At 37.7% G+C, this 140,057-nt stretch overlaps 18 protein-coding genes and 1 pseudogene across 23 annotated transcripts; 11 read left to right on the top strand and 8 right to left on the bottom strand.

Moving 5' to 3' along the window:
* Window positions 1–2,287: 2,287 nt before the first annotated feature.
* LOC121775983 (glycine cleavage system H protein 2, mitochondrial-like) lies at window positions 2,288–4,498 on the bottom strand. Its single transcript, XM_042173100.1, has 3 exons — window positions 4,361–4,498; window positions 3,401–3,660; window positions 2,288–2,561 (listed from the first exon to the last, which is right to left on the bottom strand). The coding sequence occupies exons 1-3, from the start codon at window positions 4,434–4,436 to the stop codon at window positions 2,433–2,435; spliced, it is 465 nt and encodes a 154-aa protein (XP_042029034.1). The 5' UTR covers window positions 4,437–4,498; the 3' UTR covers window positions 2,288–2,432.
* A 1,594-nt stretch (window positions 4,499–6,092) lies between these two features.
* LOC121777798 (pentatricopeptide repeat-containing protein At2g35130) lies at window positions 6,093–9,336 on the bottom strand. 2 transcript variants are annotated; one of them, XM_042175151.1, is made up of 9 exons: window positions 9,201–9,287; window positions 9,007–9,084; window positions 8,652–8,839; window positions 8,343–8,575; window positions 7,760–8,009; window positions 7,534–7,679; window positions 7,269–7,474; window positions 6,933–7,057; window positions 6,093–6,786 (listed from the first exon to the last, which is right to left on the bottom strand). In XM_042175151.1, the coding sequence occupies exons 2-9, from the start codon at window positions 9,030–9,032 to the stop codon at window positions 6,152–6,154; spliced, it is 1,809 nt and encodes a 602-aa protein (XP_042031085.1). In that variant the 5' UTR covers window positions 9,033–9,084; window positions 9,201–9,287; the 3' UTR covers window positions 6,093–6,151. The 2 variants fall into 2 exon arrangements, with proteins under 2 accessions (XP_042031085.1, XP_042031086.1); XM_042175152.1 differs by lacking the exon at window positions 9,007–9,084 and having other exon boundaries at window positions 9,201–9,336.
* Window positions 9,337–25,224: 15,888 nt separating this feature from the next.
* On the top strand, window positions 25,225–29,231 carry LOC121777429 (uncharacterized protein At4g19900-like). Its single transcript, XM_042174683.1, has 6 exons — window positions 25,225–25,384; window positions 26,066–27,310; window positions 27,525–27,674; window positions 28,016–28,150; window positions 28,303–28,497; window positions 28,848–29,231. Exons 2-6 carry the CDS (start codon window positions 26,103–26,105, stop codon window positions 29,032–29,034), a joined length of 1,875 nt encoding a protein of 624 aa, XP_042030617.1. The 5' UTR covers window positions 25,225–25,384; window positions 26,066–26,102; the 3' UTR covers window positions 29,035–29,231.
* A 451-nt stretch (window positions 29,232–29,682) lies between these two features.
* Window positions 29,683–30,931, bottom strand: LOC121775967 (protein EXORDIUM-like 7). The gene has a single exon (XM_042173082.1). It carries the CDS (start codon window positions 30,890–30,892, stop codon window positions 29,879–29,881), a length of 1,014 nt encoding a protein of 337 aa, XP_042029016.1. The 5' UTR covers window positions 30,893–30,931; the 3' UTR covers window positions 29,683–29,878.
* A 6,150-nt stretch (window positions 30,932–37,081) lies between these two features.
* Window positions 37,082–38,888, bottom strand: LOC121777323 (protein PHLOEM PROTEIN 2-LIKE A9-like). The gene is made up of 3 exons (XM_042174543.1): window positions 37,903–38,888; window positions 37,710–37,795; window positions 37,082–37,601 (listed from the first exon to the last, which is right to left on the bottom strand). The coding sequence occupies exons 1-3, from the start codon at window positions 37,957–37,959 to the stop codon at window positions 37,232–37,234; spliced, it is 513 nt and encodes a 170-aa protein (XP_042030477.1). The 5' UTR covers window positions 37,960–38,888; the 3' UTR covers window positions 37,082–37,231.
* Window positions 38,889–39,198: 310 nt separating this feature from the next.
* LOC121776117 (ribonuclease H2 subunit C-like) lies at window positions 39,199–40,482 on the bottom strand. Its single transcript, XM_042173260.1, has 4 exons — window positions 40,216–40,482; window positions 40,036–40,128; window positions 39,537–39,706; window positions 39,199–39,434 (listed from the first exon to the last, which is right to left on the bottom strand). Exons 1-4 carry the CDS (start codon window positions 40,382–40,384, stop codon window positions 39,384–39,386), a joined length of 483 nt encoding a protein of 160 aa, XP_042029194.1. The 5' UTR covers window positions 40,385–40,482; the 3' UTR covers window positions 39,199–39,383.
* A 1,096-nt stretch (window positions 40,483–41,578) lies between these two features.
* Window positions 41,579–45,112, bottom strand: LOC121777213 (zinc finger protein ZPR1-like). The gene is made up of 15 exons (XM_042174403.1): window positions 44,890–45,112; window positions 44,307–44,351; window positions 44,036–44,076; window positions 43,860–43,941; window positions 43,725–43,769; window positions 43,577–43,633; window positions 43,391–43,450; window positions 43,183–43,310; window positions 42,822–43,080; window positions 42,677–42,743; window positions 42,535–42,605; window positions 42,373–42,462; window positions 42,187–42,295; window positions 41,913–42,110; window positions 41,579–41,820 (listed from the first exon to the last, which is right to left on the bottom strand). Exons 1-15 carry the CDS (start codon window positions 45,007–45,009, stop codon window positions 41,693–41,695), a joined length of 1,500 nt encoding a protein of 499 aa, XP_042030337.1. The 5' UTR covers window positions 45,010–45,112; the 3' UTR covers window positions 41,579–41,692.
* A 1,189-nt stretch (window positions 45,113–46,301) lies between these two features.
* LOC121777675 (vesicle-associated membrane protein 721-like) lies at window positions 46,302–48,475 on the top strand. The gene is made up of 5 exons (XM_042175014.1): window positions 46,302–46,661; window positions 47,168–47,309; window positions 47,386–47,506; window positions 47,826–47,888; window positions 48,124–48,475. The coding sequence occupies exons 1-5, from the start codon at window positions 46,457–46,459 to the stop codon at window positions 48,265–48,267; spliced, it is 675 nt and encodes a 224-aa protein (XP_042030948.1). The 5' UTR covers window positions 46,302–46,456; the 3' UTR covers window positions 48,268–48,475.
* Window positions 48,476–59,527: 11,052 nt separating this feature from the next.
* Window positions 59,528–60,867, top strand: LOC121777992 (BOI-related E3 ubiquitin-protein ligase 1-like). Its single transcript, XM_042175347.1, has 3 exons — window positions 59,528–59,730; window positions 59,829–60,120; window positions 60,208–60,867. The coding sequence occupies exons 1-3, from the start codon at window positions 59,675–59,677 to the stop codon at window positions 60,742–60,744; spliced, it is 885 nt and encodes a 294-aa protein (XP_042031281.1). The 5' UTR covers window positions 59,528–59,674; the 3' UTR covers window positions 60,745–60,867.
* Window positions 60,868–71,973: 11,106 nt separating this feature from the next.
* On the top strand, window positions 71,974–75,057 carry LOC121777454 (probable E3 ubiquitin-protein ligase ARI11). 2 transcript variants are annotated; one of them, XM_042174720.1, is made up of 4 exons: window positions 71,974–72,250; window positions 72,501–73,196; window positions 73,333–74,066; window positions 74,469–75,057. In XM_042174720.1, exons 2-4 carry the CDS (start codon window positions 72,798–72,800, stop codon window positions 74,848–74,850), a joined length of 1,515 nt encoding a protein of 504 aa, XP_042030654.1. In that variant the 5' UTR covers window positions 71,974–72,250; window positions 72,501–72,797; the 3' UTR covers window positions 74,851–75,057. The 2 variants fall into 2 exon arrangements, with proteins under 2 accessions (XP_042030654.1, XP_042030653.1); XM_042174719.1 differs by having other exon boundaries at window positions 71,974–73,196.
* Window positions 75,058–84,231: 9,174 nt separating this feature from the next.
* On the top strand, window positions 84,232–87,622 carry LOC121777459 (BTB/POZ domain and ankyrin repeat-containing protein NPR1-like). Its single transcript, XM_042174724.1, has 5 exons — window positions 84,232–84,566; window positions 84,662–85,615; window positions 86,072–86,825; window positions 86,896–87,093; window positions 87,207–87,622. The coding sequence occupies exons 2-5, from the start codon at window positions 85,061–85,063 to the stop codon at window positions 87,461–87,463; spliced, it is 1,764 nt and encodes a 587-aa protein (XP_042030658.1). The 5' UTR covers window positions 84,232–84,566; window positions 84,662–85,060; the 3' UTR covers window positions 87,464–87,622.
* Window positions 87,623–91,553: 3,931 nt separating this feature from the next.
* Window positions 91,554–92,399, bottom strand: LOC121777856 (TATA-binding protein-associated factor 2N-like). The gene has a single exon (XM_042175204.1). It carries the CDS (start codon window positions 92,397–92,399, stop codon window positions 91,554–91,556), a length of 846 nt encoding a protein of 281 aa, XP_042031138.1.
* A 1,500-nt stretch (window positions 92,400–93,899) lies between these two features.
* LOC121775717 (bifunctional sesquiterpene synthase 1-like) lies at window positions 93,900–96,852 on the top strand. The gene is made up of 7 exons (XM_042172743.1): window positions 93,900–94,047; window positions 94,462–94,726; window positions 94,977–95,361; window positions 95,466–95,684; window positions 95,912–96,050; window positions 96,163–96,411; window positions 96,471–96,852. Exons 1-7 carry the CDS (start codon window positions 93,934–93,936, stop codon window positions 96,759–96,761), a joined length of 1,662 nt encoding a protein of 553 aa, XP_042028677.1. The 5' UTR covers window positions 93,900–93,933; the 3' UTR covers window positions 96,762–96,852.
* Window positions 96,853–99,207: 2,355 nt separating this feature from the next.
* Window positions 99,208–111,274, top strand: LOC121775718 (bifunctional sesquiterpene synthase 1-like). Its single transcript, XM_042172744.1, has 8 exons — window positions 99,208–99,348; window positions 100,004–100,118; window positions 107,772–107,921; window positions 109,302–109,686; window positions 109,791–110,009; window positions 110,237–110,375; window positions 110,488–110,736; window positions 110,797–111,274. The coding sequence occupies exons 1-8, from the start codon at window positions 99,235–99,237 to the stop codon at window positions 111,085–111,087; spliced, it is 1,662 nt and encodes a 553-aa protein (XP_042028678.1). The 5' UTR covers window positions 99,208–99,234; the 3' UTR covers window positions 111,088–111,274.
* Window positions 111,275–113,954: 2,680 nt separating this feature from the next.
* On the top strand, window positions 113,955–114,071 carry LOC121778016 (annotated as a pseudogene).
* Window positions 114,072–117,362: 3,291 nt separating this feature from the next.
* Window positions 117,363–121,415, top strand: LOC121775696 (TLC domain-containing protein 4-B-like). 4 transcript variants are annotated; one of them, XM_042172716.1, is made up of 9 exons: window positions 117,363–117,669; window positions 118,581–118,730; window positions 118,974–119,062; window positions 119,279–119,420; window positions 120,110–120,184; window positions 120,278–120,399; window positions 120,470–120,545; window positions 120,617–120,676; window positions 120,990–121,415. In XM_042172716.1, exons 2-9 carry the CDS (start codon window positions 118,593–118,595, stop codon window positions 121,116–121,118), a joined length of 831 nt encoding a protein of 276 aa, XP_042028650.1. In that variant the 5' UTR covers window positions 117,363–117,669; window positions 118,581–118,592; the 3' UTR covers window positions 121,119–121,415. The 4 variants fall into 4 exon arrangements, with proteins under 4 accessions (XP_042028650.1, XP_042028649.1, XP_042028652.1 ...); XM_042172715.1 differs by having other exon boundaries at window positions 118,504–118,730; XM_042172718.1 differs by lacking the exon at window positions 117,363–117,669 and adding an exon at window positions 117,677–118,282.
* A 181-nt stretch (window positions 121,416–121,596) lies between these two features.
* Window positions 121,597–125,307, bottom strand: LOC121775698 (ras-related protein RABF2b-like). The gene is made up of 7 exons (XM_042172719.1): window positions 125,129–125,307; window positions 122,971–123,048; window positions 122,717–122,884; window positions 122,590–122,638; window positions 122,388–122,461; window positions 121,963–122,056; window positions 121,597–121,816 (listed from the first exon to the last, which is right to left on the bottom strand). Exons 1-7 carry the CDS (start codon window positions 125,165–125,167, stop codon window positions 121,716–121,718), a joined length of 603 nt encoding a protein of 200 aa, XP_042028653.1. The 5' UTR covers window positions 125,168–125,307; the 3' UTR covers window positions 121,597–121,715.
* Window positions 125,308–134,358: 9,051 nt separating this feature from the next.
* Window positions 134,359–136,561, top strand: LOC121777456 (U-box domain-containing protein 30-like). The gene has a single exon (XM_042174722.1). The coding sequence runs from the start codon at window positions 134,922–134,924 to the stop codon at window positions 136,251–136,253; it is 1,332 nt and encodes a 443-aa protein (XP_042030656.1). The 5' UTR covers window positions 134,359–134,921; the 3' UTR covers window positions 136,254–136,561.
* A 414-nt stretch (window positions 136,562–136,975) lies between these two features.
* On the top strand, window positions 136,976–137,557 carry LOC121777855 (pectinesterase inhibitor-like). Its single transcript, XM_042175203.1, has one exon. The coding sequence runs from the start codon at window positions 136,976–136,978 to the stop codon at window positions 137,555–137,557; it is 582 nt and encodes a 193-aa protein (XP_042031137.1).
* Window positions 137,558–140,057: the final 2,500 nt, after the last annotated feature.

Raw genomic sequence — 140,057 nt, 5'->3', positions numbered from 1 at the left:
TCACTAATAACACAATATACGGAATTTAATTTACGAGACATATACGGGAAACATTAATAATACTATTTTAATTTTTAAAAAAGTACAATAAATTAAAAAAAATTACAAAAATTTTTAAAAAGTACATTAATAAAAAAAATTACATTCAAAATCGCAAAAAGTACATTACTTAAAAAAAATCACTCGCCGGCTCCCTCGCCTCCGTCGTCGCCGTCGCCACCGCCACCGCCGCCTCCGTCGCCACTGTCGCCACCGCCTCCGCTGCCACCGCCGCTGCCGCCTCCACGCAGATCGTCATTCATGCTCTCGAGCAATGTGAAGAGAAATCTCATCTCCTGGGGTCCGTCGCCGTTCACCATTCGGCTAACGTCTTCACCATCATCTGGCGCGTTTGTTGACGCGCGAAGTACTTGAGATCCTCTGTAGACTGGCGGTCAAAGGGGGATGCCGACTGGACCTCCTGGGAACCCCCGGCGACCCCCCTCGCCTCCCGTTGCGCCCGCTTTTGCCCAGCGGGGCGAGGTCGGCGGCCGAACGAACGAGGGTTGGGGAGCACCTGGTCCGTCTCGGGGAGGTCGTGGGAACCACCGCTGCTGCCGCTGAAATCCCTGGTATAGTTCAATCGTTGCTTCTTCGGCCAGCCAGCGTCGACACCTACTCGGAATTTCTCGGAGTCGTTCAGCACAAGATAGCAGTTCCAGTAGGTGAAGTCCTTATACAACCCGGGCTGGGGGAAGGCTTTCTCCGCTATCCTCCTGCAGTCGTCCTCCGTTAGGCCACTACTCTGCATGCGGAGGGCGTTGGCGTACAAACCCGAAAATCGGGAGACGGCAGCCCTGATTCGGTTCCACGCCTTCCGGCAATCCTCCCCGTTGTGTGGCCTCCCTTCCGGGCAAAATAGCTGGTAGGCCGCTGCTACCTTGCCCCACACGTTGACGATCCTCTGGTTATTAGAAACAAGAGGATCGTCGCAAACACTCACCCACGCCTTTGACAGCGCAACGTTCTCCTCGTTCGTCCACCTTCTCCGTACCGTGGGGTCATCCCTACCCGGCTGCGACGACTCCCCGGCCTTCTTTCCCCTGCCCTTCTTCTTTGGGGCGCCACTACCCTGCACTGCTCCCCCCGTTTGAACGGGAGTTTTCGGAACTCCGAGACTATCAAACCCCAAATCCGACAACGCAAAATCATCAAAACCGCTCGGCGTGAACTGCGCATCCGTTGGGGTCGATGTGTGCGACGAAGCAGTCAAAAAATCAAAACTGGGGCGATAGACGTCCCCCGCGTCACCTGCGTCGCCGGTAAGCCCCCCGGCGTCCCCTGCGTCGCCGAACCTCCCCCGGGTATCATCTACATATTGGGTGCCCAACCCCGCATCGCCGGGAACCCCCCCCCCCGGCGGACTCCCTCCGGTCGGCATCCCGGGTAGCATCTGCTGCCACGGGTACATGTTGTAGTACCCGAGCATCTGATTTCATCCGCCTCCAACGGGGATTGGGGGAGTTTGAGAACCGCTCGTCCCTGAACTAGGCTCGTTGTTCAGATCCATTTCTCGGTGTTGATCTTGTACAGAAATTAAGATAGAGAGAGTACTCGTTAATACAAGTGGTGCGAATGAAAATGAAGTGCAAATCGCGTATATATAGTGTTTCGAAAATTAAAAATAAAAAATAAAAAATCCGCTGGGCGATCCGGGAGCTGCAATGGAGCCGAGCGGATCGCCCAGCGCATAGCCCAGCGGATTTTGACCGCCTAGCGCTAGGCGAAATTGATTTCCGGAAAACCGCTCGGCGGTTTTCGGCTACTCCAATGGTTCGCCCAGCGACCGCCTAGCGCCGGCGTTCGGCTAGGCGGTGCGCTAGGCGCCATTGTGGATGCTCTTAAGGAATTATACCAATTAAATTGCTTGTTTGTGTTTAAAAAATCATTCATGAATACGAGTACTATTAAACTATTCAAGAAAAATGAAAAAAACTAACAGAGTATATTATAAAATAGTACTCCTACATTTATTATGTAAAAAAGAAATAACCATTTTTGGATAAGATATACAGTCTATCTAGTACTACAATTAAGTTGTATTTCCATTTTTATTTCTCCTTTTGATTAGTAAACAAAATTTTGATAGATTCACATAAGTTCTTAAATTTTGACCACTCTATCGTCAATAAACACACAATGACAGAAATCGGAAATCATTTTTTCCATAGAAGGAAATAGATAGCTTTTTTTCAATCCATCAAATAGTCTTTAATTATATCCAAATATAAATGCAACACAACACAACAAAAGGAGAATAATTGCAGCCATTTATCACTATCATCTTAATGTTCGAAAACAATATCAAACAAGGAAACTGAGAGAGAATAAAATTTAAACTGCAAAATCCAAAATCCCTTGAAAGAAAGTTATTATTGTGGTAATGAAATTTCTCAGTGGCTAGCATCTTCTTCTTCACAGAACTTGGTGTAGCGGTCGGGGTCCATTAAACAGGGGAGGTCGCTGTCATCCTCCAGCTCTACCTTTATGATCCATCCATCTTCGTAAGGGCTCGTATTTACCTGCACGAAGGTAAGAGGCCAAGATGCTTACGTAAGTGCGATAGTTGGTGTAGGCAAATAATGTGTGGAGCACATCTAAACACAAAATGTGGCATTCTTGATGAATGATGCAAAGAATTATGCATATATGCAGCTCTCAACATGCAACGGAAATATAAACTACCATGTTACTTCCGAAGAAAGAAATATGTGGATGATGCAGCAGCAACAACAACAGAAAAAAGGACACAATACATGGCTGTCAATATACATATAATTGTCATGTCATTTCTTTTTTCATTTTATGGAATGAAGATTAGTGTGATATTTACCAGTGGTTTCTACATGCTATGCATTAGCACAATACACTTGGATTTAACCATGAAATTGCAATTATTGTTGGTTATCTTCATGGAAATATACAGGTAGACAAATTATTGTTGGTCCTCTTTGTCACAGATGGAAAGTAAAAAAGATGAATTTCCACTTGCTTGGAGCTACTCCAAAGTTCTAAATAAATAGCCCATTTACATACAAGGCTAGTTCTGATTGAGAGGAATCAAATTGCAAATTCAACTTCAGGGTCTCACATTCTTTTCTTGCTAGCTATATGAGTTACTTCTCTTTTCAGATCTCATTTTCTGTAATAATAGGATAGAATCATATAGGGAAAAGTTGTAACCACAAAACCTCACCACATCTAGAAAAATCGCGTTTGATGGAACCTAACTAGATACCGCAGAAACAAAAGAACAATACTTCCAGGATAATTGGGGGAGTGGGAGCAATCTATGAATAATAGCAATCATGTTAACCTAGCAATGTGAAAATCAAGCTAAGTCAGTCTCAGAAAGGCTCACCAAACCAGGAGAATCAATGAGCTTTGTGTTAACTTCGACCACTTTCCCTGAAACAGGCGAGTTCACATCGCTGGTAGCTTTGACACTTTCAACAGCACCGAAACTTGCACCTCGCTCTACCTTACTCCCCTCCTCTGGTAGTTCGACGTATACAACTTCACCCAGGTGGTCTTGAGCATGATCAGTAATACCTACGGTAACCGACTTACCTTCCACTCTCACCCATTCATGAGAGTCGGCATACTTTAGATCCTTGAGCACTGCATTAATTGAAAGAAAAAGCATTTACACAATTCACAATTTCACATATCGAATATACACGCCATGGAATGTCACACTAATCACTAAACAGCTAAAAAATCACCATAGATTGCAATGAAATCTGTACTACATTTCTCCACATTCCAATAAATCTAATTATCCCTACCACCTCCAATTAATTTAGAGATATCAAACAAAGCATATCAAATTATATACTGTATTCCATATAATGTCACACCAACACTAAAAAACTGAATAATTCACCGTAATTTGCAATGAAATTTCTAAGGTGGGTGATAGCTGCGCTTGACGATTAAGAAAAAAATTCATAAACATTAATCCACATTTCGATTGAGCCACACTGCAACTCTAATTAGCCCTACCACCTCAAAATATATCACAAATATCAAACAATCATATCAAATGATTTAGAACACAAAGAGATAAACGCAGATCGTTTCGAAATCGGAGGAAATTCCAGATAGCATAACATTTCGCAACACAAATAAACATCAATCAATAAAAGCAGCAGCGATCTCATAGCAACATAACGCCAGATAAAATATTGGAACATCAGATCCTTCATAGCACAACAGATCACAGTGTTTCCATCAAATACAGAAAACGCGCGACGTTAAAATGGTGAAAAAGGAAAAATCAAAATATACATCGATGCACATTAAACACAGACACACTCACCGGTAGCAAAGCCTCTGAAAGGAACATTGATCCGTAGGTAAGAAGCAGCTCTGGTTGCCCACAAACTAGTCGCCATTTTCAAACACAAACACCTGAATCCACCGCTTCGCAGTTCTGAGTGTGTGTATGTTGAATATTTCGTTTAAATTACTCCCTCCGTCCCCAATTAAGAGTTACTCTTTGACCGTGCACGAGTTTTAAGGAAGTGTTTGAATGTGTGGTGTAATTAGAGGTGGGTAGGTGGTATACCTTACCGAAACCACCATACCGTAAATTCGGTATACGAAAAAATCATACATTTATCTTACCAAAATTTTCGGTATATCGAACTTCGGTATACCTTATTTTCAGTATGGAGAATTTTCATACCAATACCGTACCTCATTTTCGATATGCCGTACCAAAGTTCGGTATACCCTACTTTTGCGGTATACCTTACTTTGAATATCAATGAAAATTGAATATTTGAGTTTTTAGAATACTATTTATATTTTATAGTAATTTAAATAATATACATGGTATTAAATACTAATAATATATAAAATACTTTATATATTATTATATTCATATTTTACGGTATATACATTAAATTACGATATATACCGAATTTCGGTATGCCGCGGTATATAAAAATTCATACCTTTACCTAATCGAAATATTTCAGTAAGGTATCATACCGTACCGAAAATCACGGTATACCGAAAATTCGGTATTTTCGGTATTTTTTTGGTACGATAAGACCGGTATTTCGACATTTCAGTATTTTTCCCCAGCCCTAGGTGTAATAAATGGAGTTAGGTAGTGGAATGTGGGACCTCTTTAATTTTTAGGGTATTTTTTATGTCCAAATATAGTAAGTAGAAAGAGTGACTCTTAATCGGGACGGACCGAAATGGAAAAGAGTGACTCTTAATCGAGGACGGAGGGAGCATGATTTTTAGGAAAACGGCTCTCTTAAAGTGGCGAGGGTAAGTCGAGTTGTTTATGTACAATTAATAATTAATTAAAATATTAATAGTAAAATTACTACTTCATGAAACTCACTTTATTAATGTGATAAATTTTCTAATAAATAAATATGTAAAATTAGAAAAATATAACTACATTTGGACAGATGTAATTATTATTTTGGAAAAAAATGCATGTTTTCTCATTGTAGTAAGTAATCGTCAATAATTAAATAAATTACCGTTCTAACAAAAATAAATAAGGAACACTAATAATGATATGTTGGTGCTTGATGTGTCATCAAACCAAATAAAAAAGGTTGGTCAATTAGTGAGTATTGAGTGCTATCCAATTATGTCCTAAATAGTACTCATAGTTTACTCATTCACAGAAACATATTAAATTTATTTTTCTTATTGTATTTCGTTAGTGTAATATAGATATAATAACGTAACATAAAATACAAGATTGTTTAACCTCTGCCAATATACTAACATCTATTTTCCAAGAATAGGATGAATAAATAAAATAATACTATTAAAATACAAAATATTTTTTAAATTATTAAAATTCAGCGTAAGCGCACTGCACACTAATAAATTGATTCAAAATAAGTACTAACAAATTGCACAATAATAAGTTGTTTCGAAATAACAATGGTATCTAGATGAAAGGTTTTTCATTCGTCAACAACACATTAGTTTAATTACAATTCTAGAAATCGAATTGAGTTCTAACCAGTTTCAATTTCCGACCGTATGAGCTCAATCTCAACCAACAAAACTAGGCCAAAATCGGTTTCAGTGTTCGATCAAATTAAAGGTGATAACCAATGTAAAAATATCATATAACTCGATCCATCACTTCAGATGGTTCGGTTCGATAGTCGACCGAACCGGCCGTATGCTCCCCCCTATACCTATGAATGGTTCTAATCACATTTGTAACTTGCTCAACTTGCTCATCACTAGAGCAAGCAGAGAGCAACACTCTAGCAGTCCCACTATCTGGATAACAACCACTATCAATCATATCTTCAAATATCTCAATGCACCTAATATATTGTTTTTTCCTAGAGTATGCTCCAATCCTAGACGTCCACGTCACCGCATCCGCAGTCAAATTCTTCGCCGCGATCGACGCAAACACCTCTTCCATCCTCTCCACGAACCCCGCGCGCCCGTATGCATTTATCGCGATGTTGTACGTGCTTATGTCGGGCTTGCACCCGCCCCCGCCCTCCATCGCGGCCAGCACCTCCTCCATTTTCTCAAGATGCCCTAGCCGGCCGTACAAGTTCATCATGGCGTTCAGGACGAACGTATCCGGCTTGAGCCCCGACTCCTGCATCCGCCTCACAATCTCCTCGCACCTTGAGAAGTCGCCCGCCCTCGAGTAGGCCGAGATCAACAGCATGTGTGATTTCATCGTCGGCTCTATCCCGAGGCGATGCATCTCATCAAAGACCGCTTGTGCACCTAATTAAAAAAAATATAAAAAACAAATCAATAAAAAAATCAGTTTACCTCAATTTTGGCAAAAAAAATCAAACCAAAAACCGAATACTCAAACCTATTTAAAATGTTGAAGTAATACACCGACATAACGGATTTAAAAAGAGTACCCTTATGGAGACCGGCTCGACCATACGCATCCAACATTATGTTATACGAAGCCCTATCTGGCTCGCACCCCATTTGTTGCATGAGTGAAAAGATTTCCGCTGCGCCATAAGGGAAACCTGCACGGCTGTCGACATCCACCTCTTAGATGGGATACGCACACGCCAAGAAGGTAGGGGGCTTAAGCCCCCTCTACAATAAAAAAATAAAATCAGCCCTTATCGAACCGATGCCTAGACAATTATAAAAAACTCTAAAGCCCCTCCCAATATTTTTTCTGCGTCCACCACTGGATACGTACTTATACGACGAGCAGACTCTCAGACGCGACAATTTACCTGTAGGCTTCCATGAGAGCATTGTAAGCATAGACATCAGGCTCAAGCCCTGCCTCTTGCATCTGCTCAAAAATCTCCTCTGCTTTCTCACACAAACCATCTCTTGCACAAGCATTCACCAAAGCAGTGTATGTGCAAATATTAGGCTTACATTTGTTAGCTCTCATCTCTTGAAACACCTCTAATGCCATATAAGATTTATTATCCTACAAAAAAAAATTGTCACCAAATTTTTATATTACTAATAAAAAAAATAAAACTATACCTTCCCATATAAGTTGATCAGCAAGGTGTAAGTCTCAACATTTGGTACACAATTTTCTCTCTTCATCTTTTGGTATACAGCAAGAGCATGCTGAGATTTTCTTGCTTTCATTAGCCCATCAATATATGCATTATAAACAATTGTGCCTAAAAAATCAAGTTCGTTAATGCGCCTAAAGCCAAAGGTATCAGGTTCGAATCAACACGAACATTGGATATATACATACTGGGAGGAAAGCCGTTCCTTCGCATCTCAGCAAACACGGCCTCAGCGTGCTCCATCTTCCCGCACTTGCAATACGCCTTGACAAGAAGCGCGTATGTGTCCTGTGTAGGGATGCAACGTGCTTCAACGAGGTCCAAGTAGATGGTTTCGGCCTTCTTGAAGTGTAGCTTCTGACCGTAAGCCTCTATGAGCAGATTGTAGCAGATAATATCGGGCTTGAACGTGCTCCGTTGCGACATCCATTCGCACAACTGATAAAAAAAAGTTGCAAATATGACCCGAAATTGATAGGATCAACTGACATTAGTCATTAGTTTGATATTGTCCACTTTGGACAAGTCGCACAGATTGTTTTGGTTCCTCAAACTAATTAGGATCGAACAACAATTATATTGCTTCTAACTTCCCTTATTCGCTGATGCGGAATGGATTTGCAACCCAACAGAAATCAACGTGTTCTACCTCGAAAAAACACCATAACACGAGAAAAACGATGCCAAACTCCCCATTCCCGGTCTCAAACGCCACACAAACGGCAAAACAAAAACCATAACGCTGAGTGCAACGAGTGCTAGAGCACGTACCACTATGATCGGGTCCCATTTCTTGTTCAAACGAAGGCGAACCGCGATACTGATCAAGTCATCCCAAGTAGTATTAGTAGGAGGCAGAGTGTCCAAAGAATACCAGATTCTGCTAACATCCCCTTCCTTCTGCACGAAGTTGAGTATCTCTAGCGCGATAGGGCTCAAGACGGGGAAGACCCCGTCTACAAATCCCGAGCCATACTTCCATCCCTGCCCTCTCAACGAGCCGCCTACACCCGCAGTGCAAAGACTCAGCAACATGTTAGAGATGAAAAAGAGCACAAACTATGTAGTTTTAGCTGTGACCTTTTTGTCTTGAGACCTTTTTATGGTTGAAATGTCTCAATTTTCCACCTTTGTTGATGTAGAGGCTGTCTTTTTTCCACTTCTCGGTAGATTGGTCAGTGTTGGCACATTTTGGCCTCAAGTTGAATCCACATTCACAATGCCTTTGCTCATAGATAATGTAGTTTGAATAGTATTTCACGGACAACCTTAATATGCCGAGAAAAACGCTCAAGTCAAAAAATGGCGAGCTAATAGTACTGAAGCATATCAAAATATAAAAAGAAAAAAAACAACAACAAAGCAACCATTCTATCTAAAATCGGAATAAGAAGTTACGATATTAAACTCAAAATAATTAACGGGTGCCGCCTACCCAGACATAGTAAGCGGGCCACACATGTATTATGGAAATTTGCACTTCTAAGAAGCGAAGAAGCTAACTGAACTTGCACTGTTCATCAATGGCAGATAACACACAAACGCATATAATATACATTAAATAATAATAAAATTTGTGTCCAAAACTGTTGATTTTCAACAAAACATTACGTTAAATAAAAAACTTACATGAATACGCAAAAATATGAAGACACAGCTCGAATTTGAATGGAATAAATTGCATATATGAGTATTCTGTATACATTAAAAAAGAATAATACGTATATGGATAGATATATGTTTTATAATGCATGTGTAAGAGATAATATGTGTGCGGTGCGGTTACCTTAAATTATCCGTAGCAGAAGAAGACAATTTATGTATGTGTGTGTGTTTTCCCATTTCTAAAATATCACATTTCACCTAAAAATAAAATGGAGGCAAGTTAGAGACCTCATAAAGCTGGAAGAAATTTTTTTAATCAATTTATAGTCTGTCTTTCAATTTTAAAAGTCATTAGAACAAACTATGAAAATATAGTAATTTGTTTGTAGTTATTGGATAGTGAATTTTTAATGAAACTGTCTGGGAAATCATACGTATAGTTCACCGTTAGTGATTTAAACGATGTTGTCTTTTTTATAAATAATAACAATGATATTTGTATTATCTTTTTAAATAACAATATTTTAATCATTTATTTATAAAAATAAAGTTATATATATAAAGTATGTTTTAAAAAATTATGGACATATTAGTGGAGTATTTATTTTACTGAAAATATAAAAAGTTCATGAATATCATGATCTGAAAACGGGACCCACTTCTCTATTCCCATCTTCACCACCTATTGCAGATGTCACGGTTCATAAACCGGCGGTTTCAGTTTCAAAAATTGTCGATCTGGAACCGAACCGCGAGGGTGTTTCACGGTTCCGGTTACGGTTTCGGTTCCGGTTCGGAATCGTCGGTTTTCAGACGGTTTTTTTACGATTTTTCACAGTTCCGAACCGCCGATTTCCGGCTAGATTTCACGGTTTTTCACGGTTCCGGCACTGTTTCGGTTCGTAAAATTTGGAACCGGAACCGGCCCACGGTTCAAAATATGGCGGTTCCGGTTCAAGAAAAAAGTCAGGGTTTTGGTTCGGATGAAATCCCTAAAGAGACTCGAGCTTTGGATTTCAAACGTCGTAGTGAAAGAAAGTTGGTTGGGATTTCTGGTTCAGCCTCTCATAGTAATCCCACGGGTGCTAAAGAAGAGGTCAAAAGTTCCACTAATTCAACTTCTAGATGCAAAAAGCTGGTTAGACCTGCTTTCAGTAAAATTGATCCTGCTAGTGATGATGCTACATGCGGTAATGAAACATTACAGCCTCAAGCTTCAATCCTTGAGAAGGATGATAGCGAAACAGCCACCAGCTTACTTGAGCCCGAGAGTCCCATTAATGGTACAATGTCTAGCAATTTGCGGGCTCCACACACTCGTCAAGAGGGGGACTGTAATAAAGAACCCCCATGTCCCAAGGAGCAAAATGACGCAGTAGCTCAAGTCTTGTCATCAGCAGGCGTTGAGCATGGAAACGATGACCACCATGTTGGTAGTTCAGAGGTTCCAACGGAAACATCTCAACAGTTGATGTCTGACTTTCAAACTTCTGTTGATGGAATTTCAGCCAAAGATACTGATGATACTAACATCACCAGGCGGGATCTTCCGGAACCATCTTTTGAAGGGTTCCGACCTTGGTGCTGGTTCCAGGAAGGAACTTACTGAGGAGAAACATCTGAACAAAATAAAAATCATACTAACTACTATGAAAGATATGTAGGCTCCTTCTTCTCAGTGAAGCCACCAGCACATGGTTTTTGTTCGTTACGTACTTACATCATCTGTACAGACTTATAGCACGTTAAAAAGCTTTTGGCAGCTCTGTATACCAGCATCAGTATTGATGTCTCTGTGAAGGTCTCGAAAGCCAATCTAGCACGACAGCTGATCGGTCAGGCTTCTACGATGCCACTCTCACCTTGCCTTGGAAGATGGTTTTTCTCTTTCCTTCTTCTCTTTTACTTTTTTCTTTTGAATGATTTTGGTGATATGAAGTGGGATTGATTATCTGCTTGTTGTCTCATTCCCTCAACATAATCATCTTGTCACTCATTTCATATACTAATGCACAAATCAGTATTCCTCATCTGCTTCATATTTTTCAAACCAAGTTTTTCATATCATATCTCATTTAATGTTGATGTTATCTGTTAACATATTATTGTTTCAGTGTCCATTGATCATTTGTGTGTGAGGTGTATCTAAACACATCACTAATCAAAAAAAAAAGTTGATTGTAAATCAAGATGGTAGATTTCTAATGATGGTATCAAACAATCACCTAATGGCCCAACATATGTGTGTTTTTACGTCCTATGTTAATCGGTTCGTGTTGATATCCTAGGATTTGGTACGGGCTTGTCTTGTGTACACGGACTTAGAAACGTGTATGCATTGGGCCACTAAGTGATATTTACCCTAAATTTAACCGGAAAAAAATGCAGTACGCACACGCACTACGCGAGAGAGAGGGAGAGGGGCGTGAAAGAGAAGCATGGAATCTCCCATTACTTTCTATGTTATCGTTTCAATCCCATTGAAAACAGAGTTGTCAATATATACTATTTGCCTGGATAACATTCTGCTAGCATTAGAATATTTCAATTCCACAGCACCTAGATAACATCACACCATCCTATTATCTTATCTTGTTTTTCGTCAACTACTTCATTGGTCCCGTTATTTTTCACTTTACGCACAAAACATAATTTTCTTAATCCGTGAAGTGATATGTCGATTTGCTTCAACCGAGAAGTGCCGGTTATGGTTCTCGAAAACCAGCGGTTCTAGTCCGGAACCGGTTCTGGATTTAACCTGTCATCCCTACTTCTATTTCGTAAATCTGCCTATGGATATAGATAAGTCATGTGCTTTTTTGAAGCTTTCACAAACGATATCATATTTTGATATATTAACCCTATCAACTTTGAATTTCCACCAATTAATTCAACTCAAATATGATCAATTAATTCGTGTGTAATATACAACATTCGTACTTCAGTCAAAAGCATAAAATTAAGAAAAGAAAGAGCATTCTTTGTTAATGGAATCAAGGACATCAATACTCGTTTTAAACAATAAAATGTGAAATTACTTTCAAACAAGCCACGTGATTCCATGCATCCATCGACAACTAGACGATGACTTTCCACGATTAAAAGAATGTGATTCCATTGCAAGATCCTCCAAATAGTCAACGGCACAAACGCATCTCAACTTACTATAAATAGGACATGCTTCGGCTCTCATCGAAATCGTGTCGAAAAACAATGGAAGCTTTAGTTTTGAGAAGAGGAGAGAAACAATGGAAGCTTTAGTTTTGAGAAGAGGAGAGGTCTAGCATGAAAGATGCAGAGGCTCATTGGACAGCCAGGAATGGCTTGCCCATAGAAGCCTTCGCCACGACATTGGATAGAAATTATATGTCGTGTCAAGGCTTCTCGGGCAAGTTTATTCCTGGTTAACTAATGACCTCTGATTGCTCATGCTCGATCTTCTTCTTCGATGATGTCACATTGTCTGAGTATTCCGATGGCGCGACAAGAAAGAGGTCTAGCATGATGGATTGAAGGCCGTTGGGTTAGCCAGGGATGACTTGCCTATGGGTTTCTTGCACATACTTCCAATTGCTTTTGGATGTTTGGTTTGGCTCATATGCAAGTTGGTCCCGGTTATCTGATGGCCTCTTATCATTCATGCTTGATCTACTTCTTTTCATAAATACATACGAGAGCAGTTCGCTTGTCATGTTTATTTATGACTGGAGGTTATGCATATTCTTATCTCTTGCACGATTGTCTCTTTCTCAAAAGCTCAGATTGTGGCAATGTATCTTGGCTCGTCTCCATAGTACCAAGATTACATTGTATGTCACGACTATGCATCTCATGTCCATCCTTCTGATTGATCATTTCTAGACAAATCTCATTTTAGTTTATCTCATATATCTCACTATCATATTGTCTAACAAACCGAATATCCATTACATACTTGCAATGGATGGGTTTTCATGGGAATTATCTTTAGTATATGTGAATACTATATAATGTAGTTTAAATAATGTATTTGCACATATATTATGATATTAACTAATGCGTTTATAGTTGTAGGATTCACACAACTCACCACACTTAATGCGTATTTAGAATGAGACCTTTATTGCACTTACACACCACCAACTTTTTGATTAAATTTTGGGTCAACATTTTTTTTAGATGATGTGAGTACTATATAGATGCAACACATCCGTCAACATATATCTATATGTCATACTTGATGGGGTACGAACTAAACCCTAATGGCAAGCCCAATAACAGTGACGGCCCATCAGCCCAGAGCCCAAGAAAGAGTATCTGTTCGGCACCAAAGAGTTCGGCACGACCAAAGAGTTCGGACTCAGCCTACAGCTCGGTAAAAGCCGACCAGTCAAGCTCTCCTCTCAGATCGGCAAGAGCTGATCGGTAAAGTCCAGCAGTTCGGTCTCAGCATTCGACCGAACTAGGAGTTAGTGGACTCATGAAAGGCCTCCACGACCTCCACTATACCCACGATCTATTTAGTGGTACGAAGCAGTTATTGAGCAGTTATTGCTCACCCACGATCTTGTTAGTGGGGCTGCAAACCACGATCCTAGTTCAAGGTATAAATAGAACTTAGATCAGATAGAAGAAGGTTAAGCTCTCTAGAGATAAAATATCATATAGCAAGTCTGTGTTGTAAGCTGTAATCCCAGATCAAGCAATATGATGGGGTACGAACTAAACCCTAATGGCAAGCCCAATAACAGTGACGGCCCATCAGCCCAGAGCCCAAGAAAGAGTATCTGTTCGGCACCAAAGAGTTCGGCACGACCAAAGAGTTCGGACTCAGCCTACAGCTCGGTAAAAGCCGACCAGTCAAGCTCTCCTCTCAGATCGGCAAGAGCTGATCGGTAAAGTCCAGCAGTTCGGTCTCAGCATTCGACCGAACTAGGAGTTAGTGGACTCATGAAAGGCCTCCACGACCTCCACTATACCCACGATCTATTTAGTGGTACGAAGCAGTTATTGAGCAGTTATTGCTCACCCACGATCTTGTTAGTGGGGCTGCAAACCACGATCCTAGTTCAAGGTATAAATAGAACTTAGATCAGATAGAAAAAGGTTAAGCTCTCTAGAGATAAAATATCATATAGCAAGTCTGTGTTGTAAGCTGTAATCCCAGATCAAACAATACAATCTTGCCCTCCCTTCTTCCCGTGGACGTAGATTTACTTCAGTAAATCGAACCACGTAAATTCATTGCGTCGTAGTCTTTATTCTCTACCAGCATTTACTAACATCAAAAATTCGCGGATTCATCACTGGCGCCGTCTGTGGGAAACAGAGAACAAAATTTGTGATAAAGCGAATTTTTGATCCATTTTTTCCACCCAAAAAATGCATACCAGATCGCAGAGTACCCGTATTCCTGCCCGTGAGAACCAGGAGGAAGCCAATCCATCCCATAGGTCTGGAAAACAGCCTAGGGATAAATCCACCACCAGTTCTCATGGCGAAGGAACAAGCCGCTCCAAAAATCGTCCCACTGAGTCTTCCCAGCAGCCCGATTTGAATGAGGCTGTCAAGCAGTTTTTGGCGGCGAAGCAGGAGGAATTCTTAACCTTCCTGCAAAAAAGCCAAAAGCAGCCGGAGACGAAAACGACGGATTCTCCTTCTCCCTCCGCACAAGAAAGTCACTACCGCAGTAGTGTCGCATCTCCCAGGAGAAAGAATCCCCGTCCCCAACATGTTCCAGTTCCTCCTCGGTACCGGAATCACAGGAGAACTCAATCTCCTCCATACCGACGAGATATCGGATTCGCCGTGTACGGAGCACTGAAGACTCCGTTCTCGGACGACATCACCCGAACTCCCCTACCACAGAACTACCGAACTCCGTCGATGACTTACGACGGGCTCGTGGACCCTCACGATTTCTTGGGGCGCTATCAATATAACATGGCGAACCAGGGTCTCAACGAGGTCCACATGTGCAAGCTGTTTCCCGAGCTGCTCATCGGGAACGCGAGAAGGTGGTTCGATAGCCTCCCCCAGGGCAGCATCAGATCTTACCGAGATCTAATGGATGCCTTCCACAGGAGGTTCTTTCAGAAAGCGGAAGCCCGAATCACTTCGGCTCAGCTGCTTTCCATTCGTCAAGGTCGCGACGAAAAAATCAGCGACTTTATGACAAGATTCCACAAGGAATGCCTGCAAGTAGACGATCTCAACGATCTGCTTGTCATCTCGGCATTCCAAAATGGAATCCTGCCCGGAGCTCTCTACAGGAAGCTCGTTGAGTGCGGTCCGCAGACAGCTCAGGAAATGTGGGACATTGCGGACCAGTACTCCCGGGCCGATGAGGCAGACCGTCGCAAACGGTCGTTAGACAGCTCATCGACCCGAGGAGACAGAAGGAAGCCCGATCATAGCGATCAGGGGCATCCTCGCCGGACTCCATTTGAAAGAATTCAAAGGGCTCCGGTGCAAGACAGATTGGGACCCCGTCTCAATCCCGAGAAGCCGCCCGCTCAGTTCGTACCGCTGAACAAGCCGAGAGCGGAAATTTTCGAACTGCACTCTGACCTATTCGAAAAGCCAAAGCGGATGACGAAATCAGCCGCACGCCGACCACAGGATAGCTACTGCTCCTACCATCAAGACCACGGTCACGATACTGAGGAGTGCAGAAACTTGGCTGCAGGTATCGATGTTCTTGTGAAGGCAGGGACATTGAAAAAATACCAAAGCAAGCAGCCAAAGAAGAATAAGAAGCAGAGTGGTGCGAACTGCGCTCCTCAGGATCCGAAAAGGCAGCCGGATCCCGAAGACGACGACGAGCCGCAATATGATGGAGTAATCCAGACTATTGACGCTCTCCCTGCCGGGAAGACCAAGTCGTCCCTAAAGTCAGAGCGCAGAGGCTCCAATCGAAAGGAGCCAACGCATAAAAGGCTGAAGCAGGACGAAGTGATTACGTTCTCGGATGCTGATCCCGTCCCGGCCATCTCTCCTCACCAAGACGCCATTGTCATCCAAGCCGGAGTGGCAAACAAACTGATCCACAGGGTGTTTGTGGATACAGGAGCGTCGGTTAGCATTCTTTTTAAAGAGTGCTTTGACAAACTAGAAGTGGACCCAGCTCGGCTCAGTCCGGCTCCGCTTCCCCTGAAGAGCTTCGCCCAGGAGGACACCCGCCCTGAAGGTATTATCAGCCTTCCGATCACGGTGGGGAAAGCGCCTACTAGCTCCAGTACGATGATTGAGTTTTTCGTGGTGAAAGCTCGGTCCCCGTACAACATCATCCTGGGAAGAGACTGGCTCAACACAGTTCGGGCCGTTTGCTCCACTTATCACCTCACCATCAAGATCCCTACTAAAGGAGGGATAGCGGTCATCCGAGGTGACCAAAAGAGAGCAAAGGAATGTCTGCAAATTGCGCTTAGAAGTGCCGAGCAGTCAGATCGGCACCACCAAGCATAGCAATCACAGCAGCCGGAGTCAGAGGCGATGACCGAAGTCATACCGGAGCCGAACTCGATGACAGTTCAGCTGTACGAAGACGATCCATCCAGAACGGTTAAGATCGGCTTCGCGGGAACGCCCCTACTTCGGGAAAAAACCATCCAGCTCCTCAAGGAGTATAAAGACGTCTTTGCATGGTCTCCGTTGGACATGACCGGAGTGCCCCCCGAGGTAATCACTCATCGGTTAAATATTGATCCTTCAGTCCGGCCGATAAAACAGAAGCAAAGACTCTTTGCGGCAGAACGAAGTCAAGTCATCCATGACGAAGTCCGTCAATTATTGAAGGCGGATGTGTTATTCGAAGTGAAGTATCCTTCGTGGGTGGCCAATCCTGTCATGATCAAGAAAAAGGAAGGAGGATGGCGGATGTGCATAGATTTCACCGATCTAAATAAGCACTGTCCCAAAGATTGCTATCCCCTTCCGAACATAGATAAAAAAGTAGAAGCTTTGATAGGCTTTGAAATTTTTTGTTTTCTTGATCTGTACAAAGGATACCATCAAGTTTTAATGGATGAGATTGACGCTTCAAAAACGGCCTTCATTACTGATTTCGGCATTTTCGCTTATAAAAAGATGCCATTCGGTTTAAAGAATGCCGGAGCCACTTATCAAAGGATGGTAGACAAGCTTTTTCGGCACCTGATTGGAAAGGAGGTCGAAGTGTATGTTGACGATATAGTCGTCAAAAGCAAAAGCACTTCGGAGTACGAGCACAACCTCAAGTCCACTCTCAACGTGCTCAAGAAAGCCAACCTCAAACTTAATCCCCAAAAGTGTACCTTTTTGGTAGATTCGGGAAAGTTTCTGGGTTGTTGGGTTTCAAAGGACGGACTCAAGGCAAACCCCTCAAAAGTTCAAGTTGTTCAAAACATGGCGATGCCGAAGTCCATACATGACGTGCAAAGGCTAACCGGATGTCTAGCCGCACTGAATCGATTCCTTTCTCAAGCAGCCGAAAAGCAACTGCCGTTCTTCACGGTGTTGAAAAAGGCACCAAAGTTCGAGTGGGGAGCCGAGCAGAAAAAGGCCTTTGACGAGCTCAAAAGTTATCTAGCCAAGCTTCCTATTCTCTCTGCTCCAACCGAAGCCGAAGTAATATTCTTATACTTAGCGGCATCGGATCAAACCATCAGCGCGGTGCTTGTACGAGAAGAAGGCCTAAAGCAGCTTCCCATCTACTTTACAAGCCGAGCATTAAGAGGTCCAGAAACCAGGTATCAACCTCTGGAAAAGATTGCTCTAGCATTAGTAAATGCAGCAAGGAGACTGCGGCCATACTTCTATGCTCACAAGGTATGCGTCTTAACTGATCTGCCACTTCGGCAAGTGTTGACCAAACCAGAAGCATCAGGCAGAATCGCCAAGTGGGCTATAGAGTTGGGAGAGCACACAATTGAATATCTACCTCGGAAAGCCATCAAGGGACAAGCCTTGGCAGATTTTCTTGCGGAAGCAAAGTTCAATCAAGCAATTCCTGTTATTGCCGAACAGAAGAATTCTGCCAATGCCGAACTAGCACAGCCCTTGGAATCCGAAGTAGAGCCGCCGGACTGCTGGAGCGGATTCGTAGATGGAGCTTCAAACAAGATGGGAAGTGGAGCTGGTATTTTACTTGTCGCTCCCGACGGACACGAGGTAGCCTACTCACTTCGGTTCCTATTCCCCACTACTAATAATGAAGCCGAGTACGAAGCCCTCCTGGCCGGACTCCAGTTAGCGCAAAGTCTGCTCGTCAAATCTCTCAAAGTCCATTGTGATTCACAAGTCATAGTAAATCACATGTTGGGTACAAGTGAAGCCCGTGACGAGAGAATGAAGAAGTATTTGGACAAAGCGCAAAGCATCAGCCGAAGTTTCTCCTATTTTCGGATAATCCGCATTCCCAGAGCGGAAAATAGCCGAGCAGATACCTTAAGTAAGTTGGCCTCAGATCCGAGCTCAAAGGCGGAAGAATTAATGCACCGAAGCATTGATGAAGCCGAGGTACACTCAGTATCCAGCTCCCCGAACTGGATGACGCCGATCTTGCAGTATCTGGATCAAGGACAATTGCCCGAGGATAAGAGAGAAGCTCGGAAGATCACGTGCCGAGCACTTCGGTACGAACTTCATGAAGGAGTCCTCTTTAGAAAGTCTTACCTTCAGCCGTTATTGCGGTGCGTAGGACCAGAAGAGACGGAGTACATCCTCAGAGAAGTTCATGAAGGATCGTGCGGTAGCCACATCGGAGCCAGAGCTTTAGCTAAAAAAGTACTGAGATGGGGATATTATTGGCCAACCATGGTACAAGAGGCAGTGCAGCTCGTCAAGAAGTGTACGAAGTGCCAAATTCATGCAAATGTCCCAAGGATGCCGCAGACCGATCTATACACTATGCAAAGCCCTTGGCCTTTCATGCAATGGGGCATAGACATAGTGGGACCACTTCCTCAAGCTCCTCGGCAAATGAAATTCCTTATCGTTGCCGTGGACTACTTCACGAAGTGGGTGGAGGCTGAGCCATTAGCTACGATAACGAGCTCAAAGGCATTGGACTTCGTCTGGAAGAACATAGTGTGCCGATTTGGCATACCCCACATCCTCATCTCGGATAATGGGACTCAGTTCACCGACAAGACGTTCAAGAATTGGTGCCAAGAGCTGAACATTCAACAGCGGTTCACTTCGGTCTCCCATCCCCAAGCAAACGGACAAACGGAAGTAACGAACCGGATTCTGGTGAAAGGGTTAAAAGCTCGGTTAGAACAAGCCAAAGGACAATGGGTAGAAAATCTCCCTCAAGTCCTATGGTCCTACCGAACTACACCCAAAACCTCCAACGGTGAAACTCCGTATAGTCTGGTGTACGGCACTGAAGCCGTAATTCCGGTGGAGATCGGCGTACCCAGTCCCCGAACTCTAAATTTCTCCTCAGAAATGAATGACGACGGACTGAGAGCAGAACTAGATCTCGCCGAAGAAAGAAGAGAATTGGCGTGCATAAAAGCAGCCAAGTATAAGGAGCAAGTAGCCCGGTATTATAACCAAAGGGTGAAAAAGCTTCAATTTCAAGTGGGAGATCTCGTCTTGAGAAACAACGAAGTAAGCCGAGCAGAAAAGCTGGGCAAACTCGAACCCACATGGGAGGGTCCATATCGGGTGTCAGAAGTCCTCGGCAAAGGGTCTTATAAATTGACTCACATGTCAGGAGAACAAGTACCCCGAACATGGCACGTCTCCAACCTCAAGAAGTTCCACTTGTAAGAGACAAAAGTCCGGTCAGTCCGTCTCGTGTCTAGTTCGGTCATAGGGGTATATGTTTTTATTTGTTTGTTTCTTACTTGTACCTTTTACTTGTCGTTTTTTAAAAAAAAAAGTTTAAAGTTTTTTTCCTTCATCTTTTTCATTTTTTCTCTATGTGTTTTGTCTCTATGTGCTTGTCGTCTCTTACAAATGGTACCAAGGTATATCGTTCTTTAAAGACTGATCCCCTTTTTAGATCGATTATTAAAGACTATTGTGAGTCCAAGCTTCTAAGGAGGATATAAGACCACAATTCAGCTTAACAAGCAGTCCGTCTGAAACGAACTGCAATAAGCCAACGATTGTGAGTCCAAGCTTCCAAGGAGGATACAAGACCGCAATTCAGCTTAACAAGCACTTCGTCTGAAACGAACTGCAATAAGCCAACGATTGTGAGTCCAAGCTTCTCAGGAAGATACAAGACCACAATTCAGCTTAAGAATCAAGCACTTCGTCTGAAACGAACTGCAATAAGGGAAAGTCCGATCCACGCGATAAACCTCGCCGAATTAGGACGACCAAGTTCGGTCAAAGAAGTTTACCTCATAAGACCGAGGACGACCATGTCTAGTCAAAGAGGTTTACTGCATAAGACCACTTCGGTTAACTGGGAAAGTCCGATCCACGCGATAAAACTCGCCGAATTAGGACAAGGGAAAGTTCGATCCCGGCGACAAAAATCGCCAAATTAGAACACAAACCAAGTCCGGTCAAAGAAGTTTCCTTCATAAGATCAAAGACGAGTCCGGTCAAAGAAGCTTACTTCAAAGTCCAAATACGAGTCCGATCAAAGAAGCTCACTTCATAAGACCGATGACGAGCACGATGAAATTATTTCGCAGAGCTGTAAGTAAGCAGTGATAAAAGCGAAAGGAAAAAATTTCATTTATTAAATCTCGTTCGGCAGACAATTCAGCTCCCCTACGAGAAGGCATTACGCCATTACAAAGGACTATTCTACTGTCCTCGGTTGCTAAAGTTAAGCCACCTATCTGCAAAATCCTCTGGAAGCCGAGTTCGGTTGTTCCGAGCAGATGAAGAATAAGCAGGTCGACGAGATGCTATCCTCGACCCAACACCTCTTCCGCGAGCCCCAGAAGCTCTAACCCCTCGGCGATGAAGAGTCTCTGCAATAAGCATCTGTTGATCTTGCTCGCTCATAGTCACAACTCCTCGGCGAATTTCAGTCCGTCCCTGTCTTGACGATTCCGGTTGCTCCTGAGCCCGTTCTCGTCTTGACGTTTCCGGCTGTTCCGGAGTTCGTTGTTGACTTGGAGTAGGATTTTGAACAAGGGAACCAGAGGCAAGCCGAGCTCTCCAGCGCATTGTTCCTCCGGAGTACATGATATTCCTCCCACAGTTCGTCAACTCGACTCTGAACATCTGATATGGTCACTCCCCCGCGCACACGGATGTAATCCTCGTACGCAGTCCTCTCAGCAATGGTCGTATTCAGCTCGGCCTCCAGATCCTTCTTATCGGACTCTAAGTCCTTATTATCGGCCTCCAGCTTCACTAAACGAGCCAAAAGCTCGTCATTCTTCGTCTGATCGGCTATAACTCTTTTCTCAGCTTCGTCTAAAGCCGAAGAGTACAGCCGTTTCCAGTGAAGTATCTCCATCTCCTTGAGTACAAAGCAGCTATATTAGTTCGGCAGCTGTACCGAGCAGATAGTAAAATACAACAGGAATAAAGGCGAGTACGAAAAGCTATACGAAGACAAGTGTAGAGAATTTTTCATTCACAAGGAAAATCTTTTTACACTAGGAGGGCTTCAAGGCCATTTTACAAGGAAGAAACTAGACTAAGAGAAGGGAGACGAAATCATACTCCGCCAGCTTCGTCTCCGGCTCCTCGGCCTGGTTCAGCTTCTTTCTCCTGAGCTACCTCAGCCTCGGCCTCGCATCCTGCCGGCCTCGCCTCCGCCTCCTGATCGGCTTCCTTCTCCGGATGCCCGGCCCGCTCGACTTCGGCCTCCCGCTCCAGCGGCTCGGCCTCACCCTCTCCGTTGTAAGTCGAAGCGGGTGAAACGGGTCCCACGGAGGCAAAGATAGCCTCCAGGTTCTCGTCCCGATCAGCTCGACAACTCCGGACTCGGTCTGCAGAAAGCAGGACCGAGGATGAAGCGAGCTCCTCAAGGAGCGGCAGATTCTGAAGCCGAGCTGCTATCTCTCGGCTGTACAGAGGCAGCACGACGTCGGCCCCCTGCTCGCCCTTATCGGTAATTAGCCTTACCAGACTACCGACAAAGGCCGAGAACTGGCTGCTCAAAAAGAGTTTCTCCGTGTAAACACGGAGAGCCTCCCCCTGGGCAGCCACGGCGGCAGCCTCCTTCTGAGCCTCCCGGTGCTTCGTCTGCTCTTGCAGGATGATGAGCTGGTTTTTGGCTGACCGGGCTTCATCCTGAGCCGAGATCCTAGCAGCTCGGGCCCTCTCAAATTTGGCCTCAGCCTGTTCGGCCAGACTACGAGCAAGATGCAACTTCTTCTGCATCTCCTCGTAGTCGTGGGATGCTTTGGAGAGCTCCACGGAGACGAGCTTGGCTCTCTGAAGATGAACAAGGAAAAAACTCAACACAATGGCCATCAAAAAATGTGGAAAAGAAGCCAAGTCAGAAAGCTTACCTCCACAAAATTCGTCGGCCATTGAAAAGGCTCAGGGACGTGTTCCGGGATGTCTGCAACCACCTCGGAGATGACCAGGTCTTTCCCCGGCACTCTTGGGGACTCATGAAATTTCCCCTTCCCTTTAGCCGAACACTGCTCCGGCTCTTTCGGATCCGAAGAAGAGGTTTTTTGCCTCTTCGGATTCTTCTCGGCTTCAGACGCCGAGCGAGGGGCTCTCTGCCTCTCCGGCTCCACAAGCTCGGAGGACTTTCGGATAGCCTTATTCAACATGTACACTGCCAAAAAGCAAGAAAGCCAGGTTAGTTTTCTTCGTTAAAGCAGTAGAGCATAAAGATAAAGAGAAATCCTCACCCTCGGCCTCTTCGTCCGAAGACGAGATGTCGAACACGACGTCGCCCTTGACGAGCTCAGACTCCGTGTATTGTTTCCTAACTATGGGAATCTTGTTGAGCTCGCCATCGAGCTCGTCCAACGGTTCAGGCCGAGGATGACGGATAACGGACTTCGGCCCTCTCCAGGGAAAACTAGGAGCCGCGGTCCTATCATAGTAGAAGAAGCGGTTTTGCCACTTCGGCCACTTCGTTTTACAAAGGGCCCTAAAGGGCTGTACAGGGATCAAGTAAAACCAAGACCCCTTCCTCTTAAATTGAAAGAATTTAAGGATCGCCTTCAAAGACAAATCCCTTCCTAACCTACGGAGTTCGGCAGCGAAGGCCGACAAGTGCCTCCAAGAGTTCGGAGTCACCTGGCCTAAAGGAAGCTGAAAAAAATCTAGTAAATCTATAAAGGCAGAAGGGAGGGGGAAACGAAGCCCGCATTCTAAGCAGGCCTCGTACACGGTGGCGTAACCCTCCGGCGGGGAGTCAGCCCTATGATCACCGTCAGGTACCACCGCCTTCCCCCCAGGAAAAAAGTATTTTTCGGGTAGGGATATCACAGTATCCTTACTCAAAATACTATGGAAATACTCTACGGTCTTCTCCCCGGACTCTTTCCGGCCAGAAGACCCCTTACCGCCTCTCCTACCGCTACCCGACTCCGAAGAGGAAGAAGAAGACATTTTTCTTACTTTTTGAAGGTGAAGAAAGTCTGAGGAAGCTCTTGAAAGCGGAAGAAAATTTCTCGAGAAAGAGAGAGTATAGAAGACGCAACAGCAAAAGTGTTCAAATGAGGAAGAAAGAGCATATTTATCAGATTCGGGAAAGATTTCGAAATCGTTGCGCTGTTTCGAATCCCACCTTTTCAGGATTCAACGGCCGGATTTTACTGTCGCATTTAATGCAGGCACGCGCAAGGCACGTCCCCTGACGTCAGCCTCCCCCTTACCGTTATCCAGAATGCCGAAGTGACTCACCTCGCCGAAGTGATTCACTTCGCTTTTCGGGGGGGGGTAGTGATGGGGTACGAACTAAACCCTAATGGCAAGCCCAATAACAGTGACGGCCCATCAGCCCAGAGCCCAAGAAAGAGTATCTGTTCGGCACCAAAGAGTTCGGCACGACCAAAGAGTTCGGACTCAGCCTACAGCTCGGTAAAAGCCGACCAGTCAAGCTCTCATCTCAGATCGGCAAGAGCTGATCGGTAAAGTCCAGCAGTTCGGTCTCAGCATTCGACCGAACTAGGAGTTAGTGGACTCATGAAAGGCCTCCACGACCTCCACTATACCCACGATCTATTTAGTGGTACGAAGCAGTTATTGAGCAGTTATTGCTCACCCACGATCTTGTTAGTGGGGCTGCAAACCACGATCCTAGTTCAAGGTATAAATAGAACTTAGATCAGATAGAAAAAGGTTAAGCTCTCTAGAGATAAAATATCATATAGCAAGTCTGTGTTGTAAGCTGTAATCCCAGATCAAGCAATACAATCTTGCCCTCCCTTCTTCCCGTGGACGTAGATTTACTTCAGTAAATCGAACCACGTAAATTCATTGCGTCGTAGTCTTTATTCTCTACCAGCATTTACTAACATCAAAAATTCGCGGATTCATCAATACTGTAATAGACAATCCAAAAAACAAAACTCAAGAATTCGAACATAGTGAAAAACTATTATCGTATGTATTTAAAGGTAAAGGCAGTCTCTACTAACAGTGGATTACAGATGAAGAACAAAATTGAACCTCAATCATGAAGGGTTGGGGCAAAGCTACTGCACCGTAGAACCAACAACAACTCCAAATGTCAAATTTAATGAAATTTTTCCACGCTCATAGTCGATGATGTAGTCAATCAACCTGTAAGGTCCACCTGAATGTCTTATCCTATACTATTGCATTTATACAAATCATCTGTCCTAGTACTATATTTTTTCCAGTCTCATCATGTTTCAATATACATATATAATATCATGCATTACCAAATAGTCGAATAATTACATTTATCATGCCAATAATTACATTTATATATTATGCATTACCAAATAGTCCAATAATACATATATATTAAACTTCATTAGTCGAATAAATCATTACAAAATAATTATTGAATATTTATATTCACTTGGCATAATTACATTTATCATGCCAATAATCACCAAAAAAAATTAATTAATCTGAACTCATTGTGCAAATAATAAAACAGGCAGCCCAAATTAATACTAATATACGCTTAATTCTTTACCCAAATTGCAATTTTAGTAAAAGGCCTTATGTTAAAGCCCAGCCCATCTCTCTCTCTATCTCTCCCCCCTTCATTTCCGATCTCTCTCTGATTTCTTCATCTCAAATTCCGGCGAGCTCCTTACCGGATCCCCATTTACGCCACGGATCAGCTCAGAATATCAACCAAAAACACAAAGCTGAAGGTCACTTGTTTTCTAATTTGTTTTACAAGTATATGTTTCTATTCCAGTTTCATTTTCACGATCCATTTCACATGAAATTTACCGGATGGAAAATTGAAATGCACAATTCATATACTGTTTCACATAATTGGAAGAGATGATTTAGGTCATGTGTAGTGTTCTGTAGAAAACTACCACATCTGATGATGTGTCTGCACTATCAAACTGTATATATTTTATATTTGTGTTGGATTTGTTATGATCAATTGGTTTTGATGTGAAATTAGGTTATGCTTTCTATCGGTTTTCTGCTTCTACGGTTTAGGCTGGCTTTGTTTGTGGAAAATAACACAAATAGGATATGTTATTCACTTTGAATTGTGAAAATCTGATAAGGCAAAATCATTGCTTGTATTAAGAACAGGATTGGATAACATTCTACTAGAATTAGAATATTTCTATTCCATCAATGCAGATAATGTAACTTGGAAAAATTTCTGATGAAATACCAAAAATATAGTGAAAAAATGAAAGTTACAGGATGCGAGCACAGAAGCTCTATTCAGCTCTCTCCTAAATCCGCTAGTTGATATCAACAGTCATGAACTTTTGTGAAAATGTATTTTTCCTATTAATTGCTATGGTAATGGCAGTGCAAATTTCAAGTCGGTGAATAATCTTTTACCTTTGGCCTTTTGACAGGTAAACATCATCTTACTGCCGGCGCTGCCTGCGTCACATGCTTCGCCAACTCCGCACGCGGCGGAGGCCCCGCTACGGCGCTCACATCTGCGCCCTGATTGCGGCGGTGCTCCTCCTCCTCTCGGTGTCTCTCCTGTACAGCCGTCTGTCCTTCTTCAGTTCGCAACCCCAACATCCCCTCCATCACTCACGTGACAACTCCTTCAACCCTCTCCTCGACGATCTCGACTCCGAAGCCCTGACCACCACCAATCCCAACGATGATCGCATTGACGAGCTCGATGACGTCATTTTGGAACAGGGCGGCAGCAACAGTATCGAGGAAAACCTTGCCGACAAAGAGGATGATGACTCAACCGTGCAGAATCAGGGCGCTGACGGTAAGTCTAGTTACTTTTTTGACCATGTGAACGGCGTCGTTCGGAGATCATTCAATCGGCGTTCTATTGATGAATGGGAAGACTACGTTCCATTCAATTTGAAGCATAAGTCTGACTTAGGCTTTGGCATTTATGAGTCTAAACTTGTATTTGGATCGGACGACGTTTTGGTGGACGATAAGTTGAGAACAAAATTGAGTGAAGTGAGGAAAATTGAGGATGCATTGCTGTTAAAGGGGTCTGTTTTGAGGGAAGGGTGGGGAGATTGGTTCGAAAAGAAGGGTGATTTTTTGAGGAGGGACAGGATGTTCAAGTCGAACATTGAGATTCTGAATCCTTTGAATAATCCAATGTTGCAGGATCCTGATGGAATAGGTATAACTGGATTAACTAGAGGAGATAAGATATTCTTGAAGGGTCTAATAAATGAATTTAAGAAAACTCCGTTCTTGGCTAAGAAGCCATTGGTTGTTTCTGAAACACAAGACGTCGTTGTAGGCGAAAGAGGCGCTGAACATGATAAGGAGGTCAGCAGAGTGGAGAGAAGAGCTTTGACCAATGACAATATTCGCATGGTGAGGAAGAATGAGGGTTTAGAGAGAGAATACTATGCAGATGGCAAGAGGTGGGGTTATTATCCAGGTTTGGATAAAAGGCTGTCGTTTGGGAATTTTATGGATGCATTCTTCAGAAGAGGGAGATGCAATATGAGAGCATTCATGGTGTGGAATTCGCCTCCATGGATGTTTGGTGTTCGGCAGCAGAGGGGTCTGGAGAGTCTTCTACATCATCACCCAGAAGCGTGCGTGGTGGTGTTCTCTGAAACAATAGAGCTCAATTTCTTTAGTGGATTTGTGAAAGATGGGTAAATTCCTTATATTTTCAAGCTTTCTTTTTAATTATATATGTTTTGCATGTGCTTCGTGTTTATATGTTTAGATGCATGCGTTCGGCATACAACATAAAGGATTTTTATCCATGGCATGATTATGTTAACCACATTCTTACTGGTCAAGTGCAGTTTCATCTTTTTTTTCCTCTGCTGTGTAATTTAAAGTTTCTTTTTAAAATCTTTGAAGATATAAAGTGGCTGTTGTGATGCCAAATCTCGACGAGCTGCTGAAAGACACACCAACACACATATTTGCATCAGTTTGGCATGAGTGGAAGAAGACAAAATATTACCCACTTCACTACAGTGAACTCATCAGGCTAGCCTCCATCTACAAGTAAGCAGTTGAATTGGGTTTAAGTTGTCTCTCTGTCTCTCTATTACGTCTGCGTGTATTTTAGCTATGGATTATGGAACTGACTTTCTTAACTGAGAGTATCAGATTGTTGTATATGCTAAAGTCACTACTTCAGTTGAAATGCGAGGATGAAGAATTAGTTTAAATTTTTGCTTCAATGAAGAAATGCTGCTTTAATTAAATATGCATATGAAAAGGATAAGAGATCTTAAATTTGTGTACTATGATGTCTTGATTAATGGGAGATGAAGGGAAGTGTTTCCCTGATTAGTCATGATGTGCCAGTATACTTATATCTTGTTTTTCTTTATGAACTTTAGGTATGGTGGAATCTATCTTGATTCAGACATTGTAGTATTGAAATCTCTCTCTGAACTCAATAACACTGTTGGATATGAAGACGAGCTTGGTGATAAAACTTTGAATGGTGCGGTGATGGTGTTCAGAAAGCACAGGTAATATAGAAATTTCATTTCTGCTTCCATGTTTTGTAAGTCCTCCACTCACTCTTTATGTATCTCAGTCTCAAGTACCATTCTGCAGCATTATCTATTTCTACTTTGTGCTTCGAATAAAGCAGTAGTTGACATTCTTAATTTCCATGCAGTCCTTTTATTTTATCGTGCTTGGAGGAGTTTTACGCATCATATGATGACGCCCAGCTGCGATGGAATGGAGCTGATCTTCTAACAAGAGTGGCCAAGCAATTTATGAGCAGCAATGACGTTGCTGATGTGAACGTTGAACTTCGGTTGCAACCATCTTCTGTCTTCTTCCCCTTCAACCATAATACAATCTCTAGGTATATACATTATCACTGCTTTCTAACTTCATCTAATTTGTTAATAACCAGAGAGGAAAATAATCATTTTGCCAAACTTGCCTGGATCTGTTCGCTATAGATTATTTACTACTGAAGTCAGCATCAATTCTTATGACCTTTTTCCGATACGAGTCTTTTTGTTGGATTCAGCTCTGCATAAGTTTCGACTATCTCGTTTCCTTGCATTTTCATTGAAGAGTCAATGTACTAAATTTTGGGTCTTTGTTTCTTAAAAGCGCTGTCCGCTAGGCTTATGGTCCAATTCTTTTACATTTTCCTTCAGTCGCTCAGACGACATGTTCTTGATATCGTGCAACTTTTTTTCTCAGATACTTTACTGCTCCGCAAACAGAGATCGAAAAGCAAGACCAAGATCATCTCTACAACAAAGTTATGCAGCAATCAGTCACCATTCATCTATGGAACAGCGCGACATCTGCTCTGATCCCGGAGCCAGAGAGCCTCGTTTTCAAACTGCTTAACCAGTATTGTATCCATTGCACTGATGCATTATGATGATCTAGTGAAGCAGATCATGTCTCTTTTGCCTATTGATGTCTCTATAATGTGTATATATTTAAGAACCTAAAACAATTTTGGAATGTATTGATTAGCATTGCGGCAAAAGATTAAAAAAAATCGGAGTTTTTATTGTTCGGATTTATATTTACATGTAATGATGGTAAATAAAAAAAAAATTATCCTTCCTATTATTTTCCTTTAGTGAGATTAATGTTTATTCTTTTCTTAGCCATATTTTTCCTCTTAAGACGCCCTACTCTTGCACCCTTCACGTCCTTCTAAGAAAATAAGACAAATTGTTTCAAAAATCACTAATTTTGATCAAATTTTGGTGTGTCTCATAATTTGAAAATCAGTTAGATAAAACATAAAATTTGGATTTTTCTCAATTATCTCTTGGCTAAAATTTATGGTTATTTACATGTAATATATTATTTTTTTCGACCAAATGACATCTTTTTACCTGAATAGACAACATTGTTTAACTTATCTGATGACGTCCATATATGATTGTTTTAAAAGATATAATTTCACTAACACAAATTAATCATAGAACAATTGAGAATAACTTCATTCTTCGTAATCTTTCTGGCAAATTTTCAAAATGGCAAAATAGACAAATATTCATAATGTTTGTGACAATTTTCCAAAAAATATGGGTCCATAGTCTACAACTCTAAAACAAGTACACTTAGATCATCAATCAACAAAAACACACAACACCAACAAAATCACCAATGTTCATCAATCTTAATTATAACCAGAAGTTGTACTAGTACAAAAAAATCACCACTTTGTCATCAAAATTAATCATTACCAGAAGTTGTACAAAACTAATTTAATCCAATGCATTAGGCCCAAAGCACCTCCCCCTCACAGGGTCCCACACCCACTGCACAAGGTACTTCCTCACTTTCACCCCATTCAAATTGAACCCATTCCCCTTTGAGTCCTTGCCCACAGCTCCAGCGTAGCCTCCACCAGCACCACTCCCATACACCCCCAAACAAAAGTCCCCTATCTCGTTCGGCGCGAGTGGGTCGTCCCCCGCATACCACGCGTTGATCAGCGGATTGGTCGCCACCTCAGCAAGCTCGTGCGCGATCACACTAATCATCCCGTCCGTCCCGGGATCCCCGTTGGGCGGGCCCATGACCCCGCTCCCCGTCGGTGGCGGCGGCCCGCCCCCGGGCCACGCGAACGGGTAGGCACACATCCCGGGGCACTGGGCTCCGCTGTTGCCTATCCACGCGTACGGCACCGTGGCCCCCGCCACCGACGCGTATGTGAAGTAGTGGAACCCGCAGACCGCCCTGCAGAAATCTTGTACCTGGACATCAGGAGACGTCAGCACTAGGTACAGGCCGTTACTGTAGTTGAGGGGGAGTGCGGGTCTGCCACTCGATGATGATATGACAGCATTCTTGATGATGGACTGCATGGATAGCCGCGTCAAGCTTTTTCCATGGGAGTAGGCGCGGTCGCTGAACTGGCCTGACAAGGCCACGTTTCGCGTCACGTTGGAGCCAGTCTGGTCGGTGTAGAGGGTGACGGTGCGCCACCAGTCGGCCACCGAGGGAGACGGGGCCGGCGAAGAAATACTAGATATGAAATCCCTTATGGTGGATTGATGGTTGGGATCCCATTTCCCATACCATATTATGTAGATATTGATAGGGGATGTTAGAACTGGCCCCAAGTGATATTTGAGGTCTATGAGGTTTGATGATCCCTCATGATTCTTTTGTTGGTTGAAGGAATAAATTGGATGGTTTTGGCCACTTGAAATTTCAAGAAAATGGAATAGTGAGGTGTACAACACTAGGGCTAGGAGAATTTGGTTTTTCATCATTTTTTCTGTTGTTGAGATTGAGGCTTAGACTATGCTACAAATATCTCATATATATAGGGAGAGAGAGACATTTCTTGTGGTGGGTAATGGGAGCATGTTCAACATAAATCATGTTTCATCATTGCCTACTTTTAATTAATGGCCATGTTACACTTTTTCTTCTTTCATTATTCATTTCTCCACATTTGAAATAAGGCTAAAATAGAAAGTTGAAAATTTATTTATTGGAGAGTTTACGGAGTTGTGATTTATTGAGATTTTGGTTTTTAATGCACTATTCGAAGGGTATTTTATTACAATAACGGCAAATTGCTATTACTATCGTAAATTTTAATCCAATTCTAGCCAATTTCACAACGGTCAAAAATAGCCAATTGGAGTATATCATTATTTTGACAATATTTCAATTGCCCCATTAATTTAGATTTGGAGGGAAATTGTGTATGTTTTGAAACCCAAAATACTTTTGTGAATGATATATAAAGTACATATTTGCAAAAAAAACATGGATTTCGGCATAATTTCATACGCCAGTGGGACAATTGATAATATTGTCAAAATTATGATACAATTAGTTATTTTTTAAAGTTGCGAGATTGTTCAAAATTGTACCAAACTTATGATCGACAATTTTCCCTTCAATACAATTTCTTTTATCAAATTAGTAGAGGCGTATGCTTTATTATTTTTTGGTGATTATTTTGTTAAATTTTCAATTTTATAATAATATTTGACAAATTATTAAAATAGAACAAATAGTATTTGCACATTAATCGGAGTTATTATTTTTATATTCAAAAGTCCATATAAAAATGACAATATATATAGTTTTACTTATTATTGTCCGTCGATTAAACCCCAATTATTTATTCTCCGCCAAATTTTGTTGAACAGGACCACGTATATTAATTATGTGTATGACTTTATGTGTTCTTTTCATTGAAACATAGTAGTAAAAACTAGTGGGGATTACTTTGTCATAATTCATAAAGCTTAAATATTTTTGTCAGAATGAGTATTTTTCAAGATAGGGATAGATGAGACGCAAATTTTAAATTATATTTTTGTAAGGTAAATAATGAAATAATTAATAATTACTACTAGTATCAGTTTGATAACTAAAAGCATCAAAGTTAGACACCTTGTAGATAGTATTTTATAGGTAAGTGTAGACAAATTAGACAGACTGTAAATTTCTACAATATTAATATTTTTGTTTTTTATAAGTAAATGTACATAAATTAGACATAGTGTAAGTTTCCTCAATATTATTAATACTTTTGTATTTTAGTCTTTTGATAGGTAAGTGTACACAATTTAGACAGGGTGTAAATTCTCACAATATTTAGAGAGTGTAAATTCCCACAATATTATTAATATTTTTGTTTTTTAGGTTTTTTGATAGGTGAGTGTACATAAATTAGACAGAGTGTAAATTCCCATAATATTTAGACAGATTGTAAATTCTCGCAATATTATTAATACTTTTCTTTTTTCAGTTTTTTATTGGTAAATTTACATAAATAAAATGTAAATTCCCACAATATTATTTAATACTTTTGTTTTTAAAGTTTTTGATAGGCAAGTATACATAAATTAGACAGAGTGTAAATTCCCACAATATTAATTGTACATTTGTTTTTTAATGCGGTTGGCAGATCATCAATAAAGTATTTAGTTACCAACGGTAAATACCTAACAATTGTCAAATTTACCATGACTAAATTAATTGCATGTTTATGTGTTTAGTATAGTGGTAGTATAAAATGTCTGAAATTATAAATTTAAGATTTTAAAACTATTTGTTCAATTATTTAAAAAGATAAAATAAAATAAATAAATCTAATACATAGATTTGATTTATTATTCTAAATAAATTATGTTGGTTTGTTTCCATAAATTCTTACCTACCTTCGTCAGAACATGTAGAAAAAAGTTAAATTTCATCATTCATTTTATGCTTTAAGATTTGTCTAATCAGAGACACGATTTTAGGCAAAACAACTGAGTAAAGTCTATGAGAATTTGTCTAATCAGAGACACGATTTAAGGCAGAAACAGAAAATTATAAAAGCGTTAAAAAGTTACTATTGCTACTACTACTTTATTCCATGAATCTTCCCCATTTTCAGGAAATATGATTTTTTATATTACTAGATACCAAATAAATAATAAATACATATAGGAAAATCTAATTATGTCCTTGTTTATTATTTATACTATTTTTTTATAATATTATCATTTCTAATTACATAATTTGCGGCAGAAAAAAGTGCAAATAATTGAAAATGCTCAAAGTTAGGAAAAGTAAATGCTCAATTATATGTGAGATTTATCATACAAAGAAAAAGGATAAAAACCGAAGATAATTCAATATTTTAAAGGATCGCACACCGTATTTTGCGTCAATAATTTACTTATTTATTTTTTGGGACCAAATTATTTAGTGTAGCTTTTTTTAGAAATAATTTAGTTTAACTTTTGGGTTGATTGGTCATCGGAAAACTACTTCATTTTGATTCCATTATCTGACGCATGTTTTTTATAAAATTATACTTCCTCCGTCCCCGATTAAGAGTCACATTTTGACCGGGCATAAGTTTTAAGAAATGTAAATAAAGGTTGGTTGAAAAAGTTAGTGGAATGTGAGACTCACTTTTTTATATTAGTTTTATAATAAAATGTGAGTGAAGTGAGTTACTGGAATGTGTGACCTACTTACCATTTATGGTAAAAATAAAGTGTGACTCTTAATTGGGGACAGACCGAAATGGAAAAGTGTGACTCTTAATCGGGGACGGAGGGATATATGTCCATCAGCAATTTTTCAATTGTTTTTCATTTTTAATTGTTTTATTGAGGTATCCATTTTTGGTAAAATAAATTGACTGCATAGTAGAAACAATTAATACTCCTACAGTCCTACTAAGTAAAATTTTGTTAATTAATCTTTTATATATGGGCTTTTGATTTTAATTCGTGTGGGGCCTTAGTGAATTATGGTTCGATTTTTTAATCGGATAGGGCCATAAATTGCACACATACATATTAGCAAATTGCAATTACACAAAAAAAATGGAGAATAAGAAATTATATTTCTGAAACTGCAAAATATGCTAACAAAAAAATAATCATAATATAGCCGTGGATTTTAATACTATAATTATATGAATTAGATAACATAGTTTAATTCATAGGCGGAGGCGGTGACGTTCACGCAAGACTTGTGTAAAGTACTTATGTAGGTCTCAAACATGCAGAAATTTCAATTATAATCAAATAAATTGAAAAAGTTACTATCTACTTAGGAATTGGAAATATCCATTTTTTTAACTGTTCATGGTCGCCAAATTATATATACTAAGAAAGTAGAGAATTTTACCCTTATAATAGTATGTTGTAATTAAATACTATCAAATTAAGATATTAATCAAAGATGGGTAAAATAAAAGAGTAGTGCTAAATGGCCATAATGTGGCTGACCATAAAAATAAAATATTGTTACCTTTAATGCTTATTTACTTGGATTTAGTTCATCTTAAAAGTAACAATTATCTAAGACTAATTTACCCTTTGTCCCGAAATAATACACATAAAAGACTAAGTCGTCAAATCATCTTAGAACTTTGAATATGTAGCTCATTTTCGTTTCTTATGTTAGATATCCACTCAGTTTTTTTAAACTTTAATTTATTATTTTATATTTTATAATTTAATTGTTTAATATCTATAACTACTTTTAAATCAGAATATATGAATATCTTTATGATTTTATTAATTTATTAATTGTTTGGTATGTATACTGATCAAAATATCCTATTATGGCCCGCCATAATGTGGCCACATAGCATTTCCCAAAATAAAAGGGGAAAATTTTCATAATTTTATTCTTAAGGGCAATGTATTGCGAATGAAGTTGTTTTACCTTGGGATTGACAGTAGCAAAAGACCGAATATAATGAAATTTTGCGTAAGCCAATAGCAAATTACTATACAAAATTTAAAGTAATTTAAGCACTTCCATATTAATTAAGCATTTAATCTGCAGCAGCAGAACAGCTAGCTACCACACAACATCATAAAGTGCACATGCTCATTTAATAACTTGCATCATTACATAATTTTTTTTTCTTATTTATTGAACCAGTAATTACAGATACTATTATTCTTGCACACTTATGGCACAACGTGACAATACTTCAACATCAATATTTAAAAATATTAAACAAGATTAAACATAAAAATATCCCATCTCCACCAGCTTATATATAGTCCAAATCCAACAAAACAAAAATTCTAGCTCCATCACCAATCAAAATTCAAAACGTAGCAAAATCACAGCAATTAATGGAAATATACACAGCTTTTTTTTACTTGATAACATGCATGAACATGGGCCCCAACATGGAGACACCATGGGTTTCGATTTGATTATTAATTACCATATTTAGTTTTCAAAAGCTAATTAAACCCTAATTAGTGACATTAAAGGCCACGACTTTTGATAAATTAGTCTGAAAATGGAAGTGGTTAAAGAAGATTGTCATAGACAAATCAAAACTAACAAATCAACAACAACCACATTGCATATGCATGGGTTTGAATAGTTTAATGCTTTAATCAACTTTGATTAATGTGAGTTCGACTTATCCAAGATGGATCGGAGAGACAGATTTTGACTTGTTAGCTGAAATTTTTGTCATGATTAGTGACATGATTAAGTAATTTCCTGTCACATAAATCTGGTATCAGCCTCGTTAATTTAAGTAGTAGTAGAAAATACTAACGTTTTTTATACTACATTTTTTTATTTCTTAGGTATATTTATTTTATATTAAGAAATTAAAATTAAAATTAATAACGATAGAAAGGTTTCAAGTTATAAGATTTTTTCAATAGTAATTCTTATAATGATTTTGAAATACATGAAGTCATTTGTACTAAAACAAATACCTCATGTATGTTTGAATTTAGTACTAGCTATAACTTAATTTTGTGTGCAAGCATTAAATACTTCCTTCTCATTAATAAGGACTAACCTTTTGGTCACGAGTATTTAGCAGAGTTAAATTTTTTTGTAAAAGTGTGTAAATGTAGTAAATACTCCCGTTGAACAAGGTGCTTTTATTAGGCACGAAAATATGCAAGTAAGGTTTAATCAGTTTAGTGCAAAAAAGAATAAAACAAATAGAAAAAAATTAAAAAAGACTAAAATAATTGATCTTTATCACAAAATTAAATGAGCCATATAACGTGGAGTATCCCAAATATTGGTCAAGTGACAGAGTAATCGTACTCACTCCTCATTCTACTTCAATTTTTCTTTCTATATATCTCCTGCGTTATCAATTCCGTATTAAAACTCATATCATCTCCAAAATCTCGATTTATAGGCTAGTGAGAGAGTATATTGTAAGGCATGAAGTCAGGTAGGTGCAAAATCATGCACCCAAGAAGAGTTCACAAAATAAAGACATCAAGCACACTAATAAAAGACATAAAGCTGCGTTGACAAAACTAAATGAACCAAAAGCATAGCATAAACATTCACACCACCTAAACCTAATCAAGCAACAAAAAAACCTAGACAAAAGGGGGGGAAAGGTGAGTGTTATTTATCCAAATATGCCAATTTGCAAGGCTTCTTTGCATATGCTTAGCTACTAGTTATGACTTATGGGGGCACTACCAAATTTCTAAACAAGTCTAATATTTTCAATCATAAAAAACAAGTAGAAAAATGATTAGACACAAAAAGATGAAAATCAAGCAATGCATGTCTCCACAATCACACAATGAACAGAAATGCACATGATAAATACCGATCAGCAATGTATTCCATGAGTTTGTCGCCGCCAAAGTATTGAATTGTGAAGTCAGTTAACTGTCCCCGGCTACGGCCAACAGCACGGTGGCACATTGCGGTGTACTTGGCAGCACAATCGATCTGCTTAGTGCTGGAGAAATCGATGACTCGCCACATGGCTGGATCCTTGCAAATCCCGACGAATTATGTTCTCGTATCTATCGCAACGAGTCATAGTGATAACTTATGTATCATGAACATGACATACTTATATTGTATACTACTACAAATGTACAAAAACCATATTCCAACCTGATACAAATTTTATTCTATACTATGAGTGATTATCTTTATTAAAAGAGAGGGTATGGTAGAAAACATGATTTAACCAAATGATCAACATTTTTATTAGACATTAGAAAACTACATAGAATCATCAATTTCTATATGAAGACACAAACATCCTCAAATTAAATGAAATAAATCTAGTAGTACAAAAGATATAACCATATATAAAAAAAAAATTATTCAAATCAAATTTCCTTGACATACGCATGGTGAATCTTGAGACCTCCCTTCCACTTCCCACTCCAAACCTCGTACAATCCGAAGCTGAGCTTCTCATTGTCCGAAGCTCCGATTTGATCATTAGATTTCATCAATTTCCCCTTAATCTCAAACTGGCCTTTTTTATCAGGGTTAATCTGAACTTTAGTCCATGTAATATTGTCTTCATTCCCTCCCTTAATCATGATGTAAATCGGATAATTCCCCCATCCAAATGCATCTGCATTCAACGACACAATAAACCCTACTTCGTAGCTCTTCGTCGTTGTCGTCCCTTCCACGCCTCCGGTCACCTCTAGCCAGCTCACTTGATTCAGCTCTGCCGCCGCCGAATCACTAAAAATAATAATAATTGGTAAAAAATATTGATTTTAGCAAAATTCTCGTGAAATATTATGAATTCGTTATAAAAATAATAATAATAATTTGATGAATTAAACTCACTTGTTTTTCTGTACTTTCCAATAGCGGTCGTCGTTGCCCCGTACAATGTTGAGGTTTCTAGGTGAAATCTTCATTCCATGTTCCTCCTGCACACATCACAACGATGAAACACCGACTTAGTTTGTAAGACATCTTAAAAAAAACTCTTTTAAGTGTGTTTATAACGTGTATGTGATAGTATAGTAGTATGTACCTTGGTGAATTTTAATGAGGAATTTCCAGAATGATGTGCGGTAGTGTTGGAGGCCATTTCTATATTTGTGATGGTGAAGAAACAATGTGTGTTTATGAGTTGAGGAGTTGTAAAATTTGATGGTTGTGTCCCTCATATTTATACATATAGGTGAACTAGGAAAAAATAGAGTAATTTGATTTTTATTTTTCTGAATTAAAGTTAGTGGAATAGGAATAAATACTTGTGACAGATTGGGAAAGCGTGTGATGAATGCAGCGAATAAAATGTGCGCCTAATTTGATAATAATATTAATATTACTCATAGTTAAAGTGGCCTCCAACTTCGACTACACTTTATAATTGCAACGAAATAAAGAATAAAGCTATTCAAATATCATACACATTTTAATAAAAGGTAATATTCCAACCCAATTATGTCATTTTTTTTCTGGGCAATGATCTTTCTAATATATTCAAAAGCATCAGAAATAATTACTTCACAGCATATATAACTAATAAGTAGTGTATTAGTGGTGAACAACCATACAAATGGATTCGGGTCAGCCCTCCGCGGCCGACATGGATTCCCCGGCTCAGGGACATGATAACGACACCTCACCGAACAAGATCCTCTGTTCCAAAATAATACTCCCTCCGTCCCATTGTTGGAATATGAGACGGAATTTGAATTTCGAACAAAGGATCTCATCGTTTCAATCCCCACCCCCAACACACACCCTAACACATTCATCTCCTTCACACACACACACAAAGGAGTTCAGAAAGTAAGAGTGCAATCTGCACATATTGATTCAAGTAATTGCATTAAACCATCAAAGTATTTCCCAAGAACTAAACAAGATAAACAATTTAAGATACTCTTGAAAATAAGTGAGAATAAATAAACATAGTGCAGCAATAAGCTTGATGCATCTATGCTAAAGTGTAAAGAGCCAGCCACCATTTCTTAAGAGCTATGAACCGTGGGCTTCAACTACTTTTAACTAAACTTTTCGCGCCCACCTGTCTTACTTGTGGAACGCAGAATTTAAATACTACTAATTCAATCTACAGCAAAGAAAGAAAACAAGAGAATCAATGAAAGAAGAAGAATATCCCTAAGCCATATTTAACAGCAAGAAATTATAGATGTAGAATCATATTGTAATGCATAGACAATTCAAAGCACATTCTTTCCTTTAAGAGCTATGAGCCGTGGACTTCAACTACTTTTAACTAAACTTTTTGCAGATGTAGGCCCGCTTGTCTTAATCGTGGAATGCAGAACTTAAATACTATTCAATCTAAAGAAAAGAAAAGAAAAAGAGAATCAATGAATGAAGAATAATATTCCTAGCCATATTTAACAGCAAGAAATGATCGATGGAGAATCATATTTTGCATATTGGAAGGCATAGACAAGTTCAAAGCACATTCCTGCCTAGTCAAGTTGTGTCATATTTAGCTGAGAAATGGTCATTGTAAAATCAAACCGGCTCCTAATCAATGCACGCAGATTCCAGATCTTCAGCAGTTACAGTTTGATGCAGCTGCAGTTCGCAAAGAGACACTTTTAACAATGGAAACCAAGACTTACAATTCTTTCAATAAGTCAAAGAACTGAGGTTAAAAATAATCAAACCGTAACATACAGCATTGGCAGCGGCAAACCAATGAAAAGCGCGCAAAAATGCATCATCTTTTGAAGGGATTGCTTCGTGATTCCAGGCCGTGATGTCATCAAAAGTCGCAGCTGTCTCCCAGCAGTGCGAGTTCGCATCATTATTCCCTTGATCATGACCTTTCTTTCCTATAATGAAACCTAGAAAGAGTGATACAGTTATAGCTGAATCCAATTGAGCTTTTGAAGTTAAATGTGATAAAAAAAAAAGTTTCAAGATAGTTGAATCCAATTGAGCTTTTTGCCATACTACAGATTTCATATCACTGGAAAATCGGTTCAAAAGCAGATAATGTTGATTCGAAGAACAAAGGCCAAAATTAAGAAATCATTGCTAGTACATACAGAATAAAGATCACATTAACAAACTGAGGGTTGAAATTAAGTTATCTTTCAAACATTTCTTCGCAAAATCAAACCAAATAAAAATGCCGGAAATCTGAGGTTAACAAAAAGGCAATCACGATTACCAGAATAGCCACGCGGAAGAGCAACAGTGGTTCCGTTCAATTTCCTCCCTCTGAAGTGAGCTTCCTCCACTTTTAGCCCATCCACCTCCATTTCTACAAAAATTGAAGCATTCGAGAGTTTTAGATAGTGCATAAATCATTTGTACGCCATAGACGAGCTGTACATCCATCGAATTATACCAGTGGGTTTGGGCTTGAAGTAGTGAGAAACAGGGGTGGGTCCATCGTGCTTGATGCAGCACGGAAGCTGATGCACTTTCCCCGTCAGGTCCGCCGCTGCGCCACTTCTGCTCAGGTAGACGGCCACCGGAGCTTCCGAATCCGATGGTCCTTCGTCTTTTCCGTCCATCGAAGAGCAGTGAACAAGGATCGACAGCAAAATCTCCAACCTTTCGTTAAAAAAACCCTAATTTAAGCCCCTTTTGTTTCCCGCGCTTTTCAGTTGCCTATTTCAATATACTCCCGTCATACATTCATACATTTAATATCATCAAATGTACAAGCATCGTAAATACCATAAAAAATGTCTCCTTTTTTAAATTTGTCCCATTAAAAATATCACATTTCTATTTTTTTTTAAATTCTCTCTTACACTAATATAAATATCACTACTCTATTTTTCTCTATAAATACGCAGTTTTTACTAGGGCTAGAGAAAAATACCGAAATGCCGAAATACCGGCCTTATCGTACCGAAAATACTAAATTTTCGGTATACCGTGATTTTCGGTACGGTATGATACCTTACTGAAATATTTCGGTAAGGTAAATGTATGAATTTTTATATATCGCGGCATACCGAAATTCGATATATACCGTAATTTAAGGTATATACAGTAAAATATGAATATAATAATATAAAGTATTTATATATTTTTAAATTATAAAATTTATTGTGAAATATAATATATGAATAAAATATACTAGTATTTAATACCCCGTATATTATTTAAATTACTATAAAATATAAATAGTATTCTAAAAACTCAAATATTCAATTTTTATTGATATTGAAAGTAAGGTATACCGCAAAAGTATGACATACCGAACTTTGGTACGGCATACCGAAAATGAGGTACGATATCGGTATGAAAATTCTTCATATTGAAAATAAAGTATACCGAAAATTTTGGTAAAATAAAGGTATGATTTTTTCACATACCGAATTACGGTATGGTGGTTTCGGTAAGGTATACCGTACCTACTCACCCCTAGTTTTTACCCAGCCAAATCTAATTGAAGATGGAAGAAATTCAGTAAAGATGATTAACAAATATGACTATTATTCTATTAATCATTCGATCCTAAATAAACAAGAAAAAAATTCAATAAAAAACACGAAAAAGTTCATTTGGCTTTGACATTTAGTCATAATATTTACTTACAAATGACCTCATTTACAACAAATACTCGAAATTATATCCAATATATAAGCCACATATGATTCAATTTCACCGAAGTCATCAAATTGTGGAAAATTTCAAACACCATCAAAATGCATAGTGATTTTTACAATAAGTTCTAAGTTGGTGAAAAAGATCCATAATTCAACCATAGTATGTATAATATCAATGTCCAGTAACATACTACAACTTACAAAAAAACATACTACTACTACTATAAATAACAAAAATTTGGGTCACACAACAATGAACAATCATGCATCCTTAGCTTTCTCATTTGGTTCAACATTAGCAGAATCATAAGCAGCGTCGGCGGCCGACGTATCCATGTCGTTAAGACCGAGTTCCTCGTTCTGCTCCCACGACCTCTCGTATTCCTCGACTGAGCCCAAGCACCACGTTCAAGTGGCAGGATCAGACGGACATTACAAGGACGAAAAATCCAACGAAAATCGAGATAGGGGACGAACTTACATGATAACTGGGCGTCGTCCTTCATTTCATCGGTCACGGGTGCAACGAAAGAATTGGATAGCGCATCGTCGAGAATCAAAGTCCAAGGCTCTTCTATCCTTTTAAGCTGCTCGATTTTCGCCTGGAATTCTTTCCACTTGCTCCGCTTGTCATCACTGATGCTATCACCAAAAGTGAACCCGTGCACTCGTTCGAGGCCTGCAATTGCGGGTCGATGATTCAGATAAGCGTTCAAGCTAAAGACGAGATGATGTTAAATATACAAGAAACTTACTTTCACCAATCTTGGAAATCAAGCCTTCGACAGTCGTGACAAGTCCGCCTAATGTGCCACTCGACAGTTCCAGCTCGAGTTCTGGTATTACCACAGAGGCCGTATCCGACTAAAACGATCGAGGGTATAATTAGCAACAAGGTAACATGAAATGGACTTTGATGGAATAAAAAACGGCGTACACACCTTTATGACGTCGCGGCTAAGATCTCTGACGTTCTTCACACGAACGACTATCTTTTTCCCTTTTTCGGGAATAGCACCACCGGGCTTCACCTGCAAAGTAGATGATTGAATCATCGGTACGAAGGTATGAGGGAACAGGAGGAAATAAGAGGCTGAACGAACCTCTGAGTTACGGTAACCACAGCTGTCACAAGTGGAAGCCATAACAATCACTTCTTGGAAGTAAGGGATGTCTGTTTACGGTTAAAGCTAACAACTTTGATACGACAAAACGGAAAATGTGATGCGACAATAGAAAGGATACTTGTCACGAACATACGACACACGCAGCTCGCGGCACAAGCGCCGCAAGTCGATGGAAAAGTCATGACCTGTCATGAGAAAAGTGTTGTGATTATTACTCGAAAACATGGTGTAACGTATAAACTCGGATTTGATGGCGAATGTACCTCTTCCGGAGCTGAATATCGAAACAGAGAATCTGCAATTTCTGCACTGTTACCCTGTGCAATAGCTCGGCGGCCAGCTCTCGCTCCAACCAAGCCTTGTGGCTCATCTTGTGCTAGAGTTACATTGTTCGAGCCATCTAGGTTTTCAACACCAGGTTCTCGTTGTGCCATGTCTGCAACGTAGCCTAAGGCCGCTTGTTGTTCAGGTGTTCGCTCATAGAACTTGATAGTCAGTGATGGATCCGACGATGGAGCGCACCTATTTCATATTGCAACGTGATCATAAGAAACATATATGACCACACATAACGACGCTCAAGATTAATCCGGAGGAATATTTTAGAAGTAGAGGATCGCTTACGGATTCTCAATGAAGCTGTTTCCAGCAGGATCATCGAGAATGAAGGTAAAATGCGACTCGCCAGATGCACAAGCTCTCAGTTTCACCAAGAACTTGTCGATTGCCTCAGCCGTCTCGGGATCTACTCTCTGAAACAAAGGGAATTTTTTATTATTAGGGCAATGGCAATGACAACGGCTGCTAGCAAGCAGACACAAGCGAACTTTACCTTCCGCTCTTCCTGAAGAGTCTCCAACCCCTCGATAGCTCTGGCCAGTATCCCTTCTACCTAACCGTGCATCAGAGAATATTAGTACCACTAAATAAGCAAAGACGACGCAGGTTCACTTTAAAATACGAGAGAACCAAGAGTGAAGTTACCCATTCCGGTGTAAAAGAGGTACAGAAAACATACCGTTGACAAAGAACCACGTTGAGCCTCCGGAGGGATCTCAAACTCCAATTCGGGAATCTGCAGAATCGACACAAGAATGAGATAAAACGGAAAAGCCTCTGCATTTCGACGAACTAATAAACAACAAAGTTGTAAACCAGCAAAGTACCTTGATTGTGGCAGTCTCGGATTTCACCACTTGACGACTGAACATCTGCGTATAATGATATCAAAACGAGCAACTTTCATTGTTCAAGGTCGAAAATTCGGGGTTAATATCAAAGCTAAAGCAAACATCAAACACCTTTTTATCGCCTGATGGAACATCCAGTACATAGTGGCAGCCTTTAGGTTGGATTTCACCGGCAAATTGCACGTAATTATTCCTTGAGAAAGAAGGCACAAAAGGGAATACGAATCAACAAAATTACAAGCTCGAAAGCCAAAAACATCAGCTGGTATCGTTCTAGATTGAATTACCTCTCACCACAATGTGGACATTCAAAGGCTGACAGCAATATCTGTCACAAAAGATACATCAAAAACGGAACAATTAAGCTTCGAATATAAGATGGATAGTTCTCTAAACATATACAATATGCAGGCAAGCACTCGTTACTTCAATTTACACTGAATCTTGACTCTTTAATAGGAATACTATGGTTACTTCGAAAAGGCAAATCCAAATCTATGATATATACACAATACAGTCAGAATCGGGATAGTTCAATGACTAAAGGGAACTAGTTACCTTTCTGAAATGAGGAATTACAGTTAGCAAGAACCGAGTCGTGCCCTGCGGAAAAGTACTTCATCAGGGAGAAAGAAAAACAGGTAAACAAAAAGCTAAAAACCAATAATTTGATAAACACACAAAGGCTCACAAGAATGGTAATCTAACTCATACAAATCAAGAGCCACAGACAAATAAGAAGCTAAAAACCAATAATTTGATCAACAAAAGCTTGATTTATAGCTGTAATTTCCCAAAAGCAATCAATAAAAAAACATAAGAACTCAAACAACAGCAAGAAAAGATCTTCAATCCATCAAATCTACACAAGAAAAGATACATAAATTACCAAACTCACGAGCTAAAATTGAGAGTATTCACCATTCAATTTTACCCCACACAGTGTGAAGTTCAAACAACCATACAGCATAAACTCAATTGTAATTTTTAAAAATTTAATAAAATGAAATAAAAAAAGCAATCTTGCAACTTGGGACCCTCTAATACAATTCCAAATGAAAAACCCAGATAACATAATTGAAGAATCCGCAGCAAAATTCATAAATGATTGTGATGAAAAATGAAATGGAAGAGAGCATACGTTTTCGCGGCAGCGCATGCAGATGCTCTCGACTTCGTAGAGGGGAGCGTCGAAATCATCAGCTGAAATCGCCTCCACCACCGAACCCACGTCCACGATTTGAGGCGCGTTGGCTTCCATTGACAGTTCAAACTCTTGCAATTAGTTGGCTAAGCTTTGCTCTTGGTAATTGATTCTCGATGCTTCTTGCTTTGCTCTTTAAAGAACGCATTTTTAATGTAGTGAGAAATCTAGAAAGTCTGAGAAGTTTTATGATTTTCATTTATTCTATTATATTTAATCAAGTAATGTTCATTTTTTCATTAATTTTTTATTATTTTTTCATATAAACATATTTGATTGTCTCATTTGTCCGTCAAATTTAATAAATTTTTGTATCAGATTGCATAATTTGATGCGTCGTGTGTTATCTATATCTATTTTTATGCATGAATTGTAATTATATATTGAGAGACTTTCAATTTGCTTTATAATCAAATAACTATTCCTTATTGGTCTATTTTTGTTTATTTAGTTATATATTGACCTACTTTTACTCAGCCTTTAAATAAGCTAATTGAAAAATAAACAATTGTAGGACTATGTATATCAATAAGGGATAGAAGTAGTTTATTTAGTTTTACATTGATCTACTCTCATTGTAATTAAAAAGAAGTAATTACAACTCTTGCATCGAGAATAGATTTAATATTGTAAATATATTTGATATTTTAAGACTCTCTCATGCTATATTTTTATACTATGTAAAAAAACATTAAAAAAATATATCATAGAGCGAATGTTAATGTCACCATTTTTCTTACTAGACTAGATAGAATAATTTGTTATAATTTCGATGATCCACTACTAGTGAAATTGCAATATATAGGTAATATATATTTATACTTCGTTAATGAGCCGATGTAATATATAACAATATACCAACCTTTCATTCATTCAATCTAATCAAATATACATGAAAAGTGAAAACTATAAATTCAATTAATTCAAATTTTAAAAACAACGTTACAAGCGCATGTTGTAAGAGTGCATGCTTCATAATTTAGTAACGCTTATTAGGAGTGCATATAACATAATAAATGAAATATTTTATTTTTATTCAAAAAATATATAAATATTTGGAGTAAGTTAGTGAAAGAGTTTGATGCGAATCATACGGCGCCGTGCAACTCATTTTCAATCTCGATCACTGTGGACTATATTAATTTTATATTTTAATATGACAAACGAGAATCATATGTGGACTATATTAATTTTAATGACCGTATATTCATAAAGAAAATGACATTGTTTTATTGGTAAATAATAATATAGAATAACTGAGAATAAATGAAAATATTTTTTACTTTTTCCGATAAATTTCACATTTATTCAAGATTATTTAAGCATATTTAATAGCTTTTCAAAATAAAAACGCGACAGAGAGAGAGAGAGGTTTCTCTTTCTTAAAATTAAACTAAAGTGATCATCTCGAGATTAAGAAAGGAATTTATACGGTTGAGAAGAAGAAGTGAAGAACCCTAACACAGTGGTGCAAATCGAATTAGGCCTCTGAATCAAGTTGAAAATGGGGCAAAACAGCCGGAAGACGCTGATTTACGCGCTGGTGGCGCGCGGAACACCGCCGGTGGTGCTGGCGGAGTACACCGAGTTCAGCGGCAACTTCAATTCCATAGCCTATCAGTGCCTCCAGAAGCTTCCGGCCTCCAACAACAAGTTCACCTACAACTGCGATAATCACACCTTCAATTACCTCGTTCACGACGGATTCAGTAAGTTTGATAATAATCGCTTTGTTCACCTTAGTTGATTGCGCTTTGGTGCGGTTTATCGTTTTTTTTTTGAATCGGAAGATGTTTGATTTTATTTGCTATTTGCTCGCTTAGATCGTGAATTCGCAATTGTTTAGTTTTATGCTGGTTTGGATTTGTTAGGTATCGATTCATACACCGATTTCTGTGTTTTATTGAAATTTGAGGTAGACCGTAGACGTATGGTTTCTGTGTGAACGAGAGATGATTCGTGGTGATTTATGCTTGTAGAGAAGTAGTTCGTTTAACTGATTCATAAAATCGATATGAAAGACTAATCTAGTATAGCTCAGCCTTCGCCGAAGTGTTTGAAGCACTCCTAACGACTGATCGTTTGTTTTCATGCATTGCTATTAATGCTAAATTGAAACCTGATTTATGTTTGTAGAAAGTTAGAATCTAGTGGCTTATTAAGCAATAAGGTTGAATTCGGAGCTCTAAAACGGTGGTTTATACGTTCTGTGCAGCATACTGTGTTGTTGCTGAAGAGTCGGCTGGAAGACAGCTTCCTATGGCTTTTCTAGAACGCATAAAGGATGACTTTGTAGCAAAATACGGAGGTGGAAAGGCTGCGACATTTCCTGCGAATGGCCTTAACAAAGAATTTGGGTGCATAAATTTCTAGTGATAGTGTTCTATTGAATATGTCTATATCGATAATTAATTTGGAAAACATGTATTGTAGACCAAAGTTGAAGGAACAGATGCTATACTGCAGCGAGCACCCCGAGGAGATTAGCAAATTTGCAAAGGTTAAGGCTCAGGTTTCAGAAGTGAAAGGCGTTATGATGGAGAATATCGAGAAGGTATAGAGACCACTTTTCGATCTTGTACAATGACTTCCATCATTCCACGTCGTTAACTATGCACGTGAAACTGAATTCGATTACTTTTGGTCATTTTGTTAGATCTACATTTGAGTACATGCTAAAAGTAAGATGGTATTTTTTCCGTATTATTCGTAATGTTTTGAAGCTTTCCGGTTGAATAATAACTTCATTTATAGCTATTAGCATGACTATAGCTATATTTTGTTTTCTAGTTTTCCTGTTTACGTTTAAATATTCGTGTATTTTTGTTTAATCAACAATGACTGTAGGATGCTATCTCATATGTTTAATGCAGGTTCTAGATCGTGGTGAGAAGATCGAGCTTCTGGTGGATAAGACCGAAAATCTTCATCATCAGGTATATATCCATCTGTGTTTCTTTGCCTCTTTGATATTTTAATTACCATAAAAAATATACTCCCGATTTTCCAGAAAACACTCTCCTAATTATTGAATTCCCGGTTTTCCCAAATTTACAAAACACCCCTATGCTTCATCTACTGCTCGAGCTGCAATATATAATTTCTTTACTGCTACTGATTCTTCGTACAAAGATCGTCACATATCTCTATTCATCGCTGGTTTTTAATTAGGCCCAGGACTTCAGAACCACCGGAACGCAAATCAGGAGAAAAATGTGGCTGCAAAACATGAAGATCAAGCTGATCGTTTTGGCGATTATTGTCGCGCTGATCCTCATAATCGTCCTCTCTGTCTGCAACGGGTTCAAGTGTTGAGAAATCGACCGTCATTTGCAGATCTCTTCTGCTGGGAAGATTGTGCATCATCACATCCATTTTGTATAAAGCAGTGAAAACTATACCATGTTTGGTAAGGAGAAAACTATTTTTGAGCTTGTAGTGCCATTTTAAATAACAACTGTGATCTTATATGCTGCGACTCCTAACGCCATTTTTGTTTGATAACATATCCAATTTCTGCAAATCGGAGTCTCGTCTCGTCTCGTGTATTTAACTGCGTTACGGATAAACTAGTGTATCACGTGTACGATGCACGGGAGATGACGGGTGAAGATCTGTCACCTGAATTGAATTGATTTAAATCTACATAACATTTATGTTAATATTGCATCATGAGTTTAGATTTCGCTTCCACAATATTGCACTAAAATTCAAACAATATTCTTGCATAATAAACTCGTGAGGATAAAATTGTATATATTGCATAGAATAATTAAAAATATTGAGAAATTTAGCCCAAATATTGGGCCTTGAAGATACAAACATATTGGGCTAGGTGATTGGCTCATTATATTTGAGCACAATTAAAACAAACAATAAGTGGTTGAGCAAAGCATAATTATTTTTGCAGAATGCTCAACTAATTAGTTTATCATTTTTATTCCAAATTTCGAAATTTATTAAATTAGGTTGAGATATATCTATTAAAATCACTAAATGTCCATTTGCTTCTGTTTCCCTGTGTTCGTTAATTGCTATTCTTTTATTGCAATTTTACATGGGATGAATACTCATGCATATATACATTGATTTGATTGCTAGTTATATTCTAAACAGATGTTCACCAAAAAAAATTTTTATATACATTTCGATTTGACATTCCTTTCATCCAAAAATTCCGAGGAAAAACATTTCAACAAGCACTTGAACTAATTCAATGTATACATATCTAATCACCCTTCAACTCATTGTCATTAGGAAAATTTCAAGATTTGAATAAATCACATAAATTCTAAATAAATGAAATTTCAACATCATCAACAAACAGTGACATTGTTTATTAACTTATTATGTATAGGTGATTGCTGACCAGACCTAGGAAACAAACATGAGGCTTATATAATTGTTTTATTTAATCAGCAGCCCTAAACAGATAAACATCAAACAACAGAGTCACAATCAAGTTTTTTTTTTTCATTTACTATTATCAAACAACTTTATTTCATGATTTTGGGCTTATTTGATTCCACGTTTGTCACCACTGTTTTGTTGCATTCAAAGCTGCTTTTTGGATATGTATAGATTTAAAGTCAATTATATGAAAAATGACACACAATAACGACGGTCCATACAAATTAATTTTCTTCTATTTTTTCTACAAAAATAAAAACACTTAGGGTAAATTATTGAATTAGATTGGTCAAATTCTGATCCGTTTTGCAAGATAATTATGTTATTAAAATGTGAGTCACACTTTTTATATATTAATTTAATAATTAAAAAATAAAAATGTAAATTAGTGAAATATGCTAACTATTACTCTCAAATATTGTAAATCTAAAATAGAAATATGGACATCCGATAATAATAAAATGTGACATGTAAAAGTGAACCATAGTTTTTATGGGAATACGACCGATTCAAGTTAGACTAGTTCTTGAAATTTCGATGTCTAGATTCAAAATTTTGAAGTAAGTTGTTTAATTTTATTTCCTAAAAGTAACAAATGCATCTTATGTGGGAGTGGGTGACATCAATTATTCTGAGAGGTTGCAACTGTTTAAGAAAAGGACAATTGCTTGCCTAATTGTATTTGTATAAATAGCATTTCTTATAGTTACTTTTGGTCACATTTTATCATGAATGACGTGGGCCTATTCTTGATTGGAGTACTAACACATTTAATTATATAATATTATCATCGTCTAATAAAATATTCAAATGTTTTTATGGGCTTTGAAAAGCTAGAGAGAAAATTCATGGTGTCGGTTGACTAATTTTTCTCAATCTAAGTTGACAAGAAAACCATTTATTTGATGAATCATAAATTCGTTGATTATATTTGCCATGATTCACACAACTAGTTCAATTATTGATTAATTAAACGATTTTTCAACTTCATATTTGTGAGAATTTACAATCAAAATAGGTGATGTGATGAAATGGACAGCAATGGAATTTTACACGTAAAATATGAGGCTCAAGTTTTCATATTTGACAATCTAGAAAAACATTACCTTTTCTCTTAAAAAAACATTAAGTTGAATTTGCAATATCATTGTAGAATTGAAAGTTATTGTGTGAAATCAACTTCTAGACGAAATTATGCTAAATTGAAGGATTGTATTTCTTATGATACAAAAAATGCTCTAAACCACCAAAAGAGAAGGAGAGAGTTATTGTCAGACGAACAGTTACAAATATATGTCAAATCATCCACCAGTCAAACAAACTAACAGAAAGAAAACATTAGCAACGCACACAAAAACAATCAACAAAATCAGATAATCATAAAGAACAACGAAACGAAAAGATAACAAATGTAAACAACAATCGAACCATAGCCTTAAACAACGTCAATCGGCAGTTTTACCGAATCTTAAGCAAACCCTAATTAATCCAATAATAAAGTTGATTGGCCAAAATTGACAATCCAATCTTCACAACTTCAAAAAAAATTCCAAAACCATGACTACAATAAGGTAACATATCACATCGATGGAAACTCTCACATTAAATGCATCAACATACATTTAAAATGGACAATTGAATAAATGAAAATTGGGCAAAGCAACGTGCATGGCGTGAATACAAACATACGTTTGTTTTTATATAATCAAGTAGTCGTGGTCCAAGATACGGCTTGGGCCCCACTTTTTTTTTTGTTCTTTTACACAATTAAGCTTTAAATTGATTGAACCAACACTTGTATTCGTCTAATGTGACACCCCATCAATTCACATAAATACAAATTAAACGAAATTATGATTTCATTTTACAGATGTGAAAATGTGACATGGTGATGGGGGAGGGTCCCCGATGGAAGAAAAGTGGAGTATATAAAAAGAAAATTTAATGTGATTCTCGAGAGATGATAGTAACTCAGGGCAAGTGTGTTACATACTCTAATGTCACACGCGTTAATGTGTAGGGTAATTTGGGGTCGAGTTTATAAATTAAATGAACTCTCTTTTTTAACAGATTAGTCGTTTATATTTTGATAATGGATCTGTAATATTGACGTTTTCATCGAGAGTTCAAACGAATAAGGGTGGTGGTATGTGGAAGTCAGTTGTGATCAACAATGATATTTGGAATATGACCCAGAAGGGTGGTTTGGCAAAGAATCAAGCACGTATGATCAATGTGGTCTTGACCAACGAGAACTCGAAGTGGTGGTCTAATAAAGAACCATTTGCGACCAATTCTCGTTTGCCTTCCGAAGAATCGATTGTTACAAGCTCCAATGTTCATATATATGTTTGGATTGTAATAACGTGTTATGTTTTTTGTCAATTCGGAGTTTGAAAATGGTTATATCTTTCTAGTGATATTTAAATGTTTGATTGTGATTTTGAAATATATAGTCAAATCAAGGAAGCCATCATCTAATAATCTAGGATAATGCATATTATAAAGGGTATATTATCTAATTGGATATCTTGGTGCAACTCACTATGTAACTTGACATGTATAATCGAATTATTAAAAAAATATTATACAATTTGAATTTTTATTAAAAGTATGAATGTTTTAATTGATTTCATATCAGTTGGTACATCTGTATCGATATAGAGATTTAATTTAATTAATTTTTTGAATGAGACATTGTGAAGAAACAACTAGAAGACTTGTCAATTGATGATCTATTACGCGTCATTAGTTTAGATGTTTGATTTGTATATAAATAAAGTAAATTGTTAATTTAATTTTGTAATAAGAATAATGAGTAATACTTGAACGCAACGTCAACGTTTCGGCTGCTTTTGTTTTGTGTGATTTGAATTTAATGTCAAAAGAAAAGAAAAGTAAAGTAAAAGAAATTTGGAGACAACTTTCTTGTCTAAGTTGCTAATCAATCTAGAATAAGATTAAGGGATATGTTTAAATAAATAGTGACTAAATAAGTATAATTGCATCACCTAATGCATGAAAAGGACTTAGGGTGTTTGGATAATCTTTTATTAAGTAATTAAGTTGAAGAGCTTACTTTTAAGCAATAATATTGAATTTAAATACATCCAAAGGAACTAAACCAACATGCAAACAATGTCTAAGTTTAATAGTAGTAATATACATTGAAATTGACTACAATAAAAATTGTTTTCTATATATAACCAAACAAATACTATATGTAACTAAATTTTTGTCGTTGAAAGACTTAAAATAGTTTATTTGTCATGTAAATAGATAAATGTAACTATTTGCAATTAGTGTATAACTTTATTTTATAATGTTCTGAATTATAAAATTTGGTCATATTCCAATGTACTGTAACTGTAAAAAAATAAGTTGGAAAATAATGACGTTTTTTTATTGGATGCAAACAGTTTTTTTTATTATGGGAAAACTGTGAGCTAGCAAACCAAATTACAGAAATTTTCAGCCCAATTTGAAGGTTGTGGAGTAAACAATAATGACCAAATTTTAGTATTCTTTTCAAATTGGCCAAATAAAAATATATACATGGTGGTGGCAAGAATTTTATATTAATCTAAAGGGAGTGATAGATTAACCACTTAATTTTTAATCCAACCGCACAAAACTTTAAGATTCGAGGAGAAGTCGCCAAAATAAATCAATTTATTAAAAAATATGTCAACTATTTCATGTCATTCAAATGTTTTATTCGTAAAAATCAAACTCAATTAGGCTGTTGCACCTCATCAACAATAAAATAAAATAAATTAAATTACGTTACACTTTATTAGTTGTTAAAGGTTGAAATGATGTCAGCAACATTGCTTTGAAGTTTTGCAATATATAATTACTAATAATAGATATTTATAAAGAAATAAATTAGTTATAAGCCTTTCATAAAAAACAGAAGCGACAAATATTTAGTAAAAAAATTCAAACCACGAGAATGATATTAGAGAAAATAATAATTTAATAGTCTGAACTGTTAGGTTTAAAAAAGTACAAAGTATAAGATAAGATGAGATGACATAGTTATCTGATTAATTATTATTTTAATAAGTAGGTTGAAATAATTAATTACCACTAATTGAGGAAGGGGATCTATTTCAAGATTGCCAACCACATTAGAATCAATTTCAGTCGTTGTCGAATGAAGTGATCAGCTTCAAATTAAAGTAATTAAAAAATAATGATACGTTTTTGTCTTAATTATTTCTTAATTTGCAATGATTTTGGTGAACGTGTGAAGATGCGCACTCAATTTTTTTTTTGAAGAGTTTCGATGGGGTCCCACTAACCTTAATCTCGTGTAATATTTGATTTGATTGGCCAACAAATAGAAAATTAAACAAAATTAGGAGAAAATTAAGAGACATGTCCACACTTTAATCCTAATCTTTAGGCCAAACCACTCAATAGATACTCTTATCATATTATTATTTATTATTTAATTCCATTGATTAAGCAACACAATAAAGTAGAATCCTTTTTTTAAGACAACTTTGTAATGGTCTAATATACTTACTGATTTGTTAAGGTTTATATATCTTGTGTGATTTGTTTGATCGCATACAAATGGAATTCATTAGTGGTAAGTATTTTATTTACTATTTTATATTTCTTTTAATTTTATTTGTCACTTTTAAATAATAAAGCATATTGTCACATTAGTAGTGGGGATGAATTGTAGACAACCCTATATGTCGTGAAATGATTCCAACATGTTGTAGACTATAATAATTCCATAATAACACATATCTTGATGATCACAAAAGTTAATTTATATTGATTAAACATTGGTACAAAATTAGTACATTTACACGTGAAGTTCCCTGCATTATTACTTCTTTTTTGACCAAAATTGATAGAAAATTCAGTTTATAGTAAATTCTAATATTCCAAGCATTTGTTCTTGAAAATATATATTTAAATTGAAAACAATAACCCTAAGATTTATTCCCATCCTAAATAATTAAAGAATATATTCTTGATCTATACTTATCAGTCATCCCTTAATTAAAAATTAGTAGTTGATGATACACTCAATTAGAGTTGTCAAACTGTATAAAATTATTGAATTATACCAAAATTGGTCTACTTAATGTATATACGCGACAGGGAATATTAAATTAATTAAATAAATCCCTCAAGTCCAACTTAATGAATCTGTATTTAATTAATACATTTAATTGCATGTGACGTTCTTACCATCAATATAAAAAATATTTGGGCAGTTAATATCGAATAGGAAGTATTTATTGAATAATTATAATTACGGTACTAATTAAAATTTTAAATTTTTGGTTCAAATCTTGTAGTAATTACTTTTAGAATCAATTTGACAACTAAGAAAATGTTTCCGATTAATCGTATAATTAAGTTTAGGGTAACGTCGCTACAGATGAAATTAAATGCAAAATTTGAAAATATTTGAATTTTTTTGTTTTCAAATTTCAATTTAGTAAAATTGGTTTTAAATTTTACAAATATACTATTGATAAATTTTTTAAATAGAACAATAAATCGTAAATTTAGATTGACGAACGAAGGAAAATAAATTAATAATCTTATCTCTATTTATAATTTGTAGAAGATATAAAAATATTCGAATCTTAATTCATAAATTTTTAATTTATTATTTCTTTCTTGAAAATAAATATTTACTAGTATGGCATACCATGATATGACAACATAATCTAATTGTAACAAAAAATAAAATAAAATCGAAGTTTTATTTTGTCGATGATATCGCAATCAGTTAATTAAAATTGAGAAATGTATAGACATTAATTACGAGATGAAAAAATTATTAAAATGTACTTGACTTGCAATTAATAGGGAGTAAATAATGCAGCCCTGTATAAATGGACCACTGAGTTTGGACGAAATGCATCTGTAGTTCTGTACCAAAATCCAGTTGAGAAATTAATAATTGAATTAAAAATAAACATCATGTAAAATATTAGTAATAAAAAATATTTTATTTTATTTTATTTTTAAATTTTCTAAATCCTAATACGACAATACATGATTTGGACGTTTGTGAAGATAAGGTGGTGAGTTTCAAGAAGTGGTTTTCCAAGATTTGAAGGATTCTTTATTCTTTTTTTCCTTTCTTTTTTTCGAGTATAAAATTCAAGATTTCAAGCAAAGTTTTTTGTTTGTTGCGAAAATTATGACACAAAAAGTAAGAAGGCATCACAAACACATACAACAATATATGCACATAAATTTAGGAAATCATAAATTCAAATTATAGTAATTTTTATAAAAAATAATTTAGTTATACTATAACATTTGAAAATGGAATAATAAATCTTCAATTTTTTTTTCCAATAGTTCTAAATCTAGTATAAACATACTATATGAAAACGATGAGTCAATAATTTCCTAACTATTGATTCTATCCTCCAAATAAGAGAACTCAAACTAAAAGAATAAACAACTTTTTGAATTATTCTCTTGATTTCACTATACTTCCATTATCAAACAAGAATCAACTCACAAAAGTTAATCGAATATTACAAAACCCACACATATCATACCAACTTTTAAAAAAATCACAATATGAAGGTGAATTAGCACAAAAACTAGTACTCCCTTTTGCAATTTTGGTATATCCAAATTACTATTTGAGCATACAAATTTATTCATTCACATCAAAATTAACTTCGACAAAAATCTCATGAAATTCGTACCATGTCCAACACTTATCCATCAAAATTAAATGGAGTGCAATTTCGATATAGGATTTCTCTGCACCGGCGAAGTAGAGAAAAGAAACCCAAGGGGTTTTATTTAATATTTAGAAAAAAGGAAAAACAGAAAAAAGAAGAGAATCAACTGTGTCTGTCCGCATACATACACACACACACACACACTCACACCTCACACGTGCTCCGTTTTTCCCGATGCGGGACCCACACTCACCCCCATCCCCTCACGTTTCTGCAACCGCATCTCTTTTTCTCTCTTTTTTTTTGGTAAAAGAAATTTAATGAGAAAAGAATATATTAATTGCCAGAAACTGTGGCGTACGGTGGTGTGGGGTCCAGTACCTGCAGCTGCAACGTGGCGGGGAACCCCTTCTCTCAAAACTCACTGCCACGTCAACTTTTTTCATGGTATTATTTTTATACTAATATTAATGTGGTTTCCTAAAATAATTATTGCTTTATTTCGAAAAGAGTAGTCATAATGTGGCCGGCCATAAAGAGTTAATTTAGATTTACATGTATAAAAAAATTAGAATTACTGATATAAACTTATATGTGTGTGAATGGACTTGTGAGTTGATACTTATCTTTGAATTCCATTACGTAAAACACATTAATATCACGAATTACTGTATACGTTAAGCAACAATCAAGAAATGGCAGTAGTAATAAGTTGAGCAAAAACTACGAAAGAGCAACACTAACATGTTGAACAAGATATAATGAAGATAATATAAAAGTAAAATCAGGTAGTATTAAACCAAAAATTTGAAAAAAAAAATCATTTTTTTGTTATTTAATTAATTTAAGGTTGGCCATAATGTGGCCGCATAGCTTTATTCATTATTTTATACTAATATTAATGTGGTTTCCTGAAATAATTATTGCTTTAGTTCGAAAAATGGTTATTAGATGTTACTCCATACTTAATTTAAAAATATGGATTTTGGGATGACTTAAATTATTAATACGAAATTGATGAGTAAACCATAAGAGATAGTAGAGAACGTAGATTAATTTTTGGGATGTATTAAAGTAATAAAATTAAACTATTATACGTGGAAATATGAGTGATTTCAGCTAAAACAATAGACCTAAATTTGAATAAACAGATTACTTATATAGAAATGATCTGTAGTCTAAAGCGCACAATCTAGAAAAAAAATTACTGTTCTAATAAGATGTACTTATTTTGTTTTACCTTTTTTATTTTTTGGTAAATGACTTTGAATTTTAAAGATTTTCCATAAAAGATTAATCTCTTTACTGATTGACCAACTCACACTCACAAAGTAGTAGTATGTTTTTTCTTAAATCTATAGAGACGGTCACGACGTTTTTGTCTTGCGTCAATTTGCCACTCGAAGTCGATATTATATTTATTTGGAAAAACTACTCCATTATTTATAGTCAACATGTCTCAAGTTAATCGTTTCGTTATGTACTAAGTTAAGTGACTTACTTGTTTAGCAAAAAAATACTCTTTTAAATATTTTTTCTCTTTTTATTTGTATACTTTATGCTATATCAACTTAATTTCTTAATATTGATATTTAAACTTAATGCAAAGAATTATCTCTATCACTTGTGACATAATGAGTAATAGTAGTATTTTAATTAAATGAGAAAATCATTAGGCGAGTACTCTAAATTGTGCAGGATGGCCCTATTTGCCGTTTGTTGATAAATTTAGCTGAAAATTTATGAACATAAGTAATGACAAACTATAATTGTTGATTTTTCCCAAAACAATGTGATCTACACACATGGATCTAGAAGAAAATAGCTACACTAGAGATTACACTTTATAAAGTAGTTTCACTTTCACGTCATCTTATTTTGATATGTTTTTTATAAAAGTCTCCCTCCGTCCCGGACTACTCGCACATCTCCGTCCCGGACTACTCGCACATTTCTTTTTCGGCACGGAGATTAAAGAATGAGTTTATAGCAAAGTCAACAATTGCGGCTGTAGGTGATAATTTTTACTAAAAATAGAAAGAGTGCAAATAACTTGGGACGCCCAGAAAGGAAATAAGTGCAAGTAGTCCGGGACTGAGGGAGTACTATATATGTGTCACACGAGTAATAGAGAATCAGAAACCTCCTTATAGTATTTCAAGACATAATAAGAAATAAGGAACGTTACCCTTATTTCAAATAAAAATAGACCTAATCCAATCATGAAATACAAAGCGGTAGCTTTTAAATTTGTATATTTTCGTCAAATTTTATTTTTTCCACTAGCTTTAAAATCCATCCGTAAATTTCCCAAATAGTACTATAAATTTATGTTGTATTTTTTGCAACAAATAAAAAATTTATCGATTAGTTCGATGACTTAGTTACACGACACTACAGGATAATTCAAAAAAATTCACATTGTAAGGATCGAAAAAATCTTGCAATATGTACTAAATTAAATAGTACCTTTTCGTCTCGTTTCTCATTTCTCATTTCTCATCTTTTCATTCTATCTCATTATTTATTATGGCGATATTTTGCTGCCTATAATGTGATGTCAGTTTCGATCAGCGTCTGATAGTGTTATTTAAGTAAATCGTCAATTTATATCGGTTTCAAAATCTTGACCAAGTGTAAAATCAGAACAAATTAATATTTTGTTATAAGATTAGACTGAGTCAGTATTTTAATATTTGATGAGCAGATTTTAAAGCTAATGTAATTTGACCAAAAACATAAAATTTTAATGCGAATTACCTAATTATAAATAAATATACACATGAACCCTAGATATGAGGCGGTTTCAAATTATGGAAACCGTGATATGGGCATTAATAGTGCTGACTTAGGTAAAAATAAATATTTAAATCCTGATTTTGCTCAAGTACGATTTTTCCATTTATTTTATTCAATTTTTTCTTTATTTTAATAAACGTAATCGGCCATACTGTTTGCTGAATTCAATACAGACCCACTTTTCTCTCTCTAAATTGATCGACTTTCCTTAGCATTTTCTCTATTCTCCCAACCCCAAACGCTTTATATAAAGAGTGATTGGTATCCAACCAAAATTTTGTACGATCAAAATAAAGTTATCTTAATAATTTGATGTATTAATTATATATTAAAATTATTATTAATAATAATTTTGTACACTTATTAGACTTATAAGTGTATAAAAATAAAATTATATTAATAATTTGATGTATTAATTATATATTAAAATAATAAATGTAGTAAGTGGACAAGATAAAAAGACTTATTAGCCTTTAACCTCATTTTTTATTTTTATATTTGAATTTTCTTTCTATTATTTTTAAATTTTAAATTAAAGTATGCACTAATTACATTTATGGTTAAAAAAATTATACACAAATTATAAATATATGACCATAGTATTATGCACTTTCCTTTTACTATATATGCATCTATATATTTTAATTAAATGCATAAATAAACCTATTTTTTTCACGTAAACTAGTTTTTGATCATACCAAATTTGGTGATCAAGATTTGTTATATAAATCCATTAATCCCAGTCCATTTCTCTAGTCGCCACCTCGTTTCTTCACTCACATTTTCTCTCTCTAGAAATCGAAAACACGAATTTTGTTTGATTCAAAATGGCAGTAGAAGCAAGGCATCTGAATCTCTTCTCTACCCAGCTGATTCAAGACAGGTGCGTTGCGTTGCGTTTTACCGATTTGATTAGGTTTCCGTTACTTTTTCCGATTTCTTTCCGATCGGATTTGTGAGATCGATTTTGTTGAATTGCAGAGAGGTGATGATGAACGCCTACAACTCGCAGTTCCTCGGCGTTCCTTCCGCTGCGGCATTGCCGGAGAATCAGTTCTATTATCCGTCTGCGGCGGCGAAGACCTCCGTCAACACCGACAGCGGCGTCACGTACAACAACATCGCCGCTCCGGCGAGGAAGCGCTCCAGAGACGCCGATTCCTTCAATCAGTTCCAGAATTTCGCCGCGCAGAAGGCGACGCTCGCCGGAGACGAAATCATGCCGGGGATCCAGCAGTATCAGTACGAGATCGACGCGATCATCTCACAACACGTACGTATTCACTCGATCGCTTCCGATTTCACCGCACTCGCGACGAATAATCGCATCTGATCTAAAATTTTTGTTTCTGAAAATCAGACGAAGAAGATAAGATACGAGCTAGAATCGCGGCAGAAGCTGCAGGCGAGAGTCCTCGCGGCGGCGATCGGCGAAGGCGTGATGAAGAAATTGAAGGAGAAGGACGAGCAGATTCAGAGAATGGCGAAACTGAATCTAGTCCTCCAGGAGCGCGTCAAAAGCCTCTACGTCGAGAATCAGCTATGGAGAGACTTAGCTCAATCAAACGAAGCCACCGCCAATTCTCTCCGCACCGATCTCGAGCAAGTCCTCCACCACGTCGGAAACGGAGGAGGTGAACAGCATCTCTCCGCCGTCGATGTCGCCGACGAGGAATCATGCTGCGGAAGCAGATCCGTAGATGCGGAGGAATACGACGACGGAAACAGCGGTGAGAGACGGTGCAGATTGTGCGGAGAGAGAGAGGCTTCCGTTTTGCTGCTGCCGTGCCGGCATCTCTGCCTCTGCTCCGCCTGCGGGAGTGGGTCCCAGCAGCTGCAGTCGTGCCCGGTGTGTAACTTTAGCATGACCGCAACGCTGCATGTTAACATGTCATGATTTTCCGGTTTAATTTTATTCAAAAAAAAGAGGAAGAAAATTATACATTTTGGGATGTAAATTAATTAGCCACATGTAAATTCGTTTTTTTAGGAATTACTAAAAGATTATTCTTTTTATTTATTGATTTTATCTTTGTGGACAATCTTCTGCCATGCTTTAAGCTTTTGAAAGATACCTTTTCCTTTTGTTGGCGAAAACACGTCAATTGGGAAACAGTAGAAATGAAATCTTTATATCTTCTTTTTTATTATCCTAAAATAAAAAATCATGATTCGGATCGGGACAATTTATATTGGGAATCCAACTTTTTTAATCGTGACGCTTTTTTAACCGATGTGGCCATATTAAAATTTCATTAGGTGGGTTAAGTTGATTTTGTGCTTAATGGGTATAAAGAGACTAAATTTTATCTATCTATGATAAAAAAATGCACTTTGATTTGAAGGCTATGTGCAACCGACGTGTAAGATTCACTTTTTGAGCACGTATCGACATTGCAAGCCACTAAGCACGTCGTGTCCATTGCCTTAATAGAGTCCGTCATATAGGTAGCAAGCAAAAGCAAGTGAGAAATTTAATCAGTCAATCCTTAGTGTTAAGCATTGTGGTTTCTGCAATATCGTGATGAATCGAGAGTAAACTTCATCTATCTACGAGAACAAAGACACTCTTTATTAGCCTACCTAGCCATTTTTTTACCAACTAATATTGTTCTTTGATATTAACGATATGCATAATGAGTCAGCATAAGATTCGCTTATTGAGCACGTTCTGGCGTACTGTATAGTTTTTGCTGGCCGCTAAGCTCGCAATGCTCGTTGTTTAATCAGAGCTTGTCACATGAATAGATTAATCGATCAATTTCATAGAATTCAACTTTGTGATTATCTACAAAATAAGTTTAGGCAAGACAAAAATGATTTTAATTTAGTACTACTAGTTTTAGTTTGTGGGGAGATACATCCAATGCAATAAAAGGCGATGGACCATTTTCAATTGATTTTTTCCAAACCTTTATTTGTCAGGCCATGTGAAAGCAACTTATTTGATAGGTAACACCGTAGCAAGTTGAAAATTCCTGCCTTGGGGCATGGGATTTTAGCCTATACTTAAAGCAAAATTGAATTTCTAGCCTTTTAATTTTCTTCCATAATTGATTGATTGGTGGATAGTGATAATAAATAGTAGTCCAATATTGTTTGGTCATGAGTTTTTGTGGGATATGAATTGGTTATCAGTCACCACAACTGTCCCGAAAAATAAGTGGTATAGTCAAATCATCTCTAGGCATTGGCTTATGTCAACTATTTGGTTGATTATTTATTATACTCCATATATGTCATTTATTGTCCTTGTCACACCTCACACATTTTTGGCCAAATTTCATGCTATGTCTAGTCAATTTTATGGTATGGTGCAATTATGAGTAGGTATACTAATTTTAGGACCTTTGAAATTCTAGTACTCCTACTACAACTTAATTGCTTCTTGAATAAATAATTATGCAATTCAATTGATTTTATTATCAACACGATTTGGATACAATTTTAAGAGTAAATTGTGGAAAAATTGTGGAAAAATTATAAAGTTCGGATGATTTCTGATCAATCCCATAACTTCCGAGAATATATGATTGTATCATTACTTCAATACTTATCCCATTTGTTTGATTGATTTTGATTAGAAAAGGTTATTTATGATTTGGAAACCAAAATCCATGGATTTTATGCAAATTTGTATATTACTCACAAATGTAAGTTTGAGTTAATTGTATTTCAGCTTCAACTGTTATAGTAGTATTTAATTTTCACAAATCCAAATCAATAAAACAACTAAAAAAATATTAAAATAATGATAGAATAGGTTATTTTTAGAAATTACAAAATTGGTCAGATAATGATCAAACTTAGTAGTAGTTTTTTCAAAAATTTGCCCATATTTAAATATGTAGAGAATAATAGGTTATCCCAAAACATAATTAGGCTGAAACTTATTTCGTTTGAATTTTGTACGTAACTTAAATTAGCTAAATGGTAGACATACTGAAAAGGTTGAGAGGCTAATAGTGTATCTTGCATTCAATATATATTGCCAAATTCATATAAAAATATTATATGTAACGTATATAGACCGTAAAATATGGCATTAATTTCACTATAATTTGTTGTTGGATTTTTCCTTTATGGGGCACAAATACAGGTGCTATGAAGACAAACATGTCAGTGGAAATTTAAGCACTTTCACATTATCTATTATTGCTTCCTTCAATTTTGGTGGCTCCCATTTCTCTCTCTAAATTTTATTTAATTTTTTTCCCTATGTAAATTTCCCATAAAATCAACCAAGAAAAGGCCAATTCCCTCTCTCCTTCCATCAACTTCCTCTCTCCTTCTCTCATCCTTCCACATTTCACATCTTCTAATAAATAATCAAACTTGCAATAATAAATTATTTCTTATCTTCTAAGATTTTGAATTATATAATATCACATCTTCCAATAAATAATCAAGCTTGCACTAATAAATTATTTCTTATCTTCTAAGATTTAGAATTATATAATGAGTCCAAGAATTGGAGTCATTTTCTAGGAATCATCATATCCTTAAGGAAACATTACAATAAAGTGATGATGATTGTTTTAAATAGTATTTTAGTCTATATATTGCTTCAATCTTATTATATTGGGCTTTGCCTTTTAAAAACTAAATAACTAATCATTAGTCCAAATTAGAACGTGGACCAGACATATCTAATGGCGGTTTAATTTTTGTATGGACCACGAAAAAATCTTGACGCCATTATTAAGAGCATCCGCAGCGGTGGATTTGTCCGTCCGTGCCAGCGGCAAGGGCGACGTGGCGCGTTTCTATTGGTCGTTGGCATTTTTTTTCTTTTTGTAATAAAAAATAAAAAATAATACAAAAAATTTTAAAAAATATAATTTCGGATTCCCAAAAATATAGCCGTTTTATTACCGTTTTTAATTTTTTTTAAAATTTAAAAAAATTAATCCCAAAATCATCTATAAATACACACATTCATCATCTATTTGGACGAAATTCGGCCACTTATGAATTTAATTATGTAATTTTTAATTTTTAGGATTTAAATTATGTAATTTTAAATTTTTAAGACTTTAATTATGAAATTTTTAATTTTTAGGATTTTAATTATGTAATTTTAAATTTTTTAGTAATTAGTAATAGTAATTTGGCTATTTTTATTGCATTTTAATAGTGTGGAAATGTTTTAATTTAAATTGAATAATAGAATGATGGGACCCTTGAGCATGTCCTTGCGGAAGAGCACGTATGTGAGTGTTGTGCTCTTGCCTAAGAGCAGGGAGTAAAAGTGGATCCTGGCCCACATCCGTGCTCGTTGGCAAGAGCTCGGATGTGGATGCTCTAATTATTCTTGGAAGCTAGAATCCTCTATTATTAGTTGGAAAAAGGAAAAAAATATAATTTTATTTAAAGCTCAATGAGATCTTTATTGTAAAAAAAATAATTCTATGTTGGTGTATTGATACCAAATACAGTATTCATCTTCTTTTTTAGTTACCACCGATAGTCCAAATATTTAAGTATTTAACAGCCCAAGATTGTAATTCGACTTTTATTCTAACAATTTTCCATCAAAGAAATTATTTACATGACGTGGTGAAGCATGATTAGTGACACTAAACATATATTATTGTGACGACGCACTTAATTATTCAACATCATTTTAAGGCCATAAAACTAGAAAGATAAAAGTAACATAAAATAAATTTGATCATATATGACAATTGCAATTTTTTAAAATTATGATTTGTAATTCTAATATGAGAGGCGCAAAATAAATTGGAAATGACATATTATTTATTATTTTATGGACAATTAATTCTTACACAATATTTTAAAAATTAACAAAATAATTGAACAATTCAATAGTAAAAAAAATCATTGTTATTCTAATTAATATTTTCGTGGTGCTTTGATGGTTGATTGAGCCCACAAACACCACTGCTTCACTTCATAGTTCGTATCATATTTGCTGCTGTGCGCAGGGGCGCATTTTAGATGTCTTATTAAAATCAACGCCTTCCTGAAACAAACTTAATTGAGTTGGGTGCGCTGGGCCCCACGCCTGCCTTCTCTGCCTGCGCTACCCAAAGGAGCCTTAAACAGCGCCGCTGACCCCACCCGGCGTATTTTAGTGGTCCTGTCAGGACGGTGTACTCGATGCATCTCTTTTTTTCTTTTTCATTTTTACTTTCTTAAACGAGATTATTATAATGGTTTGAATCTAGACATTTTTCGAGCAAGAGGAATACATCTTCTCATAGAACGTATAAGAAGAAAAGAATGTATATTCTTTTGTGATATGTATTGTAGTGTTTGCACGTAACTAAGTGTAAAAACACTCTCTGTATGCGCTATATGATCATGGATTGTAACAAACGAGCTCGATAGCCTTAAAGATTGTGTCACGTACGATTGATCATAGTGGATAAGTTTTGAATTGTCATCAATCGTGTATAATCTCGTGAAAAATCGATCTCCCTAAATAAAACACATTGTATATTGTTAATGTTAAGCGAAACTCGAATAATTAAAAGGGTCTAACTTTGACGTGCCAATTCTCTTCACAATTTTATGATATTCTTCCCAAATATATATCTGTATATGTATATTTTTGTTGCATGTATTTTTCCATCAAATATCATAATATTATACGTTGTATACTACAATTAGAGATATCTTGAGTGCGACAGAGGAAGTGTTAATCAGTACTCCGTGAAATAAGATTTGAGTGGAAAATGTTTTTGGTAAAATAATGATTCTCATTTCTCATGCCGACTTTTAGGTCAAAATACATATAGTATGGCAATTTCCTAGAGTTTTAGGACACTTAAAATTAATTAATAAAACTAGACCAATTTGCACCTAAAAAGGAAGGTGAGGGCCTACTAGTAATAGTTCATGTGGAAATTCAGCATATTGTTTGTCTTTAGTGCTTTTTGAGTGATCACGTTTAATAAATTCAATTCATATCTTTATCACATTTTGGTTTGTTTTGGAGTGAAGTAAAATGGCAATTAGTTTTAGATCCTTTTCACAATCGGTATTGCCTCTTGCTCATGTGCACCTTTATTATTGCTTTCCCCACATATTATTCAAAGTGATCTGTCAATATAAATTAATAAATTATTTTAAATAGATTAGGACTAAAATGAATTAATAATTGCACACTAAAATAAAATGGATAGTGATCGGGCCCACATCGTCTGGTCCATGATGGTTGAATTAATGCGGAAATCTTAAATGTGGGCCCCGCGATATGGGACAGGTTTGTCCCTCTATATGCAGCACAAAGTACCATAATTTTGAGATTTTAATATTTTACTATTATTAATATTTTATTTGCTTTTGTAAAAAACTGGTTTCCAGAAGAGGATATCCATAAATGTTGAATATTTACATTTTTTTGTGTATTATATACTCGGTAATTATAATTCATGATATTAAGAATTTGAGCACAAAGATTTTAAAAAAAAGTGATGTATAAGATTCTGATAAGTGGCTTTTACGGTCTTATACTCCCTCCATCCGTTAAAATATGGAATATTTGAAAATTGTTACGAGATTTTATGTGGCGTAGTTTTGTGAGTTAATGAAGAGATAGTAAAGTTAGAGAGATAAGAAAGTAGAGATAAAATTGTTTTCATTTGAATTATATGATGAAAATTAAAAAATATTTCTGAATGGTATTTAAATAGTACTCGTATATAAAATAAGAGTTTATTTTTTTTTAATTAAGGAGGATCAACGATGGTTCCCCATCTACGCTTTATTTGATAAAATGAAGGTTCATGGCACGACCCTCTATGTTATAATTCGTAACTACTTTATTACTACTATTAGTTAGTAAGAAAGTTTGAAAATCAATAATTAACGTTGGGTAGCCTAATTACTTTGACTAAGTTAGTGGTTCATCTCAACGATATTTTTACACTTATATATTCCAATTTCCTTATTCTAGTGCTATTGTGAAAGTCACATATGAAATGGTAAATGCGATAGTATGAATCTAGCATTATAGGATTATATAAGTCAAGATTAGAAGTTGAAAAAATTCACACATTGTTTCTAGAAATTATTTTGAATTCAAATAATCTAAATGAAAGTAATGACCTTTTACTATTCCAACGTTCAATGTTCATGTCTCACGTTTCTATCACTTGAATAATTCTTTAAATTTTAAGTGGGATGTACACTAAAAAGTGTTAAATTAATAGACACTTAATTTCCTTTTTTGAGTTTTTTTTTCGTAATGATGGATATAAAAGTTTTTCTTTGGTAGAAAAAAATACACTCTTTTATCTCGAAGAATGAATGGAATCTAGTGCTCGAATATATACATTATTTTTTCAGTCTCACTATTTCTGTAAAATACATTTTCTTTTCGAAATTTATTCTCCACCTTTTGCGTGTTCATGCTACAAATATTCTCTCCGTTTTATTTAATTTAAAGATTTATATTTTATATTTTTTTAATCTGATATTAAATGAATATTTCACCAAAATCAAGATAAAATTAAAAAAAGGTAAGATTAAATAAATTTATAAGATGTGATTGAAGTGAAGGAAGTAATTTCCATTTCTTTGAAGTCGTCCATATGCAATCCTTGTGGAAAAGCATGTTAATAATTTATATTATTACGAATTCCCTTTTTGTTGGTAAAGTTGTTAATTAATGATTAGTTGTAACACACTATTTTCTATATAATATTTTGACACTTTCAATTTTCTTGTAATTGACTAGCACTTTCAAAGTGTTCCAAAATTCTTCCTTTGATTCAATTGCCCCAAATTGATAATGGGGAAAAAAGATTAGTAGCATATGCTCCCATTAAGTAATCTTTATCACATTCTTGAAATTATTTCTTTTTAAGCATTTATGTACCAAATCTATAGATTACCAAATCTTTCATATTTAATTCATTAACAAAATTGTTTCAAAATTAAAATTTTAAAAATAAAGGCCCCTCCATTTTTTTACATTCTCCCCCAACATAATTCAAAAGAGGAAGACATCAATACTATTATGGGGTTTTGGAAAGAGAAAGTGACAAATAAAAAGAAAAGAAAAGAAGAGAAAACACTCGAATACATTGAAGTGTGACATATGAATATGATGAATTGATGAGAAAGAGAAAAGATGGAGACAAATAATTGAGAATTAGATGGCACAATTATAATGGCATTGATCCAAAACCAAGAATAGACATCATCATCAAAATGCCAACCTAACAAAAACCCCACATTTTTATCTCCTAAAAATCAGCCTTTGTCAGATTTTTTTTGACAACCAAGAATTTATTGTTCAATTATACCTATTCCCACTCTTGGCTACCCCATCCCACCCACCCTACCTAATGAATTGACCCAAGCAAAGAATCCCAGTATTGTTGGCCCATGTTTGTTTCTGTACAGATTTGTGATGAGAGCTTTTGTGGGCCCAATGGAAAGTGATTGCACAAAAAGTTGTTCAATGTGCTGTGTGCACATTTATTCCCATATTCCCATTTTCTTAGGTATATCATATGTGAAAGTGGACAAAACCAAGCAATGAATAAATTGACCCCTATTATGGGTGGAGTGGGGTGGGATGGGGGTGTTCAACCTTTTATGGTTTTGGGGATACATACAAATCTCTCTTTGAGATGATTCTTTTGTTGATGTTGATTTATTGCATTGTGATGACCAATAGATCCAGGAAACGAAACTCGTGAGATCAGACATGGTGGATAAGGTCGTCATCAGCGTCGATAGGCAGAGGTACTGTGGCGGTCGTCAATAGAAGTGGATGTCGAACGAATAGCGAAGGTGAATATTGTCGCACTGAATTTAATGGAGTCTTCTGACCCTTATAAGCCACTTGTGGATCCGCAATTGATTGTGAGAGGGGGATGAGTGGTGATTAAACTATTTTGTCCATACTCCTCATAATACATGAAACATTTTTATGGTGTTTTCTTTATTTATAAAAGGTAGGTTCTTGAGCTTTCACATCCTTGTAAGTGAAGAAAAATATGAAATGGACCCTCCAAGAATTGTGCCTTGATGACTACCAAATTGTGGAGCAAAAGTGAATTGGAGGTAAAGGTAAAGGTATTTTTAGTTTACCCCATTCAAAGTGGGAATCCAAAACCCCAACTAAGTTGAATGATTGGGAAAAAAGCAATATCTTGAAAAGAAATCACACTTCTCCAAAACCCATAGCATTTTCATGGTCCACACATCATATTCCACCACCAAAAACACACACTTGTATGAATATAAATATATTTTTATTTACTCATAGTGGAAACCCAACTCCTCATCTATATCTTTGGTACAATGATTATGCCTACCTTTTCATAGTACAAAGTACTACACAAATCCTGTTACACCAACATCATGACAATGTCAATTTGTCTTAGTGGAATTGATATTTTTCCACATTCTTTAAATTTATTTTACAAAAAGTGAAAATGATGCACACAAAGGCAAGAAAAGAAGATATTCTAATGGCAAAAGAGAAGAGGTAGTGGACTCCCAACAGCACCATGCATAATTTAAATCACACTTTTTGTTTTCTTTTCTTTCCCACTTTGTGGAGGAATATGAATCCAATATAGTGCTATTTTCACTATAAAATAATGTTCACAATATCAAGAATTTTGTTGCCTTTGTTGGGTATATGGATAGACCAACTTTTTTCTTTTTTCACCCAACCTTTTTCACTTTCTTTAATAATCCTTAATTTTGTAGTATTATTTTTAGCCTCAAAGTGATTAATATGTTAATACAGCTAATTAGACTCTCTCTCTCTCTCTCTCTCTCTCTCATGGGCTTTGCTAGGAACGAAAGTAAATAATGGGCCATTACTTATTGGGTGTTAAATTCATATTAATGGGCCATTTAAATTCAATTTTTATATTTGGGTCTTTCAATTCAATTTAATTGATCATATGTGCCTGTTGTTTTATTCTTGTTATTATGATTCTAAAGTGATAAGCGAGACTTCACAAACAACGTTTGTAGTGTTTTAGCAATAGTATAAGTCGATCACAGTTAAATAAACAAATATCTATTTTTTTTGTAGTTTCAATTGAGTCATAAAAGAACCTTTTTTTTGTTACATCCTGTTAATTAAATTCTTATTGCACTCAACATTAGTATTTTAAAACATAAATTATGAATCAAATTTCAATTTTAATACATGGGCAGATATAGGTTTTGGGCTTCAGCAAATGCTGTGATTATTATTACTTCTACAAAGTAATGGGACTTCACATTATATGGGCCGAATATGTTAGTTTGGGCCATTTTTATTTTGAAGGCCCAATTACTGACTTAGCAATTCTAGAAGGTAGCTGAGCTCAAATGTAAACAAAATTAGCCCTAGCTGATTTAATAACTAAGGACAGCCGCAACCGTTGACAATATATGATCGGGCCTGAGTTGGGGAGCGATCGGGGCCCTCTATGCGGATTGCATAGAGGTCCAGGTTGCATGGACTTACATCAATCAGTGAATGCCGCGTTGTAATGAATGTTTGAAAATTTTGAATTCGAATGTAATATGAGAATAATATAATTATGATTCGAATTTATAGCCTTTGCTATGAATGTCGCAAGAGATTATATATTCGAATATCACGATGTTTTCGAGGCCTAACTACCAAAGCATATTTGTGAGTAACTAGGGCTAGGTGATGATGTAAAAGAGGAAATAATGACGATTGCAATTATTTAGGTGGTCTCTGTCTAAATTCCTATTCTCTCTAATTTCAATTTTTTTTACCTACTATACCTAACTTGTTCCATGAAATGTGATTGAGTGGACTCACTACTAATCCTATTTTCAACACATTTTGTGACTTACTTTATTATACGATTGAGACAGTTCGACGTGGTACATTTTTATACTAATAATTATAACAATAAATTAATAGCCGTTGATTATTGGATATTAGGTTGTATTTTTTTCTATTATTTGTTAGAGGGTTGATAAAATTTAGCAACTAGTTTAACGACTTTCACGTGTTGAGGTGGTTACATTTCCTTTTAGTAATAAGTTTTACTCTACTTTTCAATAAATTATTCATGCTTTGTAAATGTAACACAAATACTCTCCCGTCTCATATTAGAAAATGTAAAACAGATACTCTCCCATCTCATATTAGAATTAAGTTCCACTAGATTGACATGAATTTTAAGAAATATTAATTAAAAAATAAATAAATTATAAATCTCATTTTTATATATTTTGTAGTAATAAATATAAATTAAATGAGTTAGTAAAATAATAAAACTTACTTGTTATTTATATTTATAATAAATTTGAAATGTAACTTTTCTTAGAGGAAAAAGCTACAAGATAAAATGAATCTCTGTTGCTGGACAAACTTTTATCAACAATGTTATATCGGTGTTCATTTAAGTTTCCACTAATATTTTTAGATAAAAATACAGCATTAATTGTAATTAAAAAAAATTGGTCAAAAAGCATTGAACAATGAGATTAACTAAATTGATTTATGCATATAACCTACCAAGTACTACCAACAATATTTAATTTTGTAAAAGAAATTTAGTCAAACAAATTTCTGTACTAAGTTCTGACTTCTGACATTCAAACAGTAATTAAATTAAATACTTTGGAAGTCCCATTATTGAACTACCAATTATTTGGTTGCAAAACTTTAATCATATTTAATAGCCATTTTGGTTTCTCTTTCTATTTTTTTATAATAGTATTTTATAGTTTAGTTATGCACATTAATTTGGGATTTCGGTAATTACTTAATTTATTTGCATCAATTTTATCAACGAGTTGTTACCAAAACATTATCATTTTAGATTAAAGTAAGCTTAAATATTAAACAATTATTAGATAAAATTTTAAATTAGTATACAAAAATCTGGTCAAAGATATTTAATTCATAAATAATTACTCATTTTTACTATTTATTGGTAGCAAATAAAAAGGAGTTTAAGTCCGATTTAAATGTATTACGAAAATAATAACCAACCCATAAACAATGCAATAAATTATAGGGATGATTTGACATAAAATACGCTCAACAATTAATTATTTTAATTAAGACTTATACAAATAATAGTAATACAATATATTTAACCTACATTATTCTGACACTAAAAAGGAATATCATGAGTTGGATTTAGTGGGAGAGTGCACTATTAAAGTAAAGATACTGCAATAATCACTTGATTCTTCTATTAAAGATCGTATTTTTTTTGCTAAATTCTTGGATTTCTTTTGACGTTTTCGTAGTGGTAAAATCTCCAACTTCCTCTGCAAAAATTAATTTTGATAAATTGCAAAACAATAAAATCTGATCCAGAATTTTAGTCTTGCCAACCACACATTAATCTCTCTCTCTCTCAACAAGGAAGAAATATTATGGGAAGGTTTCTCTGCAGACACAAATCAGGATTAGCAGAAACAGTGTCAGTTGATTAATTCCTTCCATTCTCTTCTAAATGGTTTCTTTATTATTGTTTAATTCTTAGATTAATTATTTCTGCATACATAATTTTTTAATTTTACTTTGTTGGGTTTATGCACAAAGGAAGATAATTTGTTGGTGGTGTGGAAAGAAGTGTGGGCTGAATATTATGTATATTTGTTTTTTTTGTTGCTTTAATTCGAAAGTTTGGATCTTGAAGCTGAATTGTAGTTTTTTGAATAACCGTACAGAATTCAGTGTGAAGATTGAAGATAATCTGAAATGCTGATTAGATTTTGGTTAGTATTTGGGGAATAATCTTCTTTGTTTGTTAGCATTTCATTTCCCCTATTTTTCTTGGAAGATAAAGATTCGATTTTTATTCCTCAAAAATTGGGGAAAAATCTTCTTGGTTTCTTAGCATTTCATTTAGAAGATAAAGGTTCGATTTTTATGTTCATTTCAAAAAATTTGGGGGATTTCTATTTGTGGGAAATCAGTGAATAAAGAGATTCTTGGTGATTTGGATTTGGGGGTGATTAGTAGATATGACAATGGAGGAAAAAGGAGTGAGTGAAGCATCAGAGCTGAGGGTGGAAGAAGACGAAGATGACTTCAAGAGCTGCTGCGAAGACGAGGATGAATTGGATTTGAAGGATAAGGAAGACAACGTGAAGGTGGATTTAGATGAAAATGTAGTTAGGATATATTTTAAGGGTGTGTCTGTTGCCTGCCCTGGTGATTCGGGCACTAGGATGTCGGGAATCGGGGTGGTTATGGATAGGCCAGGGTGTTCAGCCCCGGTTCGGATCCAGAAGAAGCTCGATTTCTACGTTGATGAGCCGGTTGCAGAGTGTTTGGCATTGCTGGATGGTTTGTCCGAGGCTATACAGCACGAGGCGAAGCGCGTTTTCGCCTTCACAGATTCTGAAATCTTGCATAGTCAGGTGAGGAATTGATGTTCTTGCAAATTAGTGATCATTTATGATGTTTGATTTGAATAAATTAGATCAAGAATTGTTTTTTTTTCTGGTTGAATTCTGAATCTGATGTGAATTTCCGTGTTATATTGTTGATGAGAAGGTTGTTGAGAGTCCTCTTTTGGTGGCATTGAGGCAAAGGATCATGGAACAAGCATGTAATCTCGAGGCGTTTGTGTTAAAACTCGTCCCGACTACTGATCTAGAGAACGCGTTAGGTTTAGCCCGAGTTGCTGTTGGTATAGTCTCCTCTTGTGGTGGTAACGTTGAGGAGTCAATGGAGAGCTGTTCGATTTGTTGTGAGGAGAAGCTCTCGTCGATGATGCTCTCGTTCAAATGCTCCCACGAGTTCTGTTCCCACTGTATGAAAACGTACGTCGAGGGTAAAGTGCGTTGCGGTCGAGTGCCAATCAGATGCCCTGAATCGGGATGCAAGTATTGTATCTCGGCTTCCGAGTGCAAACTGTTTCTCCCTGTTGCCTCGTACGAGTCTCTGGAGAGAGCCCTCGGAGAAGCAAATGTGTTGAGCTCGAACAAGATGTATTGCCCGTATCCTAATTGCTCGGTGCTGCTTGATCCCCGCGATTGCTTGTCATCGAGCCAGTCGGACAACAGCTGCGTGGAGTGTCCTGTCTGTCAAGGGTTCGTCTGCGTTGACTGTGAGGTCGCGTGGCATTCCTCCTTGACCTGCGAGGAGTACCAAAGCCTCCCGTTGGAGGAGAGGGACGCGTCCGATTCGACCTTGCTTCGTCCGGCTCGGAGCACGAGGCGCAGATGCTGCGAGCGTTGCAGGACAATGATCGAGCTAACTCACGGTCGCAACCACATGAGATGCTGGTATGATGATTTCTTGATATTATTGTTGATAGGGTTAAATGCCGTTTAAATCATGAAATTTGGTCACATTCTGGTCTGTCTCATGAAATTTAAAATTGAAATATTAAATCACGAAGTTTCAATCTTTTCTCAACCATCCAACCTATATACAAAATATGATGTTCAAAATGACGTGTTTCATTAATGCCGATGTGGAGACGTTAAATGTCCACATTACTTAACACTACTTCAGCTAGTCACGATGACATTAATTTCGTTGATTGTTTAAAATTTTAGTTCGTGTACGAGAATTCGACCGAAGTTTATGTATTTAGGCGTGATTGGTCTCTGCTGTCCGTATGGTTTCTTATTCGATTCAACGATTTTCGTTCATAATTCATGTGTGTTGGCTCGATTCTTCAGGTGCGGTCATGAGTTCTGCTACTCGTGCGGGGAGGACTACGGGGATGGGAATCGGACGTGCCAGTGCGCTTTTTGGGAGGACGACTTCGCGGAAGGGATGGCCGCGTACCCTTCCCAGCAGCTGGAGCAGTGGGCGTGGGACTCGTTCGAGCCGCTCCCGATGGCAATGGGCGCGTACTCGGATCAAGAGCGGTCGCAGCTGGCGCTGATTCAGAGGTTCCTCGCCGGGGGGTTCAGCTTGGGCGACGAGGATCCACATCAAGCCCTTCCGCAGTGCACGGACTCGTATGCGGACACGATGAAGGATCTGCGTCAGCTGCCTTGGCTCGAGAGGTTCGTCTCGGTTATAAGCGACGACTTCTACGAAGACTACATACAATGATGCGAGATATAGGAGAGGAAGAGCAACTCACTCTCACTCCTTTAGCAATTAGCGCTGCTTTCTGTGTCGTTTTAGCTCCGTATACCGAACTCGTGCTCGTGTTCGTGTTCGTGATGTTTAGATTACGTCGGATGTATAATGGTGAACAGATGTTTGCTTTAAAACCAAAAGAGATCACAATTGATTGATTATTCACTATTTGAGTTATTGCATTTGCATTTCATTCAAATCTCAAATCATACCAAGAACATACGAGTACAAGTCATATTCCATATTGTACTTCAAATCATACCATAATTTATTTATTTTTCTTTCTATTTTAATTATTCTTCGGTTATTTTTTTAAAGAATTGTATTGTAAATTGAAAATAGTTAATTAATAATTACTCCACTTAATTATAATTTAGCAAATTATATTAATTGAATATCAAGAATTACATAATTTAAATTCCTAAATTATATTTGGGTTAGAAATTTAGAAATAAAGATGAACTGTGATTGTTTAGTATTTTCTGATATTGTATTTATAGAAGAAAATAAATAAATAAAAATATAAGTTTAATCTTTTTAAAAAAGGAAAATGGAGTTGATATCTAGGGACTGCGCCTTGTGCTATTCGCCCACCAAACCACGACGCTATTTTTACGTACCAGTCTATTTTTCAGTGTGCGTTTGTGTTTGGTGTCAAGATAGAATTCCATCTCCGAGTAGATGGAGATGGTTGGTGACCTAGCGAGATTGCATAGGGGCAAGCTCAGGTCAGACTCGAGACGTTAGCAATATAGTTGAATAGGATAGAGTAATTATAAATTACTTTCTCAGTTCTAAAGTAAATGATTCATATTTTTTTATTGAGACATTCTAAATTATGTGATACATATATATTTTCTTTTTGGAAAAAACCTAATTAGTGTTATCCCTTTGAATTTATTACTATCTTTTTACTTATCTATTTTAGTCCTCCTTTATTCTTGACTTTAGCTGAATCAACTAAATACCACTTTTTAATTCTTTTTTGAAAAGAAACTTATAATGCTTACTTTTTCATGCCTCACTCCTTATTTTTTTCCCAACACCCACTTCTCAAAAGAAAGATTCCATAGTAATAAATATATCAAATTTAATTGTAAATCGAGGGTTTTCAAATTTTGAAAGAGACAAGTATTAATATTAGAAGTACTTTATTAAGAGGGCATTCACGTTTTGGTCATGATGGTTTATCATCAAGCAAAAAAAGTGATGATTTATTTATTACGTCTCAATATTTTTTTTCTGGTTGTTTTTTCATTTGTAGACTCATTGAAATAAGAAATAGGCATTGACCCTATCAATCAATTTCAAATTAAAAATAAAAAAAAATCAATTTCTTATAATATTTAATTTGTTTCTGCTATCAAAATTCTCACAGATTAGAATAACACCAATACAAATCCCATATTTTCTACTAGTGTTTGTGAATAACATAATTAGTAATCACTAATCACACTCACAATTGGACTCATTCAACGGTCTTAGCTAATCCTATTTGACAAAACATGATTGATGAGGCGGCGAATTTTTGATGTTTGTAAATGCAGGAAATAAATGAAGATCAACACAGAGATTTTACGTGGTTCGATTTACTGAGGTAAATCTACGTCCACGGGGAGAAATGGGGGCAGGTTTGTATTGCTTGATCTGCGAATTACAGCTTACAACACAGACTTGCTATATGATTATTTCTCTAGAGAGATTCTAACCCCTCTCTATCAGATCTAAGTCCTATTTATATATTGAACTAAGATCGTGGCTTGCATCACCACCCTAAGTCGTGGATGTCGTGTAGGTCATGGCCTAAGATCGTGGCCTGAGTTGACGCCACGTGGTAGTGGGTGTGTTGGAAGTTGTGGAAATCCTGCATGGGTCCACTAACTCCTTGTTCGGTCGAATACTGAGACCGAACTGCTTTGGTTGCCGATCTGAGAGTAGAGCTTGATGCCGACCTGAGAGCAGAGCTTGATTGGTTGGCTTTTACCGAGCTGTAGGCTGAGGCCGAACTCTTTGGTAATGCCGAACTCCTCCGAACTCTTTGGTAATGCCGAACTCATACTCTTCCTTGGGCTTTGGGCTGATGGGCCGTCACTGCTGTTGGGCTTGTTTAGTTCGTACCCCATCACTACCCCCCCCGAAAGACGAAGTGAATCACTTCGGTGAATCACTACCTCATCGGCCTCACCCTCTCCGTTGTAAGTCGAAGCGGGTGAAACGGGTCCCACGGAGGCAAAGATAGCCTCCAGGTTCTCGTCCCGATCAGCTCGACAACTCCGGACTCGGTCTGCAGAAAGCAGGACCGAAGATGAAGCGAGCTCCTCAAGGAGCGGCAGATTCTGAAGCCGAGCTGCTATCTCTCGGCTGTACAGAGGCAGCACGACGTCGGCCCCCTGCTCGCCCTTATCGGCAATTAGCCTTACCAGACTACCGACAAAAGCCGAGAACTGGCTGCTCAAAAAGAGTTTCTCCGTGTAAACACGGAGAGCCTCCCCCTGGGCAACCACGGCGGCAGCATCACTCCGTTTCGTCTGCTCTCGCTGGATGACGAGCTGGTTTTTGGCAAACTGAGCTTCATCCTGGGCCGAAATCCTAGCAGCTCTGGCTTTCTCAAAGTTTGCCTCGGCCTGCTCGGCCCGATGACAAGCAGCCGCCAACTTCCTCTGCATCTCGGCATAGTCGTTGGACGCTTTGGAGAGTTCGACGGCGACGAGCTTGGAGAGCATATCGTTCCTCTGAAAATGGATAAGGAAAAAAGTCAACAGAGGGCACCAAAAATACAGGACAGAAGCCAAGCCAAAGAATCAAGAAGACAATTCACCTCGGCGAAGTCCGTGGGCCATAAAAATGGCTCACAGATATGCTCCGAAGGAGGCGCCAAGACCACGTCTTTCTCTGGCGCTCTCGGGGGCTTCTGGGTCTTCCCCTTCCTACTTGCCGAAGTCGACTCCGGCTTCTTTGGACCCGAAGAGGTCTTTTGCCTCTTCGGATTCTTCTCGGCATCAGGCGCCGAGCTGGTAGCCTTCTCTTTCTCCGGCTCCTCAAGCTCGGAGGACTTTCGGATAGCCTTATTCAGCATGAACACTGCCAAAAAGCAAGAAAACAAGGTTAGTTTTCTTCGTTAAAGCAGTAGAGCATAAAGATAAAGAGAAATCCTCAGCCTCGGCCTCTTCGTCCGAAGACGAGATATTGAACACGAGGTCGCCCTTGACGAGCTCAGTTTCCGAATACTGTTTCCTAATCATAGGAATCTTATTGAGCTCGCCCTCGAGCTCGGCCAACGGTTCTAACCGAGGATGGGGAATCACGGACTTCGGCCTTCTCCAAGGAAAGCCCGGAGCCAAAGTCCTATTATAAAAAAAGAAACGGTGAGGCCGAGCCGCTGGAGCGGGAGGCCGAAGTCGAGCGAGCCGGGCATCCGGAGAAGGAAGCCGATCAGGAGACGCAGCAGATCGGCTACGGTGGCGCCGAGCAGGCTGGGGAGAGCAAGGAGGCAGAGGCTGAAGCTGAAGCAGAGAAGGAAGCTGAACCTCACCGAGAAGGTGGAGACGAAGCTAGCGAAGTATGATTTCGTCTCCCTTCTCTTAGTTTAGTTTCTTCCTTTATGTAAAATGGCCTTGAAGCCCTCCTTGTATAGAAAAATTTTTTTCTTATGAATGAAAAAATTCTTCTTTCTGCTCTTGTGTCTTCGTATAGCCTTTCGTACTCTCTTACTCCTGTTGTAGTTTACTACCTGCTCGGTAAGCTGAAATGCCGAACTGACGTAGCTGCTTTGTATTCTTAACTCTCAAGGAGCTGGAGGTACTTCACTGGAAGCGGCTGTACTCTTCGGCTTTAGACGAAGCTGAGAAAAGAGCTATAGCCGATCAGACGAAGAATGACGAGCTTCTGGCTCGTTTGGTGAAGCTGGATGCCGATAATAAGGACTTAGAGTCCGATAAGAATGATCTGGAGGCCGAGCTGAATACGACCATTGCTGAGAGGACTGCGTACGAGGATTACATCCGTGTGCGCGGGGGAATGACCATATCAGATGTTCAGAGTCGAGTTGACGAACTATGGGAGGAATATAATGTACTCCGGAGGAACAATGCGCTGGAGAGCTCGGCTTGCCAACAAGTCGTGACATCATTGCGGCGCTGGGCTTCTCGGTACAACATTGTTCTTTCTCGGCGCCCCTCCATAGAAAGATTCCTTCGGCATATCGTGCCAACAGATGCTCGCACTCCAGATCAAACCTTTGATTCACTTGCTCAAAACCGTACTCCAAGTCAGCAACGAACTCTGGAACAGCCGGAAACGTCAAGACGAGAACAGGCTGAAGTTCGTAGAGGAGCTGTGATTATGAGTGAGCAAGATCAACAAATGCTTCGTGAAGAGACTCTTCGCCGCCGAGGTGCTAGGGCTTCCCGGGCTCAGAGAAGAGGTGGCAGGTCGATTAGAGCATCTCGTCGACCTGCTTATTCTGCAGCTGCCTGGAACGCCCGAACTCAGCTTCACGAGGATTTTGTGAATAGATGGCTCAACTTTAGCAACCCTGGACAGTAGAATAGTCCTTTGTAATAGCGTAACGCCATCTTGTAGGGTAGCGGAGTTGTGTGCCGAACAAGATTTGAAAATGAAATTTTGTTTTTGTTTTCGCTTCTAACACTGTGTATTTACAGCTTAGCGAAAAAATTTCATCGTACTTGTCCTCGGTCTTATGAAGTAAACTTCTTTGACCGGACTTGTCTTTGGTCTGATGAAATAAACATCTTTGACCGGACTCGTCTTTGGTCTGATGAAATAAACATCTTTGACCGGACTCGTCTTTGGTCTGATGAAATAAACATCTTTGACCGGACTCGTCTTTGGTCTGATGAAATAAACATCTTTGACCGGACTCGTCTTTGGTCTGATGAAATAAACATCTTTGACCGGACTCGTCTTTGGTCTGATGAAATAAACATCTTTGACCGGACTCGTCTTTGGTCTGATGAAATAAACATCTTTGACCGGACTCGTCTTTGGTCTGATGAAATAAACATCTTTGACCGGACTCGTCTTTGGTCTGATGAAATAAACATCTTTGACCGGACTCGTCTTTGTGTTCTAATTTGGCGATTTTCGTCGCCGGGATCGAACTTTCCCTTGTCCTAATTCGGCGAGTTTTATCGCGTGGATCGGACTTCCCCAGTTAACCGAAGTGGTCTTATGCAGTAAACCTCTTTGACTAGACATGGTCGTCCTCGGTCTTATGAGGTAAACTGCTTTGACCGAACTTGGTCGTCCTAATTCGGCGAGTTTTATCGCGTGGATTGGACTTTCCCTTGTCCTAATTCAGGCAAGTTTTATCGCGAGAATCGGACTTTTGTTGCAGTTCGTTTCAGACGAAGTGCTTGATTCTTAAGCAGAATTGTGGTCTTGTATCCTCTTTAGAAGCTTTGACACACAATCGTGGGCTTGTTGCAGCTCGTTTCAGACGAACTGCTTGTTTAAGCTGAATTGTGGTCTTGTATCCTCTTTAGAAGCTTTGACGCACAATCGTTGGCTTGTATGTTCTAAAAAGGGGATCAGCCTTTGAAGAACGAGATACCTCAGTTTTATTTGTAAGAGACGACACTCACATAGACAGACACAACGCACGTAGAGACAAGAACAAGTAAAAAACAAAGAAAACACATAAGACTGACTGACCGGACTGTCTCTTACAAATGGAACTTTTTGAGGTTGGAAACGTACCATGTTCGGGGTACTTGTGCTCCTGACGCGTGAGTCAATTTGTAAGACCCTTTGCCGAGGACTTCTGACACCCGATATGGACCTTCCTATGTGGGTTCGAGTTCGCCCAGCTTTTCTGCTCGGCTTACTTCGTTGTTTCTCAAGACGAGATCTCCCACTTGAAATTGCAGCTTCTTCACCCTTTGGTTGTAATACCGGGCTACTTGCTCCTTGTACTTGGCTGCTTTTAGGCAGGCCAATTCTCTTCTTTCTTCGGCAAGATCTAGTTCGGCTCTCAGTCCGTCACCATTCATTTCTGAGGAGAAATTGAGTTCGGGGACTGGATATGCCGATCTCAACCGAATCACGGCTTCAGTGCCGTACACCATCGAGTTCGGCTCCGGTGTGACTTCGGTCATTTCGCCGGCCTCTGATTCCGGCTGCTGTGATTGCTATGCTTGATGGTGCCGAACTGATTGCTCGGCACTTTTAAGCGCAATCTGCGAACACACTTGCTCTTTTTCGATCACCTCGGATGACCGCTATCTCTCCTTTAGTGGAGAAAGTGTTCGGCGAGGATGCCTCTGATCGCTATGACCGGGCTTCTTTTTGTCTTCTCTGGATGAGCTGTCTAAAGACCGTTTTCGACGGTCTGCCTCATCGGCACGAGAAAACTTGTCCGCAATGTCCCACATCTCTTGAGCTGTTTGCGGACCGCACTCCACGAGCTTTCTGTAGAGAGCTCCGGGCAGGATTCCATTTTGGAATGCCGAAATGACAAGTAGATCATTGAGATTATCTACTTGTAGGCATTCCTTATGGAATCTCGTCAGGAAGTCGCTGATCTCTTCGTCGCGACCTTGACGTATAGAAAGCAGCTGAGCCGAAGTAATCCGGGCTTCCGCTTTCTGAAAGAACCTCCTGTGGAAAGCATCCATTAGATCTCGGTAGGATCTAATGCTGCCTTGGGGGAGGCTATCGAACCATCTTCTTGCGTTCCCGATAAGCAGTTCGGGAAACAGCTTGCACATGTGGACCTCGTTGAGACCCTGGTTCGCCATGTTATATTGATAGCGTCCCAAGAAATCATGAGGATCCACGAGTCCGTCATAGGTTATCGACGGAGTTCGGTAGTTCTGTGGTAGGGAAGTTCGGGTAACATCGTCCGAGAACGGAGTCCTCAATGCTCCGTACATGGCGAACCCGACATTTTTTCGGTATGGAGGAGATGGAGTTCTCCTGTGATTCCGGTACCGAGGATTCTTTCTTCTGGAAGACATGACACTACTGCGGTAGTGACTGTCTCGTATGGAGGGAGAGGGAGAATCCGCCGTTTTCGCCTCCGGCTGCTTTTGGCTTCTCTGCAGGAAGGTTAAGAATTCCTCCTGCTTTTCAGCCAAAAACAGCTTGACAGCCTCGTTCAAATCGGGCTGCTGGGAAGACTCGGTGTGACGGCTTTTGGAGCGGCTTGTTCCTCCGCCATGAGAACTGGTGGTGGATTTATCCCTAGGCTGTTTTCCAGGCCTATGGGGTGGATTGGCTTCCTCCTGGTTCTCACGGGCAGGAATACGGGTACTCTGCGATCTGGTATGCATTTTTTGGGTTGAAAAAATGGTCAAAAATTCGCTTTATCACAAATTTGGTTCTCTGTTTCCCACAGACGGCGCCAGTGATGAGGCGGCGAATTTTTGATGTTTGTAAATGCAGGAAATAAATGAAGATCAACACAGAGATTTTACGTGGTTCGATTTACTGAGGTAAATCTACGTCCACGGGGAGAAATGGGGGCAGGTTTGTATTGCTTGATCTGCGAATTACAGCTTACAACACAGACTTGCTATATGATTATTTCTCTAGAGAGATTCTAACCCCTCTCTATCAGATCTAAGTCCTATTTATATATTGAACTAAGATCGTGGCTTGCATCACCACCCTAAGTCGTGGATGTCGTGTAGGTCATGGCCTAAGATCGTGGCCTGAGTTGACGCCACGTGGTAGTGGGTGTGTTGGAAGTTGTGGAAATCCTGCATGGGTCCACTAACTCCTTGTTCGGTCGAATACTGAGACCGAACTGCTTTGGTTGCCGATCTGAGAGTAGAGCTTGATGCCGACCTGAGAGCAGAGCTTGATTGGTTGGCTTTTACCGAGCTGTAGGCTGAGGCCGAACTCTTTGGTAATGCCGAACTCCTCCGAACTCTTTGGTAATGCCGAACTCATACTCTTCCTTGGGCTTTGGGCTGATGGGCCGTCACTGCTGTTGGGCTTGTTTAGTTCGTACCCCATCAATGATTATCAAATTAGTTAATGTTGCTAAACTAATAAATATCCAAACCCCAATAAGCTCAGCCACGTATTTCATTATTTAATTTAAAAATGGGCCCTAATGACCAAAAAAGTCTTAATCTAAAAGACAAACACCAAAGTCGTGCGTAATAACAACACATCACCTCAAATATTTAATCTACGACGAAGCTTCCTCGTAGGACCCACCACCAAAGGAAAAAAATCAAATATTTCATTTTTAAATAATTTTTTATTAATCCCACATTTTCCGGTGTGTTTTCCTCAAAGCGAAATATTTCTAAATACTATCAATACAATTCGTCCACCATTAATATCTTTTTTATGTCTCTTTTATTTTATTTTTTCATCTTCGGTAGATAAATCACATATTTTAATTTATAAAAATATGATTCTCCTCAATTTTATTAAAATTTTAAAAATTCATGTTAAGTCCAAATAAGATTTTTTATATAGACAAATAAAATAGTAGTAGTACATAATTAATTCTTTTACATATATACTCCATCTCTATTATGTGAGATATTTCTTTTAAAAATTGAGATTTTATTAATTAAGTGGAGAAGAATAAAATAGGAGAATGAATAAAATAAATAGAAAAAAGTAAAAGAAAAATGTTGAAAAAGAAAATGACTCATTTAATTTAAAACATCCCAAAAAGAAATACTCCCTTTATTTCAAGTTACTTGAGTCATATTTCATTTTAGATTGTCCTAAGTTACATGAGTCATTTCTCTTTTTAACTAAAAATAAAACATCTAATCACACTTACTTTATTTTTTTCTTTTTACATTATTCTCACTTCTCTCTTTACTTTATTCTCTCCTTTATTTTATTTAACATATTAAATATAATTTTTCTTAAATCACCTATAAAAAAGCGTCTCATGTGATGCGGATAAAAGATGTATTTTAGTTTCTATTTATTCAATACAATAAACAATAGTGTATTGAATTTTGTGAACAACAAAAACCTGTCCATTTGAATAAAAAAAAGAAAGTAATAAAAATAAGAATAAAGAAGCAAAACTATTTACGTAAATCACATGATATAAGAAGGTGACGCGATAGCTCATGAGCGGTAGCCGACACCCGAAGCGTGACGTCATACATGACGTCTTCACCCACAACTTATACACTGACACGTCATAATTTATCAAATTAAATTTACTGAAAAACACAAAAAGCCACCCGACACCTCACTGGTGGGGCCCGAACCCAACCACTCCAGCAAATTTTCCGCCGCAAACCCGCCCCGACCCGAATCCGGTCGGTTGAACTTTCACCTTTTTTTTCCTTTTAAACACCATTTTTTTCCCAGATATTCATTACTGTTCTTGTCAAATTGGGTTAGTGGGTCGATTAAAAAACACATTTTAAAGCGAATTTCTGTAGTGAATTCGTCTGCAATTTACTGGGACCCGGGATTAGAGAAATGGGTCGCGAAATGGAGCTGGAACAAGTGTCGACTTCACTGTTAAAAACTTAATCAAAAGCTTTTTTTCATCAGTCAACCCACGTAATTTCTTTGATTCCATCACGAAATTTCATTAAACCCACGTGGGTCCCTCTTTGGACTGTTTTCTCCCTTGAATTCTAAGCTTTAATTTCTGTGTTTTCGGCTGGGTGGTCTCTGGATCTAGCTCAATTGCAAATTTCTCCACCTTTAACATCGCCAGCTTTAATAAGGTAAGGTTTAATTTCGATTGAAGGGCTTGAATTCGTCTTAAAAAAGTGTTCCTGATTTAAGGGCTTGTTTGTTATTTTTTTCAATTTATTTTCAGGCGCGCCAAGAATCAAGAACACGTGAAATCCGTGGTGAATTGGTGTTGTAATTGAGAAAAAAACGTGTTGATTTGATGTAATTGTGAATTCCGTGGCTTTGTTGTCAAGGGGTGCCGTAGTATTTGATTCTTGGCACAAGGGAATTTCTGCCGTGTGTTACTTCTTTGGCATCATGATTCTCTCGCCTTTTGCTTTACATAAGAGTGGGAGGAATTTGATGGTGGTGTTGTCAATTCGTTGCTGTTTCCTTGCATTTGTGAAGGGCATGAAATATCTCGAGTTTGTTTTTGGTTAAAGCTTTTTCAATAGGTAGATTCAATATGAATGCTGTGGGAATTCATCTTAGGTAGGAATAGGAAGGAACACACTCTTTGCTCATATGCTGTGGTGAATTGGTGATGGATACCTCTGCAGAGCCATCATCTTCAATCAGCTTCACCTCCTCCTCCCGTTTCTCGAATGGATCGACCGCGAGCAACAGAATGCACGCCTCTGGTGTTGGATCGGATGCAGGGCTGAATCTCGAAATCATCAGCTTGAGCAGGCTGAGTAGCAATTTGGGGCAGCTGTTGTCGGATTCCGGTGGCGACTTCAGTGATGCGGAGGTTGTGGTGGAAGAGAGTAGCGTGGGCGTGCACCGGTGCATCTTGGCTGCCCGGAGCAACTTTTTCCGTGACTTGTTTGCCAAGGATAAGGTTGTCGGTGGGAAGGAGGGAAAGCCGAGGTATTACATGGCGAATATGTTGCCGTATGGCAAGGTTGGATACGAGGCGTTTGTGATCTTCTTGAGCTACTTGTACACGGGGAAGCTTAGGGCGTCCCCTTCGGAGGTGTCTACGTGCGTGGATAGTTTGTGTGCTCACGATGCCTGCAGGCCCGGGATCGACTTTGCTGTGGAGTTGATGTATGCATCCACCATTTTTCAAGTCTCCGAGCTTGTTTCTCTTTTTCAGGTATAAAAGGGCTAAGAACTCTACTCGAATTGGATAATGCTTGTTTGTATGCCTTTTGTCGTTGTGAAGAACTAACAAGTTATGAGATGTTTTCGTATGTATGAACTAATTGTGAATCTTGAGTTGTTTTTAGATGGAGTAATACAACTAGTTTGTTTATATGCTCGTTGCCTTTTAACTAATGTTCGAACAAGTTTGTAGATAAAACTAGCAAGTGCTTTCTCCTTTGCGAAAATCCGAGCATTTAGTGATGCAATCTTGACTTGCAGCGTCGCCTTCCGTTGTCAATTAAGTGATGAACAAATGAGTTATGAGATGTTTTCGTGTGTATGAACTAATTGTGAATCGTTATGAGGTATAATTGTGATTCTTGAGTTGTTTTTAGATGGACTAATACAAGTAGTTTATATGCTACTTGCCTTTCAACTAATGTTCAAATGCATTCTTAAATTGCAGCGTCGCCTTGTTAATTTGGTTGGGAAGGCTGTTGTAGAGGATGTCATCCCGATTCTCACAGTCGCGTTCCATTGTCAATTGAGCCAGCTCCTCACTGTGTGCGCCCACAGAGTAGCTCTGTCGGATCTTGAGACGATCTTCATTGAGAAGGTCGTCCCGTCTAGTGTTGCAGAGGAAATTAAATTACTTCGTCTCAAATTCCAATCAGAGCAAGAAAATCAAGCGCCTCCCGTGGATCCTATGCTCGAGAAGCACATCAAGAGAATACACAAGGCGTTGGACTCGGATGATATTGAGCTCGTGAGGCTTCTCCTGACCGAGTCTGATGTAACCCTGGACGAGGCCTGTGCCCTGCATTACTCCGCTGCATTTTGTGACCCCAAGATAGTTTCGGAGGTGCTTAGTCTAGGTCTAGCCGACGTCAATTTGAGGAATTCACGGGGCTACACGGTGCTCCACGTTGCTGCTAGGCGGAAGGAGCCGTCAATTATAGTGTCGCTTCTGACCAAAGGAGCGTCTGCAGCAGAGCCGACGTTTGATGGGCAGAGCGCAGTTAGTATCTGCAGGAGGCTGACGAGGCCGAAGGAGTATCAGATGAAACGAGAGAAAGGGCAGGAGGCGAACAAGGACCGGATATGCATCGACGTGTTGGAGAGAGAGATGCGGAGGAATCCAACCGCAGGGCACGCATCTTTCTTGTCCCTCGCGATGGCTGATGATCTGCACATGAAATTGCTATACTTGGAAGATAGAGGTAGCTCGTTGATTTTGATTTTTTAACTCGATTACTTGATTCTTGATGTTTGTGTGATCGTATTTTACAGTGGCGTTTGCTCGGATGTTCTTCCCTACTGAAGCGAAGCTGGCTATGGAAATCGCGTATGCTGAGTCGACGTCGGACCTTGCTGGTCTTCTCGCATCTAGAGGTTCGAGCGGGAACTTGATGGAGGTGGACTTGAACGAGACGCCCGTCTCCCAGAATAAACGGCTCATTTCAAAAATAGAAACCCTATCTAGAACAGGTATAAGACGTTTCTCCTCCAACCAGTGGGTTTGAATATCGTATATGGCGGGGCCCACTTTCCCATCCGGTCTCTAGAGCTTCGTTCTAACTTTTGTCGTTTTTTGGTGGCAGTTGAGTTGGGACGGAGATACTTCCCGAATTGCTCGCAGGTGCTGGACAAGTTCATGGAAGACGACTTGCCTGATGCGCTCTACCTTGAGACGGGCACCCCGGAAGAGCAGAAGATGAAACGGACGCGCTTCATGGAGCTCAAAGACGAGGTTCATCGAGCGTTCAGCAAGGACAAAGCGAAGCTCCATCGCTCCGGGTTTTCGTCGTCGTCTTCCTCCTTCAAAGACAGCATATCTCACAAAATATATAAAATTTGAGAAAAGAAATAGAAAGAAAGAAAGATGTTCTTAGCACTGTTTTCTACACTTGTAGAGATGTGTTTTTAGCAAATTCTTGTAATAAATGTTTTAAGATGCATCAGTTACTAACCTTGTTTATTGAAAGGCAGTTTCTAATTAACTTCTTGATTTTGTGAAGATGTGTAATTTTAACTTTCAGAATTTATTCGGAAATTTACTAATGATTTTATGTAATTTTCAGATATAAGTGTGAAATTAGAGTTCGTCTTAAGATTTTACCTAGGACACCTAAGAATCAAATTATTGTCCAATAAAATTGGGATCGTGCCATATTCTAAAGAATAAAACAAAAACATATTAAAATTAGGATTACTAATTTGTAGATTTACATGCAATTACATCTTCTTATTTTATATAGATTTGACAACTATATAATGTTGCCACAATTTACTATGCTGCTATATGAATCCCAGATATAAGTGACATGTAATTTATGCATTTTTGTTACCGTGAAAAACAAAGTCTATCAAAATTGTTTTACAATGATAGTAATTTGGTAATAATAGAATTCTTTCTGTTCCAACACATTTTCCTCATGTCGCAAGTTGTTATCCAAACGCCATTAGAGCATTCCCATCCGTGCTCTTGACAACGAGCACGGATGCGAGCCCGGATCCACATTTATTACTTTTTTACTCTCTGCTCTTAGGCAAGAGCACAACATCCACATCCGTGCTCTTTCGCAAAGACAAACTCAAGAGTCCCACCATTCTATTATTCAATTTAAATAAAATATTTCCACAATATTAAAATGCATTAAAATTACCCGAAATAATATTACAAACTAAAAAAAAAATTACATAATTAAAATTTTAAAAATTAAAAATTACATAATTAAAATCCTAAAAATAAAAAATTAAATAATTAAACTCCTAAAAAATAAAAATTACATAATTAAACTCCTAAAAAATAAAAAATTACATAATTAAAGGCTAAAAATACCCATGTGGAAGACTATTCATCCGGCTCTCCCAATGTTCTTTGGAGACCCCGTATCATTGCCACATGCGATCGAAGTTGCTCGGGGATCATAGTTGACCTATCGGCTAAATTGAGTTGGGCCAAAACCGCCCACAACGAGTTGGTGGGGGGTTGAGATGGCACATAGGGAACGGAGCGGGAGCGGGGTCGGATGGAGTCGGGCGCGACGGCGGTTGGTCGTCGCCTTCTTCCTTCATTGCAGCCGGCGTTGGGAACTGCTCGGGCCAGCGTCGGGAACTGCTCGGGCCAGCGTCGGGGCTACACAAGTTAGTTCCGGCAAGTTGGCTGGCCACATCATCGGAGCCGGCGTCGGATAGAGATACCGACCTCGACCGTTTGTTGGAGGAGCTAGAGAAGGATGATACGCCTCCCCTATACTTCGGATGCACACGCACCTCCTGCAAAGCGCCGAGGTACTTGAACGGTTTGTAATTTATGGATTGGGAGGTCGCCAAGGCGGCACTGATGATGTCAACCTCGCTCCTGCCGCTCCTCGCCGACCGCTTTTCCTGGAGGTAATACCCCTGGAACTTTTGGATCTCTTCGTTGGCTCTGTATATGGTATTGCGCACCACACTATCATTGCACTTGATGGTTCCAGCTAGGCGGTTTTCATTTTACCGGCGAGAGACGCGCCACTAAAACCTATCTCCGCTTTGGTTCGTGCCAACCTCCGGATCTTCGAAGATACTCAAATAGGAATTGAACAATTGATTCATCTCCGCCGGAGTGTACGGGGTGCGGACACCACGAGGAGTATAAGTATGAGTAGGAAGAGGAGAAGTTTGAGAGCCAGTGCTCCCTCCCGATCTGGGTTCGGGTGCCCACCCGTATTGCCCATCGGTGGCATCTTGGCCGTCCACCGGGTAAGGCCAGTAGCCACCCGGAGCTTGAGAACCTTGGGAAGGATGAGGGGCCGAAAATTGCGTTTCCGGACTAGGGAATGGTTGCGAGCCGAACCATTCGTGGTTCCAACCGCGGGAGTCGGATGGGTGATCGCCGGAGCGGGACATTTTTTTTGTAAGAGTGAAAGAAAGATTGAGAATTGATAAGAGAAAATGAGAGAATTTAGATGAGAATTGTGTAGTGTGTGGTGTGTAATTTTTTGTGTGAAAGTGGGGGTATTTATAGATGAAAATGTGAATTTTGGGGAAAAAAATTGAAAAACAAATTAAAAGTGAGGAGAAAATGGATATAATTTATTGGGAAGTGGAAAAATATTTTTTTTATTTTTTAATTAAAATCCAATTTAAAAAAAAAGGAAATTGCGAAAAATAAATTTTTTATTTTTTAATTAAAATCCGATTTTTTTAAAAAAAAGGAAATTGCCAACGCCATTGCCGTTGGCCAATCAGAAGCAGCCACGTCAGCTGCTCGCTGGCACGGACGTGCTCGATGCATCGAGCAGCGCCGTACCAGCGGCGAGAGTGCAGGGGCGGACAGCTGCGTGCCGCGCTAGCAGCACGAACGGACGGGCGGGCGGACGTGGCGCTACAGATACTCTTACAAGGCAAAATTAAATATACCGTCGTACATAATTATAACATGTATTTTATTCATCATAGATAATTCCAAAACATTTACATCTCGGTAAATAGGTTATTATTGTTGCATTGAAATTTTAACACGGGGCATTTGCAAAAGGAAGTCAAATTATGTGTATAGACTTTCAAATAAACAAAGAAAATATTTTAGATTCGTTTAGGATCATGGAATTAAAATTATGATGGAATTGGAATTTGAAATTATACTACTCCCTCCATCCTTGATAAATAGTCAATTTTGTCATGTCCGCAAAAATTCGTCTACTTCTATCTTTGGATTTTGGGCAAAAAAAATTCTATGAAAGTACTTCTACATTCAGAATACTCTAATCACTTTTTTTTCTCAATCTAGTTTATCAATTTTATAGTAATCCCATGCCATTTGCAAATTTTCTATTTTAACGGGACAGTAGAGGAGGTATTATTTTCAGTTCCAAAGCATTTGCTTGGTACCAAGTAATTATAAATTTGTGATCTATTTCCAATTTTTAATATGTTAAAAATCAATTAAAATTTAATATTGACTTTTCACCAAATTTTTTAATATTTTAAAATATATTTTGAGTTGTTTTTGTGTGAGTGTATGCGTTGTGTGTGTTGTATACAGCGCCACGGGATCCTAAGAGTGTCCACAATGGTGGCCTTCAAAGGCCACTATTTGTGGCCCGACCACCAATTGTGGCTCCCATGTGGCCTTTGTAATGGTAAATGTACAAAAGTCAATGCAAATTCAAAGGGCCACCAAATGTGGCCCTCTAAAATGTTAATTTTTTTTTTGCTTTTTTTTAATGTTATTTTTTAATTTAATTTAATGTTATTAAATTTTAGTAGATTAATAATTTGGATAATAAAAATAATTTAATAAAGAGAGAAGTAGAGACAAATTTTCGTCATACTATTAATAGGGGAAAATTCTACAACGAAAATATTTTAAAAACACAACATAATAATAAAAAGATAAAAAACGCCACCGCTTCCTACTCGGTGGCGTAATAGGAATCCGGCACATCTTCTTCACCTCCTCCACCGCCGCCGACACCGGCCCCACTGCCGCTTGCTTCGCCCGTCGCCGACCCATCGGAGAAGCCCAACTTCGACCTCAACCTAAGAATGAGGTCGTAGTACATCATCTTGGTGATAGGGTCCGTCGACTTCTCGTACAAGGACAAGTTATCCTGGAGTTGCTTCATCATCTGCACCTCCAGTGTTTGAGTCAACGCCGCGGTCGGTGTTGAATGGTGCGGTGTCGTCGCGCTCGCCCGAGAGACTTGGAAAGCGGATCTAGCTTCCCGGATGGCGGATTGTTGGCCCTGCGGGCGCTGGCGCCTCGACATTGTCGAGGGGGGCTCATCCCTCACATCGTCATTCAGGTCGAATGCACGTGAGTCGGTACCACTGCTGTACGTGCCGTCGGCCCCGATTTTTGTCCGCTTCCCAGTAGGACCGGTCTCATCGTCGCAGATCGCCTTGAATTGAGGGGAGTCTCGGAGAAGCATGTATTCATTCCAGTAGGTGAACTTGGGTCAGCGTTCAGTATTAAACAACTGATACGATAACGCTCGTACGTCGCCTTCGCTGCGGCCGCTTTCGGCATTCTGGAGCTGTCTCTCGTAAATGTTCCTGAACCTCTTCACAGCTCTACTGATCCGGCCGAACTTCTTCCGGATCTGGCCTTCATCACGTCCGGCACTGCCTTCTGGTTTGAAGCCGTTGTACACCGTCAGGACGCGCCTCCAGAAGCAAATGTCGGTCTGATCCGTACCGATGACCGGATTCGTCGTGACCGCCTCCCATGCCCGCGCAACAGCGAGGGATTCGTCGTCGTTATACTTCTCGCCTCGCCGATCACCACCGCCTCGGCCACCGCCGGTGGCCGGCTCTCTGTCTCCACCTCGCTCGCCGCCGGTGGGCCCATGCTCGCCACCGCCTCGCCCCCCACCGCCACCGCCACCGCCTCGCCTCCCACCGCCGCCGCCTCGCCTCCCACTCCCACCGCCGCCACCTCGCCCCCCACCACCGCCGGTTCGGCGACCCCCGGTGGGGGCCTCCATCTCCACACTACCGGATGTCGGGGTCTCCGGTGTACCCATCAACTGTTCCCTTGTGAATCTATCAGATTCAGACAGAGGAGACGGGGAGTATTGGAATTGGGAGGATTGGAATTGGGAGGATTGGAATTGCAGGGACGGGTTGTTGATCGCGTCCATATTCGGTCGGTAGTCCCCGAACCCCGATGGTTGGCGAACCAAGTTCCTCTGCTGGGATGGCTGGACTCGGAATTGGGGCGAGTACGGACTCCACGTCTGATTGGGGAAGTTGCCGTATCCCGGGTCTCCATACCCCGGGGAATTACCATCTCCACCTTGCATTTTTTGTAGTGTTTGAGAGTGTAAAATGAAGGGATTGGAAGTGTAGAATGAAGTGAAAAAATGGAAATGAGAGTGTATATTTATAAAAAAATTTCAAAAAAAATAAATAAATTAAATTCCACGGCTCAGCCGCGAAACGCGGCTCGATGCAATGGAGGGCCGCGGCTCACACGGCTCAGCCGCGTGAAGGCCTCGGTCGCGGCTCAGCCACGTCTCTCGCCCCAGGGCCGCGGCTCTCGGCCTCTGCAATGGGGGGCCGCGCACCGAGCCGCGGGCCGCGGCTCCCCCATTGTGGACACTCTAAACACATCTCAGGCCGTCATCAACTCCTATCCGAAATTCGTCTTCACGAAGAAGAGCGGCGCCGCCGCGGACGACAGCCTATGCTCGATTTGTTTGTCGGAGTACAGGGAATCGGAGATGCTGCGGATGCTGCCGGATTGCCGCCACTGCTTCCACGTGATGTGCGTGGATACGTGGCTGAAACTCAACGCGTCGTGCTCCGTGTGCCGGAATTCGCCGCTCCCGACGCTGCTGCAGGAGGTGGTGCCGCTGTCGCTCTACTCCGACTGGCGGAGGCGGCAGTGACGCGGCGGAGGGGTTGATTTTAATCGGTCGGTTTCTAATTTCATATATTTGGGCGTTACTTTTTTCGTAATTTTTTTGTTAGTCGTGAATCAATGGATTGTAATTTTATTATTTGTGTTCTCCAATAACAAAATATACTTGTTACATTAATAAAATATAATTATTAACATAATCCGGTCAAAATTCAATTAATATTCATTGACCGTTAAATTTAACTATTTCCGTCCAATTCGGACTAAATGTGACCCGTTTTTATTTGTGAGAGACCTAATAATTCAAAAGAGAATGTTTTGAACTAAAATTATAAAATCTCCATATATTTAGGAAAAAAAGGGCCTTTAGTCCGAATATTAATTTAATCCGAATATTAATGTAATGGAGAACAATCTTATCAAAGTGAAACACGTTCATGTATCAAATAGATTCACTATATCTATTGAGCAAATCCAATAAATGTGACAGCCTACCAATCAATAATATATCAGCGCCACTTAAATATTATACTAAAAAAATGTTTCCCAGCAACAAATTTCGGTCTATTTATAAAAGCCACATACACTTGGGGATTTATGTCACAAGTTGCTAAAAGAATATAATTCATAATATTCAAAAGACAATATTTTGAACCAAAATTATAAAATCTTCGTATGTTTAGGATAAAAAAGGGCCTTTAGTCCGAATATTGATGTTATGGAGAACACCCTTATCAAAGTGAAACAGGTTCATGTATCAAATAGATTCACTATATATATTGAGCAAATCCAATAAATGTGACAGCCTACCAATCAATAATATATCGGCGCCACTTAAATAGTATACTAAAAAAAATAAAAAAATGTTTCCCAGCAACAAATTTCGGTCTATTTATAGAAGCCACATACACTTGAGGATTTATGTCACAAGTTGCTAAAAGAATATAATTCATAATATTCAAAACTATCACAAGATGGAGCACAAGAATCACATTGCTTCAATCACTACTTCTTCTCGACCTCTCGCAAATTTTCACCCAAATGTATGGGGAGATCGCTTCCTAGTCTATACTCCACAACCATGCAAGGTAATAAATTTTCGATATGAGATTTTATGAATATTTTAATACTATCTCCACTTGTGTCTATATAAGCTATACAGTACATATCAAATCACTGTATAAGAGAGTTGATCATGTATAAATTAAGTGTATGTCAATGTTAGTTAGACGATACATATCTGAACTCTATACTAGTATGGTATCGCATGTTATCAATGCAAGTTTTACGCAATTCGATGGTACAGACACGAACTCCATATAACATGATATTGTGTGTTTTGGGCTAAGCCCATCGCGGTTTTTGTATATGCGGTGATCACTTCCATTTCCGTACTAATGGAATTTAAGAAACACTTATACATTGTTTCAATTTTTATTGTTTATCGACATGGAATGAGTTTTCACCCCAACATGAATGAAATGATATGTTGTGTGTAATAGGCTGGTGAAAAGGAATTGGTTGAGAAGCTAAAAGAGGAAGTGAAAGAAGAACTAAAGGAGGCATCAAACGACATCGTAGCGCTACTGAAATTGGTGGATGCAATACAAAGATTGGGCATTGAGTATCACTTTGAAGAGGAGATCGATCAAGCTATGCAAAATTTTTCCCAAACTTTTGAAGATTTTTGCAATGACAAAGATGATTTATACGCTAATGCCCTTGGTTTTCGCCTTTTGAGACAACATGGATACAAAATATCATGCAGTAAGTAAATAATTTTTCTATTCTATTATTTATTTTCTAAATTTTGAGTTTAGGATCTTGAAAATTCAAGTTCTTCTACTACTATTTTCTAACATCAACTTTTGCACAATGATCCCAAGTGACCAAGCAAGACCCAACAACCACAAGACCAATTTTGCGGCCCAAAAAATGCATCACCTTAGTAGAGATGCATAGAGTATTAATTTTTTAATGCAATTTCACTTAATTTAAAATATTTTATTATGACAAGGTTTGTTCGAGAAATTTAAGGATGTCGTGAAAGGCAGTTCGAATGCTCCCCACACAGCGGAGGGTATTATGGGAATCCTAGAATTTTTCGAGGCGACGCATCTGAGAGTCAACGGCGAAGACATTCTTGATGACGGCTACGTTTCGAGTAGGAAGCTTCTAGAATCTTCTCTCCCGCTTCTGACCAATCCTCCCGTCGCTGAACTAGTGGACCACGCGCTGCACCAATACTCGAAACGCAGAGGATTGCCACGTGTCGAGGCGAGGCACTACCTCTCCATCTACGCCCAATTTGACTCTCATCATCCTAAATTGCTCAAGCTTGCAAAGTTGGATTTCAACTTGCTTCAGGCTATGCACAAAGAGGAGCTGAGCGAGCTTTATAGGTAAGCTGAGTGAGCTTCATATGAGTTTTAAAATGTAAGTTACTACTTAGTTAGGTCTTGTGATTTTACTTATGTTAGAGATTATATTGTTGATTTGTGGGTAGGTGGTGGAAAGAATTGGAGGTTCCGACAAAGTTATTTTACGCGAGAGATCGAATGGTGGAGTGCTATTTTTGGATAATGGGAGTCTATTTTGAACCAAAACATGCTAAGGCTAGACAGATTACAACCAAAATGACTGCAATAGCATCGCTCTTTGATGATACATTTGACGCATATGCTACTTTTGAAGAATTGGAGCTCTTCATGGTAGCAATTGAAAGGTTAGATTCTTAAATTAGAAATTATGCGAAATACCAAGCGAGAGATCACCTACATCATTTGGTGCTACATCTCCTACTATACACACTATAATGCCTAGTCCCGGATCGGACCGGACCCCTACTTTTGCGGCCCGACCCAAATATCCCTACCCTTACCGATGCTCTAAGCGAAACATACTTGACAATGGACTTGAAATTCATAATGCTAGTCGATCTTATGCTTACAGGTGGAGCATGTCGTGTTTGGACGAACTTCCGGAATATATGAGAGGTTTTTACAAGGCGCTATTGGAAGCCTTTGAAGATATTGAGGAATATATGACCAAAGAGGGAACTTTGTATCGCCTTGGCTATGGAATTGAAGCAGTAATTACTAAAACATAACTCCCCTTTGACATTTTGTTGGTGGAATTCAAATTCATAATATTGGTAGATCTTATCTTATAATTACAAAATGTTATTTTATGGGCACGTGCAGATGAAAGTGATGGCTCGAGACTATTTTACTGAGATTAAATGGAGGGAAGAAAAGTACAAACCGAAGAGCGAGGAGTACATGCATGTTGCAACGGCTAGCTCGGGTTATACTTCACTAATAATTTGCTCATTTCTTGGAATGGGAGATTGTGTGACAAAAGAAGCATTCGATTTTGTGCTATCTAAGCAAGATATTGTGAAAGCTACCTTAAATATTTGCAGGCTCACTGATGATATTGTGGGACATGAGGTAATTATTCTAACTATCTACTCTTTTATTTAATTTAGTATATAATATTTTTTTTTCAGTTTGAGAGGAAAAGAGAGCACATACCATCTATGGTGGAGTGCTACGCAGAGGAGCATAACAAATCAAAGGAAGAAGCTGTTGATGAATTGCTGAAACGGATTGAGACAGCGTGGAAGCTCATAAACGAGGCCTTTCTCAAACCAACTAAAATTCCGACCCCTCCACTTTTCCGTATTCTCAATTTCGCCCGTGTGATTGAAGTTATTTACAGCAAGGGCGATTGGTTCACACATGTAGGTCCTGAAATGCAAAAGCTCATCACTCAACTTCTCATTGACCCCGTCCCATGAAATGGGGCTGAATTTCGGGGCAGTATTATGGATACCCTTATGGTGACTCATTTCGTGTTGAATTAAAATAAATTATGTAGGTTTTTTTAAAGAGTGTACTTTGTGTTTAATAATGTATTGTGTGCATTTGGTGATGTATTATGTAATAAAAGAGTGTACCTTGTTGTAATGATCAATGCTTTTTCCATTGTTTTAACACAAACAATCAACAATAATATTTTGTGATAGGACTCACAATTTTGACATGACATGAAAACACTTTGAGTTCAGTTTTGTCGTGGTAATGTTAGTATAAGCTTGACCCAATAAGGATATGATAATTTCACATTGAGTTCGAGTTATACTAAAATCAGATTCCGATAACCCATTAATTATTATTTTCATTCTTTATTATTTTTTATATTAATTTAGAGTTAAATTTAGGTTTTTATTCTCTCGCTTTTCATATGCCACATGTATTCTTCCATTCCATGTTTTCACCACCTATTTCACAACTTTGTGTATCTCTATTCCTTACCATTACCGTCACGACGACCACCACCACTACCATTGCCGAGTCATATCTCCTTCATAACACACATGAATCATTTCGTGTCATTATCATGTGGTTCATGTCGTGTACTCGTATTGGATTCTTGTCATTATATCATGTTCTTATCATATTGTGTCAACACAACAAAGGTCATGTCGTTAGCGAACTGCAAATTCATGTCGTTAGCGAACTGCGAATTCATGTCGCGTGAGTGTATAGTGTGTGCTGTTGTATGTAATGTGTATTGTATTATATCGTATGCATGCAGTGTGAGTGTGTGTTGTGTGCATTGTGTATGTAGTGTGTGTTTTGAGATATACTCCCCCGTCCTTTAAATTTTGGCACACTTTGACCGGACACGAGATTTAAGAAATATAATGGAAAGTGTGTTGAAAAAGTTAGTGGAGAGTGAGTCTCACTTTTATATACTATTAGTTTTATAATAAAATGAGAAAAGGAATGAATTAGTGGAATATGAGGTCCACTACCAAAAATGGTAAAAAATGAAATGCGACAAAAGGAATGAATTAGTGGAATATGAGGTCCACTACCAAAAATGGTAAAAAATGAAATGCGACAAATTTTGTGGGACGAAAGGTAGGGATTGTTCCCTTGACCATTTGGTTAAGGATAGACGAGTCTCATGCCACTCGGCCACACCCTTTGGGTTATAAATATACGGAGTACTATTTTCTCTATCCACCTGACACACAAAATAACATCTCTTAAATCTCATGTCACTATCCAAGTGTGTCATCTATTATAGGACGAAAAGAGTATAAAATTAAAACTTTAAAAGTGGAAGTATTTGAAACTGTAATCCAATCGTAAATATAAATATAGTTATAAATAAAAAATAACAGATTTACCACGTTTTTCAAGTCTATACTATTGCCATGATAGCTAACAAACTGTTTATGAAAAAATTGGCGGCGGGTTTTAATGTGCGGCGAGTTTCAATGTTTGGCGGCGAATATTTAATGTTTGGGAAACAATCTTATCAAAGTGAAACACGTGCAAGTAGTTATTATAATATTCCATTCATTTTATAAGTAGTGCTGACATTTCTTTCTAATATGAAAATTAAGAAAATCATATGCTTATAAATTATTAAAAAAAGATAATAAAGTAAAAAAAATGAAAAAATAAGTGAAAAGAAATATGCATGACTCCACTACTATGACACATAAAAAAATAATAATAAAATGACTCCACTTCTATAGAAGGAATGGAGTACTACGACATAGATTCACCATATCTATTGAGCAAATCCAATAAATGTGACAACTAACTAATCTATATATCATCGCTACTTAAGTAGTTAAAAAAATGTGCTCCATCCAATCCTCCATAGAAGTCTTATTTTGTCATTTTTATTATGTTCCAATTAAAAGTCTTATTTTATTTTTAATATTTTTAGCAAGTGGACTCTATATTCCACTAATCACTCTATTCATATTTTATTACAAAATCAATATATAAAAGTAAATAACTTTTTCTACCATTTTCAATTACAAAGTTAAATAATAGTGCTATCTTAAAACTCTGTACCGGAAAAAAATACTCTATCCGTCTGTAAAATGTTGTCCAATTTTGCCATTTTGGTCGGTCTATGAAAAGTTATCTACTTTATTTTTTTTAGTAAATGGACCCCACTTTCCACTAACTCTTTACACTCACATATTCTATTATAAAACTAATATATAAATGTGAAACCCTTATTCCACTAACTTTTTTCAGTTTTTCTTCATATTTCTTAAACCTGCAACGAATCAAACTTAGGACAATATTTCATGGACAAATGGAGTAAGACTTTTAATGAGGACGAAAGAGAGTACTTTCCTAGCAACACTATCTATTTATAGAAGCCACATATAGTTGAGATTTATGCCAAAAGTTGCTACATAAAAACAATTCAATAATATTCAAAACTATCATAAGATGGAGCACAAGAATCATACTGCTTCGATCACTACTTCCTCTCGACCTCTTGCAATTTATCACCCAAATGTATGGGGAGATCGCTTCCTTGTCTACACTCCCCAACCATTCAAGGTAATAAAACTATCCATATAAAATGTCATACAATATGGAGTATGTTTTAATAATATATTTGCCGTTATATGTATAAATTCTGTCAATTGTTCATTGAGTCATTCTTTCATTTCTAGACGTTTCAAGATACTTGAGTCATATTTTTGACAAAAAGTAATACTCTCTCTTACTTTGTTCATTGAGTCATCTTTTTCTTAATCTTTGTGATAAAAAGAAGTGACTCAACAATGAACTTATAGAGTACATATCAAATCACGATATCGGAGAACTGATAATGGTATAAAGTAAGTGTATGAATTATGATATAAATGTTAGTTTGACTATCTACATATGGACTCCATAATTAGTATGATAACGTTCGTTTTGGACTAAGACCCTAATACTTTTATTTTTTGGGTCATGGCATATTCATGGTATCAGTAAATTGACCATGGTATAAACTAAGTGTATGTTATCAATACAAGTCATACGTAGTTTGACGGTACACTCAAACTCTAAATTAGCATGATACGAGCTTCACAAATTTGTTTTTGTGGTCACTATCAAAAGACTTTGTAGTTTGTACAAATGGAATTTAAGAAACACTTTATATCGTTTCAACTTTTGTTGTTGATTGACATGAAAAGATGAACTAAATGAATGCTGCGTGACTTAGGCTGGTGAAAAGGAATTGATTGGGAAGCTAAAGGAGGAAGTGAAAGGAGAGCTAAAGAAGGCATCAAACGACGCCGTAGGGCTACTGAAATTGGTGGATGCAATACAAAGATTGGGCATTGATGGAGTACGTACTAAACAAGCCCAACAGCAGTAAAGCCCATCAGCCTAAAGCCCAAGAAAGAGTATCAGTTCGGCATGACTAAAGAGTATCGGTCCGGCATGACTAAAGAGTTCAGTTCGGCACAACCACAGAGTTCGGCCCCAGCCTACAGCTCGGTAAAAGCCAACCAATCAAACTCTGCTCTCAGGTCGGCATCAAGCTCTACTCTCAGATCGGCAAAAGCTGCTCGGCAATAATTCAGCAGTTCGGTCTCAGTATTCGACCGAACTAGGAAATAGTGGACTCATGCAGGATTTCCACCTCCACTACACCCACGATCTATTTAGTGGTGTCAAGCAGTCATTAACTCATGCAGGATAGTGGACCCATGCAAGATCGCCACGATCTCCACGACATCCACTACCTAGTAAATGGCTGCATGCCACGATCTAGGTTCAATGTATAAATAGAACCTAGATCAGATAGATACGTTAGGTTCTAACATTCTCTCGATCTCTAGAGATAAAATACAAAATAGCAAGTCTGTATTGTAAGCTGTAGAAAACAGATCAAGCAATACAACTCTGCCCTCTTTTCTTCCCGTGGACGTAGATTTACCTCAGTAAATCGAACCACGTAAATTCACCGTGTCGTGATCTGTGTTTTCCAGCATTCACTACATCAAAAATTCGCCGATTCATCACTGGCGCCGTCTGTGGGAAACAGAGAACCAAATTTGTGATAAAGCGAATTTTTGACCCTTTTTCCACCCCAAAAAAAATGCATACCAGATCACGTAACACCCATAATACCGTTCGTGATAACCGTGAGGAAGCTAGTCCAGCTCGCAGGTCTGAAAAAAGGCCTCGGGAGACATCTACCTCCGGTTCTCACGAAGAAGGAACAAGCCACTCCAGGAGTCATCGCACCGAGTCTTCCCAGCAGCCCGATTTAAATGAAGCTGTCAAGCTGTTCTTGGCCGAGAAGCAGGAGGAGTTCTTAACCTTCCTGCAGAAGAGCCAACAGCCGGAGAAGACAACGACGGATTCTCCTTCCTCATCCAGACATGAAAGTCACTACCGCAGTAGTGACGTGTCTTCCAGGAGAAAGAATCCTCAACCCCGACATGTTCCTGTTCCTCCTCGGTACCGGAACCACAGGAGAACTCCATCTCCTCCGTACCGAAGAGATGTCGGGTTCGCCATGTACGGAGCATTAAAGACTCCGTTCTCGGACGATATCACCCGAACTCCTTTGCCGCGGAACTACCGGACACCGTCAATGACTTATGACGGGCTAGAGGATCCTCATGACTTCTTGGGACGCTATCAATATAATATGGCGAACCAGGGTCTCAATGAGGTCCATATGTGCAAGCTGTTCCCCGAGCTGCTCATCGGGAACGCCAGAAGGTGGTTCGACAGCCTTCCTCAAGGCAGCATTAGATCCTACCGAGATCTAATGGATGCTTTCCACAGGAGGTTCTTTCAGAAAGCGGAAGCCCGGATCACTTCGGCTCAGCTGCTTTCTATACGTCAAGGTCGCGACGAAAAGATCAGCGACTTCCTGACGAGGTTCCATAAGGAATGCCTACAAGTAGATAATCTCAATGATCTACTTGTCATTTCGGCATTCCAAAATGGAATCCTGCCCGGAGCTCTCTACAGAAAGCTCGTGGAGTGCGGTCCGCAAACAGCTCAAGAAATGTGGGACATTGCGGACCAGTTTTCCCGTGCGGATGAGGCAGACCGTCGAAAACGGTCTTTAGACAGCTCATCCCGAGGAGACGAAAAGAAGCCCGATCATAGCGATCAGAGGCTTCCTCGCCGAACTCCTTTTGAAAGAATTCAAAGGGCACCGGTACAAGGCAGATTGGGACCACGTCTCAATCCTGAGAAGCCGCCCGCTCAGTTCGTACCCTTAAACAAGTCAAGAGCGGAAATTTTCGAACTACATTCCGATATGTTCGAAAAACCAAGGCGGATGACGAAATCGGCCGCGCGCCGACCTCAGGATCAATTTTGCTCCTTCCATCAAACCCACGGTCACGATACCGAGGAGTGCCGAAATTTGGCTGCAGGTATTGATGTTCTTGTGAAAACAGGAATGTTAAAAAAATACCAAAGCAAGCAGCCGAAAAAGAACAAAAAGCAGAGAGGTGCGAACTGCAATCCTCAGGATCCGAAAAGGCATGAGGATCCCGAAGACGACGACGAGCCGCAATATGATGGAGTAATCCTGACTATTGATGCTCTCCCTGCCGGGAAGACTAAGTCGTCCCTAAAAGCAGAACGCAGAGGTTCCAATCAAGAGGAGCCAACACATAAAAGGCTGAAGAAAGACGAAGTGATTACATTTTCAGACGCCGATCCTGTCCCAGCCATCTCTCCTCACCAAGACGCTATTGTCATTCAAGCCGGAGTGGCAAACAAACTGATCCACAGAGTATTTGTGGATACAGGAGCGTCAGTCAGCATTCTTTTTAAAGAATGTTTCGATAAAATGGAAGTGGATCCAGCTCGGCTCAGTCCGGCTCCACTTCCTCTGAAAAGTTTCGCCCAGGAGGACACCCGCCCTGAAGGTATTATCAGCCTTCCGATCACGGTGGGAAAAGCGCCTACAAGCTCCAATACGATGATCGAGTTCTTTGTGGTGAAAGCTCGGTCCCCGTACAACATCATCCTGGGGAGAGACTGGCTCAACACAGTTCGGGCCGTTTGCTCTACTTATCACCTCACCATCAAGATCCCCACTAAAGGTGGGATAGCGGTCATCCGAGGTGATCAAAAGAGAGCAAAAGAATGTCTGCAGATTGCGCTTAAAAGTGCCGAGCAATCAGTTCGGCACCATCAAGCATAGCAGTCACAGCAACCGGAGTCAAAGGCAAGCGAGATGACCGAAGTCACTTCAGAGCCGAACTCAATGACCGTTCAGTTATACGAAGATGATCCATCCAGAACGATCAAGATCGGCTTCGCAGGAACGCCTCTACTCCGGGAAAAGACCATTCAGCTCCTCAAGGAGTACAAAGACGTCTTTGCATGGTCTCCGTTGGACATGACCGGAGTGCCCCCCGAGGTAATCACTCATCGGTTAAATATTGATCCTTCAATCCGGCCAGTAAAACAGAAGCAAAGACTCTTTGCGGCAGAAAGAAGCCAAGTCATCCATGACGAAGTCCGCCAATTACTAAAAGCGGATGTACTATTCGAGGTGAAATATCCTTCCTGGGTGGCCAATCCTGTGATGATCAAGAAAAAAGAAGGAGGATGGCGGATGTGCATAGATTTTACCGATCTAAACAAGCACTGTCCTAAAGATTGCTATCCCCTTCCGAATATAGATAAAAAAGTAGAAGCTTTGATCGGCTTCGAAATTTTCTGTTTTCTTGATTTATACAAGGGATATCACCAAGTGTTGATGGATGAGAGTGACGCTCCGAAAACAGCTTTCATTACCGATTTCGGCATTTTCGCTTATAAAAAGATGCCATTCGGTTTAAAGAATGCCGGAGCCACTTATCAAAGGATGGTAGACAAGCTTTTTCGGCACCTAATCGGAAAACAGGTTGAAGTGTATGTCGACGACATAGTTGTCAAAAGCAAAAGCACTTCGGAGTACGAGCACAACCTCAAGTCCACTCTCAACGTGCTCAAGAAAGCCAACCTCAAACTTAATCCCCAAAAGTGTACTTTTTTGGTAGATTCGGGAAAGTTTCTGGGTTGTTGGGTTTCAAAGGACGGACTCAAGGCAAACCCCTCAAAAGTTCAAGTCGTTCAGAACATGGCAATGCCGAAGTCCATACATGACGTGCAAAGGCTAACCGGTTGTCTAGCCGCACTGAATCGATTCCTTTCCCAAGCAGCCGAAAAGCAACTGCCGTTCTTCAAGGTGTTGAAAAAGGCACCAAAGTTCGAGTGGGGAGCCGAGCAGAAAAAGGCCTTTGACGAGCTCAAAAGTTATCTAGCCGAGCTTCCTATTCTCTCTGCTCCAACCGAAGCCGAAGTAATATTCTTATACTTAGCGGCATCGGATCAAACCATCAGCGCGGTGCTTGTACGAGAAGAAGGCCTAAAGCAGTTTCCCATCTACTTTACAAGCCGAGCATTAAGAGGTCCAGAAACAAGGTATCAACCTCTGGAAAAAATTGCTCTGGCGTTAGTAAATGCAGCAAGGAGACTGCGGCCATACTTCTATGCTCACAAGGTATGCGTCTTAACCGATCTGCCTCTTCGGCAAGTTTTGACCAAGCCAGAAGCATCAGGCAGAATCGCCAAATGGGCCATAGAGCTGGGAGAACACTCAATCGAGTACCTACCTCGAAAAGCCATCAAGGGACAAGCCTTGGCAGATTTTCTTGCAGAGGCCAAGTTCGATCAAGCAATCCCTGTCATTGCCGAACAGAAAAATTCTGCCAATACCGAACTAGCACAGCCCTTGGAATCCGAAGAAGAGCCGCCGGACTGCTGGAACGGATTCGTAGATGGAGCTTCGAATAAAACGGGAAGTGGAGCTGGTATTCTGCTTATCGCTCCCGATGGACACGAGGTAACCTACTCACTTCGGTTCCTATTCCCCACTACTAATAATGAAGCCGAGTACGAAGCCCTCCTGGCCGGACTCCAGTTAGCGCAAAGTCTGCTCGTCAAGTCTCTCAAAATCCATTGTGATTCACAAGTCATAGTGAATCACATGTTGGGTACAAGTGAAGCTCGTGACGAGAGAATGAAGAAGTATTTGGACAAAGCGCAAAGCATCAGCCGAAGTTTCTCCTATTTTCGGATAATCCGCATTCCCAGAGCGGAAAATAGCCGAGCAGATACCTTAAGTAAGTTGGCCTCAGATCCGAGCTCAAAAGCGGAAGAATTAATGCATCGAAGCATTGATGAAGCCGAGGTACATTCAGTATCCAGCTCGCCGAACTGGATGACGCCGATCTTGCAGTATCTGGATCAAGGACAATTGCCCGAAGATAAGAGAGAAGCTCGGAAGATCACGTGCCGAGCACTTCGGTATGAACTTCATGAAGGAGTCCTCTTTAGAAAGTCTTACCTCCAGCCGTTATTGCGGTGCGTAGGACCAGAAGAGACGGACTACATCCTCAGAGAAGTTCATGAAGGATCGTGCGGCAGCCACATCGGAGCTAGAGCTTTAGCTAAAAAAGTTCTAAGATGGGGATATTATTGGCCAACCTTGGTACAAGAAGCAGTGCAGCTCGTCAAGACCTGCCCGAAGTGCCAAATCCATGCAAATATCCCAAGGATGCCGCAGACCGATCTATCCACTATGCAGAGCCCTTGGCCTTTCATGCAATGGGGCATAGACATAGTAGGACCACTTCCTCAAGCTCCTCGGCAAATGAAATTCCTAATCGTTGCCGTGGACTACTTTACGAAGTGGGTGGAAGCTGAACCATTAGCTACGATAACGAGCTCGAAGGCATTGGATTTCGTCTGGAAGAACATAGTGTGCCGATTTGGCATACCCCACATCCTCATCTCGGATAACGGGACTCAGTTCACCGACAAGACGTTCAAGAATTGGTGCCAAGAGCTGAATATTCAACAGCGGTTCACTTCGGTCTCTCATCCACAAGCAAACGGACAAACGGAGGTAACAAATCGTATCCTGGTGAAAGGGTTAAAAGCTCGGTTAGAACAAGCCAAAGGACAATGGGTAGAAAATCTCCTTCAAGTCCTATGGTCCTACCGAACTACACCCACGACCTCCAACGGTGAAACTCCGTACAGTCTGGTGTACGGCACTGAAGCCGTAATTCCGGTGGAGATCGGCGTACCCAGTCCCCGAACTCTAAATTTCTCCTCAGAAATAAATGACGACGGACTGAGAACCGAGCTAGATCTTGCCGAAGAAAGAAGAGAATTGGCATGCATAAAAGCAGCCAAGTACAAGGAGCAAGTAGCCCGGTATTACAACCAAAGGGTGAAGAAGCTGCAATTTCAAGTGGGAGATCTCGTCTTGAGAAACAACGAAGTAAGCCGAGCAGAAAAGCTGGGCAAGCTCGAACCCACATGGGAAGGTCCGTATCGGGTGTCAGAAGTCCTCGGCAAAGGGTCTTACAAATTGGCTCACATGTCAGGAGAACAGGTACCCCGAACATGGCACATTTCCAACCTCAAAAAGTTCCATTTGTAAGAGACAGTCCGGTCAGTCAGTCTTGAGTCCTGTTCAGTCAATGTGCTTTATTTGGTTTACTTGGTCTTTTATTTGTCTCTGTGCGTTTTGTCTGTGTGTTTTGTCTGTCTCTGTGCGTGTCGTCTCTTACAAATGTTACTGAGGTATCTTGTTCTTCGAAGGCTGATCCCCTTCTTAGAACATATATAAGCCCACGATTGTGAGTCAAAGCTTCTACAGAAGATACAAGACCACAATTCAGCTTAAACAAACAGTTCGTCTGAAACGAGCTGCAACAAGCCAACGATTGTGAGTCAAAGCTTCTACAGAAGATACAAGACCACAATTCAGCTTAAACAAGCAGTTCGTCTGAAACGAGCTGCAACAAGCCAACGATTGTAAGTCAAAGCTTCTACAGAAGATACAAGACCACAATTCAGCTTAAACAAGCAGTTCGTCTGAAACGAGCTGCAATAAGCCAACGATTGTGAAGTCCAAGCTTCTAAAGAGGATACAAGACCACAATTCGGCTTAAAAATCAAGCACTTCGTCTGAAACGAACTGCAACGAAAGTCCGATTCTCGCGATAAAACTTGCCTGAATTAGGACAAGGGAAAGTCCGATCCACGCGATAAAACTCGCCGAATTAGGACAAGGGAAAGTCCGATCCCCAAATTAGGACAACGGAAAGTTCGATCCGAGAGATAAAACTCGCCAAATTAGGACACAAACCAAGTCCGGTCAAAGAAGAGTTCACTTCATCAGACCGAGGACAAACATCAACTCACCCCGTACCTTTATCCAGAATGCCGAAGTGATTCACTTCACTTTTCGGGGGGGGTAGTGATGGAGTACGTACTAAACAAGCCCAACAGCAGTAAAGCCCATCAGCCTAAAGCCCAAGAAAGAGTATCAGTTCGGCATGACTAAAGAGTATCGGTCCGGCATGACTAAAGAGTTCAGTTCGGCACAACCACAGAGTTCGGCCCCAGCCTACAGCTCGGTAAAAGCCAACCAATCAAACTCTGCTCTCAGGTCGGCATCAAGCTCTACTCTCAGATCGGCAAAAGCTGCTCGGCAATAATTCAGCAGTTCGGTCTCAGTATTCGACCGAACTAGGAAATAGTGGACTCATGCAGGATTTCCACCTCCACTACACCCACGATCTATTTAGTGGTGTCAAGCAGTCATTAACTCATGCAGGATAGTGGACCCATGCAAGATCGCCACGATCTCCACGACATCCACTACCTAGTAAATGGCTGCATGCCACGATCTAGGTTCAATGTATAAATAGAACCTAGATCAGATAGATACGTTAGGTTCTAACATTCTCTCGATCTCTAGAGATAAAATACAAAATAGCAAGTCTGTATTGTAAGCTGTAGAAAACAGATCAAGCAATACAACTCTGCCCTCTTTTCTTCCCGTGGACGTAGATTTACCTCAGTAAATCGAACCACGTAAATTCACCGTGTCGTGATCTGTGTTTTCCAGCATTCACTACATCAAAAATTCGCCGATTCATCAGGCATTGAGTATCACTTTGAAGAGGAGATCGATCAAGCACTGCAAAATTTGTCCCAAATTTTTGAAGAGTTTTGCAAAGACAAAGATGATTTATACACCAATGCTCTTGGTTTTCGCCTTCTGAGACAACATGGTTACAGAATATCATGCAGTAAGTAATTAATTTTCCCATTTTATCATTTATTATCTTAATTTTGAGTTTAGTATCTTGAGAATTCTAGTTCTACTATTGTTATTTCAAACTTCAGCTATTGCACAACGATTCACAAGATAATAAGCAAAGCTCCCAAGCTTGACCCAACAATCATCGGACCAACGTTTTATATTGTTATACTCCTACCTTTCTACATTTGTACCCGACTTTGACTCAGCACAATTTTAAGAAACATAAAGAAAAGTGTATAATAAAAATAAATAGAATATGTAAAAATATTTTTGTTATAAAATATATTAGTGAATGAGACATTTATAAAAAGGTGAATAAAATGAGACATTTAATAAGTATTTGATAATGGTACAAACTAAAACTTTGTGAAATGAGACGATCTACGATAAAAAAAAAGGCCTATTTCAATTCATAGTAACTATTTTTATACCTCATTCTTTCATCAAAATGAACACTCTTTCTATTTTGGTACATCCCATGAAAATAGTTTACTTTTATTTTATTATAACTTTTTCTCTCTAATAAGGTGGACCATATTTTTCACAAATTATACTTTATTAACTTTTGTTTTCCATCAGACTCGTACTTTACTTATTGTATATCAAACTCATACCGCCCCTAAAATTATGTATTTTTAGGACAGAAGGAGTATATTAAAGTTATAAGAATTTGTGTTTGTAGTCTATTTATAAAATTTACTCCCTCAGTCTCAGTGATACATTTTTCGTTTTTGGATGTCCATTCTAAATGACGGATTTCCTAAAATTAAAATATCACAATCTCTACTTTATTCTCTCTTATTTTATTTTTTCTCATCTCAACTTACCAAACAAAAATGCATAATATCTCATACTCCCTCCGTCCCGAGCTACTCGCTCATTTCCTTTTCGGCACGGAGATTAAGGAATGAGTGTATAGGAAAGTCAAAAATGACGGCTATAGGTGAAATTTTTTACTAAAAATGGAAAGAGTGCAAGTAACTTGGGACGCCCAAAAAGGAAATACGTGCGAGTAGTGCGGGACGGAGGGAGTACTAAATATGATATACTTCATTTAGAGTAAGGCATATGGAGTAGTGAAAAAGAAATGATATAGTAGCATGTATTTTAAACATATGAGTTATATATATTTTTCTGTGGGATTTTCAAAATAAGATGAATTATTTCAATTTAAAAACAAAATATTCAATAATCACTGTTACTTTACTTTTTTTTATCTCTCTTCTTTATTCTCTCTTATATTTTATTTTATTTTTATTTAATATAATTGCTTAATTTTGCGACCAAAAAATGCATCATAGAGATGCATAGAGTATTAATTTTTTAATGCAATTTCTCTTAATTTAAATTATTTTATTTTGACAAGGTTTGTTCGAGAAATTTAAGGATGTCGTGAAAGACAGTTCGAATGCTCCCCACACAGCGGAGGGTATTATGGGAATCCTAGAATTTTTCGAGGCGACGCATCTGAGAGTCAACGGCGAAGACATTCTTGATGAAGGCTACGTTTCGAGTAGGAAGCTTCTAGAATCTTCTCTCCCGCTTCTGACCAATCCTCCCGTCGCTGAACTAGTGGACCACGCGCTGCACCAATACTCGAAACGCAGAGGATTGCCACGTGTCGAGGCCAGGCACTACCTCTCCATCTACGCCCAATTTGACTCTCATCATCCAAAATTGCTCAAGCTTGCAAAGTTGGATTTCAACTTGCTTCAGGCTATGCACAAAGAGGAGCTGAGTGAGCTTTATAGGTAAGCTGAGTGAGCTTCATATGAGTTTTAAAATGTAAGTTACTACTTAGTTAGGTCTTGTGATTTTACTTATGTTAGAGATTATATTGTTGATTTGTGGGTAGGTGGTGGAAAGAATTGGAGGTTCCGACAAAGTTATTATACGCGAGAGATCGAATGGTGGAGTGCTATTTTTGGATAATGGGAGTCTATTTCGAACCAAAATATGCTAAGGCTAGACAGATTACAACCAAAATGACTGCAATAGCATCGCTGTTTGATGATACATTTGACGCATATGCTACTTTTGAAGAATTGGAGCTCTTCATGGTAGCAATTGAAAGGTTAGATTCTTAAATTAGAAATTATGCGAAATACCAAGCGAGAGATCACCTACATCATTTGGTGCTACATCTCCTACTACACACACTATAAGGCCTAGTCCCGGATCGGACTGGACCCCTAATGTTGCGGCCCGACCCAAATATCCCTACCCTTACCGATGCTCTAAGCGAAACATACTTGACAATGGACTTCAAATTCATAATGCTAGTCGATCTTATGCTTACAGGTGGAGCATGTTGTGTTTGGACAAACTTCCGGAATATATGAGAGGTTTTTACAAGGCGCTATTGGAAGCCTTTGAAGATATTGAGGAATATATGACCAAAGAGGGAACTTTGTATCGCCTTGGCTATGGAATTGAAGCAGTAATTACTAAAACATAACTCCCCTTTGACATTTTGTTGGTGGAATTCAAATTCATAATATTGGTAGATCTTATCTTATAATTACAAAATGTTATTTTGTGGGCACGGGCAGATGAAAGTGATGGCTCGAGCCTATTTTACTGAGATTAAATGGAGGGAAGAAAAGTACAAACCGAAGAGCGAGGAGTACATGCATGTTGCAACGGCTAGCTCGGGTTATACTTCACTAATAATTTGCTCATTTCTTGGAATGGGAGATTGTGTGACAAAAGAAGCATTCGATTTCGTGCTATCTGAGCCAGATGTTGTGAAATCTGCCTTAATCATTGGCAGGCTGACTGATGATATTGCGGGACATGAGGTAATTATTCTAACTATCTACTCTTTTATTTAATTTAGTATATAATATATTTTTTTTCAGTTTGAGAGGAAAAGAGAGCACATACCATCTATGGTGGAGTGCTACACAGAGGAGCATAACAAATCAAAGGAAGAAGCAGTTGATGAATTGCTGAAACGGATTGAGACAGCGTGGAAGCTCATAAACGAGGCCTTTCTCAAACCAACTAAAATTCCGACCCCTCCACTTTTCCGTATTCTCAATTTCGCCCGTGTGATTGAAGTTATTTACAGCAAGGGCGATTGGTTCACACATGTAGGTCCTGAAATGCAAAAGCTCATCACTCAACTTCTCATCGACCCCGTCCCGTGAAATGGGGCTGATTTTCGGGGAAGCACTGTGGATGCCCTTATGTGAGTCGTTTCATGTTGAATTAAAATAAATTATGTAGGTCTTGGAATAAAGAGTTTAATTGTGTGCTCATGTGTATACTAATCATGTATAATGTATGCATTTGGTGATGTATTATGTATACTTATCTATGTATTAAAAGAGTGTAGTTTATTATACGGTGAACATAAACACTTTTTTCGTTTTTTAAACTAAAAAACAATCAACAATAATATTTCGTGTTAGGACTCACACTTTTGACACGACAAGAAAACACTTGAGTTCAGTCTTGTCATTAGACTGTTAGTGTATGCTCGATCCAATAAGGACATGATAATTTTAGACTGTGTTCGAGTTGTACTCGAGTCAGATTCCTAATTTTCGTTAAAACTTACACCGTCCACGAATGAAACCCTAATGCCATATAGCAGACAAATTGTTTACAAAAAAAATATGGCGGCGAATATTAATATTGGGCGGCAAATATTACTTTTAAGAGCATCTCCAATGGCGGACGTCCGGTCGGACATCCGGTCGGACGTCGCGACGGGCGACCCGGACGTCCGCCATTGTGGCGTTTAGGGTCGGATACGGACGTCCCGTGAGGACGTCGGGTGTCCTCGGACGTCCGCCACTGTGGCAAGGGTCGGACGTCCCGCTCGGACCTCTGAATTTTTTTATTTTTTTTAAACCCTATATATACGGCTCGTTGAACTTCATTTCATTTGCACCACTTGTTGTTAACAAGTTTCTCTCTTCTTTTACTACAAATTTCATTTCTACTTTTAATGGAGAACGATAGGAACTCCCCGGCCACGAGCGAGTCGCAGACTCCGGCGTTTCCCATCGACCTGGAGGGAAACGTCAGCGGAAATGCGACAACGGTACCGGGAATGGGACAGATGGGGGGCATGGGTGGGATGATGTCCCCTTATATGTACAATTAGCGGGTCGTTCGAGGTCGAATCGGAGGCCCCTGCTCCCCAAGAAGATATCGACCGCCTCGCCCGCGCGCAGTTAACGACAAGCTTGGTCCGGACCATGCATAGGTGGCATAGCACGACCGATCCGCTGTACAAGAGGATGCTGAAGGATGTCATCGATGGATGTCGGCGCGATTTGGGGATGCCCCCCATTGGAGATGATGGCGCCGAGATTAGCGGAGGGGACGACGGGGGCGGCACGGGCGACGGTGACGGCACGGGAGACGGGGGCGGCACGGGCGACGAGGACAGCGCGGAGTGAGCCGGGGATGTTGGATTATGTATTTTTCTTTTTTTGAATGACTATGTATTTTGCTTTTTTCTAACTATGTTTTTTTTATGTTTTATGAATATGTATTTTTGCCCGTATTTTGCTTTCCCGTATTCCGTGTCAAAATTATATTTCCGTTTTTACGTAATTAAATTATTGTGATTTTTTTTATTGCGGGATGTCCTAGTGGGAAGGGCGTACATAGAAGGGGATGTCCTAGTGACGTGGCAGTGGGATGGGAAGTCCTAGTGACGTGGCAAGAGGTGTTTTTAGGATGTCCTAGTGGGATGTCCGCCCACTGGAGATGCTCTAAGGGTAACAATCTTATCAAAATGAAACACGTAGATTCACTATATTTATTGAGCAAAATCCAATAAATTTGACAGCCTAATCTATGTATCGGAGCTACTCAAATACGGTATTATATTAAAAAAATATAGCTAGCAACAAATTTCTGTGTATTTATAGAAGCCACATATAGTTCAGATTAATGTCACAAGTTGCTAACATAAAATAGTTAAATAGTACTATTCAAACTACATATCACAAGATGAATCATAATATTGCCTCAGTCACTACTTTTTCTCGACCTCTTGCAAATTATCTTCCAAATGTATGGGGAGAGACCGCTTCCTCGTCTACACTCCACAACCATGCAAGGTAGTAATAAAATTATTGATAAGAGTTTTATGTCTATTTTATATTGTGACAGAATAGAATAATTATGTAATCGAGACAAACATAAACGTAAAGAGACGAATTTACGTGGTTCACTAACGTCGTGTTGGCTACGTCCACGGGCAGAAAACGGAGAACATATTGTATTCAAATTGTTTTTCGGATTACAGAGTTATGCGCCCTACTTCTATATAAATGGGCACCCAGACGACGGGTTAGGCCCAATACAAAATTAAGCCCTAAAACAGTGAGACCCCGTTTGGCTAGCGACAAACTATACAGATTCTAGACATACTAACATTTTAATACTACTATATTCACATTTATAATTTATTGATATAAGTTATAAGTACATATCAAATCACGGCATCACAAAACTATGGTGTAAATTAAGTATATGTTATCAATGCAAGTTATACTTAGTTCGGTGGAAGGTGGTACACATTCAAACTCTCCATATTAGTAGTATGATATTGTTGCTTAGAGGTAAGTTCTTCATGGTTTTGTTTTAGGATCATTTCAGAAAAGTCTCATACTTGTAGAACCGATCGATGAAAATTTTATATATTGTTTCAAGTTTTGTTGTTCATCAACGTGGAATAGGTTTGCACCACAACACGGATTTAATGAAATGTTGTGTGACATAGGCTGGTGAAAAGGAATTGGTTGAGGAGCTAAAGGATGACCAAAACATGGATTTAATGAAATGTTGTGTGACATAGGCTGGTGAAAAGGAATTGGTTGAGGAGCTAAAGGATGAAATGAAAGGAGAGCTAAAGAAGGCATCAAACGATGTCGTATGGCAACTGAAAATTGGTGGATGCAATACAAAGATTGGGCATTGTGTATGTCACGACCGCCCTTTAGGGTTAATAAATACGGGTGGTCGCGACTTAGAGAAAATTTAAAACAGACGATGAAAAAGACTATGGTTTCATTAAAGAGAGTTTGGAACGATACAGAGAAGATTAGCATGGCCCCTGGTCAAGGATGACACGCATAAATCATTAAAGAGAGTTTGACCCACAATTATTATTCAAAAAAAAAACGACAAGAGTTTAACATTATCCAAAACACATCAAGTCTTAAATTCTTCAAAAATAAGTAGGTTCAAAGTCAAACGAATAACGAGTAAAAATAATATCCTAGCAGAAGCGTTCAAGAGGAGTGACGTCATGTATGAAGACCCAATGACACTCAAAGTTTAAAGACGACAAAAAATGACTCCAATTTTATTTGTGCTCAACACCAGCAAGTGTTCGTCGCCGCTCAACCTGCACATAAGGAAACCACATGCAGGGCTGAGTACTATAAAAATACTCAGTGGACTTATGCCGGAAACAAGTTATCAAAAGAATATTTATCATGCCATTAATAAGTAATCATCGGGGTTTTAGCTTTAGAAAGGTCCGAGACACTAAAATCATTCTCATTGTAAAAAGTCGACTGATCAGTCATTTTTCCATAGACGTTAACCATATCTGCACATATATGACATGGAATGTGGACACAAACCAAGCCACTAGACCGGCCAACCCGAACACTAGCACACGGTCTATCATATGTGTACACTAATTCAAGTAGGGTTTGCGGCCCTACAAGGACCCGAATTCGATTTATATAATAAATGGCAAAAGCCAATTCAGATAGACACGTTAAAAATAAAACAAGGCATGATAAACAAAATTTCATTCCCATCGACAAAATATTTAGGACGATGTCCTTATATAAAAGAAACCGCGTAAGGAGTGGTTTTATATAGTAGGAGTGATTGATTGCGGTAACTGCGTATTCAAAAGGGATTGATTGTTAATTGACTGGTTTATTTTTGGGAAAGACTTTGAATATTATTATAGTGTATATTTGATTTCACAATTAATTTGGGAATTAATTGTTTCCTTGACTGATTTTGAAATTGGTAAAAATTATTCTCTGCAGATTGAGAAGAGAATACGCCAGACTGGAGACAGATTTGCGCTGGGATCTTTTAAGAGAAGACATTGGGCTCTGGAAAATGGATTTCGGTTTAGGCTTACAGAGTGTAGGATTTAATTAAATTAATTTGGGTTCAAGATCCCTTAGTATTTTATTCAAATTGTTTAGCTCACAATATTGAACTTGTATTATTTATTTATTTTATCGGATCCAACACGGAATTGAGTCCAATAAATAATCCTCAAGGAAAGGATTTATTTGTCTCCAATTGTAATTTCGCCATCACAAATTCGAGCTCATATAACAAGTTGTCAATTATTCAAAAACAATTAAATTCGCCCTCATCAAATATTCAAATAACCATGTCACACAATCAACGAAGTTGACTCAGTCAACACACATTCAAACTCCAACTCAAAACTAGGTCACAAAAAAAATATCAAATAATAATTCCACTCGATATTTAATTCACGGACTTCACAGCATTAAAATGCAAAAATTTTAGGGTTTAAAAATTAGAGTTCAAAAAGTGGGGCGTTACAGTGTATCACTTTGAAGAGGAGATCGATCAAGCTCCGCAAAAATTTGTTTGAGGATTTTTGCAAAGACAAAGATGATTTATACACCAATGCTCTTGGTTTTCGCCTTTTGAGACAACATGGATACAAAATATCCATATCTTGCAGTAAGTAATTAATTTTCCTATTTTATCATTCATTTTCTAAATCCTGATTTTAGGATATTGAGATTTCAAGTTCTTCAACTATTTTGTTTTCATAACATCAGCTTTTCTATAATCTATATTATGTGTCCCAGTTTGAAAGGTATAATTGGTACTCCTATTTGATAATGGTATAAATTAAGAATTTGTGAAAGTTTTATAAAATGAGATATTTAATAAAAGATTTTCCAAAAATGGAAAACTGAGAGAATTATTTAATTTGTACTGTACTTCCTCCGCCCACCATTAAATGTTTCATTTTTTCGTTCGTCCGGAATAAATGTCTCATTTCATTTTTAATATTTTTGGTAAGTAGACCCTATATTCCATTAACTTATTTCACTCACATTTTATTAAAAGGTTACGCACTTTTATGTCGTCTGACATTAGAAATTTCTCAAACCAACTAAAATCTGACCCCTCTACTTTCCCATATTTTCAATTTCACCCGTGTTATTGAGGTTATATACAACAAGGGCGATTGGTACACAAATATAGGTCCTGAAATGCAGAAGCTCATCACTCAACTTCTCATCGACCCGTCCCGTGAGATCGGCTCTGCTTATATACCTTGTGTTCATGGGCGGACCCACATAGACAAAGGGTGGGGCTTTAGCCCTTAATGAATTTTTTTTTTGACATTTTTTAATAAAATTTTATAATTTATTCCTATTTTATACCTATATTTATATTAAAGCCCTTATTAATCACATAAATTATCGAGAAAAATATTTTCAAACTATATTTTGAAAATATAGCTCTTACTAATGTTTATTTCTGCGTCCGCCCCTGCTTGTGTTTAATCGTTTCGTGGAGTTAAAATAAATTATATCTGTGTTGAATAAAGAGTGTACTTTATTGCTAATTTAAATGGTTTTGTATCGAGTTAAAATAAATTATATAGGTCTTTGGAATAAAAAGTGTACTTTAATGCTAAAATGTATACAAATAATATAATACTCCCTCCGTCCCTCTGCAGTAGAGGCGTTTCATTTTCAGCATTTGTTTTAAAAAAATGATAATAAATAATTAAAGTAGAGAAAAAGTAAAACAAGTGAGAGAATAATATATTATTCTCTCTTACTTTATTTTTTCTCTCCATTTTAACTATTTATTATCATTTTTTTTAAAACGAGTACTCAAAATAAAACACCTCTATTACAGAGGGACGAATGGAGTATTTACATTTGGTGATGTAATATGCACTATTAATAATGGAATATAGAGTTTATTTTATGTGCTAAAAATGAACGCTACGTGACACAAAAGTACTATACGATTAATATGTCTACATTTAATATGTATAATTGTATACTAATCATGTACATTGGAACTCCTAAACATGTAATGTGTACATTTGGAGATATAATATGTATATGTTTAGTAATCATGTAAACCGGACTTCTAATCGAAGAAGGCGGAGTACATTCATTTACAAATAATGAGTGAAAAAACTAAAATTTTGATTTATTTCGGATAGGCTTATTAAAAAATACAAGATATGCATATGATTAAAATAAAATCAAAGTACAATTACTTAATACCTCAAATACAAAATGTATAAAATCATTATTTTAAGATAATTTACTAATATTTCATACTCCGTATGTAAATGCAAATTTAGAAGTTTTTGAAAAATTACTTAATACTACTATTTCTATTTGAAAAATAGCATCATGGATTAGTATTCTCTCTCATTCATGCTTGCGGTTGGAGATTCGATTTACAGCATTCACGAATTTGATCACTCACCATTTCCATTTCCTCGATTCCTCCTTAATCTTACATCGATTCTACTTTCCTTTTTCTGGATTGCTTCAATCTCTCTCCAACCTCTCCTTTCCCCCTTATTATTCGCTTCCTTTTCATCAATTTCCCCCAAAACCAACGACCAAACACAAATCAAATTCCCTCGCTCGCAAATATGGAATGCGATTGAATGCCCTAGGGCTTTTCGCGATTTCGCAACTAATTAGGTATATCCGCGTTCAATTTGTGTGTTTCCTTTTGTTTTGAGGTGTTGATTGTTCAAAATTAACGAGCTTTGAGTTGAATAATATTCTGATCTCCTGCTGCATTTGCCGTGATTTGAGCTTTTTTGTTTGATTTGGCCTCGCCGTGGCTAGTGTTGTACATTGCGCTATTGATTGTGTACTTTTCGGTTTGCCAGCTTGGCATTGTCACACTGGTCTTGCTGTTTGAGATTAGGGGTTTTGTTTGTAATGATCTTTGCATATAGAGGATTTGGTCTTGAATCTGAGCTTTGTGATGTGTGATGTTTGTGATAAGTAGGCATTTCTAGGTTGGGAGAGGTGGATATTAGTTGCTTTCAGTAAATGTAGGTGGTCCTTATCCGCCGCGTAGCTCATTGTTGCATTTATTCATATCTCGACCGCGTGATTATTTCCCTATCATTAATGCAACTTGAATTTATGCACTTATATGCATTGATTATATGGCATACCGAGAATTTTGGTGAATGCTGTATAGTCTTGAAATGAGCTCCTGAAAGCAACCGCACAAGTGAATTTATGATATCTATATCTCTGCTGGCTCTCGCATTTTAAATCTCATCTCGGAATTTATGAGGTAGAATTGTTTCTGTGTTGGCTTTATTTTGGAAAATTGGTGCTTGTCTATACATTGGCGTTAATACCGTGTTTTGCCTATTGCTAATTGTTTTTTTTGTGGTTATTCTTATGGATTAAGCATGCCAAAGTCTATTAGTTATGTAGGTGAATGGTGTGTCTTTCCAAAGATTCAATATCTTGCCTTTTTTCCTTTTGTGGTTTACGATAATTTATATGCAGATTTGGCTTTTTACCGAGTCTAAATCTGTCAATTTTTTTCCACGAGCCCGAGTATTACCAAGTTCTATATGGTACAGTAACACAGAGTGATGGGGCGTTCTTTAAGAACTGTTGAGACACTTAAAGCATACCAAAATCAGGCTGGTGTGCTGGTCAAACACTATGTTCTAGCGGATCCTTACATTCCATACACTTCAGTATTTCTTGGAATGGTTACTTGCAAATTGGTATGTCAGTCCTTCCCAATTGCTTATAGATTGGTTTAAAGTCCAGCGCATACTCTGGTACATTTGGAAGTTGTAGTTGTCAAATATGAATGTTCGTCTAGTCTGGAAGTTCGAACTACATGTAGCAAATTCTAATCCTTTATTCGGCAGTTAAAAAGTTACTATAAAGAAGCATGTTTTCTTCAGTTCTATCTTGTTTCTTAGACTTTACTGAAATCCAGTCACTCTATGTCCCTCTGGCAGGCCTATGATCTGAGTCAGCTCATCAGCACATTTTACTTCATAAATTATAATGCCCTCTCTAAGATCCAAAAGGTGGACTGGAATAATCGGTGAATTAATTTTCTCTGCTGCATTTAGTTTTGCCCTTCTTTTGTACTCCCTCCATCCTGCTTGAGCAGTCGTTTTATAAAAATGATACTAAATAGTTAAGTGGAGGAATGGTAAAGTAAGAGTGAGAATAATGTAGAGAAGTATGCTAAAGCGGGACGGAGGGAGTATTTAGTTTTGTTACTCTGCTGACAATTGTTATATCATCTTTTTTGCAGTGCCATTTCCACTCTTCATGCCGTTTTTATTTCGATTATGGCTTTATACTTTGTATTCTGGTCTGAACTTTTCTCTGATCAAAATCATTCTGCTGGACTAGTTACTTTCAGAAATTCATCTATCTCGACATTTGCACTTGGGGTAAGTGCCCGATGTATCTATTCACTTGCGTTTTTATTGTTGAAAAATTATCCATAATATGTGAAATGGCTTTTATATTCTTAATTTATTTTCTATAAATCTTCTTAGACATGCTGCATTTGTTGATAGATCTATCGTTCAGCAGCATATATTCAACATTTCAATCAAGTACTCTACCACTTTCTAAATCCAACTGCACTGTTGTTCCGTTCCTTTTGACCACATCTTTCTCATCATTACTTAAAGTTACTCTCGCTAACAGTTTTCTGGAAATGCAGCCAAGCTTTGTTTCTGTTATTTTTTAACATATATTCTGTGTAGAAGGAAGACAGCATGTGTCCACTATAACTTCTGCTGTTTCAAGTATTATAAACCGAAATAGGAGTAGCCAATAAATGACAATTTTCTTATAAAGTTTTTTTACTCGTTAATCTCTATTGGGGGGTTTATGACCTTAATATATGTCATCAAATGAAAATACAGCCACATTTACAGTTTCTTGTTTTGTTACTGCCTTATTTTAGTTCAAAAAAAAGAGACACAAGTGCACAGATAGTACACAATGAAACCATAAAATTTGACGGTGAAGCACTTCTACCAGGGGTTCTTGTTTCAGTTCTGAATATATATGTGGTGATGGGTTGCTCATGATATTTATTTTCTCTGTTTGCTTTTGTGATTTTTGGCAGCTCTCTGTCGGCTACTTCTTGTCAGACCTTGCAATGATCTGTTGGCAATATCCTTCTTTAGGTGGACCTGAGTATGTAAGTGAACTGCTAGAATGAGAATTATTAGGCTCAACATATCTCTCCATATGCATTTGTCTCTCACTCTAAACAAGTGCTTTTGGATCCTAGGTTCTCCATCACTCCCTTTCGGCAATTGCAGTCGCATATGCCATGTACATGGGGGAGGGCCAGCTCTACACATATATGGTCCTGATATCTGAGATAACAACACCATGTATCAATATGAGATGGTAAGTTTTCCAGGCTGCAGTTCGCGGAATGGGGAGGGAATTCTGATTGATTCGTCTGTAATTTGGACAGGTATCTTGATGTATCTGGATTGAAGAATTCCATTGCATATCTTATCAATGGAGTCATCATATTTTGTAGTTGGTTGGTAAGTCAATTACACCATATTAGGCTTCGTTTCTTGTCCATGCTTAATGAAGTTATTATTGGGAAATGCAGGTTGCAAGAATTCTTTTGTTTGGTTACATGTTCTACCATGTTTATCGTCACCACAACCAGGTATGCATGCCTTTCTTAGCACCTTGCCACGAGATTGTATCATTTATTGCATTTCATTCCTCAAATAAGATGTCTCAACCCAGTATAGTTCTTCAAGAACTCATGTTTTCCACTTTCCTTGGCTCTCCTCTTAATAGCATTCTGACATGTTTGTAACTAAGGATTCTTTAAACTTTTCATAGTATTCTGAAATTGAAGGTCGTCTGCTGTCTCGTCTCAACACACCCTAAGCAATTTCAATCTAGACTGTAGAGTACTCTATAAGAAGGGAATCTGGCTAGGTGCCTAATAGAATTTACAAAACTTTGTGCAGGTGATGCAGATGCACATATTTGGTTCTCTTTTGGTGTTTGTTGTGCCCTTGGCACTCGGAATCATGAATTTGATGTGGTTCGGGAAGATCCTCAAGGGTATGAAGAAGACCTTAATGAAAAAGACATGAAAAATATAGTGCAATGCTTCACCAAGACATGTTGACGATGTGTACATATCCCCAGCATTTGTGCTCGGATTCTGTGGGAAAGAGGCGAATCCAACGACATACACACACAGTAGCAGATAGATTTCACATTTGGTGCTGGAAATCAACCTGCTGTCAATACTGACCACACTTTTTTGTGTCTAAAGACAAAAAAAGATGATATGATTCTCTACTTTTAATTCTTCCTCTCTTGTAAAGGGGCTTATTTTGACCAGGAAAAACAGAGCTGTGGGGAAGAAAGATAAAGTAATTGGTTAACGACGTCGTTTTTTGTCCATTCGAAAATCAATAAGACTAGGCCATGTTATAAGCCAATACCATTCCCAAAACTTAATAAAACATACTTCCAAACGCTCAATTTTGTTTTATTTTCACAACATTCTAATTTTGTGATTGTGTAAATGTACCAGATATTTCATGTGACATATTGAGCTGTGGCTCTTCAACTAAATGGGGAATGCATATATAAAGCTGAAATCATATGTACAGATATGGAGGGTACACAAGAGTAAGCTCTCACTGCTATGGACATAACACGAGCTTGATACGGTCGAATTTTCAAGAACAACAAGAAGCACTATTTGCCCTTTCCGCTGGTCGATCCACGAGGACCATGCCCGATGGGTTTGGTGTCTGCTGCAGCCGTGGCAATCTCTTTGCTGTATACACAAGTTTATACAAAGAAAATGAGTGATGCAAAAGAGTTACCACGGCATAAACAGTTACTCGCACGTGGTCACACACACACAACATATCTAAACTACTGGTGCTTGATTACATGTTAAAAGAGTAATAAAATGCTTACCTATTTCATGAAATGCTTCGTTGACGTTGATTGCTGTCTTTGCAGAAGTTTCCAAAAAGAAAAGACCATTCTCTTGGGCATAAGTTTGAGCATCCTGCAAAACAAAGTCCATTTTAGCACCTAATATGAACTGGTTGAAATGAGGGGCAATTATAGTGGCACATCTCTCCACATTCTAGCACCAACACATGGAAGAAAATGGTATTTGAATGTTCGCCTCATGCCAAACCTATGTCCATTGTCGAAAAACATACAAGAACTCAATGCCAAAGCTTGATCCATTTTGATGTGAGGTTCAGACAGGTTTTGTAAGCTAGTAAAGAGTATACATTTAGAAACTCGAAAATTTCTATCCCTAAAAATTCAGAACAACTTAAGCATAGTATTCACAGAAATTGAAGGAGAAGAAAATGATAGGTGCTTGCCTCGGGTGCAACCGTTCGTCCATCCAACATATCTGATTTATTCCCAGCAAGTGCCATAACCATATTTGGATTACCTTATGCCACAGTGCAAAAGAGAGTCACATTGAATTCACAATTTAAGTGTACAAAGCATGCTCCTCGACTCGATTATATTTCTCTCCAATCATGAGAGTTTGTACTTCCTTTTAGTAAAAGTTATTACCTTGTGCTTGTAGCTCTTTAACCCATTTTTTGGCTCGGTCAAATGAGGCCTGCAAAGTTGACAAGAATAGTTAGAAATGGAATCCATTTTTTTGGCTCGGTTGAGTCTGTTAAGTAGTCGGAATTACTAGATTTGTGATATCATAGACAATGATGGCCGCAGCAGCCCCTCTGTAATACATTGGAGCTAAGCTGTGGTATCTCTCTTGACCAGCCGTGTCCCATATCTCGAATTTCACAGTTGCGTCATCCACAGCGACTGTTTGTGAAAAAAAGGCAGCCCCTATTGTCGATTCCTAATTCACCAGACCAGTTGAGTGACAACAGAGCCCATATGAAAGTACGAAAAAAATCAAATCTTTGACGTTTATCATATACCAACCTGGAACTCAACGAACTGCCCTTTCACAAAACGCAACACTAGACTAGATTTTCCAGCTCCGACATCTCCTAGGAGTACCTAAAATAGGGGAAAATCAACAAAACCTCATTTAAATTTGCAATGAGAAAGATAAGACTGACTATACGAGTCACAAGTATGAGCATTTCAGGCCTAGAAACAAAATGCAGAAAGCTAATCAGATCTCGCAAAATATTTCGTATGAAATCTTATCACACAAGAAGAAGTACTGATTCTACCTTATAACGGCTGATTTAAACTACTCGACATAAACGAATCATACGAGACAAAATACTATAGTTGATTTGCTCAAACCAAATTAAACATGGTTTTGAACCGTCTCACTTTTCTGAAATATTATTTTCTCTATTCAATCAAATTCATGGAATTAACTACCGTAATTCACAAGCTAATAACAAACTACAATTTTCACAATGAAATAAATTATACATATTTTTCCAAGAGATTTCCCGAACTCTGATGTGTATGTGTGTGTGTGTGAAAAAAAAAACCTAATTATCAAGAATTGGAGGGTTTTTTCTTTTTTTGTTCTAGACTACGATTATCATTCCTTGAGTGTACTAGGCTTTTTTTAAATTCCGGCTTTGGGAGAGACGCATGATCCTCATGCGTCACCCGTTAATGAAACGCATGACCGTGATGCGTCTATGGGTAAGACGCGTGAGGGTCATGCGTTTTTTAATTTTTTTTATTTTAATTGAAAGACGCATGAGGGTCATGCGTCTTAGGGTAAAACGCATGACACTCATGCGTCTCTCCTACAAACATAAATTCGCTCCGTAGCTTAGTGGTAAGAATTATGTCTTGTCATTGTGGAGACCTGGGTTTGAATACCAGCGGCCACATTGCATTTTTTTGGGAAATTTCTAATACATATTTATTTAAAAGTTAATTAAAAGGAGTATTTTATGTCAATTTCTAGTACATAATTATTTAACATATTTATGTTACTTAAAAGTTCCAATAATTTATTTGATAACCGTTTTGAATTGTTACTAATTATAATTTTTAAATAGTATTGTGTACTAGTAATTACAATTTTTTGATTAATTTCTAGTACATAATTATTTAAAAGTTAATTAAAAGGAGTATTTTATGTCAATTTCTAGCACATAATTATTTAAGATATTTATGTTAATCAAAAGTTCCAATAATTTATTTAGTAACCGTTTTGAATTGTTACTAATTATAATTTTTAAATAGTATTTTGTACTAGTAATTACAATTTTTTTGAATAATTGCTAGCACATAATTATTTAAAAGTTAATTAAAAGGAGTATTTTATGTCAATTTCTAGCACATAATGATTTAAGATATTTATGTTAATTAAAAGTTCCAATAATTTATTTGATAACCGGTTTGAATTGTTACTAATTATAATTTTTAAATAGTATTTTGTACTAGTAATTACAATTTTTTTATTAATTTCTAGTACATAATTATTTAAAAGTTAATTAAAAGAAGTATTTTATGTCAATTTCTAGCACATAATTATTTAAGATATTTATGTTAATTAAAAGTTCCAATAATTTATTTAGTAACCGTTTTGAATTGTTACTAATTATAATTTTAAAATAGTATTTTGTACTAGTAATCAAGAAAATTGAAATGTGGCCGCTGGGATTCAAACCCGGGTCTCCACAATGACAACACATAATTCTTACCACTAAGCTACAGAGCGAATTTATGTTTGTAGGAGAGATGCATGAGTGTCATGCGTTTTACCCTAAGACGCATGACCCTCATGCGTCTTTCAATTAAAATAAAAAAAAATTGAAAAACGCATGACCCTCATGCGTCTTACCCATAGACGCATCACAGTCATGCGTTTCATTAACGGGTGACGCATGAGGGTCATGCGTCTCTCCCAAAGCCGGAATTTAAAAAAAGCCTAGTACACTCGAGGAATAATAATCGTAGTCTAGAACAAAAAAAGAAAAAACCCAGAATTGGACTGCTGGTAACTTCAAAATACTCAAATTGGCAAGAAATCTATAACAAACACATGGTGTTCGTGACGAATTAAATCAAGCACGGGTTGAAATTTGTGATCTTTTAACTAAGTATGCAGCTGAAATGGATTCAAAAAGTAAAGCGATCGTAATAAAGTAGTACAAACCAGCTTAGCGTTGATGTTCTTGTTTGCGCTTGATGCCATTAGAAATTTTGGGGAAAATTCAGCAGATGACTCCGGTGGAGTAGCAATTGAAACTTGGCAGCTGCGAACAAAAACTTGATTGAAGGAAATGGATTTTAGTTGTGGTTTTGCAATGGTTATGAGTTGACGCCAAGAAAGGAACAAGTTTAAGAATATAATTATAATAATATAATGAATCAAACCCCCCAATTTTGGTGATCTCCCATTTTTGACCCTGAAAATTATTTCTTTTTCTTTAAAATTAAAATGATTTTGGGATTTATACAAATTTAAAAATATGGCCCAACGATTGGACTTGGTGAAAGTGTAGCAGATTGACAGTTGTGTTTAAGCACGCAGCATCACGTCACCACAACGTGCTCAACACCGTGCTTCTTACTTTGAGCACAATGGACATTTTGCCGCCGCCGGAAGAAGCCGCATTTTGCAGCCTTGCAAGTCACAACATAATTTGGTTGCCCTAATTTCACTGCATTTTGCGATTGAAAATGCAGCCTTAGATCGTGTTTATCAGCAATCATCCAACCCAACACAACCATCTACTTTTTTAATATTTAATTTATTTCTATCTCTTTCACATTAATATCATCAATTATCCAACCCAACCATATACATTTTGATGGTATATCAATGACCATCCAATTACACCACTATATATTTATTTTTATATTATTTTTTGATAATAATAATTAATACATGAAATATTTATTATTTCACAATAAAATTTATAAAATAATACTATAAATGACAAACTAAAAATTATAAAAATAAAAATAAAAAATAAATTACAATAACAAAAAAATATGAAATTATATCAAAAAAGAAAGATTATAGGACGAGAAAATATGAGATTTTTTTACTTGCAAAACTATAGCAAATGTGGTCTCTATTCGTAGAGAATGAGAAATTATGAATTTTGGTATAATTTTTTAATATAATATATTAAAGATATATAAATTTTATGAAAAATAATTATTAACCAATGATATTGTGCCAAGTGGCACAATCTCATTGGTTGATGAAATAAAATATATGGAGACCAAGCGGTTGGAGGTGGGTTTGAATGGGACCGTTGTCTATGTGAGAGAGAGACCACGTATTTAATTTTTCTTTTTTTATAAAGGTAAATCTGAGGTGGAGGTCGGCCACCCCCACCGATAAACATGGTCTTAGGCCCTTATTGCAGGTCTCACCCCCCCGGCTCATTTTGAAGTCAATTCCAAATTTCTTCAAAATGTTGATACATTTTGACTCAAGTTAAAATATGAGTTTTACTTTTATAATTATGTACTCCCCTCCCCTCGTCTTATAATAGATGTCACACTTTCCATTTTAGTTTGTCGTATAAAAAATTGTCATAAAAAATATTTATTTTTATTTTTCACTTATCATATAAAACAATATTTTCTAAAATCCTTAGCCATATCCATGTGTCTGAGACGAAGAAAGTATTAATTTTATAATAAAATATAAAGACATTTTATAAGTTTATTTAATTTAATATTTTTCATTCTTCTGAATAGTAAAGTAAATAAACATAAAATAAAACACAAAACAACGTTGACACCAATAATAACGCACAAAAGGCCACTCTGTTGTTGCAGACTTTGCAGTCTTTCCAAACTTGAAATCTTGACTCTCTTACCCTATTTGACCCACCTCCTTTTCCCACGTGGCACACACAAATTTTCCCTAATTAATCAATCATTTAAATATTTAAACTCACTAATTAATTAGGTGGGAGTTAAACATGAAATAACGAGTCCCTACTCTATAGACAATATTTGGTTGATGTTTGGTTCATTGGACAATTAAATACACAATATTAGATAAACTAATAAAATAAGTTTTCCTAATACTATTAAATTACTTATAGGGATAGTAGTGATTTAAATAATTATGGAATACAATGCAATCTTGGTATTATGCAAGACATTTCCAAATAAACATGGAAACCAAATGGCCCTCTATCACTCTATGCAATATTTATTGCAATGACTATACATATATAAATTATAGTAAGAATTAATCATGAATTAATGAAGTGATTATTTGGAAGAGGGTTGGGTTTTATTGGCTGCCAAAGCAAGCATGGAATTAGCAGCCTAGCTTGTTAATGGCGTCGATTAAGCCGTTGATGCCTTGTCGATTGATCTCAGCCTTTGATTCCTCAATCTGCAGCCTTCTTTTATGTAAACTCACCATTTCTTTGTGCCTTTCATCCTCCCTATTCTCACGTGATTGGATTGCCTCAGCTATGATCGAAGTGCTTCTTGATATTTCAGATCCTACTTCTTGCAATGTCGTCGCGGTCGCGCCACTTGTTCCTTCTCCTCCTTCGCCTCCACCTAGTCGCCTTCTTTTTGATGGCGAGCCGGAATCTAGCTATCACAAAATTGGATGATTAAGGATTAACCTTTGTATACATTTGGTTCAAATGAATAAATCACTCACAACATAAAGATCCATTTTTTTAATCTTAAAATCAAGAAACCCTAAAAAAATAAAGATTGGATTTTTATCTTGAAATCAACAAACCCACAAAATATGAATTTGTTGGCAAGTGAAAAAAATAAACAATCTCACCCACTTCGAGATTACCGTAACCAATGTATGAGTGTAATGATCTTTCGCCTTCTATCACCAATTGATTTTAGGATATATTCCTACAGACTTCTATCGAAATCAAGATCATATTTTTATATCAATTTGATGTAAACATGGCAAGTCCATGCATAAAGATTGATAATTTGCTCACACCCACACACTCTTGCAAAGGAGTACTAACTGAATTGCATTTCATCGTCATATTAATATCTTAACTAATTTAAATAAGTTTATTGAGCAAAATATTAATTCTCACCAAAAAAATGTAACTAAAACAATAATATCAAGAACTATGCCTATAATTTTCAACCACATTATAGCTTTTTTCAAATTCACATTTGTATAAAAGACACGCTTCTCTTCCATCCAATAGGTCGAACATTCAAATCAGAACCATTATTGATCCTTTTTTCAATAAAAAAGAGAGGAACAGAATACCTAGTATGGGCAATGGCTGAGCTAAGGGAAGGGTTGTTTAATTTGCTGAATCAGTTATTGAATGAATCTTTTCATCGAACCCGTTGTGCTCAACGCTGATTTAGGGATTTTAATGCATCATAGCTTCTCTCTTCAAATCATCAAAAATCTAGAAAGTTAAAAGCTTCAAATCTAAAACTGCTAATGCAATGACTAACAGCCATGGAAAATTTTAGAGAGAGAGAGAAAAGCGAAAAGGCCAAGGAAAGAGACTGTAAATTTTGACGGACTGTCTACACAGATTCTCATAGGGAGAATCATTTTTTTTTCTTTTTCTTTATATAATTAACAATAGTACTCCCTCCGTCCTGCACTACTCGCACATTTCCTTTTGGGCACGGAGATTAAGGAATGATTGATAGACAAAGTCAACAATTACGGCTGGAGGTATAAATTGTTACTAAAAATGAAAAGAGTGCAAATAACTTGGGACGCCCAGAAAGGAAATAAGTGCAAGTAGTGCGGGACGGAGAGAGTATTATCCTTGCCTCTTTAAATCTACTTCTTCATTGTATAAAAAAGTAAAATTTTAGTATATGGTTATCAATATCATAGAGAGTGAAAATTTGAAATGGTAAAATTAAGACAAGATTGATCTTAGCATATATATAGATGTGTTTTATTCGATGACGGAATGAAATTTATCTGATATGCTTGCATGACTAGAGATCTTTTGCATTTGTCTCGGTGCGCAACATCCTGGTACGACTTGCACGAACAGTCTCACTACACTATGTGTACTAGGATGTTGCGTGCAATAAAATATATGGATTGTTATTATTAATTCGTACAAAATATTCCACAACTAATAATTGAAATTTATCGATTTGGCCTTGTATCTTGGCATCAGGTATGAGTGCGAACAATCTCAAATTGTACTTTGTGTACCACGTTGCGCGCTAAAAATATGAATCGTTGGTATTCGTAACCAGTATATGAAACTGAATTAAGAGCATTTAAATCTATTCAAATCAGAATATGGAGAATTTTTTATTTCAATTATCCAAATTAACATGAACTCGTATATAAATACAGTAATTAAGTTAGATTAATTAAATTAATGAATACGAGGTTGTTATGTCAAAAAGAAAACATAAAATTAAGAATCTACTTGTAACAAAGAAGGTCGTGTCGAAAGGTAAACCACGTGAGCTCTGTATAAATATTTGCAGCTTTAACGAATCCAAGAAAAATCTAATCATTTGTTTTGTCATCTAATCTCATCATTAATATGGGACTTAGATGCATAATAAATTATTATGTTACCATCGAAAAATACGAATAATTTATATAGAATTGTGTGATAGTATATTGTATGATGCCTTTCTAGCTAGTCTTTCATATAAATTTTATTACTCCCTCAATAGAAGTCACATTTTGCTATATCGGTTCGTCCCACAATAAGATCACATTTCACTTTTACCATAAATGGTAAGTAGGTCTCACATTCAACTAATTCACTTATAAAATCAATATAAAAAAGTGAAACTCATATTCCCCTAACTTTTTTCAACCCAATATTCTTTACATTTCTTAAAACTCGTGTTCACACCAAATGTGACTCCTATTGTGGGACGAAAGGAGTACTATTATTCTCGAACAAGTTAGAATCAACCACCATGGTGCGCTAGCTGGGCCCCAACCATCTAGGGTTGAATTTACTTGTCACATTGATTGTCTGTGACAATTGTTGCAAAGTTTTTGCCTTCTGACGCCATGAATAACATTTATCACTGTGTTCGAGTTACATTTTCAGTCGCAAAGTCTCTTCTGACGCTGTCAACAACCTATTTTCACTGTGTTTGATTCCACTGAGTTCCGTTTTCGAAATCCTCTATTAATCTCATCCTAGATCATACTCGATCGTCATGTACACCATGTAAATCGCACGCACATTTTATTTAAGAATTAGGTAATTGTTGCCAATAGAGCTGGGAGCTTCCTAATTATCAAAATTTCATTTTTATGGAATTATGCGATAAAAAAGTGCTATAAATGGTAAGAGTCAACGTTAAAGATGTTGAGTGATCTCAATCTTAGTACACCTTTGTAAATTTAAATTTTTGACACTCCAAATTACCCGTGGGGTTAATCATTTGTATACATGCATGGTTGATACTTTTTTTTGTCCGATAATAGGAGATTTTTTTGCCATTTCAGTTGCCAATAAAAATTTCATTTGATTTTTACCATAAATTATGAGTATGAATATCTGTTACATTTCATTATAAAACTTATATTCACCCGTTCAAAAAAATTAAATCATTTTTTTTCATTTAGATCTCGCCACCAAATTATTTTCATTTTTCAATTTGGTTAGATGAAATCTTTCTCACATTTTGTTTCTCTTTTCTTTTATTTGTAATTTTGCATTAAAGCGTATATCGTCCACTAATAAGATTATTTTGTGGAGTGATGAAGTATAATATGAAAGTCCACATTCAATAACTTTTTCAACTCTTATCTATTTATAGTATTATTTCTTAAAATTTGTGTAAGGAAAAAAATGAACTCCTAACAGGAAATATATGAACTAGTGGTATTGTGTATATTGTGTTTTGTGACGTCTCACTTTAAACGACGCTTTTCTTAAAATAAAAACAGCACTTTGTATAATTTACTCTCTTTTTGTACTTTATTATCTCTTCTCTTAACTCACAAACAACACTATATAAAATCACGTGTCAAATAAGAAATGTTCACATAGAATGGGACGGAGGGAGTAGTACATTTTAACTTTAATGCTTATTTTAAAATTTATGTATATCAATTTAATTAAGACATATAATAAACAGATACAGTTTGAAATTATATGAAAGTAGGAAAAATTTTAATTAGTGTATGACTTTTAATTAATTATTTATTTAATTACATAATTTTAAAGAAATGGAAATTACTATATATTTTAATTAAATTGCACATATATTTAATTAGAACATATCGTTGCTATGAAATGATTAAAAGAAGATAGACACGTCGGTGATATTAGCAGATTTTGAATTCTCTTTGAGGCCTTTCGTCGAACAGTTGGTGCGTGAACCTGCGCGCGCACAGAATCAGCACCAAACTCGATCTACAGCCACTCCAAACTCAATATATGAATGAGAATCAGGTGGGAGAGGGGTGATTATGGTTGATATTGGTGGAATGAGCGATGCCACCCACGTATAGTATTCTCACACAAATTCTACATTTCAAACTTACAAAAACACCTTTTATTTAGCAATCAATGTAGTGCCCTTAGTAATGAATAGCTATAGTGGTCGAGACATGATGTCATATGATTAATAACAATTGTATAAAGACAGAAAAAAAGAAAAGCTATAATATTTTTTAAATTATGATTAACTAAACATACCATGTGATAACATATCTAAGACTCTAAATACTCTCGTCGTTCCAAGGAAGATGATCCTTCTTTGGTGGCATGAGAGATTTTATGTAAATTATAAATTAATTTTGTGAGTTGAGAGATGAAAGAATAAAGCAAGAGAAAATAAAATACAGATAAAACTATTTCCATTTTTAGCAATGTAACATCTTGGTTGAGACAAACCTAAAATGAATGTGAATCATCTTCGGTGGGACATATGTAGTACATTTTTAAACGTAATTAGAATTTAATTGCTTTTTTTAGTAAATGAATTAATATTTAAAGGTCGTTTTGGCCAACTCACACACACGAATTTAACTATGTTTACAAATTTGGATACGAGGCTGGTAAAAAAAATCAATTGGAATACATTTCGAAGGCCCAAGAATTATATGATCCGTAATTATAGAAGTTTATTCCATGTACTAATTAATTTATATTCTTCTATAAAATGTTGATTTATTTTATAGTGTCATAAGTTCATGATACCGACTTGCAAAGATGATAGTCATTTTGATTATCTTAATCAAATTCGTATTAGCTCCATAACATTTGAAAACAAAATACTATTAAATTCGAACTTTCAGTTTTTCATAATTGTCCATTTGTGGAGTATAAAATAACTTCTTTTTGGTAATATTCAAAATAATTTGGTTTTTTTAAAATAAATAATTTCCATCTCTTTCATTTCTACTCTTTTGTAAATAAAATGAAATCGTTTTACATATCACCAAAAACCGTCATTGTATGCATGAATAAATAACTAAAAGTATTCATTTAATTTTTTGTTTCAAATCTTTTTGATTCACTAGAGTGATTAAACAGATACTAAGCAAAAAGGCACAAAATACCATAATCATGATGAAAAGAAATCTAAAATATGAAGATAAAATTCTTGATTCACTTGTGTTCCTCCTCCTCCTCCTCCTCAGCAGCACTGAGTTGCATACAAATTAAAAAGGAGCATTGAATATATATATACGAGTAAATGATTAAAGAAATTGGTCAAATGATATGGAATAAGGGGCTCACACATAAAAACCAGTACATAAACCGACTCTTAGGAGACCAGCGAAGCAAAGTGTAGCAACGTAATCCCCGGGCTTGGCTTGGCTTGGAATAGCGAAGACTAGTATCCAAGTTGTCCCTATCAGGCTGGAATAGGTAGCTCCCATGACTACCGCATAGCGATCCTCATCCTCCTCACTCTCACCCTCAACCTTCACTTTCCCAACTTCATTGGAGGACAGATGGTAGACGAACCAATGATATGTGCTATCGATAATGAATAGAGTGTCGCACCCTACATAGACAAGGTTCCTCTTCTCCGTGTGGTATAATGGTTTTGGGAGGTTTTTTTCTATGACTTTCCACACATGTGTCTGCATGCCATGTTGTATGAGAGGAGAGACGGGTTTTTTTTTTCTGTGTAGGAGAATGTTGGTTGGTAGAATTTTTTTTTCGTATAAACAACCGTGATAGTATATCACAACCACTTGGTCAGTCCACTGAAAGCAAGAATTTGGAAAGGGATACCCGATTCCGCCCTTTGGGTAAGCAACGTGAAGCGTAAACCGCCGTCCATATGCTATGCTGCTCAATCAAATTAGCCCTAATCCGTATCTAAATTAGATAAACAAACATTAATCACTGAATCGTGACCAATCTCAATTCAAATAAATTTAATTGAAACTGTTTCACCAATCATCCTACACTAATTTAGATTAAGATTATACACATAGAATGAATTGTGAATAAATTTTAATTGAAACTTGTTTCACCAATCATCCTACGCTAATTTAGATTGAGATTATACACATCGAATTCAACATATTCAAAAAATCTTAATCAATTTCACATAAAAATAAGTAAATTTATTACACTATTTTCGCTAATTTTGGGGAGCGGCGAGAGAGGAAGTTGAAAATATGTAAACAGAAAATTGGAGAGGCGACCGTGCTTTTATATCTGGAATGCTTGGGCCATTAGTATTAGGCCCGTTGAAAAAATTCAAGTATAATAAAAGCAATATATATATATTTCAAAGCCCAAAACTGTGATCCGTAATTACACATTTTCTTTGCAATTATTAAAGTTTTTCATTGAACTAAACTATTGAGATGTGTTATTAATCGCTCATATTTTTTATTTCTTATCAAAGGAGAAAAACAATACTAGTACTATTCTATTAGGCTGGAGGTGATTTAATTATTGTCCATGAATTTTTAAATTGGTGAAAAAAAAATCATTTTCACTTTGGAGAATTGTGTCAATTTTTCACAATGGGTTTTATGGTGACGGTCGAAAATTAATTATAATTAATCATCTTTTTTCCATTAAAAATGAAACATTTTCTTTTTAATATTGTTTAATTAAAATGAAACATTTTATAAAATTAAAATAACACCATCTTTACTTTTTTATCTTTCTTACTTTCATCTGTCATTATTAACTCATAAAACAACACTACATATAATTTTATCCTGAAAAACAAATATTTCATATTTATTGGGATATAGGGAATAATTATAAAAATTAATTTAATATTTTGCTTTAATTTTTTTTTACTTACTGGAATGATCGAAAATCTGATTTAAATAAATGTTATCCTCAAAATTCATTTTGTGAAGTTCTCAACATTTCCTAATAAAATATGCTATTTTTTTTTTGGTAATTCAAGTTTATTTAATAGAAGTGGATCTGGATTCTGGGCCCAGAAACAAAGGAAGAAAAAGAGAGATGAATTACTATAGCCTAAGCTGGACCAGATATGCTTTCTCTATCCTCACTTTCTATCTATCTAGTTATCTGTCCCTTTGCCTGGATTGCCTTTGAATCATCATTTTCACAGGTTTTTGTCATCTGGGACTCACTTATTTTCTTGTTTTTCTGTTGCGTTTTGATAAAAATCCAGCCTTTTTTCTCGTTATGCATTTCTGTCTATTTTGATTTGATTGCTCCCATTTTCTTCCCTGTTGGGTTCATCTCTGTTTTGGGCTTGATTGAAAAAGATGGAAAGATTGATTTTTGGGAAGTGTGTTGAAGTATGAGTGTTGAATGATGATGGTGATGAGTCTTTTGACCAGTAAAAGGGGGAAATGGATAAAGTAGAGAGAGAAACCCCCAAATAAAGATGTCCCCTTCCCAACAGTTGTTGATGTGGAACTTTTCATTCTTTCATTACCCCCTTTTCATTCATACACATGTGTGCTTTATAGATGGTTGAAATTCTAGGTTTTATTACATGTTGTTTGATGATTGAGTAGTTCTTTTAGCATAATAAGCTTTTTGGTAAGAATGCCTATGTTTAAGGAAGATGGGATTCTTGGAATTGAGGTTAGATTAGATGGGTGCATATTGGATGTAGATAGAGAGGTTAAAGATGGGATTTTTAGTGGAATTGTAGCTGGGAATTGTAACTATGTGGGAGGGGAGAAGTTGGATCTCAAGAAAATGATTGAAGAGCTGAATTTGGTTGAAGTTCCATCTGTTTTCATTTGCCCCATCTCCCTTGAGCCAATGCAAGACCCTGTGACCCTCTGCACCGGCCAAACCTACGAGCAATCGAACATTCTCAAATGGTTTAGCTTGGGGCATTACACGTGCCCCACGACGATGCAGGAGTTGTGGGACGACACACTCACATCGAACAAGACTCTCCTCCATCTGATCCATGTGTGGTTCTCTCAAAAATATGTCCAAATGAGGAAGAGATCCGAGGACGCTTATGGGAGGGCGTCCGAGCTTCTTGGTAGCCTTAAATCGGTGAAGGGGCAATCGAGAATTATGGCTCTTAAAGAGCTGAGGGGAGTTGTGGCTAGGTATTGTTTAGGTAGGAAGGCTGTTGTGGAGGAAGGGGGTGTGGCTCTGGTATCCTCGTTTCTTGGCCCGTTCACCTCTTATGGCGTGGGGTGTGAGGTTGTGTCGATTCTTGTGAATTTGGACTTGGATTGTGAGTCGAAGAGGGAGTTGATGCAGCCGGCAAAGATGTCATCTATTGTTGATTTGTTGAATGAAGGGTCTGTTGAGACTAAAGTGAATTGTGTTAAGTTGATCGAGACGTTGATGGAGGAGAGCGATTTTAGGGCGCAAATCGTCTCGAGCCATAGCTTGTTAGCTGCATTGATGAGGCTGGTGAGGGATAAGAGGCATCGTTTCCCCGGTCTTCGCCTACTCAAGCTCGTTTGCACGAGTGAAAAAGCCCGAGTCTTGACAGTCAGCATCGGGGCTATACCTCAGTTGGTGGAGCTGATACCGGCCTTGAATCCAGAGTCCGTGGAGCTGGCCCTGTTCGTGCTGGACACCCTCTCGTCCGTGCCAGAAGGGAGACAAGCTCTGAAGGATTGCTCGGGGACTATACCAAATGTCGTGAAGCTGTTGATGAGAGTGTCCGAGAACTGCACAGAATACGCCTTGTCGATCTTGTGGTGTGTATGCAAGGTTTCGCCCGAGGAATGCTCGCCCGTTGCAGTGGAGGCTGGGCTTGCAGCGAAGCTCCTCCTCGTCATCCAGAGCGGCTGCAGCCCTGCGCTGAAGCAGCGTGCGTCCGAGCTTTTGAAGCTATGCAGCCTCAATTACTCGGACACGATCTTCATCTCCAAGTGCAAACTAACTAGGACAATGAGATGAGCTGTTGATCAAGGTGTTTCGACGGATGTGGAGATCCGTGTTGTACGTAAGCGCACGCGCCTTGGCCGTGAAACAAGAAGGTGGCTCGTGCTCGTGCGTTGCAATAAGGCACTAGAGAAAGTGTCATTGTAAAGATATATGTGAATCTCCACATTTCTTGAATCTTTGATGTTTGAATGCCCTCCAAATTACTTCTGCAAATTGTGTAAAAGTTAATTTTTTTTTTTTTGGATGTGAACTAGAGTGTAAAATGTAGAGAAAAAGGGGCGTTTGGGTTCCAATTTTTATATTTTTCAGTTATTATTGAATTTTGAGTTGGTTTGATTGTTGGTTGGTTGATACAAATTGAAGAATTAGAAAAAACAAAATACAGAGATCTCAGAGTAAGTAAATTATCACAGGCAAAGCTACATGGTGGGCTGGGGCCCATGATCCCCAATAATTTTGTATTTTTTTTAGATATTTTAGTATATTTAGTAATAATAGTATGTCAAAATTTTAAATTATTAGTAGCATTCAGTTACTTGAATTTGAGTAACACTTACTTAATAAGTTAATATAACTCCCTTTATTAAACGCATTTAATTAATCCAAATCAAATAACACCCAAAAAATTCAATTTTGAAGATGAAACCTACCCTTGTAATTAATCCCAATTAATGACACAAACCACTATATAAAACAAATCAATCTCATCAAACAATTCCACACCAACACCAAAAATGGCTTCCTACTCCCAAAAACTAATCCTCATCACTCTCATCCTCACCATCACAATCCCAATCTCAACCGCCCATAGAAGAAGATGGGGGAGAAGATCACCCAGCCGCCGCGGCGGCGACGACAACGCGGAGCAATTCCTCAGAGACATCTGCTCCAGCCACGAAAAAGCCGACACGTGTCTGAGCCTCATAAAGGGGGACCCGCGCCTATTTGACAATTCAAACAGCGTTGACGCGGTCAACGATGTGATTGATTTGGCACTAGAGAAAATCAATGCGTTTGGGGAGCAGCTCAACAAGTGGTACGAAGACACCAATGACGACAGCATCAGAGGGAGGTACCGCACGTGCGCCGAGAACTACGACGACGTCCGGGCCCACGTCGAGGATGCGGAGAGGGACTTCGGGTCGGATGACTTCCGGAGCGTTGCGGACCGGGTTGACGAGGCTAGGGACGAGTTGGAGAGGTGCAAGCAGGTGTTCGGGCCCGGTTCGATCGACCCCGGTCATGTTGAGAACCGGAACAATGAGATTGAGATTTATTTGGACATTGTTCGGGATGCGACAACCCGCTTGGACTAATTAATCAGATGGAAATCTGAAATAATATGAAGTTATGATATTAAATTATTGTGGAAGTAATAATATACTATGAAAATATTGATGGTAGAATTATTTTGTTTTGAAATTCGTATGATTGTTGACATAATAGTGATAGGACATGGTATGATCGGTCGAGACTATTAACTGCATAAGCATGATGATTGCTTGAATTTTATGAAAATAATATAATATTTTTGTTTTTTCGGATTTATTTAGTGTATAAAAGAAGTAAATAATTGAACATAATAAAATTAAAATAACACCTCATTTATAAACCTAATTTTTAACTAACGAAGCTAGACAATACACTAAAGTATATAGTACAATTTTTTTAAGAGAATAAAAGTAATTAAAATAATAATATTATATTTTAATAGGCTTTTCCAAATATAGTGCAGCTTGAAAATATCGAATTCCTAGTAGGCCAACCCGATAAGTACATGTGCCCAATAAAGTTCGATCCAAACTCATTAATTTTGTGTGTGTTCGCATCAGATTTTCTTATCGTGTTACTTGGACATGACTTGAGCTGCAATGAGACGTTTAAAATTATAACAATTTGGATCACAATTAAAACAATATTTTAAATAATACGAAATATGGAATTAACTTCGCCAAATTATGGAATAAGTAATGGAGTAGTAATAAACAGATTGCGAGTGAATTATTTTATTATTTTTATCTATCTAGGTTAATACTAAAAATAAACGGCTAATTAGGGCATAAGAGAATAAATTGATAGCTAAACAAAATAAATAATACGAACTATAATGGAGTAACAAGTATTTCCACTTAATAATAATAATAATAATAATAATTTGTCAATTATTTAATAACCGTGTGCAATGACAATGTTTTGAAATAAGCATAGTGTAAAAGATCTTAGAAACTAATACTAGTAAATAAGAAAAAGAAATTGACAAAAGCTCAAATTAACCAACACTTAAATAACTCCTTTATTAAACAAAAAAAAAACATAACTCCTTTATTAAAAGTATGTAATTAATCTTCCACACTTCACAATTTGAAGTTGAAACTTACCCATGCAAAGAATTAATGACACCAAGTACTATAAATTTATATTTCAACAAATATGCCTCCTCATCAACAAAAAATCCCACACTACTAGTAAAATGACTTATTACTCACAAAAACTAATCCTCATGACTCTCATTCTCACCATCACAATCCCAATTTCAATTGCCTACAGAAGAGGAGAATGGAGAAGAGGAGGATGGAGAAGAACAATTCCTCAGAGATCTCTGCTCCAAAAACGACAGAGCCGACGCGTGTTTGAGCATCATCAAGGCGAACCCGCACCGCACCTATTTGAAAACTCAAACAAATAGAAAGAAATATGGCTCGTGCTCTAAGAATTACGATGAAGTAAGCGCGTACCTCGAGGATGCACAAAGGGACTTCGATTCCGAAGACTATCACTATCGGAGAACTGCGGATCATGTTCGTTCGATCCTGGTCATGTTGAGAACCGGAATAATGAGATTCAGATTTATTTGGACATTATTCGGGCTGCAACAACCCGTTTAGACTAGTTTTGATTTTGTGCAAATATGAATTTAAGTTGGATAAATTATTGCTCAAGTAATAATATGAAAATATTCTTGCGCGTATCATTATTGAGAAAAATTTCCTTTTAAATTCACGATTCTATGTTTCACTTTCGCGTTGACATAGTTGTGACACGACTATGTGATTGATTCAAGACACATAACTCTATACGTAAATATAAGATGATAATAATAATATATTTCCTTTTATTTTTTTAATTTCGATTTTATATAGGGAAAGTAAATATATAGTTGAATTTAATGATTATTATAGTAACAAAATATTTTTAAAATTTCGATTTTATATAGGGAAAGTAAATATATAGTTGAATTTAATGATTATTATAGTAACAAAATTTAAATTTTGCAGTGAAATTATTATCAGATATTTAAAATTTAAAGTATATAGTTGTGTCTTATTTATGTTGATACGATGATTTGGTGTGTTTTTTTTTGTGGTCAAGCAACTTTTATTTTATGGGAAAGTATTGTCCATAATATTTTATGGTTACGAAATAATAGATGGCTATACTATATTATTCATAATAAAACCGTGAAAGAAAATCTCTTGATTTATAACAGAAAAGAAATGGAATATAGGAGTATATCTTAGTAACTCGAGTTTATAATGTGTGAATAAAAATACAAAAAACAAAAAAAAATATTAAACAGCAAAACTATTGATGCTACGGTGTTTTCATTTCGTGAAAGAAAATCTCTTGATTTATAACAGAAAAGAAATGGAATATAGGAGTATATCTTAGTAACTCGAGTTTATAATGTGTGAGTAAAAATACAAAAATCAAAAAAATATTAAACATCAAAACTATTGATGCTACGTTGTTTTCATTTTGTTTACCCATTTTATTATATTCTTTATAACGATTTTTTTACTAAAAAAATTGTAATAT

Source organism: Salvia splendens, chromosome 18, assembly GCF_004379255.2.
Source record: "Salvia splendens isolate huo1 chromosome 18, SspV2, whole genome shotgun sequence".
NCBI lineage: Eukaryota > Viridiplantae > Streptophyta > Magnoliopsida > Lamiales > Lamiaceae > Salvia > Salvia splendens.
Note: the sequence above shows the minus strand (reverse complement) of the source record. Positions and strands in the feature narration are given on the sequence as shown.

Coding starts and splice junctions, on each gene's coding strand:
- LOC121775983 (XM_042173100.1), bottom strand. CDS start 4,436: ATGGCGACTAGTTTGTGGGCAACCAGAGCTGCTTCTTACCTACGGATC. Junction 3,661..4,360: donor TTTCAGAGGCTTTGCTACCG/GTGAGTGTGTCT, acceptor CAATTAATGCAG/TGCTCAAGGATCTAAAGTAT. Junction 2,562..3,400: donor TCATTGATTCTCCTGGTTTG/GTGAGCCTTTCT, acceptor ACCTTCGTGCAG/GTAAATACGAGCCCTTACGA.
- LOC121777798 (XM_042175151.1), bottom strand. CDS start 9,032: ATGTGTGGCCCGCTTACTATGTCTGG. Junction 8,576..8,651: donor AAAGGTCTCAAGACAAAAAG/GTCACAGCTAAA, acceptor CTGCGGGTGTAG/GCGGCTCGTTGAGAGGGCAG. Junction 7,058..7,268: donor GCTCTCATGGAAGCCTACAG/GTAAATTGTCGC, acceptor GGATGTCGACAG/CCGTGCAGGTTTCCCTTATG.
- LOC121777429 (XM_042174683.1), top strand. CDS start 26,103: ATGCTTCGCCAACTCCGCACGCGGCGGAGGCCCCGCTACGGCGCTCAC. Junction 28,151..28,302: donor ATGGTGTTCAGAAAGCACAG/GTAATATAGAAA, acceptor ATTTCCATGCAG/TCCTTTTATTTTATCGTGCT. Junction 28,498..28,847: donor AACCATAATACAATCTCTAG/GTATATACATTA, acceptor TTTTTTTCTCAG/ATACTTTACTGCTCCGCAAA.
- LOC121775967 (XM_042173082.1), bottom strand. CDS start 30,892: ATGATGAAAAACCAAATTCTCCTAGCCCTAGTGTTGTACACCTCACTA.
- LOC121777323 (XM_042174543.1), bottom strand. CDS start 37,959: ATGGCCTCCAACACTACCGCACATCATTCTGGAAATTCCTCATTAAAA. Junction 37,796..37,902: donor CCTCATTAAAATTCACCAAG/GTACATACTACT, acceptor TGATGTGTGCAG/GAGGAACATGGAATGAAGAT. Junction 37,602..37,709: donor TGGAAAGTACAGAAAAACAA/GTGAGTTTAATT, acceptor TATTATTTTTAG/TGATTCGGCGGCGGCAGAGC.
- LOC121776117 (XM_042173260.1), bottom strand. CDS start 40,384: ATGGACGGAAAAGACGAAGGACCATCGGATTCGGAAGCTCCGGTGGCC. Junction 39,707..40,035: donor TCTTCCGCGTGGCTATTCTG/GTAATCGTGATT, acceptor CACTCTTTCTAG/GTTTCATTATAGGAAAGAAA. Junction 39,435..39,536: donor GGTTTGCCGCTGCCAATGCT/GTATGTTACGGT, acceptor TGCGAACTGCAG/CTGCATCAAACTGTAACTGC.
- LOC121777213 (XM_042174403.1), bottom strand. CDS start 45,009: ATGGAAGCCAACGCGCCTCAAATCGTGGACGTGGGTTCGGTGGTGGAG. Junction 43,311..43,390: donor CTCTTCAGGAAGAGCGGAAG/GTAAAGTTCGCT, acceptor CCTTTGTTTCAG/AGAGTAGATCCCGAGACGGC. Junction 42,296..42,372: donor TTAGCCGCGACGTCATAAAG/GTGTGTACGCCG, acceptor CGATCGTTTTAG/TCGGATACGGCCTCTGTGGT.
- LOC121777675 (XM_042175014.1), top strand. CDS start 46,457: ATGGGGCAAAACAGCCGGAAGACGCTGATTTACGCGCTGGTGGCGCGC. Junction 46,662..47,167: donor CCTCGTTCACGACGGATTCA/GTAAGTTTGATA, acceptor CGTTCTGTGCAG/CATACTGTGTTGTTGCTGAA. Junction 47,507..47,825: donor TGATGGAGAATATCGAGAAG/GTATAGAGACCA, acceptor TGTTTAATGCAG/GTTCTAGATCGTGGTGAGAA.
- LOC121777992 (XM_042175347.1), top strand. CDS start 59,675: ATGGCAGTAGAAGCAAGGCATCTGAATCTCTTCTCTACCCAGCTGATT. Junction 59,731..59,828: donor ACCCAGCTGATTCAAGACAG/GTGCGTTGCGTT, acceptor GTTGAATTGCAG/AGAGGTGATGATGAACGCCT. Junction 60,121..60,207: donor ACGCGATCATCTCACAACAC/GTACGTATTCAC, acceptor TCTGAAAATCAG/ACGAAGAAGATAAGATACGA.
- LOC121777454 (XM_042174720.1), top strand. CDS start 72,798: ATGACAATGGAGGAAAAAGGAGTGAGTGAAGCATCAGAGCTGAGGGTG. Junction 73,197..73,332: donor CTGAAATCTTGCATAGTCAG/GTGAGGAATTGA, acceptor GTTGATGAGAAG/GTTGTTGAGAGTCCTCTTTT. Junction 74,067..74,468: donor CGCAACCACATGAGATGCTG/GTATGATGATTT, acceptor TCGATTCTTCAG/GTGCGGTCATGAGTTCTGCT.
- LOC121777459 (XM_042174724.1), top strand. CDS start 85,061: ATGGATACCTCTGCAGAGCCATCATCTTCAATCAGCTTCACCTCCTCC. Junction 85,616..86,071: donor AGCTTGTTTCTCTTTTTCAG/GTATAAAAGGGC, acceptor CTTAAATTGCAG/CGTCGCCTTGTTAATTTGGT. Junction 86,826..86,895: donor GCTATACTTGGAAGATAGAG/GTAGCTCGTTGA, acceptor CGTATTTTACAG/TGGCGTTTGCTCGGATGTTC.
- LOC121777856 (XM_042175204.1), bottom strand. CDS start 92,399: ATGCAAGGTGGAGATGGTAATTCCCCGGGGTATGGAGACCCGGGATAC.
- LOC121775717 (XM_042172743.1), top strand. CDS start 93,934: ATGGAGCACAAGAATCACATTGCTTCAATCACTACTTCTTCTCGACCT. Junction 95,362..95,465: donor GAGCTGAGCGAGCTTTATAG/GTAAGCTGAGTG, acceptor ATTTGTGGGTAG/GTGGTGGAAAGAATTGGAGG. Junction 96,412..96,470: donor ATGATATTGTGGGACATGAG/GTAATTATTCTA, acceptor TTTTTTTTTCAG/TTTGAGAGGAAAAGAGAGCA.
- LOC121775718 (XM_042172744.1), top strand. CDS start 99,235: ATGGAGCACAAGAATCATACTGCTTCGATCACTACTTCCTCTCGACCT. Junction 107,922..109,301: donor TGGTTACAGAATATCATGCA/GTAAGTAATTAA, acceptor TATTTTGACAAG/GTTTGTTCGAGAAATTTAAG. Junction 110,737..110,796: donor ATGATATTGCGGGACATGAG/GTAATTATTCTA, acceptor ATTTTTTTTCAG/TTTGAGAGGAAAAGAGAGCA.
- LOC121775696 (XM_042172716.1), top strand. CDS start 118,593: ATGGGGCGTTCTTTAAGAACTGTTGAGACACTTAAAGCATACCAAAAT. Junction 120,185..120,277: donor CTTTAGGTGGACCTGAGTAT/GTAAGTGAACTG, acceptor TTTGGATCCTAG/GTTCTCCATCACTCCCTTTC. Junction 120,400..120,469: donor CCATGTATCAATATGAGATG/GTAAGTTTTCCA, acceptor TAATTTGGACAG/GTATCTTGATGTATCTGGAT.
- LOC121775698 (XM_042172719.1), bottom strand. CDS start 125,167: ATGGCATCAAGCGCAAACAAGAACATCAACGCTAAGCTG. Junction 122,462..122,589: donor TAAAGAGCTACAAGCACAAG/GTAATAACTTTT, acceptor CTGTGGCATAAG/GTAATCCAAATATGGTTATG. Junction 121,817..121,962: donor CGAAGCATTTCATGAAATAG/GTAAGCATTTTA, acceptor TTGTGTATACAG/CAAAGAGATTGCCACGGCTG.
- LOC121777456 (XM_042174722.1), top strand. CDS start 134,922: ATGCCTATGTTTAAGGAAGATGGGATTCTTGGAATTGAGGTTAGATTA.
- LOC121777855 (XM_042175203.1), top strand. CDS start 136,976: ATGGCTTCCTACTCCCAAAAACTAATCCTCATCACTCTCATCCTCACC.